This window comes from Trachurus trachurus (assembly GCF_905171665.1).
Source record: "Trachurus trachurus genome assembly, chromosome: 1".
NCBI classification, from domain to species: Eukaryota; Metazoa; Chordata; class Actinopteri; order Carangiformes; family Carangidae; genus Trachurus; species Trachurus trachurus.
Window position 1 is genome coordinate 6,731,745 of NC_139891.1, and position 113,100 is coordinate 6,844,844.

The following is a 113,100-nucleotide window of genomic DNA, read 5'->3' on the forward strand; positions in this document are numbered from 1 at the left end:
AAGGAGAACAGGTGTACAGATGTCTTTACTACATAATATCACTGCCCTGTATCACACAGATTTAAGTCAAACTGGGATGGTCGCAACATTTTTGTCGATTCTGTCTGAATCTTGGAGCTCTTTTAAGTGAATACAAACTAATCCAGACTCCTGTGCTGTGACCTTAAAAAATAAACAAATAAAAATAAAATAAAAATGGTTTTGAAGAAATAAGAAGTAGTAGTTTAGAAAGTGTGTGAGAGCAGTTGTAAAAGAATATTTACACATTCACACAATATACATATTTGCTGTAACTGAGACAATCAAAATGATAATCATGAATCCATGCATTGGAAAACAGACAACAAAATGAAAACATAACACCAATTATAATACAGAAAATTTCAACTGGCGGGCCTCTTGTATACCATCTGAATAAAGGGCTTTTTTATTAACACTAATGCAACACAGGAAAGTATTGAGGTGAATGAGGTCTGTAAGACTGATGAGAGACACGACAAAATATCTTTAGTAATAGCTGTTTGTGCTCACACAATGAGAAATGTTAATGTTGAACTGTTTTTAGACCTGAATTAGGAGTGGTGAGAATAACATTCCTGATGTGTGAATTGCATCAAAGTAATTGAGTAAAACATGTTTGTTGTGTTGTTTGCTCTCTCTTTCTCTCTCTCAGGACTGTGCACTACACTCCTCTCATTTTCTTTCACTTATTCAGACTGTTGCATGTTCTTGATGTCTGACAGAGGAAGAAGCGGCTGATCCCTGCATGCAAACATGTAATAGCATCACCTGCCTGTGCATAGTCACCATTTCAGTTAAGTGGTGGTTCGCTAATTATGCACTGAACACAATGGAGGATTATGAGATTATTATAATGTACATTTTCAGGCAGAATAAATCAAATTTCAGTGACGGCGTCAGATGAAAAGCTATAATTCATCTGACGGGGAACATGGATAAAAAACGTTTGCCTTGTGCTGTGTGTCTTTGCTCACATGTCCACAGTATGTTTATTGTGTTATGGGTGACCTGTGAGAGCGTGTGCGGTGCGCGCAAGTGTGTGTGCACCCACGTGCACTGGCACATGTCTGTGTGACTCAGACTAATCCTTTTAGATCTCTCTCTCCCCCCACCTCTATATTTACCTCACCCCTCCCGGAGATTAACCCAGGTATTTTCTGCAAGTGCCTCTGCAGATCGATAGCCACTTTCTCTACAGTAGGACCTGCTGGGGTTTACTAGAACCAGGCTCACCTCAAAGTATTGACTCTCTCAGTTCATTTTCTCGACGCTCCACATCCTGGCTGTCACATCAGCTTGATATCAGGATGCACAAGAATCATTATTATACTCTGAGGGGTAAAAGATTGACATCAGTAATTAGTAAGACTCCACTGGCAGCATGAGTGGAGGGAAGATCCAGGTCAGGAGGGCTGACTTGATGTTCCAATAAAACTCTTTCTTTCCTATTTTTTCCTTCTTTTTTTTTGCTGTTTCTTTGTCTTTCTTTCTGCCATTTAACCTACATGTCTGCCATCCGTTCTGATCCACAATCCAATTTGTCTTCTTTCTTCATCCTTCCTTTGCTCCCTCCTTTAAGTAATAAGATTGGTGCTGTTGAGCTGGACTTTTAAGGTCTACAGCGCGCACACACACAACACATGCACGCACAACACATGTGCACGCACGTACACACACACAGGGGCACTGTCAGCCTCTGAATTACAGTACTGCCACACCTCCAGCTACCTGTAATCTCACTTGGTAGACCACAGAGTGCAGAGTGAAGAAATTACAGAGAGAGGGTTGAAGAGGCAGTGAAGGGTGTCACTAAAATAACAAACTTTAAGAGGATTTAAAGGAAGACAGAAAACAAACCAAGCAGCATACAATGGCTTGAAAGGGAGAAGAGAAGTCTGGATATACTTCTTTTCTTGTGGAAGTTGAGGAGACTCAAGGTGAGGTAAATTGCTTGAGGTACATGCAGCTGCCACAGCACATACACTGATTGATGACCTTTTATATTAACTACTAACAAACCAGAACCATGTTGCTATATTGGTATATACCAGATATGATCGATCAGCTTCAAAAGGTAAACTGGATGATTGTGGAATAAGTTTTCCAGATGTAGGATTTAAACTCTGACCTTTTGGTGTCCAATAGCAAATCCTCTTTTTTTTCCCAGGTAATGTCCACTGCTACTCAATTTCAAACATATTTCTCCGGCATCAGTCTTGGAAGTTTCAGTCCAGAGCTGCAGTCTCAAATAGATCTGGCACAGCTCAGAGCCAGAGAGCCAAATCTAATTTGTGAGGTTATCGCTGTCAATTCTCAGCCTGCAGCAACTGCTGCGACAGTGAAATACAGGCTGGGCTCGGCAGATAAAGTACTTTTTTTTTTTAGCAGTTAGGCGTGAACTTTATTTCTACATCTGTGTTTTGTTCTGATCCACAAGTCAGCTCTTGGAAAGCACCGTCTCATAAAAGCCTTATTAATCCATCCTCAGCTGGTTCTGGCAGCGACTGCATTGTTGTATTTGGATTATCTATAGTTTTGTTTGCAAAAAATGTTGTATATTGTAGAGACTAGATGTCCTTTAGTAACATAAACATGAATATCACACACTGAGAGGCGTCACAACCACATCGACTGGAAATGTGATCCTGTCAAATAGAGATACGTTTACATTGGTGGACTTTTTAGTAGATTTGTACTGCTGAACATTAAAAAATTAAATCCCAAGCTACAGTTATTCTCCATTGCTCTGGTACATTTTAAAATTATCTTTAAAGGGGTAGTTCAACATTTTGGAAAAATTGCATATTAGGCTACCCATAACCTGAAAGTCCAAGGAACGACTATGCAGGTTTGTGCGGGTGCCTTCTTTGAGCAAATTCGCCTATTGCCATAATCCCTCTAGTTTTAGGGGTAGGTTCATTACCTTTAATTGTCGGTGCAAGCTGTTTTTAGAACGGCGGGGCAGAGAGGTGAGCTGCTCACGAAACGGTACTTTCGCCTTTCCCCAAAACTCATCAAATGCACAATCCAACAATGCCAAAATGTTCTTGTGAAGAAGTTATGACCTTCACATTTGCCACGCTATGAAATAATAACGTATGTACGAAGCAAATACTCAGAAGTACTTACAACTCTGTCTGGTAACGTTCTGTTATTATCTCATAGCATGGTGAATGTGCATGTCACAACTTCTCCACGAGAGCATTTTGGAGTTGTTGGATTGTGTTTTTGATGAGGGAAAATGGAAAGTACCACGCGCCTCTGTTGCATTAGCTGAGCAGCTAGCGTCTCTGCCCCACCGATTTCAAGACAACATGCACCGATAATTAAAGGTAATGAACCTACCCCTATAGGGATTATGGCAATAGGCGGATTTACCAAAATGTTGAACAATCGCTTTAACATTTGCCAAATGTAACTGCAACGAACATGTCAGTGCAATTAAAATGACCAATATTTTGCATTCAAGATTCAAGATGATGACTGATGATGCAAAAGGCTGCACTTTTCCCGCATGGCGTATATATATACAGGACAAAATTGCACACCTCTGAATGTGAGAGATGTATCATTCACAAGAGCCTGAAAGGGGTTCACATTTAAGCTTTGTGCTGTGAACAGACCATGCCAGGCCATGTCTGACTGATATAAACACATTCTTCTCCAAACCCCAGCCTCGGGTCATAATGGAGAACATGGTCATTATTTCATAGAGAACGTGCCTATGTGCTTGGCCTCTTATATACCTCTTCCTCAGTTTTACCTCTCTTTCGTTTCACCATGTAGCCTTTTTACTCTTATCCCTCCTGGCTATAGACCCTGCTCATTTACTCATTATTTTTCGACTGTCAGAAATGTTAACACTGTGTTGCTGTCTATTGCAAAGTGAGGGTTCATGAGATGCTGAAAAGAATTGTGGGCAAAAAGGGTAAATTGTTAAAATTCAACTCCCAAGATGTACTGAGAATATATTCAAGAGAGTCTGAGTGCTGAGTTTTCCTTCGGGTGTTGACAGAATGGATGCAGGCGATGACAGTTTTTTATCACCTCATCTCTCCGCAGAGGACTTTCATCGCTCCCTGTCTTTCATCATGGTGGACCTGTTCCTAAACCGAGTTCTGGTGGAGAACAACTGGGATCAGGATGAGCTCAACACAGAGCGTGAAATCACCGGGCTCCTTGAAAACCGCATCCTGATGCTGTTCTTTGCATCTGCCGAGTGTGAGAAGTGCCAGGAGTTTGTGCCTGTTGTGAACGACTTCTTCAAGAGACTGAAAGATCCAGCGTACATTGAATACCCCAAACTGCTTGCGCTCATCTTCATCAGGTCTCCTCATCATCATTATGTTCTCTTTATTTCTTTGATGCAGGCATGTAATTGCATAAACTCTCACTGTTCTATTACTCATTAGAATTCAATTTCCACCTCTTCTCTGCAGCTTGGACCAATCAGAGGAACAGCAGCAACGAGTTCTCAGTGAGATGAACAAAAGGGTTCTGTTTTTGGCTTTTGAGGACCCATACAGAAAGTAGGTGCATGTAAAGCAACACTGGGCTTTAGAACTAATTAAAGGGATAGTTCACCCAAAATTCAAATTGCACTCATTATCTACTCACCCTCATGTCGACTAAGAGCTGTGAGAATTTTCAGAGTCCTCCGTGCCTTCTCTGAGTTACGGGGGGGGGGGGGGTCCGTGCAGCAGTATTTGTCCATATAATGGTTGTCAATGGATACCAACTTTCTTCGTCCAAAAAGACACACTAAAAAACATCCAAATACCTCCATACTGCTCGTCTGTAATGTCCCTCTTGTATTGAAGCCCCAACATGAGAAATTGTTCCGCCGGTCAGTGCAAATCACGCGAGATTTGCACTGACACAGGAAGAGCAGTGATCCGAGACACTGGGAGCTTCCGCTACAAACAAGCTTAAAATATAGACTTATTTAATTTTTTTCGGAACAATTTCTCATGTCGGGGCTTCAATACAAGAGGGACATTACAGACGAGCTGTATGGAGGTATTTGGATGTTTTTTGGTGTGTCTTTTTGGACGAAGAAAGTTGGTATCCATTCACAACCATTATATGGACAAATACTGCTGCGCGGACCCCCCCGTAACTCAGAGAAGGCACGGAGGACTCTGAAAATTCTCACAGCTCTTAGTCGACATGAGGGTGAGTAGATAATGAGTGCAATTTGAATTTTGGGTGAACTATCCCTTTAATCCTGATTATGACAGTTTATAACTGTTTGCACATAAACTGTGTGTATTCTCTGTGTTTCAGGGAACTGCAGTCCATGTTTAAGGTGAAGGACATCCCAACAGTAGTGGTCCTCCGTCCTGATGGCTCCATCCTCTCTCCAAACGCTGTGCAGGACATCTGTCGCTTTGGTTCCAACTGTTTCCGCGACTGGCAGGAATCAGCAGAACTGATTGAGAGGAGCTTCATGCTCAACGAGGAGTTTGAAAACCTAAATATGTACAGTGCCACTGACCCTGTGAGGAGACTCAAGTACAAGAAAGAGGACGACAAGAGAAAAAGGAGGTGGTGGAAGTTATGGGGGAAGGGCAAGGATGAAGAGGAGGAAGAGAGAGACGGAGTGTGGGATACAAAGGGAAAGGAAGGAGATAAAGGAATATGGAGGAGAAGATGAAGTCCAACCTCTCAAATGCTTATTTCTTAAATCCTGATACTGCAGCTTTCTCACAGGCTCTTTAGGAAATATTTTCACTGCCTGCAAGGGCATGTACAACAGAACTAAACAAGAAGGAGAAGAAAAAAAAAGCAGACTGGCAAGAGCTCCCTTATCGGGTTGCTAGAGGTAAAGTGAAATGGCAGAAGAAGCGTAACATAACTCGGTCTCCCTGCACACATTATACAAAATCTTTAAAGAAATGAAATAAAGTTGAGTTGCTCTATGTTAAGAAATATGCTACCAATGTGGTTTGCACTTCTACATGCTTATTATTCCTATTCTGATTATTATTAATCTGTGTAAAATATGATTGAGTCTGTTTTATCATCTAATTACTAATGTTAACTGAGACTGAAAAGTTTTAGTTACTAAAGCAAATGTCAGAATGTCCTATAAATATGTATAAAACATGCATGTATATGATATACAATATAACATTTTGATTGATTATGCTATGTAAAAATAATTTTAAAAAAACAGATCCCCACAGTTGGACAAATAGATAATTATGTATTTAATGGGGATAAATACTTGCAGAGATTCATGGATCACATATACTGATAAACCCAATGGCCCAGCTTTACAGACTTCTTTTTTAGCTTCTTTTAGCTCATTGTTTTGGTCTTCTGGCCCAGTAATTCAAATCATCAATTCAACTCCATCTCTAGCAGCATCAGGCAGCTGTTCGAAAAATAAAACAATAAGTCCAAAATGAACGCTAGTGTAGCTTCATGTCTGCCAGATGTGTAAGCAGGGAACTGTTTGACAACACTTGTACTTGTCAGTGTTTTCTGTTTCAGCATTTTTGCACCCCCTAGTGGGAAAAAAAAGTTGTTACAGCTGTAAACTAATTTTAGGCGCTGGCGCCTGCTGGTGTTCAATATGTTGTCGAGCACTATGTATATTTATTTTTAGGATTATTTTTCTATTCTTGTAAAATATGTGCCCTGATATTTTTATGTAATTATTTAATAGCTATTTACATGCTGTACCAAACTCCCCCCCCCCCCCCCCCCCCCCCCAAAAAAAAAAAAAAAAAAAAAACTAATAAATTCTCTGTCCTGCTAACAAAAAAGTGTGTCTGTCACATTGTGCTGTTGCCTGCCAAGCGAACCGGACAGGGAGTATCTGGTTAATATCACTAACTAGATACTCTCTGTAGGTTTGCACCTCCATTAGTTACTGGATAATAAAGGTCTCAATGTGACTCGCCTCTTTTTATTAAGCATGTCTTTCATTCTGAAATTTCCATTCACGCATACATGCTCCCTCAGTCACTGTCTTCGTACACATGCACAATAACTGTGAGCACTTCATGTCCCGTGTCCCTCTGTCACCTTGTCTTTCAATCCCTCCCTCCCAGACAGAAGAGGGTAGGTGGAGCACAGAGACACAAAGGAAGAGGGAGCGAACCGCTACTGGCATCAAGGTGAAGGAGACACAGTCGATGAGTGAATGTGACACAAACTGACAGGCTGGGAACTGATTCAAGCACGACTCAGGAGGAGTTGAAAAGAACAACACAACTAGATTTTGAAGGCTGCTCTCTTTTTGGATCTGCCGTCTCAAGCAGAGCTAATGTTTGTTGGAGGTAAGCAACTGTGAGGATTATCTGACTGAACAGCAAGCAAGATTATATATGATTAATAGGTAAGTGTGTACTTACATGCAGTCTAATATACAGGGCACCGTTCAATCACACAATAGCAAGATCATTTTTGTTCATGTCAAGATCTTCTCAGCTCTCATTGTTAGTTATTCTCAACTGTGTTCATGTTTGGCAATGCTATGCACATGAAACTTTTGTATAACCTTGCTGTACATTTATTATGGTAAACCAATGAAAAGAAACAGCTTTTTGCCCCTCCTGGTAGACTCCTAAGTCTCAGCCCTTACCACTACAACCTTCATGATGGTGGACCTATTCATTGATCGGGTCCTGGTAAAGAACAACAAGGACCAGGATGAGCTGGACACAGAACGTGAAATCGTCAAGAGTCTGGAGAACCGCATCCTGATGCTCTTCTTTGCATCTGCTGCCTGTGAAAGCTGCCAGCAGTTTGCTCCCACACTCACTGACTTCTTCAAACGGTTGACAGATGAATTCTACGTCGATCGCTCTGCTCAGCTGGTTCTCCTCTACATTAGGTACAACACACACACATAAAGAAACACATTACACACACATTACCCCTACCTTAATCTTAAATGAAAACATTTGTGTGTGTATGTGTATGGTTTTGGTATGTACTGTATGCAATGTTATGTATTTATACTGTAGGTGTGTGTGTGTAATCTGAATGTTTAAATCTGTAGTACTCACATGATAAGGACTGGCAATGTATCCTCAGATGTGATGTCTTTTTAACATCTATCCTTTTCAGTCATGCTTTTTTATCTTAGTCAGAACCCCATGCCCCAATTGGCATTAGATGTTCTTGCAGTGTGAAATTGTAAAATGTACCAAATCAGTCCATCCATATCTCCAGGTAAAGTTATTTTTTCTTTCATCCATCAGTTTGGATGAATCAGAGGACCAGCAAGAAACCTTCCTCAAAGAGCTGCCCAAGAAGTGCCTGTTCCTGGCCTATGAGGACCCCTACAGGAGGTGTGTGAGACTGGCCAGTTGATTGAATGTGTGCAGAACCTGCTGGTGCATAATTGCATTGTAAATATATTACTGTAAGCTGTAAAAAAAAAAAAAAAAAAAAAAAAAAAAAATCTATTAACTCTATGCCAATATGTGTGTGTGTATGTGTGTGTATCCACAGGGAGCTGGAGGCTATGTTTAATGTGGAGGAGTTGCCCACAGTTGTGGTGCTGCGTCCTGACTGCTCCATCCTGAACCCTAACGCGGTGGAGGAGATACTCTGCATGGGCCCAGACTGCTACCGCAACTGGCAGGAGGCCTCGGAGCTCATTGACAGGAACTTCATGATCAGTGAGGAGTTTGAGCAGAAGTCCATGCGCAGCTTCAGTGACCCTGTGAGAAGACTCAAGTACAAGGTGGAAGACGAGAAGAAGAAGAAAAAGAAGAAGAAAAAGCGCAGAGGGTGGGGTGGAGGTGGGGATGCAGAGGAGGACGAAGAAACAGCAGATGGAAAAGAAGAAGGGGGAGGAGGTGCGTCGTGGTGATGGGGACTTATCAAGAGGACAAGACTGTGAATTCCCCCCAACATTGCCATTAGTGATCATTAAAGGACCTGTTTCTAAGTTTTGCTGTTGCTACAAAGCATTAGCAGCGTTTGCATCTCGACTGTTAAAGGGGAACTATGCAAGTCTGGTCGCTTTTCTACTGGTTTCCTAACCCTCCTCCAGGCCACGTGCATTTGTTTTCAATTAAGCCGGCAAGAAATCAATCTATAGAGCGGTGGATAACGTTATAGTATATCATACACGTGTCACAATGTATATTTGTGTAGTCTTATCTGTCTTATCTGTTTAAAGATTAGGGGTTATGGGCACGTTTGTATTGCGGTGCCACCGAGACGAGCTGGGACACCGGGTCGGAGGGACTGATCTTGCAGGCAGAGAGCCTCCATACTCCCTGTAACAAGTTACAAGTCAGTTATCTAACCATCACAATTACTCCAAAGCTGTTTTTAAAAGAATAGTTCACCCAAAATTCAAATTGCACTCATTATCTACTCACCCTCATGTCGACTAAGGGCTGGGAGGAGTTTCAGAGTCCTCCGTGGCTTCTCTGAGTTACAGGGGATCTCGCAGTGCATGTCCATATAACGGTTGCAAATGGATACCAACTGTCTTCGTAACAAAAAGACACATCAAAAAACATCCAAATACCTAAATAAAAATAAAAATAAAATAATCCTGCATAGTTCCTCTTCAACTTACCAGTAGGAAACTGGTTTTCCTCTACTAGCATGCTAACCAGCTAGCTTCAGCCTGATCAGACCGACTCATCACTCTCTTACGGCAAGAGACAGCTGCTCAGAGGACGCATTATTCTACTGTAAATCTATCAGTGGCTGAAGCTCTTGGCATGACTGGTATGACAAGACGTGTCGATGCTATGCTAACTATGCAGTAATGACAAAACCTACAAATATCTACTTTAAAACCTTTATCACAACCCCTGCTGCCCATGCTACACTGTATTGTTCAGCCAGACAAAACCCCAACTGAATATCAGTAAACACAGACATTTCTCATGCTGTCCATGGATTAGAAATGTCAAACTGATGTAATTGTGGTCGGCTTTGCTTTCTATATCAGTGCTATGCAGTGACTGTGGTCTTATTGCAAACACAGCCCCATAAGTGGGTGTGGTGGATATGCCAACAAACAATAAAAAGTAGTGTAAAACACTATCTAAAGAAACAATGAATGCTGCTAACCAGTGCTGACCTTATAGCGTAGAATTGGCTGTCTTTACAACTCTCAATGCTGCCAAGTGTACAGTCAAGCCAAGGTTAGGCCTGAGCCAAGCCTTACCATAATGGCTTGTTTTATTACACCCAGGAGAGATTATTCCAACCATCTCTCCATTTTCAACGACACAGTTCCGTAATACACAGTTTCTCTTTTTTCCTTCTTCCCTCACACATGATCATTTTGTACCACCCAATCAAAACATGCCATGCATAATCTGAAATCAATGAATTATTCAGCACCATTAAAATAATTTTGTTAGCGACTGTTGTGCTCCGAGTGTTTATGAAGTCTAGCTGTACTTTACAGACTACACAAGAAGCAATCAGAGCCATTCAAAGGGAATCAAGTGAAATGATGGAGAAACTGGCTTTTCTGCATAATCAGTGGTTTCCTTTGACTGTGACTCAGCCTGTTCATCCTGGAGATGGTGTTTAGCCTTTGCACACTTCCCTGCACATGTAAACTGTATAGATTATGCTTTTATTATGATAAGTCAGGATCTTTATCTGCAACAGTTCGCTTCTGCCACACTATAGTCGAAGATGGGAGGTTTTCGTCTCTCCTTTGGGTGACTTGGGCCTCATAAGGATGTGCTATTACATCTTAAATACTATAAACATGGTGCTTTCTTGCATTGTAGTAATGACAGGAGCAGATGTGGCAAAAAAAAACAAACAACATCTGCAGACAGATGATGAAATGAGTGTGTCATCACAGAGTGACTGCTTGATTGGTAGGTTTGGTGTGGGCTTTGTAAATGACAGTGACATGATGATGTATGTCAAAGCATCCAGTGTTATAGACAGACTGACAAATAGGCCACGTTTTCTGTCAGGGCTAATGGACATATTGCAAATGCCTGCTGGACGTGCACTGTGCTGCACGCAGGCCACGCAGCAAACACAACAACTCCTCTTTCTCATGCTCTTGTGGTACAAGTGTTCAACCTAAAGCCAAGCTGGTCAAAGGAGAGGCCTAAATAAACATGAACCTCTGTTTATTCCCTTCCCCGTCCCTTTTGCCTACACAGCACCTTATTGTTGCTCACTCAGACAAACCTTGATAATATAGTCGAAGCCCCACCACCACCACCACCTCCTCCACCTCCCCCTGCATACACCACCCTCTCGCTTTCTGTCTCTGCACGCGTACACACAAACACGCACACGTGCACACACACAGGCACACACGCGTTGCGCGCTCTCGAGTGCAGAACGCGCAACAAGCGAACCAGCGGATGGAGAGAGAGAGAGAGAGAGAGAGAGAGAGAGAGAGAGAGAGAGAGAGAGAGAGAGAGAGAGAGAGAGCCAGGAGAAGAGGAAGAAGAGAGAAGGACGGATGCAAGGCGAGGCTAGGAGCGGGAAACCTTATCTCTCCTGGCTGTCCAGCTGTTGTCTTTTTATTTTTTTTAATCTCGGCACCATTTCATAACACGATCCCTCCCCTTTTTATCTTTTTCTTTTTCTTTCTTTCTTTTTTTTCTTTTTTTAAATCCTGACATATCCCCCATATCCGTCCTGATGTGCTGCTGCGCCTCATCACGATTCTTCAAGGATATGCAAAGCGGCTGCTGTCACGTCGACGTTATTTTCCTTTAAATGCAAGGATGTAATTGAACGACATCGGAAGCGCACGATCAACAATGACAAGTGTGCTCGATGAGGTGTAGAAATCGACGAAGGGAAGAAGAGCGAGCGAGGGTCTGTGCGTCAGTTTGCGCCTAATTATTGTTTTCGTATGTGATCGCGTATTCTTCATCATCCATCGGAGCTATAAGGCCTATAGCCCGCATCTCTGGGCATGAAACCCGTGGGAATTATGATACCAACGTGACGCACAGTCACACAGCACAGCGGGGAAGACAACGCGCCTCGACAGGACGGAGGGAGGGTGTGAGGTCCAGCAGAGCAGAGCCCTACACAGTACACTGAACACAGGAGAGGAGAGGAGAGGAGAGGAGAGGACGCCCTGTTGTTGTTGGACATATCGCGCTAATGACTGCCGAGTAGCCCCGCAGGTAGCGCCCATCACCGTTACCCCGGCTCAAGATTTTTTATTTTTTTATTTATTTATTTATCCGTTATATATATTTTTTTTTCATGCATCGGGCAGAGCGGAGCGGGAGAAAAGGGGGAGAGTACAGTGGGTGAGGGCGCGGAGAGACGGAATGCGGGAGACGCAGTGAGCGAGGAGGAGGAGGAGGAGGAGGAGGAGGAGGAGGAGGGAAATCGGAGAATTGACGGTAAGATATGGATATAGGCTATAAGGATGCACCCCGCCCCTCCTCTCTCTCTCTCTCTCTCTCTCTCTCTCTCTCTCTCTCTCTCTCTCCCTCTCTACACGCACTAACTCATACATGATCAATGCATGGGAAGACAGCGGAGGTGCCCTGCTCCTCTGCTGCTGCTGCTGCTGCTGCTGCTGTCAGGGCCATGTGATGACTGAGGGACAGGGATCTGATGATGCTGCTGCTGCTGCTGCTGCTGCTGCTGCTGGGCCTCTGGCTGCTGGCTGCCCTGCTGAAGCTGGGTCAGTGGTGTAGGCTAGGAGTGTGAGGCACGGTGAGTGCTGTGAAATATTCATGGGCACGTGATTGGCCTCCTCTTGGGCGTCTGAGGAGTGCAGGGGGGAGAAAGTGGCACAAATGACTCAGGGTGTCCCACGCTGGCCCACCACTACCACCACCACCACCACCACCACAGAGGTCTGTCACTCACCAGTGGGGGCTGAATTATGTTGATTATCACACACCTTGCGTTGCCGTGTCCGTTGTGTGTGTGTGTGTGTGTGTGTGTGTGTGTGTGTGTGTGTGTGTGTGTGTGTGTGTGTGTGTGTGTGTGTGCTGCAGTGAAAAGCAGTCTAAGCACAGCACACTGAAGGGCTGTTTGGATGTTTGACCCCAGATAGGAGCATGAGGAGAGAAGAGATGGAGAGAAAGACAGCAGCAGACCGAGTGAGAGTCCATTATCAATATTTCAGAGAGGGGAAGAGAGGACTGGGTCAGTGGAGGAGGCCAGGGAGGGAGAGCAGCAGTGACCGTGAAGGGGAAAGATGCAGGGAGAGAGAGAGGGAGAGAGAGACGGAAAAGGGAAGAAGGAGGTGAAGAAAAGAGCAAATGAAGAAAAAGACTAATGGGAGTGGAGACAAATAGCTAGGTGCCTGACAGGACTCGTCTTTCACTGTCAGGCTGAATTTTCTTAGTGCAGAGATGTCGTTTATATTCGTTTTATTTAATTTGCGTAATAATAGTTGGTTTTGTGTATGAGAGATGAAAATTATGACTGATTTGAAATGATTTACACGCAAAAAAATATCTGAGTGCACATTCGGTGACTCACCTAGTGTGTGTGTGTGTGTGTGTGTGTGTGTGTGCGAGCGCGTGCGTGCGTGTGGCCACACTGTGCATGTTAGTTGGAAAGGAGAAAACAAACATAACAAGGTTTGCTTCCATGTAGGGATCATTTACATCAACTGAGGAGAAACTGATTTGTTTAAACCACTCAGGCACACACACAGGCATGAACACACGCACACACACACACACTTTTGGATGGATTTTCTATTATTTGACTTGTAAAATGCAACATATTTGTCCCTTTTTCTGTTTCACTTCAAGCAGGTTCCTATCATGTCTCCTTGCATCAGTCACACACACTGAGTCAGTCGGCAGCTGTGGGCGGATAGAACAGTGTAATATCAGCATCGTGATACGAGACGGCATTTTACATATTAATAAAGCTAATGATTACTTTCCTCATCGATCAACCAGCCAATTATTCTCATGATTAACAGATTACAGTTTAAAAAAAAAAAAGAAAGGCACAATGAATCACAGTTCCCTGAAGCCTAAGGGGTTGGTTGTTTTATTTGACCAACAATTAAAACCTTCATCACATCCTTGATCAAATCCTTGCCTCTGACCCACAGGACATTGAAAACATTTGGCTACAATCGGCACTCAGTTATCACAGTGGTTGTTCAATCAATTGTCAGACGAGTAATTACTGTGATATTGCTGTGTTTCCATGGGACTGATAGCAGCTTTACAGCTCGGTGATTATAGACAGTGACGGCCCGCTTGGTTGTCATATCTATATAAATGTCTCTAAATGCACAACTTATCAACCTTTTTTTTTTTTTTTAAATAATAAATACAGACAGGTATTTGTTAAAATACATTTGAGCAAGCAGTGTAATTAAAATTGAATTACTGTATGCTCACATTGTGGAGCTAGGTTGCATAAAATGATATATCATGAGTTTATTTACATTGTAGGGTAAACTGAGGAGTGAAACATTAAAAACCAATACAAGTGGTATAAAACTAACAGAAATCCTCAGCAGACCTTTCTGACAAAATCCCTGACAGGAGACAAATATTGCTCCAACCTGATGTCCAGCTCTCACCCGCTCTGCCTTCCTCTTCCAAACAAAAGCTACTGGATGCACACGGCTCTGCTCTGTCACACCTCAGCCAGCGATTGTAGAAGAAGCCGAAGCAGTTTGTGTAGCCATGACATTTTTGTCACGCATCAGGATCACAATCCTGTTCTTTGTCCAGGGGTTTTGTCTGGGTGACATGGTGAATAGTAACACAGGTTATGCTGACACACAAATCATATTCAGCACAAAAGGGGCAACAGACGGCACGTCACCTCAGTATTTGTTAACAGTATGTTTTGCTCATAACTGTCTTGCTCTTGGAAAAGTAGAAATTTTAACTGAAACCATGTTAGTGTGTGGTAAGTAAAAGCTCGAGATCATATTGCTCAAAGGTGCCACTTCTCTAAATCCATTTCTCTGTATTTTATCCTTAAGGAGCCTATCTATGGTTATAAACTCTTTGGTGCTGCAGGCATTTCAAATGTTGTAAGACTAAAAGCAACATGTGTTCAGTCAGCTTCATACATTACTGCACCTGTAGATGTGCATCCTGTGATTAACATTCGAAACACATTAGGAATAATTGGCGGCTTTGGTTCCAGCTCACTTCACATATTGGGATTTAGATTTTCCAGGATGTGGGATAGCAAATCTATTTTACATTTTTATTACGCTAACTGTATGTTATGAGATATTTCCATATCTGATTGCAGGCTGGTTGAGATGTTATACGCCTAAAACCTGACAATGGGTTGTACTGCAGCAGGCTGTTCACCATGCTTATTTTAGCAAAAAACAAACATCAGAACTGATCATTTTTTATCTGTTAATCTATTCATTTTTTGCCTATACACATCCATGTTGCATTAATTTCCATAGCCAACTTATATCATTAGGAATGACTTTTCATACATTGTTGCCCATAAAGTTGTAATTATTTTGTTTTCAGGCACATTCCTCTTTTTATTCTTATTAAAAAGTTAATTGTGGTTTAATTTTCACAGTGATATGTTTGGAAGACCAATAAGGATTTGAGAAGATTTACACTTTATCTATCAAGAATAAATCACATTTGTCACAATGATTTCATGAGAAGAGGTAAAAAAAAAATAATAATTTCAACTTCATGGGCAACATTAAGAAGAAGTACTGAAACAATTCTGCCCATTTCATCCTTCTTATCATGCTTTCATACTTTGGTTATACAGTATGTCCATGAAAAAGTCCATTACATAACATGGGGTGTGAAAAAGTCTTAGCTTTAACTTGCTGAACTCTTCAGAAACCCTGCGTAGCAGATCTGCAGCCTGCTCCGATAGACAAAGGGCTTCAGTCAGTGCCTCTTGTGTCATGTCGTGTTGTAGTGACAACAACTTTTTGACTCTTAAATGGGCATCACCAAACAAGTCAGTCATTCTCCTTTGTGTTCTTTGTCTTCTTGTCTTGTGTTCTGCTTGTTTGCTTTTCTGTTGGCCCACCCACAGTCTGTCGCCCCACAAGTGTTTTGTCACGCTTCCCAGGCTGTGGAATATGTTACCTGATAAAATAAAGTTATAATAATAATAATACAACAATTAAGTCAGATAAATCGGGCAATGAATATGTTGGTTGTACAAATGTAGTCTGCAACTACTGCTGCTGTTTTCTTTTTAAATTAAAATTAAAGCTACACTTGGTCCTACCCCACAGCCAGGCGAGGTAGCCGAAGCGCACGCACACAAGCTAGGGAGCAGGCGCACCGTATCCATAGCAACCACCAGAGACTCCATCTCGCATCTCCATCAGCACCGAACACACTCTTCTTCTTACTCGCTTTCGCTGTGCAGGCAGTCGTTGTCAGCGGTATAGCATTGGCAGTTTTATATTTTACGGCTGCTCCATATTATGTTTTAAAGGTGATAGCGATTCTCTGTAGCGGGGGTGGGGGGTGTGGTACCTGTCTGCTGTGATTGGCTGCTGCTCCTGCCCTCTCTACCTGACTGGTGGAACAACTCTGGGAGCGTTGGATTTTTGCAAATACAATTCCAGGCTGTAGGTGGAGCCAGAGGAGTTGGATTTTTTGCCCTAAATTTCATGTAGTACTTCTAGCAGAATAAAGTAACAGTCCCAGCAAACTGGACTAAATAACTGTTCCAACTGTAGCTTTAAGACTGTATTTGTTTTGTCAATGAAATGAGAGAAGGTACTAAAAAATGCCACAAGGCAAAGTATCATCTTCAGCGGTATTGTTTTGGCCGATTATCAGCATATTGCATATTCAACATGCTCATGTGAGCAGGGGTCAGGTGATTTGTTTGGTTGGGGGGCCCTGCAAGATCAGGTGCAGCGATGCAACTAAAGGGACTAAAGAGTCAGAAAAAGGAAGACAGGGCAGACTGGCTAAAAGGTGACAGTCCAGCCCTGTTATTTATGAAGCTGCCAATCAGATTTATATCCTTATCAATCAAAGGTACAGGATCATTCTGCATCACTTTGCACAAAAGCTTCAAATCCTTGAGCAGCTGAAACCAGCAAATGCCTTTTTTTGGGGGGATTTCAACAACTCTGCTTCACACTGGATGCTGATCAGGTGGAAAACAAAACAGTGATAAATGGGCAAACAGTCTCCTTAAATCCTGGAGAGTCTCAGACACAGAGAGAGTGCTTATAGGACACAGAGAAACAATATGCTTTTAACCCAGTGAGGCTGCATTCTGGGGTTATGGCCCATTGGCCATAGAGGATAAATAAAATAAAATAAAATAAAAATCTTTACCTATCTTAACCTTCTTTATCTCATTTTTGCATGTGTTAGTATTAAACATTTAGTTTTGTCTTTTATTTGAAGAATATATGAAAACGGATGGCCAGAGACACCAGATGACTTTGAAAATGACTTGGAAAAAAAAACATGCTCTGGATATATCTGCAAGCAATCTCCTCCTGCTGTTTGCTGCCTGCAACAAGCGAATGATTGACAGAGGGCGACACCTCCATTCCCCAGAGTCACGCATCGACCAGACAAACATACAGGCTCTAAAAAGCCCGTAAGTGGCTTTGACTGCAGCATGCAGGCCCCGGCCCTCTGGGAGCTGTAGAGGTCAATGGTCTGAAACAGGCTCAGAGTCACAGAGGGCACTGTAGTGTGTTTTAAAATCCTTCCTTAATCCTAATCGTCTGCAACGAGAAAATTCTTGCCATTGGTGTTATTAAGAAGTATTTCACACCTAATAAAGCTTTTGCTTTCATTGTGTTGTCAGAAGTCTAATCTCTGCCTCTGCTGTATTAAATGATCTCTCTCTCTCTCTCAATCACACACACACACACACACATTCATTCATCCATTAGGAGCATAACACTTTAAGGCTGTTTTGTCACGTTATGCTTCATAGTGATCCACCCTCAGGCTCTGATAGCTCTCTGACCAGAAGGGGGGAGGTTACTCTCCCTCTTTATCTTTATCTGTCTCTGTTGATTTCATGGCCTCCACCTCTAACTGTGTGATTCTTTTGTACCTGATATGATTTCATGTCAGTCTGAATGATTTCCAGCAGGCTGGCTCTAATGGCTTTCAGGTATCGTTTTCTTTCCACAGCAGTGAGTCAGTTAGATTTTCTTTTTTTATCTATTGTTCAAAATTTCGAGGAGCTAAACCACACAGGATTTATTTGGCTGACTCCTGATCGGCCTCTGTCATTAAGGTTTTCTTTTCATTCTTATTTCATCTCTCTGTTATTTTTTTTTTTATATTAATGGATTCTTTCTTTTTTTCTGTATTGAAAATAGTCAAATGACAATAACAAGCTCCCCAACTTAAAACTTTTTAAAGTGTATGCCTTAGCCAACAGTTTAATCTCTGAATAGTTCAATTCACATTGATATAGAACAGGAAAACATGACAAATCCTCATGTTTCAGAAGCTGGTGCCAACAGATATTTGCCAGTCTTCCTTCATAAATTAATTAACCCCCTAAAGCTCAATGGCATCTGTCATAACAAAACTCACGCTGTGACTCCAAACGCTGTTCAAAACCACAGATCATCATTTTAAAGAGGAGATTAAAACATTTTCCCAACGTACCAAATGTGTCAGGCTGAAATAAAATTATTCACAAACATCTAGACTATTTGATGGAACAGGCAGCGATCAAAACCATGAAATATTTCACTCATTCAGCTCGAATGGGGAGCTGGAGCTGAGGCAGTTTTGAATAAGAAGATACTTGGGGATAATTGAAAAGAGAAAACCACTGAATTAAAGGGATGAACCACAATTATTGTTGATTGATTTTCTCTTACTATTGCATCACTAAACAGTTATTTACAGTGTTTAACTTAAGTTAAAGGTACACGGTGTCTCTGTGTTGTGGTGTACATGTACATTAATGCTTGTGCGAGTGTAATTTATTTCACTCCAGGCTCACACTACTCACACACTCTCACTTAGAGACTGCTGCTGCTCCAAGTAGGCCGGCTGGTGGCCTGGGGCTGGAGTTTGGTTGCAAGCTGGGAGCATGGTGCTGCAAACAGGGGGGACTGGGTGTGTGGCTTTGTCAAGGCCCATCAGCATCCTTGCTCTACTTACTCTGCATCAACACTTAAGGGTTTGTGTGTGCGTGTGTGTGTGCACAAGAGAGAGAGAGAGAGAGAGAGAGCAATGGGGGTTGCAAGCAAAAGAACATGCTGCCACAAGGGTTTTGGATGAGATGAGACGTATTGTGTGTATATGTGTGTTAATGTGTGTGTGTATGAGAGGGATAAAAAAAAAAAAAACGGAAAGATTCCTCTTCTGCAGACCTTGTGTGTGCGTTCATATCACAGTGGTCCTGGGGCCTTTATTACTACAGTCTTGTTGGTTCAGTGGACTTAAAGAAGGCAGAGGTCTCTTTCTTCTTTCTCTCTCTCTCTCTCTGTGTGTGTGTGTGTGTGTGTGTGTGTGCTGGACGCATAAGCACGAGTCTTTGAATGCATGTTGGACATTTGTTGAGGAGTGACCTAAATCTGTCTGCCATCATTACCTAACAAGAAGACGGAGAGAAAAGCAAGTCAAAAAAGAACACACGCAAGCACACACACACTTGCATTTTGACGAGTACCACACATACACGGGACATTCATTATTTGAGGAAGTGTGTAACTACTGCTAGAAAGACAATTGATGGCAATTTTTTATAGAAATGAGAGATGATGAAGATTCCTGGAACGGTCTCAAGCACATCAGGGAAAAAACCTGGCTAATTGGCCGGCCAGAGGATTTAGGGCATTTCTACATTCATGTCAGGAAGCCATGTCTCATGTTCAAGGTCTTGATATTCTGAATGACTGCAAAAAAGAAGAAGAAAGAAACTCAAGTTTGTTCAGAACGTACCTGACGGGGCAGCATCACGGTGGAAGCGCCATCTTACTCAAGCAGGAATTTCCAAACTTCAGGGACTTTGTCACCTTCACGCTAAGGGAAGCAGAGATTCTCTGTAAACAAAATCTTAAAAAAGAGGAGTTGCCCATACACAGAAAGTTGAAAAGACACAATAAGTTCAAAGTCACTGGAGTTGTTTTGTCAAGACGGTGAACATCACACACACAGCTGTTCTGAGTTCACAGGAAAACCTCTGGATGAAAGACTGAATGTATGACGTGCAGCAGCAACATCCGGGCTGTAGTGTGAAAGATCAGCATCACAGAAACTCACGTGAAACCTGAAAATGAAAACCTGCATCCTGGCTCCATGACACGACACGATCACCGTCGCTAAAGTCAAACCACTGTCAGCCTCCGATCCAAGCACCAGAGGAAGCAGCTACCATGTTGTCTCTCAGTGTGGAGACTGAGGACCATCCATCTCCATGATCCTTTCAGTGTGGCTCACTTCCTTCAGCAATCCAAATTTGCAATGTCTCATTTGTGCACTGCTGGACACTCACACTAATGTTCTTAAAGGGATAGTTCACCCAAAATTCAAATTTCACTCATTATCTACTCACCCTCATGTCGACTAAGGGCTGGGAGAAGTTTCAGAGTCCTCCGTTCCTTCTCTGAGTTACGGGGGGGTCCACGCAGCAGTATTTGTCCATATAATGGTTGTCAATGGATACCAACTTTCTTCGTCCAAAAAGACACACCAAAAAACATCCAAATACCTCCATACTGCTCGTCTGTAATGTCCCTCTTGTATTGAAGCCCCGACATGAGAAATTGTTCCGCCGGTCAGTGCAAATCACGCGAGATTTGCACTGACACAGGCAGAGCAGTGAACTGAGACACTGGGAGCTTCCACTACAAACAAGCTTAAAATATAGACTTATTTAATCTTTTTCAGAACAATTTCTCATGTTGGGGCTTCAATACAAGAGGGACATTACAGACGAGCAGTATGGAGGTATTTGGATGTTTTTGGTGTGTCTTTTTGGACGAAGAAAGTTGGTATCCATTCACAACCATTATATGGACAAATACTGCTGCGCGGACCCCCCCGTAACTCAGAGAAGGAACGGAGGACTCTGAAAATTCTCACAGCTCTTAGTTGACATTAGGGTGAGTAGATAATGAGTGAAATTTGAATTTTGGGTGAACTTTAATTAACCAAGATGTTAGCAGTGGCCTGCAAACCAAAACATAACTAACTTTTACAGACAAAAAGGATGCATTACAGAAACAGTAATGCAGGATGGAAGGGCTCAGAGTGTGAGGTTACAACTCCACAATCCTCATTGATTTCCGCCCTGCTCACACCAAAGATTGCATACCAGTAAATCAAACACACATTCCTACCTCTGAATTGCAGAAAAATTGGTCTTTTAACAGGACACTGACATCATTGCAAGTAATCCTGGGAGCACACAGTTCACACAGATCTAGGGTGGAGCATTATAGACTGCTCATTGCCTCACCATTGACTCACTCTGTATCACCAACATGTGTGGAGTTGCTATTGAAGAACTTCCTCCTCAGGCTCCATCTGATGCTATCAGGGTTCCCTCAGAGAAGCTGTGAAGGCTAGACTCTTACTCAGTGTGACGTCACAGTGATGTGTTTTACCTCTTTTAAAAGATATTAAGAAACTAGTCAACAAGTGACTGTTTGGGGAAGTATGGGTTATACGACGTTTGGTTATGTGAGGTATATAAAGATTGCATGTTTTGCACCAGTGAACACACAATTTAGAGAAGTGGAAGGAGCAACAGAACAGAAGCTGAGAGATGAGCTGCTGTGGACAAGAGTCTGCAACTTCAACTCAACTTCAACTTTATTCATTACAGTATTTCCCCCAGGGGGGCAATTAGTTTTGCAGTAGACAAGGACATAAAAATGACGCAAATCCTGTAACAGACACATAAAATAACAACATTATCATCAGCACAGCAAGGGTGATCCACTATGCACAACCACAAATCAACAACAGAAAGATGAATGACAGTAGTACAGTAAAATCAATACCTATATAAATAAATATAAAGTGCAAAAACACTGCAAATAAAAATGTAAGGTGCAAGAACACTGAATGCTTATTGCAAACGAAGCCCTGCACCTCTGCTTTAGGTGATCTGACACTGCACAAGTACAGGAGGACAAACAGAAAGTGTACCCTGAGGAGATTACTACTTACCTGGGGAGGGAACTCAAACTGCAATCTGTATCCATGATGCTACTCTTGTCCTTCTCTTGTAGGAATTCCCCCCATCTAGCGGTGCGGTTGCATATCTGAACGTATTCTTGATGTTGCGTTCAGGTGAAATCGGGCAGACGTCAGACAGACAACAGACGCTGCATGTAACAGGATAAACAAGCGTCTATGTAAACAAGTGGTCCGCCAGCACGAGGCAAAACAATACAGGTGTGACAATATGTTGTCATGGTGATATGGTATTGTTTTTACCGTCTTTCTCTCGTGGAGTAAAATGACATCCGGTTGGTTTGCCGACGGCCGTCTGCCTGACTGCACCTGAATGCAACATCAGTGCCTCCGTCCTTCCTCACACTACACAGTGGTGACAGTTTTAACAGGCGCTACCTGGGAAACTTTCTCCCCGCCCCGACAGCTCCGCTGAGTTTCCGTGGTTACCTACGGTCACGCTGCCACTCAACATGGCCGCCTCGGTTCGGTGCGTCGCCCACTTATGTATTTGTAACGACTTGTAACAACTCATTTAAGGTACGAGAAAGCTTTCATTTGTATGCGGGTGTGATTCCACTTAAGTGAAATACGTATTTATGAAAGACATATTTGATTTTTGCTAATAAAAAGCCAAATAAGTTACATACTGGAGCTTTAAGGTGGGAGGAAAACTGAAAAAAAGCATCTCTCCTTAGGCTACCTCACAGAAACATTACCCGAATGATTATAGCTTATTACTATCATCAGGCCCAACATGAAGTGAAGTGTCTAACCATCAATGAGATGTGATCAAACTGATACGCAGCTCAGTAACACTGTCATGAACATTTAAATACATGAGATTATTTTGAGCAGAGATTGTCACTGAGTTGAAAACATGGACTGTAGATAAATGGACACAGCCTCTGTGATGTCACCCAGTTTGGAAGTACAGCCCATCGGTGCCGTCTTGTCTGTACCTGTCTGTACCAATGGAGGTGAGGCAAAGTCCCAACTGGGCTTTTTTGATGTGCGTGTTTTTCTCACAGTTTGTGAGTCTGTGTATCCCAGACTTTGGTGCAAGCTCACTTGTGGTAAGCACACACTCATCCAACTGTTAGTCACAGCGACACACCCTCACTCATGCAGAAATGCAAGCCTCAATAAAATCAAAATAAGTGAGTTATATAGAAATTCACCCCCGTATGAGATAGGAAGATAATAATTTTTTCTTTTATGCTTTCTCTTTCTGTTACCGTTTACGGTTTGTTCGTGGTGTACTGAGTGAATGTTGAATTAAAGGGACTATGCATCATCGGATGGAGAGTGAGACCATTATTCAGCTACAGCTCGTCCATATGTCCCCTTATAAAAGTCCACAGCCCTGCATCGCCCTCTGATCACCTGTGCCTCCAGTCAGCTCTTCACCTCGTTACCCTGCCCTGCTGTGGAAAAGCTCATCTCCACAACATCATTTATTTAGGATTACTGAAAAGTGGCCCAAGCTGAGCTATGCCCTCTGCCTGTGTGTGGATAGAAAGATTAAGACTCTTTTATGGGTCAGTGGCCACTGTTGCTCCTGGCTAATTACAGATTTAAAACACGTAGTCAAATGCATGTGCTTTCCCTCCCAAACACACACCCAGCATCTCTCACCTCTCTCTCTCTCTCTTTCTCTTGCTTTCTTTCGGACTGCACTGTGCTATCACCATGGTAACAACAGATTGAGAGACTTTTCACTGCACCGGTTGCTCAATTGTTATCTATTTCTCTCTATCTCTTATTCCTCTCTGTCTACATCCTGATTATTCTGTACCTCCGCCATGCTGTGTTTTCTGACATGCACTGTTTTATTGACCTTCCAATACACACACACACACACACACATCCTTGTAAATATATCTTTGTGAGGACATGTCATTGACATAATGTATTCCCTAGCCCCTTACGCTAACCTTAACCATCTAAAACAAATGCCTAAACTTAACCATTACTCTTGACCTAATTTAAACCTAATTATAACCTAACGTCTTAACCCAAGTCTTAACCCTCAAACAGCCCTTTGAAAAAGTGAGGACCGGCCAAAATGTCCTCACTTCCCAAAAATGTCCCCAGTCTGTTGGTTAAAAACTTGTTCCGGTCCTCACAATGTAGCATGTACAAGAACACACACACACACACACAGAAGACAGTGCATCTCTTCACTCCCAATCTCACACTTCTTCTGCTTTCTCTCCAGGCTCTCCTAACACGGCTGGTGGTGTGACGTGCTAACTCTTCCCGCCCAGCATGGCTGTGTCACTGTGGTTCCTGGGGGTGTGTGTGCTCAGTCTGGCTCACGTCGCCCCTTCCGGCCAAGGTAAGCGCTAAGCGTGACGCCTCTGAAGTGTTGATCCAGACACAGCAATCAGCAGGATGAATCATAAACACTGTAAAGCAGCGGAGCGATAGATTATGCTGATCTATGACTCAGATATAACAAGTCATTGTTTTGCGAGACATGAAGTAGGCTATAACTCAGCCCTCTGACTCCAAAGAACCACAAAGTCATCTTGGCAAAGTTCTGAAAATGCTCTGACCCAAATAACCAAAAGATTAGCAGAACATTTTAAGTATGCAGTTTGCCGAAGGGACTGTTTCAGAAGCAATCGACTCATTCAGCACCACAGACAGTGAGAGCGCACTGGCAGCATACTGATCTCACCAATGTGTTTGGCTGGGGTTAATCCCGATACAGCAAAAACCTTTTCATGTGTACATGATACTCCAGATGATGTGAACATCGTCTTAACCGGATTAAAGTAATGTTAATGTGCTTTTCTCTAATAACCCAGGTTTACGCAGCTTAATATAGCAGTCAGGTGCCTTTGCACACAGAGGTGTGGATGAGTGACAGCCAGCCTTCAAATGAAAGAAAATAAAAGTATTGTACTTGTCAAATTACATTTTCCGATCACCTGACAGCCAGTAGACTAAGCCTCATGCTCCCCAGTGACTGAAAACACAAGATGTTGTGATGTACCTACAAATCACATGGCATGAAGGTGTCACAGTGGAGGTGCAGTGTGAGTGATGCCATTAATCACACTCTCTGGGCATCGAGGGATCTTTCCAGTGTATGCTTTCACACATGAGCATTTTAAAGATTAAATTAAGTCAGCCAGCAGGTGTTTACAGTGCAAGAACATTCTGCGTGTGTTAGAGCTATTGGCTTACATCAAATACAGGCATGGGCATGATTTGATAAAAGGATTCAGTGTCAGGTGTTTACATATATAATATAACTGGGGAATTATTAGTGTAGCGTGTGTGTGTGTGTGTGTGTGTGTGTGTGTGTGTGTGTGTGTGTGTGTGTGTGTGTGTGTGTGTGTGTGTGTGTGTGTGTGTGTGTGTGTGTGTGCAGGGGTGCAGATCCGATGTCAGGATTGGGGGGGACACAAAAGTGATTTTTATTTTTTTTTGCCTGTATGCAGCTCCATATTTAGAACAGGCACATACAAGTTGTGATTTATGGTAGCATGTTATATGCGACCATAAATCACAACTTGGTAGAGGCTCACCATATCATTCAAAAAGTACTGCACAGGGAATCATTTATTGTGCTTGTTTATTTGTCCTAAACAGCCAACAGCACGTATCACTAGTAAATTATAATTTTAAGGGTCTTGGACATATAATATCTGCTCACGTTCTTATCTTTCGCCTCCCTCCAACCTTCCCAGATCCCTGATTCTTCCCACCATCTTCCTTTTCTCCCAGTGTATGGGACTACTTTATGCATGATTAATTGATATGGATGAATATCAAAATATGAAGCCCTAAGATTAAGGGGGTTGTTTTTTTAGGCCTGCTGATGTCATCAGCGTCTGAGTAAGAAACTACCCATTCATTTACATTGTAGTGGAGGAGACCAGAGATGGGATGTTGAGTCAGAAATACAGTATATTTGTCAAACATTATGCTATTTTACACCATTTCAATCATTTCTTTTTAGATGTGAATCAAAAATGTGAAGAATGTGAAGTCTGAAAATAAATTTGTTCAATTTTGAATAATTTGGGGTATTTTCCCGGGATCTGCACCCATGTGTGTGTGTGTGTGTGTGTGTGTGTGTTTGTGTGTGTGTGTGTGTGTGTGTCAAGATAGCTCATGCTCAATTTCATCTGCAAAGCGGACATTTAAAGGGAAACAACTTTGCTACTCCTCAGTCTGGGGAAAAATGATGTTTTTACCACATATTTAGAACAGGCACATACAAGGGGAGTCAGGATGGCTCAGCCTCTGCTGCAATATGGCCAGATGGTTATCCACCACTGAGCCCTGCCTGAAATACCTCAACAACTGTTACATGGATTATCATGATATTCTGCACAGACATTTATGGTGCCAAAACAATAAATCCTAATCACTTTGCGGATGCACTGACACCATAAGGTTCACATTTGTGTTTTTCAGTTAAATGTCTGAACAACTACAGGGCGAGTTGCAAACATTTGATAATGTAGAGATTAGAGATTATAAGCATGTTACCATAGTCATTCGGAGCATAACGACCCTAAACGCAACAAGGAGGACTCAAACGCACAGTTTAGAGGTGGGCTTACAGGAAAGGAATTTATTCAAAAAAACAAAATGCACTCAAGGAGGATGATAAAAGTAGAAGAAAAAACGCCCACGTGGAGGATCAACAAGACAGACAAAACTAACTGGCAACGAGACAAGTGAGACAAGGATTCTTTATACATGAGGTAGAGGAACACAGGTGAAACCAATCAGGGTGACAATCTCAATGCAGCGAAAAACCACACAAAGGGAGGAAGTCAGCATAGGGAAGTTCATGACAAGACTGGATATGATAGTGACTTTAACTAAACATAAAAAGACACAGACCACACATGAACACTTTACATAAACATGATTTAAATGAACACTAGCATGCTTAGCATTAGCATTCAGCCAGAAGCGCCACTCATGCCAAAGTAAAACCTGGCAGTGAAACTAATTTAGCTAACGTTAGCCCATAGCTGCATTTGCCAGCATTCAATTAACCTGGAGCATGCTTAGTAAAAATGTGCTTTTGTAAACATGTGTCTGGTTTCCTGCTCTTCTGCGCAATGCTTTTTGTAAAACATAATTTAACATAATTTGAATAACATTATTCAAGCAGGTCAGATTAGAATTTTCCCCACCTTGAAACCCAACCAAATTCTATTAAAGCAGAAGTAAGCGATCCGGTGGTTTTGGCCAACTTCCTGTCAGCTGATGGAGTTAGCAGTCCCCGCCCTCGTCCCTACGTCACCACATTCACGCGCATCCCTTGGCTGCACACACAGAGAGGACCGCCCCTTTATGCCGTTCTCTCTCCTCATTGGATAAAGGTTGTAGGATACAAGGAAAGTTTTCTCCTCGGCTTACAGCAGAGCAGAGTGACTGACAGACCCGTGTTTCAGACCAAACACTTATAAGTGATTGCTGTTGGAAGATATAACTATTTAAGACTTATATTAAAGCAGAAGTGAGTGGTCCGGTCGTTTTCGCTAATGCTGCGTTCCAGGCAGGCTTTTGAAATCGTAAATTACAGCTTCAAGTCACAACTTACGACTTTGTAGCGTTCCAGGCAACCCACTCGTGTTTTTCCGACCTGTTTTACCGGTGAAAGTCACTATAACGGCCACCCGTAACTTCCGACCGGTGAACTCGTACCAGATTGAACTGGTACGACTTCACGGTCGGAAAAATACGAGTTTCCTTGAACGCACCATAACAGTCACTCGTCCCTACGTTGCCACATTCACGGCGTTCCTTGGCTGCACACACAGCCCTGCATGCCGTTCTCTCTCCTCATTGGATAAAAACTGTAGGATACGATAAATGTTTTCTCCTCGGCTCAGAGCAGAGCAGAGGGACTGAGAGACCCGTGTTTCAGTCCAAACACTCTATGTAAGTGATTGCTGTCGGAAGATCTAAGACTTATATTAACACAAATATATCACTCACTTCTGCTTTAACACAAATATTCCGCTTACTTCTGCTTTAATAGTGGATAGACGTATACTATTTTTTTTTTTTTTTTTTATTTTGTTAATAGGCTACATGCAGTTTTGGAGGGTGTCAATTTGCTACACCTCAATTCTGTAAGTGTGATGGCTCCTAGACTGCCACTATGTCTTTGTGTGGTGAACCTACAGTTTTGTTTGACATCACACTATAACCCAGCTGTACTACTGTATGGGAGGGGTCAGGTTATGTTTCCAGAACATTTCGATGAATTCTGCTCAGTTCAGTCGAAAGAATATAAATGTGCACTTTCTAAAAAAAAAATCTCCCTGTGTTTGTCCTATCCCTCTCCCATCTCACCCCCCGCTGTCCCTCCTGAGCAGCCATGTCTCGGGCTGCCATGCCGTTTGGTCTGCTGCGCAGGGAACTGGCGTGTGAGGGTTACCCCATCGAGCTACGCTGCCCAGGAAGTGATGTGGTGATGGTGGAAACTGCCAACTATGGACGCACCGACGACAAGATCTGTGATGCAGACCCCTTCCAGATGGAGAACACTCAGTGTTACCTCCCTGACGCGCTCAAGATTATGGCCCAGAGGTGTGTATGTGCTCAGTTACACATGTACTGTTTACAGTGTTTATGTAGTGGCTTAAATGATGCAGCAAAGATGCTTATTGTCAAGCAATTCTTGTGCTATTTTGAGAACTAATCAATGAGACCAGCGAAGGTTTCCTACACAGGCCTGCAGTATGTGTACACTGCTGCACAACATACATGAGTTCATGTCAGAGGAAACATTAGACAAGGACAGTGCTTGTGTTGTAAGGCATGTGTACGTGCAAGTGCAGTAATCTCTCCATCTTAGTCTGAGTGCATGGCTGCACCATTAGCTGTGTACTCAGCAGTGTTTTCCTAGAAGAACTGATCAATTTTCTCTGCGAGGGAGAGTAGACAAATGGATTGTCCTTTGCTTCCCCCTTCCTGTCTGTTAATTACTCTCCCTCTCTTATTTGTTCTCTCACTCCATCATCCCTCCATCCATCCATCCATCCATCCGTCCGTCCGTCCGTCCGTCTGCTCGTCTTCAGGTGTAACAACAGGACTCAGTGTGTGGTGGTTGCAGGAGTCGATGTGTTTCCAGATCCCTGTCCTGGAACATACAAGTACCTGGAGATCCAGTATGAGTGTGTCCCTTACAGTGAGTATGCACATATATAAATATATATATACATATATACACATGTATATATATGAACACACACATACAAACACAAAAAGGATCACACACAAATGTGTGTACAGTATGTGCATGCAAAACTCTTTTAACCAACTTTTGCCTAGCTACATTTTAGGTGTGTTTTTCTTTATCTCATAACCTGTGATGTCAGCTGTTTCCCTGAGAGATTTATTGTAGAAAAGATTTTTTTTTCTCAGGGAGTTTTTGTGTATGGGTGTGTGTGCGTGTGTGTGTGCATGCTTATGTGTGTGTGTGCGTGTGTGAAAAATACAGAAAGAAAGTTGGATGGAGAAAGTACAAAGAGAGAAGCAGTAGGACTTTTGCATACTGTATGTCCTGTGTGTGAGTGTGTATCTGAGAATGTGCGTATGCACTTGTGTGTGCATGCGTGTGTGTTTTCTTTTGCAGATTCACGCCACAGGAGTTGCTCTCTTTTCTCCACAGGAGCCTGATTGAGGGAAGGAGAGATGAGGGGAGGTGGAGGGAGGGAGAGGGGGAGGATGGGGCAGGAGGGGAGGAGAGGAGAGAAGAGGAGTGAGCTGCGTCGCTTTGTGCTTCTTTCTTTCTTTTTATGTAAACTATAATGTTTGTGGTGAGAATGAGTTCCGAAGTCTTTATCTGTGCAATTCTTTCTTTCTTTCTTTCTTTCTTTCTTTCTTTCTTTCTTTCTTTCTTTCTTTCTTTCTTTCTTTCTTCGCTTGCTTGCTTTCTCTCTTTCTTTTCTCTCTTGCTTGCTTTCTTGCTTTTCTTTACTTCCCTTCTTTCACCCTCTGACTTCTCTTTCTTTCTCTCCCTCTTTTTTCCTATGCTTGAGTAGAAGTGGACCAAAAAGGTAAAGACAATATATTGTAGCATCTTGATCTCTCCTTACCCCCGACCCCTCTCTTTCCTCTTCTTCTCTTCCTCTCTTCTTTCTACCATTTCTCTCTTCCTCTTACCCTAGGACGTTGTTTCGTAGTCATGCTGGATGTTGCCCCCCTTTTTTCATTTCCTACTTGGTTCTTTTTTTTCCCCATTTTATCCATCTCTTGTTGTATGGAAACCCGTCCTTTTATCCAGTTTTATCCAGGTTCTGCACCTCGTCTCTCTTATTCTTGTCTCTCTTTCTATTTCTCTCCAGTTTCTTACTCTCTTGCTCCTGGTCGGTCTCTCTGTCTCTTGTTTCTCTCCCTCGGTCTCTCTGTGCACACAAACATGAACATGATCTTCTTTTTACCCTCTCTCTACTCTATTTCCTGTTCACACATTCACACACAAGCACTCTTTCTTTCTTTCTTTCTTTCTTTCTTTCTTTCTTTCTTTCTTTCTTTCTTTCTTTCTTTCTTTCTTTCTTTCTTTCTTTCTTTCTTTCTTTCTTTCTTTCTTTCTTTCTTTCTTTCTTCCTTCCTTCCTTCCTTCCTTCCTTCCTTCCTTCCTTCCTTCCTTCCTTCCACTCATCCTCCTCATGCTTATTTTCCCTTTTCTTCCCTTATAGGAAGAGCCCCTTATTTATCTTCATAGGAAAAATAAGACCAAATGTGTGTGATTGTGTATCCGTCTGGATGTGTGCTTACCAAGCACCGCTTACTCTATGTGTGTGAGTGTGTGTGCATGCCTATTTGCATGCCGGTGTGAGACTGTACAGTAAACATACTGTGTCCATACAGTTATTGACATGGTGGTGGACCAATTGTTGTGCTCAGTGTAACTAACTTGCCCTCTCATTCACTTCAAGGCAAAATTTAGCCCCGCCTTCTGCGTCCCTGATTCTACCTCACACTCTTCACTCTTTTTGCACTAACCCCCCTATACACACACACACACACACACACACACACACACACACATGCAGTCACACACAAAGCACATAAATACACTCACACACCTTTCATTGCAGTGTCCCTGTTGTATTACTCACCACACACACACTAACAGTGTGTGATTACACTTTTACGTCTCTTCTGTTGCTTGCCTCTCGAGATCAGCACAGGTGTTTTAAATCCCTCTCTCTCTTTCTCTTCATTCTTTTTTCTTAATCTCGCCGCACCAACTGCATCTAACTCAATCCATTTTTCATGCATCAATCAATTTTCCTCCCGCACCTGCCTCCACTATCGTTCCACTCTTTTCTCACTTCCTTCCCTGCTCTTCTTCTCCCGTCCTCTCTCTCTCTTCCTTCTTACATTCTGTTACCCTTCCTAACTCCCGTCTTCCAGTTTTCGTGTGTCCTGGCTCACTGCTCAGCATCCAGCCGGCCTCCTCGCTCCTGGAGGCGGAGCATCAGTCAGGTGCGTGGTGCAAGGACCCGCTGCAGGCCGGGGACAGGCTGTACGTCATGCCGTGGACACCGTACAGGACAGAGGTTCTGTATGAATACGCCTCCTGGGAGGACTACCGCCAGAACAGAATCACCACCACCTATAAGTGAGTCTTGTGTATTATTATGCATAAATTACATCTTCATTTAACCCTCCTGTTCTCCTTCTGGGTCAAATTGACCCAATCTGTTCCCTTCTTCCACCCTTCCTTCTTTCCTTCCTTTCTCCCTTCGTCCTTACTTCTCCCTTGCTCTTTTCCTTTCTTTTCCCCTTCTTCCTTCCTTGAACGAATCTGTTCCCCCCCTTCATCTTTCTTTCCTTCCTTTTTCCCTTCCTTCTTTCCACAATCCGTTTCCCTTCCTTCCTTCCTTCCTTTGTTCCCTTCTTCCTTCCTTCTTCTTCTTTCCTTGAACAAATCTGTTCCCTCCCTCCATCTGTCTTTCCTTCCCTTTTCCCTTACTTCTTTCCACAATCCCTTTTCCCTCCCTTCCTCCTTTCCCTTCATCCTTACTTCTTCCTTCCTTTTTGACCCAATCTGTTCCCTCCCTCCATCTATCTTTCTTTCCTTGTTCCCTTCCTTCTTTCCTCCCATCTTTCCCTTTGTCCTTCCTTCCTTCCTTCTTTCCTTTCATCCTTCCTGCCTTCCTTCCTTCCTTGACCCACAAGGACAACAGGAGGGTTTTAAAAAGTATAGCTGCACATGGTGACTACATATTTTCCATCATGTCCTAGGTTGCCTAGCCGCGTGGACGGTACAGGCTTTGTGGTGTATGACGGCGCCGTGTTTTACAACAAGGAGCGGACACGCAACCTGGTCAAGTATGACCTGAGGACTCGCATAAAGAGCGGCGAGGCAGTGGTGGTCAATGCCAACTACCATGACACCTCGCCTTACCGCTGGGGAGGGAAGTCAGACATCGATTTGGCAGTGGATGAGAACGGCCTTTGGGTGATCTACTCTACTGAAGCCAATAATGGACGCATTGTGGTCAGCCAGGTGGGTTCAGTGATAGCAGATCAATAATTAGAGAGGGTTTCAGTTCTCTAATCCCCGATGTGGTCCCTCCTCCCTTGTTGCAGGTGAACCCGTACACCCTTCGCTTTGAGGGCACGTGGGCCACAGGATTTGACAAACGTGGGGCGAGCAACGCCTTCATGGCCTGTGGCGTGCTCTACGCCGTTCGCTCCGTGTTCCAAGACGACGAGGGGCAAGCAGACGGTCGGGCCGGCAGCGACATGGTGGTTTACGCCTACGACACCAGCCGTGGACAGGAGCTGCCCGTTCAAATCCCATTCCCCAACCCTTACCAGTACATCTCCTCCATAGACTACAACCCCAGAGACAACCAGCTGTACGTGTGGAATAACTATTATGTGCTGAGATACCCGCTACAGTTCACCCCGCCGCCGCCCACCAAAGGTTTGCAGTTTTTTTTTTTTAACACTTTATTTATAAAGTTTTTAAGTTTAAACCACATATAGAACAACAGAGACAATATACAATGGAACAAAAAGAGAGCAGGACAAAACACAACAAAACAAACTGCCAGCCCACAGAGATATAAAGATGTAAAAGTTACAGTTATGCATGTCAGCTCACACACTGACCAGGACAGAGTCCAGAGAGTCCAAAGAGCCAGGTCCAAATGAAGACAAGGAGACTGGAAGCTTGGCTGCGCAAAGCACAATGTAGACAGTACAAAACAGAATGAGACAGAATAATAGTGTCCAGTGTAACTAGTCCGGAGGACGATGTCTGTCACTTTGAATATACTCAATAAAGAGTCCTCAGACATCAAGGAACTTGTGATGAGTGTCTGACAGAGTGTATCAAATTTCTTCCAGGTAGATACAAGAAACCATGTCGTTCAACCATTTCTTAAAACAGGGAGGAGAAACTGATTTCCGATCTCTAAGAATAACTGGTTTTGCTACGACCAAACCAAACGTAATAATCGTACCAAGAAAATTTATAATTGTGACATCCCTATTAACAAACTGAGAGATCAAGTGTTTGGAGGTGGGAGGTTTAGTCATAAGCTCATAGAAGCTGTGTTGCTCAGGCAAAGTTTCAAAGTGAGGGATCGATTGTCTAACACAATTTCTGACTTGCAAATATCGGAAAAGGTGTCTGGAAGGGAGACCAAAGGTTTGCAGTTTTACAAGTGCGGATGTGTCATTCATTGCACGTCATGTGATGAGTCCATTCAGTTACCCGTGCTTTTGTTGCCCCCAGGTCCCCTCTCCTCTCTCATGACGACCGTCCGCTCCTACACAGCCACCGTGGCGTTAACCCCGGTGCGGCCCTCAGCCTCTCACCCGATCGGTGTCATCAATCGAGGGCCTTTTGACCAGCGGCCAATCACAGCCATGGTCCCGCTGACTCCCCGTCCTCCTCTGCGTGTCCCCTTGGCTCCTGGGGGTCCCGGTCAGGTAGGCGGATGTGAAGGTCGGGTAGCACGAGGTGTGCAGTGGCCCCCCACCCTGAAGGGAGAGACGGTGGAACGGCCCTGCCCTAAAGGCTCACTAGGTAGGTGCAGCGCTCAGGAGTGTGTGCAGATGGAAGCTAGAGATGCACCCATCCAGTTTTTTTCCGATCCAATCCAATAATGATACCTGGGCTGAGCGTATCAGCCGATACCTGATACCGATCCCATACTACTGTTAAATGAATGAAGCGTATACCTTGCCATGTGAGTGAAGGCATCAGGCTTGGCATAAACATTTAGCCTTGTTAAAAAAAAAGGTAACAAATTAACCCAGATATAAATTAATATTATTTATTAACACATAAAAAAGTGTACATTAGCAGCGAAAAGAAATAAATAACACTAGATCGCTGTAACTGTATTGCTGTGTATGATATTAATAAAAAAGAAATGACTGGATCGGAATGCTGGATCGGCCTCATTCATCCAATATCCGATCCAGCTAATTAGTCAATATCGAAGCCGATATCCAATATCAGATCGGTGCATCTCTAATGTAAGCACGCCAGTTACGTTATGTAATTGTGTGTGCGCGCGTGCATGTGTGTCATTTTGTGTGTTTCTGTATCTCGTTTCCCTTTGAAATGTAGTCGGTTGTCCTTTCTTTGAACTTACCTTCACATGAGACACAAAAAGAAATAGAGAGGTTATTGTGTTCAGAGGAGGTGAGTTCATCAACTCTTCCTCTCGCTGTGCAGCTGTCTTCCTCAGCCCAGTGCCGCCTCTGAAGAGAAGCTGTTATGCAGATTATGTAGATAAGCCTGTGGTGCATTTTGCCTCTTCCTAATTATGCTGGACTTGGGTTTAATACAGAGGTGATAATTACACCAGGGCATTATGTAATCCTAAAAACCATGTTTCAAACTGAAAACAAGTGTAGCTGTTCACTGATTCTTGTACACAAATTACAGAATTAATCTGTGCTAGAGGGTCTACTTCTGTGTTTCACTTAATATGACAACATTTCATTTTCAACATACACTGTGAATTTTTTCAGCCTCTTTTAGTCCATAGTTTTGTTTTGACGGTACATTCAGTGTGATATGTTCACTATTTGATCATAGAGCTCATTACTAGCAGCGACAAGTTTAAAACCTCCCACTGTGTATCACCAGGTTATACACCAGCCAGTTGACAATGTTTATGAAGAAAATGAAACAAGCTAAATGAGCCAAAGTTAACAGTTTTTATCCAAAGCGAAAACAAAGCTAAAATCAGAGTGAATGCGAAGTATTTATTAAATACTTGGATTCATCTAGTTGCCACTAGCAAGACTCCAAATGAATATTGACGTAGCTGCATGTCTCTTGAATCTGTAAAGCTTTGCTAACACCGTAACATTATGAAATGCTAATATGTTCAGGGTGTGTTTTTTAATCCTTAGTTATTCTATACACCTAATGGCAAGAAACATTATCATTAAGAAACATCACATATTTTTTAAGCTAAAGCAAAACTCAGACACAACTGTTTATATCCATTACGCCAGGGAAATCAGAAGTCAAAAACCATCTCAGTAGACTTCTTCACCGTCTGCAGATCACTCCACAGTTTAGACACAAACTGGATAACAGTAAATCAGAACTGTGCACTAAATGTAATGTCGAGGTGGGGAGTTTTATTCATTGTGTTTGGACTTGTAGATATATTCATAAATACTGGCAAGATGTAGAAAATCGTTTACTTTTAATTTTTGACATCAAACCTAAACCATTGTGTCTACTGTTTGGCCTGGTGGACACACAACTCCAGAGTGCACTGCACACTCCAAAAGACTCTTCTCTATTCTCACTTTTTGTGCAAGGAAGAGCATATTGTTGAAGTGGATTGACTGTAAATCCTCTACATGGCTGGATGGCATAAGGTTATTTTAGACATGTTACCTATGGAATACTTAACATACAGGTCCAGATGTATGACTGAAGTTTTCTATAACATCTGGTCCCCATTCCTGACTTATATTGGTACAAGACTAGCAGCCATTGTGCTGAAGGGCCTGGTGGACCATAAACACACAGGGGTTACGAGTTTGGATGCACTTGATGTTAATGATGCTGCGTTGGTGGATTGTAAGAACTGACACCCCCCACTCTTACTTTTATGTATCACATATGTCTCTTTTGTTTATGTACGATATGGCCCATCCCCTCTTGTTCTTGTTGTTTTGGTTGTTTTTGTCTATAAAACAGCCCTGTTTGTTTGTTTTGTGGCTGTCTATGCTGACTTGTGTCTGTGTTCATGTATAGCAGGCTACTCCATGTTAGTAGGGCTGGGACAATATGCTTTTCTCCCGATTCGATTCTTCTACGATTTTTTGGATGGCTATTCGATTTAAATTGCGATTCTACGATATTGCTGATTCTCTCGATTTTTAGTCTGCATTTTTAATATTTATCTGCACAAAAATAATGTAGGAGCCTATAAATTAACATACTCCATTATAAAGTGAACTTAAACCCTTTTCAAAACCTGTACTCTCTGTATGTAAAAAAAAAAGGCAAACAAATTCACATTGCACAATATTTAAAAAAAATAAAAAAATATTTTTGACAGAAAAAATTGATTTAAAAATCGTCAAAAAAGGTATCGCGATATTTATGTGAATCGATTTTTTCTCCCACCACATGTTAGATATGTGAAGGAATAGAAACTTTTTTAAATTTTTCTTTATTTTTTTCTTTATATACATAGCCTTCCATTCATGTCTCTCCAGCCTCTTGCTCTATATTTGTATGTTCTCTTTTTCTAAATTTGTTTTTGTTACATGAAAACTCAATAAAGATATTGAAAAAAAAAAAAAAAAAAACATCTCAGGTTATAAAATCCCCCTCTGTCTGTCTGTGCAGGTATAGCCTCCTATCAGTGTATGTTGTCTCCAGTGGGTTGGAGCTCCAGAGGGCCTGACCTTTCTAACTGCACCTCTCCCTGGGTCAGCCAAATAGCACAGAAGGTTAGTCTCTCTCTCTCACACACACACACACACACGCTGTGCAAATGCCCTAAAACCAGTCAGCAAGCAGTTCCCTCTTAAATGTTAAACTATTTGACATTATGTGCCTCCCCCTCCCACACTCCCCCCACTCCAGATTAAAAGCGGGGAGAATGCAGCCAACATCGCTGGGGAGTTGGTCAACCTGACGCGGGGGCGGATCTACGCCGGTGATGTCAGCATGTCCGTCAAGCTGATAGAACAGCTGCTGGACATCCTGGACTCCCAGCTCCAGGCCCTCAGACCAGCCAATAAAGAATCCGCCACACGCAATTACAACAAGGTAAATTGTTCCCGTCGTCAGTGTGGATGTGTACTTGACCTTTCCCGCAAATGAAAGCGGAAATGTCATTGATGATCACTGGAACAATAAACGTCTGCTTCATTTCTGCTTTTCAGCTGCAGAAGAGGGAACGCACATGCAGAGCTTATGTTCAGGTAAACTATGACAGACAGTCTGACTTTCTGGCTGACAGGCTGATTGATTGACTGATTGATTGATTGATTGATTGATTGATTGATTTGAGTGATTCATTGTCTGGCATTCTCATTGTCAGGCCGTGGTTCAGACAGTTGACAATCTGTTGGGTCCTGAGGCTCTGGTGTCCTGGGCTGATATGAGCGGTGCCGACCAATCCCGCTCTGCATCGCTGCTGTTGGACGCAGTAGAGAAAGGAGCGTTTCTATTGGCCAACAACCTCTATGATGTCCGTTTCAGTGACAGGGCACCAAACGTTGGTACGTTGGTGGTCTTTCTGTTTCTTTTGCCATTTCTTCTTCATTCTTCTTCTTCATTCAGCAGCTCATCCAGCCCGTCGTGCTGCTCTCTTCCTGTATGTCACAGATCTGGAGGTGTATGTGCTGAATACAGAGGCCGACATAAAGGACCTGACGTTCCCTCACTCCTACGACAGTGACAGCATCTTGCAGATATCAGCGCTGGCCCTGCAACAGTACAGTAACAATGGTCCGTGGCATGATATGAAATTGATCAAATTGATTTATTGTATTTTTATTTCTATCATCATTGTTATTATTCTTTATTTATTTTTTGTCATTTATCCATTTATCTTATTCTTTTATCTTTTTTCTCACAGTATAATTATACGTTAAAGTTACCTTATTATTTATTCTTATTATCATCCTTGCTTATTGTGTCATTCATCCATCTATTTTATTCTTTTTTTTTCTTTCATAATATAATTGTACGTTAAAGTTATCTTATTTTCTGTGTGCATCTGCTCTGGTGCTGTTCCTTTTTTTTCTTTTTTGTGAGTATTGTCTATTGTCTATCTATTACACTCCCTTGGGTAATGAAATAAAATCGTGATCAAAAACAAAAAAATGTGCAGAGCTAGTAGACCATGGATAGGGTTGATAATGGTGATGATCAGAACAGGATTGTGGATAGCTTATAGTACTATTCTACTAATATTACTAACTATGACATAGATATCTATACATTGACTCTTGTTATGTGTTATTCCTGTCCTCACTGTGTTGTGTTGTCTCCTGTTTTCCCCTGCAGGCCAGGTGAAGCTGGTTCTCTCTCTCTATAAGAACTTGGGCTCCTTCCTGACCACACAGAACTCCACTCTGCGGCTGGGGCTGGGTCTGGGCCAGGGGTCGGACGTCAGGCGGAAGAGTCTGGTGGTCAACTCCCATGTGATCTCTGCGTCTGTGCACAGAGGATCCAACAGGGTGTACCTCTCTGAGCCCGTCATCTTCACTCTCAGGCACCTGCAGGTGCGTTTGGAAGTGGGTTTACCTGAAAATAACAACCAGGAATTAACAAATTCCTAACATTGTGCAGAATATGGTCACTGAGCATTAGTGTGTTTGTTTCCCCAGCTGGAGAACCACTTTGGCCCCAACTGCTCGTTCTGGAACGCATCAGGGCTTTCTGGGAGTGGCAGGTGGTCTACGCAGGGCTGCCGCCTGTTACACACCAACAACACACACACAACCTGCGCATGCAACCACCTGTCCAGCTACGCTGTGCTCATGACGTACCAGCAACCTCCAGTAAGTGACACACACACACACACACACACACACACACACACACACACACACACACACACACACACACACACGCCACAAAACAAAACAGAACACTGTTTTGTTTTGTTTTGTTTTGTGTGATATGTGTACCTTCTCTCAACACCAACAACAAAAGGGTATTTTGCTTTTGCCCCGAGGTGATAATTGGATCAACAGTTTGTCGTGCAATTTGTCTGCTATTCTACTTTTCTAATGGTTTCTTTTAAACATGGCCTGGTGCCAAACTTCAACTTTGTAAATCTACCTCCATCTTTTGACTCCAAATTCCTCCGCCCTTATGCGCTCGCTCATTTGCTGTAGCACAGCTGGACCTCACCCCCACTGTGCTCTTCACAAGAGACAGAGGGAGTGAGAAATGCTGCAGGGTAGTTTGTCCTGACAGGAAACGGATTTAAGTCTTTCTCTGTCAGATGCTCTTTTTGTTGAGTGTGATTTTATTCATTTGGTGCAAAGAAACACGAGCACTCCTCAATGAAAACACAAGATACATGATCCACATTGTCATAGAGCTGCATCAATGCACACGCTCCTACATACAGACGTATACGGAAGTATATTGCATTCACTTCCTAATTAATTTTTTGGTTTGTTTTTCGGGGTAATTATTTCTGACCTAACAAGATTTCAAAATCCCGCAAGAAGCTCCCACACGGATCTATTACATCTTAGATCCATGAGATACATTGTTAAGGATTTGTATTCAAACTCCACTTTGGTTCAGGTTCCACCATTGCTTTATTTTCCAGACTGACGGCTCCAACACAAGCATCAACAAACTTTTCCCGGGGCAAGTTACACACGTCACATCAGGGAGCGTATAACAAACATCCTTCAAAATAAAAGAACTACTCATAACACAATGAGTAAAGGCACTTTCTTTTATTGCTTAACATACATCCACGGATATGCTCCACAAAAAATACAGTCTTATTTTCACTGTGTTCCAAGTAAATTCAGATTTATATTGAAAGGAAACTACTGTTATTACAGAACACCACCTCAGAGAGTGTCACTCAAAACAGTCTCATTTAGCACCTTTATTTTGAAATCAGTCCTTGTGTTACTTGCAGGTGGGAGCTTCTCACAGGATTTTGAAATCTCAAAGCTAAGTCAGAAATATATTACCACGAAAAACAGAAAAAAAAATTAGTCAGAAAAACTGAAAACGTTATTCAAAAAAAGCAAACAAAAAAATAAATTACTCAGAAAAACTGGATTTTTATTTTATTTTATTCACGATAATGTCTTATTGTTGATGATCTAAACAAACCCCTTTTAAATTGTTTCTTCTCCATCAGTTTGGGGCCGGGGTAGAGGAGCTCCTGGTCTATGTGGTGTCATGGGTGGGCATCTCTGTAGCGCTGGTGTGTCTGGCCACCTGCCTGACCACCCTGTGCTGCCAGGGTTCACCGTGGCACACTGACCACAGCACCATCCACTGCAACCTGTGGGCCAACCTGCTGCTCACCGAACTACTGTTCCTCGTTGGCGCTAACAAGACACAATATACCGTGAGTCACAGTGAGAACCTGGATTCATAAAAAAAAAAAAAAATGGAAATGTTATCTGACTTTGTGATACAACAAAGTAGTTTATCACTTTACAAAGTTGTGCTGTGTTGCCTAAATTGTTTGCATAAATTATTATAATTCAGAATGACAGATTTTTGTCATTATTTCTCTCTTTCTTTTTTCACATTTCCAGGTTGTGTGCTCCATCGTTGCTGGTTTGCTGCACTTCTCGCTGCTCTCTGTGTTTTGCTGGTTGTGTCTGGAAGGAGTGGAGCTCTACCTGCTGCAGCGCGAGGTGTTTGAAGGACGTAACTCCAGGAGGAAGTATTTCTACCTGTGCGGCTACTCTATTCCCGGACTGGTGGTGGCCGTGTCGGCAGCCATAGACTTCCGAGGCTACGGTTCAAAGACTGCGTAAGTTGACTAATGTGTCCGTGTTCACATTTTGTATGCAGACAGTTGCTCCATCTGTGTACTGTTTTCCTTTGTCGGCTCCCAAGCTGGCTTTGTTGTTTTGGAGGTTCTTATTTTCCTGTGATTTGTTTGTGTGTGTGTGTGTGTGTGTGTGTGGTTGTGTAGATGTTGGCTGCGAACAGACAATTACTTCATCTGGAGCTTCCTTGGACCTGTTGCTGTCGTCATAACGGTGAAAGTTCTTGCTCACACAGAGATTTCCAATATTTCCTACTGAATCATCAGCATGTAATGACATCATGATGAGTCAGTGTTATTGAAGGAATATTAAACTGGGATTGGTATTTGTCCTTTTTGCCCTCAGTTGAACCTCGTTGTCTTGGTGATGACCTTGCATAAGATGCACAGCACCGCTGCTTTGAAGCCAGACTCCAGTCGCCATGACAACCTGAGGTAAGTATAGCATCTCATGCTGATCTTTTGTTAGTCATTATGTGGAGAGCTCTTTGTGTCCCAGTAGCTTTGGCTCAAGTCATTAGCAAAACATAGTTAAGTTACATTTAAAACCGTAACAGACCCTGGACTGATAAGAATTTACATGTTTTCTCTACTTCCCTGTCTGTTGCAAGACATTTTTCATTTCAATATTTTATTTCATATCTTCGTAGTTTCATAGCTTTCAAACAGAAGCAGAAAAGAAAAGAAAAGAAAAGAAAAGAAAAGAAAAGAAAAGAAAAGAAAAGAAAAGAAAAGTATAAAGATTTGTTTGAAATTAATGTTTCTTGGACTTAAGTCTGTTGTATGTGAGGAAGCTTGTACACTTAGAGGTGAATATTTAATCAAAATATTTAACCCTGACTCAAGCTGAGGCAGTGAATCAATGCAAATGTAAAAACATATAAAGGATGTGACACAGCCTTTCTTTTGTCTCATTGAGTTTTACCCAGCTTGGTAAACAGCATTTCAAATAGTTTGAAGTCAAGTGCAGCTTTTGAAAAGCCAGAGTCAAATGCACTGCAGGGATCTCGGCAACACCATGAACTATTTAGTCTCTGCATCCTTTTCAGGAAGAAAAGGTTAAACCTGAGCAAGGTAAAGCAAACATTTTTTTTTACAGCAAAGCCGTCTAAACGGTAAAATGGAGGAAAGAGCTTGCATTCAAGAAAGGATAAAAGGGAAGCTAGGGTGGGTGTTAGCAATGTCACTTAATCTGTCTGAATCCTCTTTTATTCAGTTTTTCTTTTCAACACAAGAGAGTCTGAGTGATGGTGACGTTCAGGAGGTTCAAATTTGAGTGTGTAAACTTTGACATCAATTACAGGCATCTAGCTCTTCAGATGCCTTGTGAAATAGTTTAACAGTTGAATCTTCTGTACTTTAGTATCGCAGAGCGGAAGAAAATAATTCTCTGACAGAGCCAGTGAAGTGAACTCTTGTTTAACTAGTTTGTCTTAATGATACAGAAATGTCACTCTCTTGTCTCCAGGGCTTGGGCAGTTGGTTCCTTGACGCTGCTCTTCCTGCAGAGCGTCACATGGTCGTCAGGCCTGATGTTCCTGTCTGCTCCGTCTCTCCTCCTGGCTTATCTCTTCTCCTCCCTCAACACGGCCCAGGGCCTCCTCATCACCATCCTGCACTGCAGCCTCGCCAGGAAGGTCAGCCTCTGTCTGTGTTATGATGTAGCTGCACGTGTCTCCTCCGTCCGTCAACATGCACCGTTTAACCAATACGTTTCATCATCCATAGGGCCAGAAGGACTACGGCCGCTGCCTGCGTCTCTCCCAGTGCTGCGCAACTTCCTCTTCCAGCTCTCCAGACTCGGTAAAGGGCTCTGCCCTACGCTCCAACAGCCGCTACACCAGCAGCCAGAGTCGGAGAGCCACCGCCAACAGACAGGTGCAATGTGATTCTCAGTAACGCTCTGTGGGCCAGATCTACTAAAGGTTTGCGTGTATTAAAACGTGTGCAAACGTGATTGCACGCGCAAACACATGTGGAACCTGATCTACTAACTGTTCGCACCGAGGATTCCGTCTCTCAAACGGGCAAAATAGCACGTGCGATCCATTTAGCGTGTTGCCTTGATGAATATGTAAATATGGGCGTTTCTGCCAGAACGCGCAAAATACTGGGAAGTGCGCTCCTCTCCTCTCCTCTCCTCTCCTCTCCTCTCCTCTCCTCTCCTCTCCTCTCCTCTCCTCTCCTCTCCTCTCCAGTACCTGCTGCTCAGCTCCGTCTCTCAGTCCCGGTCCCTTCACCCGTCTTTGATCCCTCTGGTCAGTGGTCAGAGCGTTTAGATCCATGTGTCCCACTCTACTAATCCACTGGATCATGGGCGGCACACACACACACACACACATATTATAGGTGCGTGATTGTCGCTGCAGCTGCTGCCTGTTCGTCACTATATGACGAGTTGGGCCCTGTAGCAATTTGTGTTTATTAATCTAAACAGAGCGCGAGAGAGATGAACACACATGCTGTCATTGTATGCATCGGATCAAATGTCATTCTGTCCCTTCGTCCGTCCAGCTCTCTGTCCACTTACCACCACTTACCACTTACCTACTCCACGAGTCGATTACCACGCCCAAAACCCTCATTTGAATACTGCGGTTTGCACGTGTTTTCATTTAGCTCTTAGTAGATCACCTGTTTTGCGTGCACTATCCAAACACGCAATAAACAATTTAGCGCCCGCTATCTGGGATCTTAGTAGATCCGGCCCTGTGTCTTTGTCTCTCTGTCTGAGTCAGATTTGACCTCGTGTGAAACATTTGTGTTCCAGAGTCGCATCAGGAGAATGTGGAACGACACTGTTCGCAGACAGACTGAATCGTCTTTCATCGCCGCAGATGTGAACAATACTCCTACTCTTAACCGAGGTGGGGGTCATTTTTTATTTGTCTTTCAATGTCAGCTTTGTCCCCTCTGTGTTGGTTGTTTATTCCCTCTCTTCCTTTCTCCATTCTCAGCTCCTCTGGGAAACCATTTCCTTACTAATCCAGTACTGCAGACTCATCCTGGAGCCTCTCCGTACGACACCATGCTGGCTCAGGGCTACAACCAACCCTTCACCTCCACCGGTACCTTTCATTACTCTGCTACTGTGCTGCCTCTGCTTCTTTATGTTGCTATCTTTGACTGTCTTTCTACCTGTGTACACAGTACCTTGCAAAACTCATAGGCCACACTGGAAAATGTTACTATATAGAAAAAATATATATTTGATAAACCATGGTAATAATATCATATTTGCTATTATAATTTTTCCTAAGTGGTCCAAGTCTTTTGCAGAGTAAGGTTTGTCGCTTTTCTGTTTTTGTACAGTATGAATGTTTGGAATTTAAATGCTTTTGTTGTCATGTTGATTTCAGTTCTTGAGTTTGAATTGTTTGTCTTTTAAATGTTTTTCTTTTTTCATTTGTTTTGACTATTTCCCTTTCTGTCTCTCTGTCGTAACGTGGAGCAGTAGGAACCTTCAGAAACAAACAGAGTACGAGCTCCTTTATTGTGCTCACTTGAATCATTGAGCGCCACTCTCCTTGTGCACTGTGGTTCAATTCATAGTCTCTCTGTAATATTTGCAGACAGTAACTATTCATAGACCATGAATACATAATTTGCATCTCCTCCATGTGGCTATACACTGAACATTTCATCAAATAATGCTGCTAATAATGAAATCTTCTTGGTGAGACTGCACCGTCAGCAGGCACACGAAAACTAAACTCTGCTCATTCATTTGTACATTCATTCATGTCCATCTTAATGTAAGTTCTTAGTAGTCCCACACGGAAAGAACCTATAGGTTTGAATATATGTGACATACATAAAATTGGCAGTTTTCATATATAGCATATGCTATATAGGTTTCATGTATGCGCATATATCCTATGAGGATATATGCATATATATGAAACCTATATGCAGTTTGTCATCACATTGCAAAAACTCAAAATCTTACCAATAATATTTGTCTTATTTCCAGTCAAGACAAATCTCATTATACTTAAAATAAGACTAATCACATAAAAAGTAGCTTGTTTTTAGACACTTTTTTACTTCTTTCAAGCATATTTTCACTTGAAATAATCTGATAGTGGAGCAAGTTTTTATTTCTTATTACAAGCACAAGAAAAACTTCACTGGCAGATTATTCTACTTATTTCAAGTGAAAATTTGTTTGAAACAAGTGAAAATGATCTAAAAACAAGTTAATTTTTTGTGATGAGTCTTATTTTAAGTGGAAAGAGATTAGTTTTGACTATAAATTAGACATTTTGACAAGAAATAAGACAAATATTCTTGGAAAGATTTTGAGTTTTTGCAGTGCATATACTGTATATGTGCATATATGAAACCTATATGCAGTTTGTCATCATAGCATATATGCGTATATATGAAAACGGACAATTTTATGTATGTCACATATATTCAAACCGATATTAAAAGCTATAGGTTCTTTCCGTGTGGGGTGTCCATGTCCTTTTGTAATGGGCGTCCTCCTGTCTCTCCTTGCAGAGGGTGTTGTGTCCCAGAGCCAGGAGTCCTGTGGGCTGGACAGTGTGTGTCTCAACGGAGGCTACACCCCCAACACCTTCACTCTGCACGGTCTGGGGACCACCCCCGGGTCCCGGGCCGGGGTGGTGGGCAGCAGTGACCTTCTGAGGGAGGGAGGCGTGGGGTTGGGAGGGGACGACATCTCTCCGGCCCTCCTCACCCCTCACGGTACCGCCGATCTGGGCGGCGGTTCCGGAATGCGCCGTAACCTGTCGGACGCGGCGGCGCTGGAGAAGATGATCATCTCGGAGCTGGTGCAGAGCAACCTGAGGCCCTCGGCCCCCATGCCCGTCCCCCCCGAGCGCTACGGGAGCCTGGCGAGGCCCCACCACCACGACAGGGCGGCGGCGCTCGCTCACACCGCCACGTTGACTCGACACGCGCAGCCGCCTCAGGACGGCTGGGCCGCCACCATGCAGCCCAACACGCGCCACAACGCACCAGAGGGCTGGGCGCACACACAGAGGCACCACGCACAAGACACCGAGACACATCCCGCCGCACGCGTCCAAGATCACGCCACCACCACGTCGCGGCTACCGGACGGCTGGTCGCACGCGCGAGTCGCCGGCGATTCCGAGTCCCGCGAGCTGCTTAAAGACGGGGACCGGTCGCAGCTCCAAGGCACTCTGGGTCGCCGCGGGCTACAGGACAGACAACAAGCGCGTCCTCCTGATGTCCAAGCTCGGCCCTACTCCACCCTCAGCCGCACCCCCGGCACTCTGTCACGCCACCGCAGCACCGCCGAGCCGAGTGGAGGCACGGACAGAGACAGAGAGAGAGAGAGAGAGCGGGAGAGGGACCGGGACCGTTACCGGGACAGACCCCTCCCTCCTCCTCCTCCCCCTCCCCCACAGGAGTCTGAGCCGCTGTACAAGGCTCTGGAAGAGCCACTGCTGATGAAACAGAGGGAGGCGGGCGTCGAGACGTGGAGAGGCGGCCCGGACAGAGAGAAGGACGAGACCTTCCTCTTAAAAAGGGACGGAATGATGGACGAATGGAGAGCAGCAGCCGAGAGAGGGAGGGACGAGTCCTTTACCTCTCAGAAGAGAGATGGAGAGATGGAGGAGTGGCGAGGTGGCATCGAAAGAGGAAGGGAGGAACCTCATCTGCTGGAGAAGAGAGACGGACGGATGGAGGTGTGGCGAGGAGGAGCGGAGGCGGAGCAGGAAGAGACGTTCATAACCCAGAAGAAAGATTTTGGGGTCGATGGATGGAGAGGTGGCGTGGAGAGAGAGAAGGAAGAAACCTTGTTTTTAAAAGACAGAGATGGATGGAGGGCAGGGGTGGAAAGAGAGAATGAGAAACAGAAGGATAGAGTGCTGGACGTGTGGAGAGGAGGGATAGATATAGACAGGGACGAATCCTTTCTGTTTGAGAGCAAAGACGGAGGTCTGGATGGGAGGAAGCGAGGGAAAGAGAGGGGGTCTCTTCGTTACCACGGTGAACGAGAGGATTCAGACAGCTTCGCTCTGCCTTTGACGCCCGATCTCGACCTCGATCCCGACACCTCACCGATCTACGCCAGAGATTCCAACCCCTCCCCGCTCTACCCGGGGGAGCGAGGCTCGCCGCCGCTCAGCATCTTCCCCAGAAGCTCTCCGCCGACAAACATCTTCGCTCCGAGAGACACCAACTCGCCTCCCAACAACCTCTACTCCCGACACTCCCCCCAGGTGTACAGCCGCAGCAGCTCGCCTCCTCGCTTCTACACCCGCACATCCCCCCCCACCCTCTCCTACCCCGACAGCAGCCCCGAAGGTCCAGAAGAGGTCAGCCCCACCAGCCCGCCCCAGCGCCCCGCCCTGGAACTCCCCTACAGCCTGGGGCGACCCCCGCTCGGCCCGCGGCCCAATCACCTGCAGACCTTCTACCAGCCGCCGCCGCTGGCGTCCAACGGAGAAGCAGCGTACACAGCAGAGCCCGGCTCGGACGGAGACGACGGACAGATGCAGCGGGTGACCAGCCTGTGACTAGGGCGGTGGTGATCGGGGAATAGAAACCAAGGAGGAGAAGGAAGATGGTGATAATAACAACAAATTACGACGACCAAACTGATTGAAATGATAGTGCATATGATGACAAAGAGGATAATGATGATGAGGCATGAAGAAGGTAACGACGACGATAGCGACGGCGATGGCTCCTCCCTGCTTCTATCTCCCGATCACCACGAGACTTCCCCCCTTTCCATGTTTTGTTACTTTTCTATGACTGTGATCCATTTCTAACTCTTCCTCCTCCTCTTCCTCGTCCTCTCCCCTCTCTCCTGAAAACCCTGCTGTGTCTTCCCGACTCATCAGTGCTTAATCCTTATTGGAACATCATCTAAGTTTCTATTGGTTCATCAGCTGGGTGTTGCCCCTCCCTGTAGCAAGCAAACAGTGTGTCAAAGAAGCACTTGTGTGTTGCCAAAAAATCCTTTCAAAGAACATGTGCATGACTTTATAGTGGCTTTACAAGGCTACATACTGTAGGAGGAAAGTGCTCAAGTGTGTGTGAGTGTACATGCGAGTGTGTGTCTAGCTTGATGAGCATGCGTGTGCGAAAGGGCGTGTGTGTGCGTGCGTGTGTGCGTGCGTGTGCGTGCGTGCGTGTGTATATACATCATTCTTGTATAATTAATGTATCACAGTGAAGCATTTTATCAATATCAATTGGGGGGCTTCTTACACACATCCCCTCCTTCTGATTTTGAACTCTCGACCAATCCCATCTCACATCAATACCAAAAGCTCCGCCCCCTCCTCCCACTTCCACCTGACACTGAAACTGTTGGTGATGGGACTCGTTGCCATGGAGTTTGTCACAGCCAACAGGACTCTTGACTCCAGAGCCAGAGATCATATAAAACCTCAGAACTTTTCTGCAACCCCCTGAGATCCTTGTACATATCGACCTCAAGTGTTCTGATTGTCTTGTATTGCTATTGAAGTTCAAGTAAACATGTGAAATAAATGTTTTTGTCTTTCTGTTTGTGTGGCTGTATAGAGCGGTGGAGGCTCTTAGAGGAAGCAGAAAGAAATCATCAGTAGAAAAGGAGGAGAAGAGATGAGGTGTATAATAGGGAGAAGAACTCCAAAAAGAGCAGTCTGAATTATAAGAAACGGTGCTGGAATATAACAGACTAACTACATTCATTAACTGAGACAATTCAATACTATACCACATACAAAATATATGAGGCACTCACTTGAATGAGGAAGAAGGGAAAGGAAGAAAATGTGTTCAAACAAAGTAAAAGGGCAGAGGAGTGAATGAAGGACGATTAAAGGCAGAGTAAGGAAAACACTATACACTGAATTATTAAACCTGTGATTAATAAATAATTAAGTTGAACAGCAGTTGTGTGAAAAATGATACCAAGAGGAATTCAAATTTCTGGTAATAAATGCAGTATAACTGCAACTGTATAACTGTGTCAAAGTATTTAAACAATATATGAAAAATACGGTAACACTTTACTTGAAGCATCGTCATAAGAGTGTCATGACACTGTCATAAATACTATGTCAATGTCATAAGCGTTTATGACTGCTGTCATTAAGTGTCATTCAGTTTTGTAATGACAACTTGACATGATTATTAATTAGATGTGCAAGGTTACAGAACAAATCTAATTTATAATCATTATGTCAACTAAACAGAAAATATTTCATTAATGTCAAGTTGTCATGACAAGCCCTTTTCTGGTAATGTCACTTTGATTAATGTCAAGTTGTCATAATCAAGACATCCCAAACAATGTCAAGTTGTCATTACGAAACCGAATGACACTTAAAGCAGAAGTGAGTGATATATTTGTGTTAATATAAGTCTTAAATAGTTATATCTTCCGACAGCAATCACTTACATAGAGTGTTTGGACTGAAACACGGGTCTGTCAGTCACTCTGCTCTGCTCTGAGCCGAAGAGAAAACATTTATCGTATCCTACAGTTTTTATCCAATGAGGAGAGAGAACGGCATGCAGGGCTGTGTGTGCAGCCAAGGAACGCCGTGAATGTGGTGACGTAGCGACGAGGACTGTTATGGTGCGTTCAAGGAAACTCGTATTTTTCCGACCGTGAAGTGGTACCAGTTCGATCTGGTACGAGTTCACCGGTCGGAAGTTACGAGTGGCCGTTATAGTGACTTTCACCGGTAAAACAGGTCGGAAAAACACGAGTGGGTTGCCTGGAACGCTACAAAGTCGTAAGTTGTGACTTGAAGCTGTAATTTACGATTTCAAAAGCCTGCCTGGAACGCAGCATTAGCGAAAACGACCGGATCGCTTACTTCTGCTTTAATGACAGCAGTCATAAACGCTTATGACATTGACATAATATTTATGACATGTCATGACAGTGTTATGACATGTCATGACACTCTTATGATGATGTAAAGTGTTACCAAAAATATAGTAGGTCAATAATAACATGTAATCTGTCACTTTTAGTGACAAATACACACACATGGTTGTCACCAGACTGCAGTTCTGATTCTTTCAGCTCATTGTATTGGGTTTACTGCCTACAGCTTGGATATTTGATATGGGATTTTGTCCCATCACTCTATCTATGTGCAGCGGTGGTCTTTTAAAAGATTGTGCAATAACATTTTAAATGTTTATTGTCAAACTTGACCGATATTTAGATTGTTTTGATTTTTTTAAATCATAAACTGAACTCGAGGAGACAAGGATTTAAAAAAAAGAATCACCTTCTTTAATGATGTGTGTGCTCTTGGACTGTTAAGTAGCCTAGCAACAAACATTAACATACATTATGTATACATTATTACAACTAGTAGCAAAAAAGGAGTCTATTCCTCCAATATTAGAAATTCTACAGACATTCTCATAGTCAACATCTCATCAGCAAACTACATGAAACATTCTGCATGGACGGACACATCCTACCACATCTACATGGTAAAACACATTAGGAGAATGAGTTGCTCGCTTTCTTCAACATCGATACATTCACTGGGTTTATGTAATAAACAAACAAAAAAACAACTACAAGATATGTTACATGTCCAAAATATATCACATTCTACATCAGTCGTTACAGAGTGGTAATTAATAATACTAGGATGGAAATCAAAAAGTGCTTTTACAGTATTGTTTGAGTTGTACAAAAGCTGTATATATTTACAGGTGGTAGTGGTTGCTGTGTGTTCAGTCTCAGCTCACAGGTAAGTATCACAATGTGAAGTTAAGGTCAGTCACAAGGACAAAAAGGTCACGTTCTCAGGCAGCTGACAACACACCACGGTGTGGCGTTCAGCAGCCTCCCTCTGTCTCACTCACAGTTCATATGTCCACATACAAGAACTCTACTCTCCCTCTCCCTGTCCTACTCTCCGTCTAAATACTGAGGTATGTGGTTTGACTTCACAGGAAATGGTCTCACATTCTTCAAGATCTCTTGTCTATTCAAGCCAGACTACAGGCAGCAGGTGGATGTTTGTAGCGGAGGTGAGCTTCAGCAGACAGTATGGTGCGGAGACAAGGGCGTGTCCAGAGTCTCAGTGGGAGACAGATCTGAGCTGGAGCTTTTAAACATGGATGAGATATGAAAGGCCTGCAAACAGAGAAAACAAAAACATGTGTATTAGGCTTTAACAGATATCGACTATATCTACTATATACTGATGGAAAAAAAGGAAACAACAAGCAAACAATTTCATTATCAATAGATGGAGTAGAGATTGAAAATGTTTCAGAATTTTGTTTCTTAGGTGTGACTATAGATGAAAGATTGCCATGGAAAGCTCATATAGCTCATATAAAAAATAAAGTTTCGAAGAATATTTTTGTTTTGAACAAGGTAAAACTTGTATTGAATTGAATGTAATGAAACTACTGTATTGTTCTCTTATTTTTGCTACGTAGTTTGGGGCCATACATACTTCACAAGCATAAGACCACTGATTATGTTACAAAAAAAGGCAGTAAGAATTATTCATAATGCAGGATACAGAGAACATACTAACAGATTTATTAAAGCAGAAGTAAGCGATCCGGTGGTTTTGGGTAACTTCCTGTCAGCCGATGGAGTTAGCAGTCCCCGCCCTCGTCCCTACGTCACCACATTCACGCGCATCCCTTGGCTGCACAGTGCACACACAGAGAGGACCGCCCCTTTATGCCATTCTCTCTCCTCATTGGATAAAGGTTACAGGATACAAAGAAAGTTTTCTCCTCGGCTTACAGCAGAGCAGAGTGACTGACAGACCCGTGTTTCAGACCAAACACTCTATATAAGTGATTGCTGTCGGAAGATATAACTATTTAAGACTTATATTAACACAAACATTCCGCTTACTTCTGCTTTAAATCAGGATTACTGAAATTCAAAGACTTAGTAGAAACACAAACACTGGCTGTAATGTATGAAGCAAAAAATAGAATATTGCCAGAAAGTATACAACAATTGTTTGTTATCAGATCAGAGGATGATGAACAAAGGAGGATTTTAAACACCCGTTTGCATGGACAACTTTGAAGCAGATGTGTATCTCTGTAGTCAAACTATGGAACTCTCAAAGTAATGAATTGAAGAACTAATGTTTTCCAAGCCAAGGAAATGTTAAAGGAAATAGCAATCAGAAATTATGACAAAAGCAGCCAATGATTCTTATAGAAAAGTCAGCTTGAAATGCTGTTTTTTATTTTTGGGTTTTTATTATGCTTGTTTTGTTTACATTATGGTAAGACTACAGTATCACTCAGTGACTGACAGATAAGTCAACTTGAAGCTGTTTCTGTTTGATTGGTTGTTGTTATTTTTGTTTTATGGCAAGAATGTTGCTCAGTGACAGATTACTAGAATAATTAGATATAGAGTGAGGGGCAGGCAATATAAGATGTATCTTCTCCCTGCTCCCTTCCAACCAATGAAAGAAATGTTGTGATCATGATGTGCCATGATATTGTCAAATTGTGTAATTGCCTTGGTTGGAATAAATAAAAAGAAAGAAAGATGAGGAATACTGACCACCCAGTAAGCGGTGAGCGCTCCCTGTATGTAGCCTGTCAGCACGTCAGACGGGTGGTGCCTGTAGTCTGAGATGCGGGTCAGACCTGTGTAGACCGCCAGCAGAACCAGGAAGAACTGTAGCGCCGGCCTCAGTAGCCGAGCCCCACGCCACGTCAGCCGAGCCTGCAGGTAAAACTGCATCGCAAAAAAAAATGTTATTCAGTGCATGAAACGATGCTCTTTACAAGTATATTTCACCATTTATTAGCCGAGTCTCCTTTTTATTCCTGATCCCCCGCTGTTTTAATTCATTTACCTGTAGTTCCATCATTTTAGAGTTATTTCATGCCTGTGTTCTGCTGCTGTGAGTCAGACTTTACTGTCCTCACTCGCTGCTTAATTCGACGAGCAAGTATTTAAATAATGGCTTTTATTTCACATACAGTATGCCATTGGGGCAGTATTTAAATATGAATTGTAAGAAGTAAAAGGAAAATGGTTCAGGTTTGATGAGCAAAGAAGTAATGAACGTCATGCAGTATAGCTACAGTAGAATCACAGCTCACTACACATCATGACTCATCATCATCATCATCAAAGCACCAAATGAGGGAACATGTTTTCTTCATCTTGCAGCAACGTCCAGAGACTTTAAGAATCTGGGGGCTTGTGCCGGAACAATACTTTATTACATTGGTTTAAATTAGATTTTTATCTCCATCTTTGTCTCCTCTTTTCTGCTCTAGATCAGTGAGAGCCACCCTGTCGCACATACACTGATCAGTGCACTGATGCAGCTGCTAATGTCTCCAGTTGTAATGAAAATGAAGATGAACAATCGTGTCGTTGCTAATTGGCAAATCGATGAGTCTTTTTTCCCCTCACTAGATTTGGCAGAGCACCATAGTAACATGAAGAAGTTGGATGTTAGAAACAGTTGGAGAGAGTAATCAGAGACGGGCGAGCCAAGATCCCACACACACATACTGTACACACAAATATGTACTACTATACACACTCTCAAATATGCATGCACTTGCATCCACACACTCACACATATAGATGCAGGAGCTCACATACACACACATTCACACAATGGAGTAGAGCAGTGAGGCGGTGAGGCGAGGTCACACTCCTCCCACAGCAGAACAAAGCTGTCTCTGTTCGTCCCATTTCTCCATTCAGTCCTCCTCTTTCTCCCTCTCCTCTTTCATTCTCTCTCTTTTTGCTGCTAACTGGACTGATGATGGCTCCCTGTTTCATTGATTCTGTCTTTGCATTTTATAGAGGGATGGTAATTGGAAATTGGAGAGACATTAAATTGGGTTTGCCAGTGCAGATAGAGATACTCACTGCTAAATAGAGCATTGTGTACATGGCGAAGGAGGCATGGCCAGAGAAGAAGGACTTCCTACAAAAAAGGAGAAGTGTTCAGAATCACACAGAACAAAAGTACAACTTGTAGCCATAAAACTGCACAAAACTACACACACGCACGCACACACACACCTGGCCTCCTCCTCTAACCGGTGATCAGGTTGGCGGCAGCTCACTGTTGCGACGTAGCTTCCCGGCGTGCAGTTGAGTGAGGCGTAGGTGACCCCGCACACGGACAGGAAGTGCGGCCGAAGCCTGCCCACGCTCAGCTTGGCCATGTTGGTCAGTGATTGGCCGACGCAGCAGCCGAACATGAAGCAGCCCAGCTCTTTGTACAGACAGGACACATACAGGTTCCTGACGAAGGCCTTGGAGCTGACGCCTCGGAAACGCACCCGGTAACATTCCCCGAGGGCGATCTGGAGGTGGGAAAACATAAAAACAGCCCTATTAGCCTACATTTATAGTCTCATCCTGTTAATCATGAGCCGGGACACGGTGTACAGTGAATAATAGACTGACAGCTCTCACAAGGATGATGCGTACTCACTGTGAGGCCGGTGATGACGATACCACCAGCGATGAGTAATTCATCTGGTATGGCCTCTGTGTGCAGATATGGATAGGTGATGCTGGGGTCTCCGCACATAAAGCCCCTTCTGTAAGGACTCACCGCCTTCAGCTCACATGCGAAGAAAGGGATGGAGGCTGCAGGGAGGAGGAGGAGGAGTAAGATGTCAATGGCAAGAATTAGATGAAGAAAGATATGATGTGATATTATACAACAATCCCCAGTGGGAATACAGAAGTTCCTTTCAGTGATGAGATACTGGAGAGGAGGTGTGGGAGGGGACAAGCAAAACTAGAGGTTTGAGATGCTGTGATGGAGAAAAACTGCAAAGTTCTTGCCCTGAGCAGTGGCCTCTTAGCCTGCCCTTGAGCTAAAGAAGACAAACTTCTCAAAAGCGTGCAAAGCAGGAAATCCAAGATAGATTTAAATATGATCACAGAGGTAGAGGAGAGAAATAGACAATCAGTGCTGTGGACACATTTCAGTTGGTACCAAAAGGAATAACCAGCATCAGTGCAGATCCATGTCTCACCACAAGAATGTCACTAATATCAAATCAAATAATCAAATCAAAATAAACTTTATTGTCCCCGGAGGAAAATTTGTCTTGGACAATCAGTGCTGTGCATCCTGCAAAACAATTTAAATACCATACACACACACACAAACACAACCAACAGACCACACTTACAGACAGTACGACTAAGTTCACAATTCATTCCGAGTAAAGAAATAACTATTGCACTTCTCGTATATTGCATCTTGCCTCAGTATTGCCACAGTCTCTAGGTCTTAATTGCACCATGTTCGTATGTGTGGACTCCACCCACCATCAAAATCAATTGAAAGGTGCCAAAGGAATAACATATTAAATAAATAAATAAAAACCTCAATTGGCAAATAATAACAAGACCCTTAATCATAATTTTACAATGATGATACACAGATAAGAACCAAATACCTATACATAAAACCAATATGATCCAGGAACTGGATAAGCAAGTAAAATAAGATGAAAAACAGTGGGAAAGAGGACATGGACCTCAGGTGACTGCTAGTGTTTAGCAGGTTAGTTAAGCAGAGCAATGGATGAAGGCAGGAATGAGAGCTTATAGCGATTAGAATATCTCCTGGATCCCAAATAAAAAGTACTTAGGTCTAACACAAAAATAAGAACCATATTATTCTAACCCTAACCCTATAATAAAGCTGGCAGGAAAGATGACATTGGGGGGATTGAGGCAAGGTTAAACGAGGAGCAGTTTTACAACAAAATAAGGCTGGGAACCCAGAATTTTCTCTTGAGAACCTAACTAGTCAGACAACTATTAGGAATGTGAGGGTCACAACACTGCTCCACCGGGACCAAAAAAAGCCCAGGCAAAGGCAGAAAGCTCCCATTTCCTGACTGAATACAGACTGGATTCATTGAGGCTGGAAACAGAGGAGGCAGAGCTCAACACAGACCCAGCTCCAACTGCGCATGTGTGTGTGTGTGTGTGTGTGTGTGTGTGTGTGTGTGTGTGTGTGTGTGTGTGTGTGTGTGTGTGTGTGTGTGTGTGTGTGTGTGTGTGTGTGTGTGTGTGTGTGCGTGTGTGTGTGCATTTCTGTTGATGAGGAGAGAAAGGAGAGTTGTTTGTGACTCCAGTTCAACTCTTTCCGACAAAACAAAGAGCAAATGCTGCGGCGGTCCAGAGCCAGAACCAGCCTCTCACTGTCTCTGTTTGTCTCTGAGTGTCCTTCTCTAGTGTCTCTATATCTCTGCCCTGCACACACACACACACACACACACACACACACACACACACACACACACACACAGTGTAAAGAGAGGAGTGAGAGAAAGGCAGAGATAGAGACTTCTGCATATGTCCAATCTGTTGTTAATACGCACTACCTCTCTGCTCCAGCTTTTTCCAATTAGCAGTGTTACATAACCATCCTCCTGTCACATATAGGGAACATGGGAGGGAGGGTCAACCACACACACACATGCACGCACACATGCATGCACACACACACACACACACACACACACACACACACACACACACACACACACACACACACACACACACACACACACACACACACACACATACACACACACAGGGATCACGCATTTATTTATTTATACTAAATACGATTCCCCCTGGCCTGACTCTACCCTGAGAACTGGAGGTTGTCATGGAAACTGTAGAATTCCCTGGGCAATGCACAAGCCAGCTGGCACGGGAGCTCGAGAGCGCGCATGAGTGGGAAAAAAACATGGCCAGTGAAACATGTTGATGAAGAGAGTGAGGACTTGAAAAAAAGAAACTTTTCCTTTCTTTCCCGTGTCCTTTTCCTTTCATTATTTCTCCCTGTCTCTACACATAATGTTGCACAATATTCTGCAGGCCCACATGTCTGATTTCCATGTCTGAAAGTAGCCACTGGCTGTCTTTGGTAACTAAGTTTTTTTTTTAAAAAGAAAAAGAAGAAGGTGATGAAAACAAAGCGGAACAGGACTCAACATGGTTGAAGTTAACCCTCACCACAGTATCTCTGAATAGGAAGGAATAACAATATGTAGCTGAACCCCCTGTAGTGGAGCTCAGAATCAATGACAACCCTACTATATAAAATAATGTTCATTTCAGCTTGCTGGTTCTTTAGGATTTTTAGACTTTAGACTTAGGCTACTCACTAATACAATAGTTTTTCAGCATCAGCATGAATAGCCACTCAGCAAATCAGTGCAAGTATTTGCATTGTCATAAAAAGACAGGCCCACTCACATGGCTATCTTATGCATGAATGGACAAAATAACTGAAAAACCTCACATTAAAATGCATCCAAGCGCAAACAATAACCCAATAACCTTCACACTGCATATGGAGTAATTATAAACTTAAGATATTCCTCTTGACATGTCGGGCTATGATATCCTATAGGCCTACAGGTGTTTCCATTAGGTATAGCCCAGGGACTGTATATGATAAATCAACACAGCACAGTAGTAGTGATGGATTCAGCAATAAAATCTACATAAAAACACACATGCTAAGTGTTTTGTTTATAGGCAGTACAGCGAGGATATTTACCCAGGAAGAGGCACAGCAGGTCTAAGCCGACCAGAAGTTTTCTTTTGGATAAAGCCGGTCCAGTGATCTCTATGAGTTTCTTCCCAGCGCCGTTCTCCATCCCCATCCCGGCTGCCGCTGCGGCCAGGCTGCTCTTGTTGTCCGTCAGTTTGAGCTGGAGCTCCGCGCTGGAGACCACCACGCCGGTGCTCTGCGACCCAAATGTATCCAACATGACTAGTACTGGCTCGGAGTTTCAAAAAAAACAAAACACAAAACTTATTGGCATCAGAAACTTGGGAGCGCCCTTGGTTTAACTACTCATGTGCAGAGCTGCGGGTAGACTGAGGGCAAATCCGCAAGTTGCCACAGTATTTAATGTGCTCCCAGCACTTGTTGCTCAGCTGTCAGAGTAATGTGTCCTTTTTACGCATCTTTAATGTCATCACTGAGTCTGCAGGGCTCGTCAAGACTCGTTGCAGGGTGCCCGTCACCTTGGAGCTATGCAGCACGGCGGAGCGGAAAAACTCCAGACTGGTTGCGAAACAGACACTCGGGGGATAAGATCTCTCTCTCTCTCTCTCTCTCTCTCTCTCTCTCTCTCTCTCTCTCTCTCTCTCTCTCTCTCTCTCTCTCTCTCTCTCTCCCCCTTTGCCAGTCAACCAGGCCTATTGGGTAAATGTGACCAAGGTGTGAACTATTTCCCCTAAATTTTATGGAGCATCAAATGCATCATCATCCGTGTCACAGGTGACGGTGGTTGACTGGCTGGGTTTGTGGGATTTCTCCATCATTATTTCACATTTTCACTTACTGTAACTTGAACTAGAAGTCCCTTCAGGGACCACTGAAATAAGCATGGGACACGCATTTTGAGAATGAGACACTTACAGTGGAAAAAATAACAAGTTCCTAATTATCTACTTTGAACCATGTTAAGTTGTTCTAAATTGATGAAAGGGGGAAAAAGTTTGTAAAATGTGAACTGCAAAGGACAAGCCCACTTTTAATCAGCCTGATTGAGCTACCATTTTTAAGGATTTACATTGTAAAATATAAGCAAAACATTTTGATTTATAGATGATTTACTGATGACATCAATGTGTCTGTCAGGGTTACAGTAAATGGTTTAACCCAGACAGACACATACGAGAGGTTTAACTTGGTAAGGGTGTCACATTGGCCTATTTGTTCTCCACACAGTAAGAAGGTCCAATAAGGTCCAATTACTTTTTCACAACTTCCAACTAGTTCTAATCGGTGGCATAAAGCTTCATTTCAGGAACAGCTTGCCTGGCTCCTTGTGACCATATTAAAATAAATCTGTCTGTGCTAGATATCCTGCGTGTAGCCACAGCAGCTACCATTTATATTCAGAGGTGGACAAAGTACACAGCTCAAATGTTTTATATTATATAACAGTTTTCCAGTCAAATTTTGACTTGAGGCGAAGTTCTTACTTTTAAAAACACTGAAGTAATAGACTACTGTATTTTCTGATGTCACATTGTTGTACACAGAAACTACCCAGCCCGTTCAAGTGGTTACCCGACGCTCCATGTTCCCCCTGTTTGGTAAAACTGCTTTTAGTTTCTTCGCTGCATATACCTGGAACAATTTACAACATACACTTAAACTCAATAGGCCCTGGCCTACATGGTACTGTAGCCTACTTTGGACCAGTTTAAAACTGTGATCACCACTGTCTCGATATGCTTTTAATGATGTTTGGTCAAATGTTTCGTGTTGCATGATGAAACTGAATTCACAGTTTCATCTCAGTGAAACTAGTGATTAAGCAGTAGTTTTAGTTTAGTTCTTATTTTGAGGAATTGACTAGTTTTAGTTTAGTTTTTATTTGGTTTTAGTGTTAGTTTTAGTTTTTCAGGTATTAGGAGAAACACCTTGATTTGTAGAAGAGAAGTCCCATACTGGGCTGTGGTGTTTTCTTCCTGCAACTATTGCCAGTTCAAATCCTTAAATGCACGCTAAGCATCTTCTTGCAATATGCGTCAGCCACTATACTGCCACCCTCTGGAAGCAGCCTGTTATCTCAACAAGTCAAACTGAACATGACAGTAATCGAGGGAGAAAAAGACAACGAAAACAAAGCTGATTCCATCTGCAATTCAGGTTAGCTTTAGTGAGTTTTGCATTGTTCATTGTAGTTTTTATGTAATTTTCGTTGTTGTTTTTTTAAACTGTAATTTTCATTTCAGTTAACTTAACTGTCCCCAATGGCTCCTCAAGATTTAAATAAAGGACTTCATGGCTCTGAAACAACTCATTGAATGACTTTCCTAATCTGAATAAAAAGTTTGCAGTATGCACTACAAAGCAAAAAGCCATACAACAAATTGAATCAACAAAATGACAACTTAGTACTACAAGCTGTCTGTGTGAAGTTCATCCAGAATCTTTTTCTAACACAGCCATGTGTTTGCCATTGTCAGGCCACTGCTGTGTTAAAACTAAGCTGTTCAGCATGTCCTTGCACAAGGTTCCCTGACTGCACATTCTGGTGAGTAGTTGGTTACTTCACTGACAGCACACTCTGAATTGAAAAGTAAGTTAAGACAAAAAAACAGAAGTAGTAGTGTTTTAATGTTTTTTTTTTTTAAATGTATAATGTTTACGTGACATTTCAAGTAGCATTTACATTCAAATATCAGTGTCACCACTTCACTTGAGGAAAGTAAGATAACATGCACAAAAGGAAGTGGTAAGTGGCTGTTCGCGTGACAAAAAAGGTGTCATCGCAATATTTAACACGCAAGAACAGGAAGAAAACAAAGCAGTGAACACGAAACATTTCACACGCTTCTGTTCTTTCATCACCTGCTACCACTCGCCTATTCACCAAACTATAGATTAATGTGACATGGGCTGAGGAGGATCAATGTGGTGACAAGGACATAGAGTGATGGATGGCAGTGGTGGGGGTGTGGTGACCCTGTATCCTGCAGGAGACAGAGAGAATTAAGAGCCACCACCTTATTTTGGTGGCTTTATTATTATATAACAATTAATTACAATAATAATATAATAATAATCCCACCATCTTCCTCTATTTACTCTTTTTCCTTTCTTTTCTTTGAATGCAAGATATGAGGATGGGTAATTTCACTGCCTGTTCATCATTAATTGTGACTTTTGAGGTCAAAAACATTGAATGAAAGTGTGCTCAAGACAGGTCCATCCCTTTTTCCCTTTTAAGTTATTATTATATTATTATTATTATTTTCCTTAATTCTGATAGCAAGAGAGGAAAGTCACCCACACCACACAGTTTGTTGTACATTTGTTAATTTTCATGCGTTGAATTCTCAGAGTTACCATAGCAATTGAATGTAATGGACGAAGAGATAACGTTGCTTATGCGCTTTCATCAACTACGTGTTTCCTAGTGCATTAGTGTGGTGAAAAAATGAGCATATGGAAAGGTATTGTAACTTGGTTTGGTTTGACTGACACAGCAGTTGCATTTGAGGTTTTAGCATAAATGAGCATTCTGCTGCAGGGGGCAGTAAAGGGAGGTTTACTGGTGCGTCCTCTACTGGTGGGAGATGACTCACCTCTGTTTTTGAGAGAGAGAGAGAGAGAGAGAGAGAGAGAGAGAGAGAGAGAGAGAGAGAGAGAGAGAGAGAGAGACTTAAAGTGAAAATAGATTCAGTGACTTCCCTGTCAGAAAACCCAGGGCATTACGATACTTCTGTTTTGTTTTGTGTGTTTGTCAGTATGTAATCCAAACCACAGAAAATCCAGCCATGGGTGTGTGTGTGTGTGTGTGTGTGTGTGTGTGTGTGTGTGTGTGTGTGTGTGTGTGTGTGTGCGTGCGCGCGCGCGTGCATGTGTGTGTTTGTTTGTGTGTGTGTGTGTGTGTGTGTGTGTGCACTTACCACAAAGAGTATTTTCCTAATGTTGACATTTTAGCCGGTCCTCATATTGACTGTTTGAGGATTAAGTCTTGGTTTTAGTGTTATTATTATGGTTCAACTTTAGGTTGATGTGAGGCTGAGGAATGGAAGACATTAGCTCAGTGAGTGTGCTGACAGAGATAGCAGTAGATGGGTTTAGCAGTTAAATATTGTTTCATACATTTTCTGGTATTTCATCATTTTCGATAAGGGAGACGTTCCTTCATTATGACACATGTCAGCACTTTGCTTAGTAATGCTGTATGTCACTTCCTATGATGAAAGTTGGAAAAACAACGGCCTGGGAAAACTCTTGTTTTCTTTTATTAATGAGAATGATTACCTTGTGTGAACTAATAACATAACTAGACACAGGGAGACAGAAATAGAGAGAGACAGAGAGTGAGAGGTGAAAGCATGAATGTCCACACAGTCGTTTCTTGGCAAAATAAGGCTTTATTTAACTAATATGGAATCTTTTGAGGAATTTATCTGTGTGTGTTTGTGTCTGATAGAGTGTGTACACTCTGAGTGTGTGTGGTCAGTTTCATTAGGGAACAGAGCACATGGGTTTTTCTTGCACTGCAGCATATGACCTTCCACAAACTGTTATTCATGATGATAAATTTCTCTTTTTTCTGTCCCATGCTGGCTTCCCCTTCTCTGTCAATCACTCCCACACAGAAACAGTCCCTGCCTTTTTTTTCCGAATCGTACCCTTTTCTCAGTTGTCATTCCACATGATATTTCACTTACTGACGCTGACACACACGGCATAAGGTTAGATTATGTCACACCCAGGATGGTAAATGTGGTGGGAGAGGACAAACCTTTTACCTGACATTGTGCCTGAGGGACTGTTTTTCTCTGTGGTCTTTCCTGACATGCAACAGCAAAGGTTTGTGAACCACACATGCTCTCTAAGAAGATGAAAAACACCCTCCAGAATATTAGCTCATGAGCAGTGATGGGAATAAGAGCCTAACAGCATTACTATCAGTTACAGACAATAAAATGTGCCGTTATTGACTCAAGACGTCCAGTGTATGTCATTTACACATTTTTTTTCAGTCCATCAACTAGTCACAAAAACGCCTTTCTTCTGGAAGTTCCAGATCAACAGGAGGTTAGGGTTATGGTTAGGGGGTTGGGGGTAAGGGTCCAAGTAATTTGACATATTTGAGCATTTCATTAAAACGTAACACAATAGTTACTTTTATAATGTAGTAATTCAGTTACTAAACTATAATTAATTACTTACTATTACTATTACTATCATGCCCATACTGGGGGAAATGGTTCAAAACCACAGGAGAAGAAATAAAATAAAAAGACAGTTCATTCCTCCAAACTGAAGTTGTAGGCTACAATAGATGGAAAGATGGAAATTAGCAAAACATAATATGTGATGAAATAGGCTACATAATGTGTAGTTAGATGGACAGTGTCAGGGCAGAAGATATGGTGCTGATGGAGAATCTGAGTAACCTGTTGTAAAATTGCTAAAAACAAATGTACAGTTGGAATGAAGAGTGAGTTATTTGATCAAAAACATAAAAAAAAAAGTATTCTGATATATGAAGCAAAGGTTCACCATAACCTTTGCAATATAAATACCATACTGTTTCATTTTATGCTTTCAGGGTTTGTTCCATGATGTCCTGTTTTATTTTGTCTTTGATCTGATGGCCTCATGTGTCTGTGTTGTTTGTTTCCTGCTGTTCATTTGTGCTCATGAGTTCCTGAGAGTTAATGAATCAGGTCATAGGACGACCGCAGCATGTAAGTGTCTGCGTTTAGATCCTATTGAAAACCTTCATTGTGACACGTGCCAGTAGCTCCATCTATCACTTTCCATCTCTGCTTGACAAAATGAATATGTTATATTACATCAATCACTTTCCAATGAATCAGAAAAAATGCAACAACAATTATAGCTGCTGCGCAGCGAAGGGTCGGGTCCGGGCTATTTTTTGGCAAATTTAGGCAAATTCTGAGCAACAAGCAGGAGAATAGGAAGACAGGACAGCTGACCTTGTAATGTTCATTTTGCACCAGTTGTGAATTGAACCCACAACCTCTGGAACCAAGGACCATTGTCAATGTCTGGGCAGCTGTTGTCAAGGCAGATTTCAAAAATGGTCAAAATGTCACAACTTCTGTTATCTAAACAAAAATCTGATAATACATAAATTGCATCTTGACAGCATGGAAATGTTAGTGATTTGTTTTTAATGATAAGTGTTGTGCTTCTCAAGAGAAAATCTGATGTTTAAAAATGTCGCTCTTACATTGACTGCAGTTGTTCCCATGAGAGCAGAATTCAAAATGTTCTAGAAAATTCAGTTTTTGAGATAAAATTCTGATATTTGCCAAACTTCATCAACCACGACTCCATAATATTCTCATTTTTTTCAGGAAGATTGAAAATGTGTTTAGCAGGAATTGGATGGTATATGTTTACAGTACTGTTTACAGTCAAACGAAACCTAGGAGGGGGGGGGGGGGGGGGGGGGGGGCACATTTCCTTGGAGTTGAGTAAATCTGGCATGGGGTCGGACATTTCTGTTAAGTTTAGTGAGTTTTCGCCCATGGGAAGTATGATTTCCTAGGAAGAAGAACCCGGACCCTAATGACATTTTGTCTGGGACTCTTTAGTGTGGGAGTGAATGTCAATAAATGATCCAATAATACATATTTTTGCAGTGACTAACAGATGTTTTTCAATGCCCTTAGAGCACAATATAAATCTACCATGCAGAGGAAGGAAATTATTTGAATTCCACATTCATCATCGTGGTCTCAATGATCTGCGACGTTACAATCAACTGCAGCTGTAATTTTCCATTTTGTACAGATGGAGCTAAAATGTACAGAATTCAGTGTTGGAAGTTTCTCAGGTACAAAAATGAATGCAGTCTAATGCAACTTAAAGCAGTACTAAAGAACTTTCAGTTTTGGTTGAGTTTGGCGGCGCCTGTGGACCAAAGCGGTAGTGTTTTGCCTGAAGGAAGACTCCATTTCCCATGAACACTAGCATGAAGCCCTGTAAATATCCTGCATTAAAATTAACAGAAGACATCAAAACTAAGTTTCTGTTTCCAGTGGATCATTTCAAAGTGAAAACACAAACATAATCCATTGCTAAAGTGCCGTTTTGCCTGTTCCCTCCTTGTTGTGACTCGCAAAAGTGAAAGTGAAGGAAGACTCCATTTCCCATGAACACTAGCGTGAGAGCAGGGTTCCTACGATGCTCCTCAAAGATGCTTAGTGCCAGAGAAAGAGATACAGACACCCTCAGGCCATGACAGAGGTGTCATTCAACTTGTTGTAAGTCGATGTATCATCACAAAAGTTATGAAAATATTTTATGAAGGTTGAAAAGTTCCTTAGTGCTGCTTTAAAGGGATAGTTCACTCAAAATTGAAATTTCTTCTTCTCATTATCTACTCGAACCTGATGTGGACTAAGGGCTGGGAGAAGTTTCAGAGTCCTCCCTGGCTTCTCTGAGTTACAGGGGGTCTCGGCGTAGCAGTGCATGTCCATATAACGGTTGCAAATGGATACCAACTGTCTTCGTAACAAAAAGACACACCAAAAAACATCCAAATACCTCCATGCTGCTCGTATGTAATGTCCGTCTTGTATCGAAGCCCTGAAATGCGAAACTGTTCTGAGAAAAATTAAATAAGTCTATATTTCAAGCTTGTTTGTAGCGGAAGCTTCTCGAAGCTCCTCTTCCTGGTCCGTCCAGATCTCGCGAGATGTGCGCCATTACATACGAGCACTATGGAGGTATTTGGATGTTTTTTGGTGTGTCTTTTTGTTACTGTACAAAGACAGTTGGTATCTGTAGATGTGCATGAATGAAGAAGACTGAGGACCGTCACGGTGTAACACCCGTTAACTTTATTAGCCCAGAAATTAGCAACTGTCAACACAGTCTACAGTATCCATTTGCAACCGTTATATTGACATGCACTGCTACGTCGAGACCCCCTGTAACTCAGAGAAGCCACGGATAACTCTGAAACTTCTCCCAGCCCTTAGTCCACATGAGGATGAAATTTCAATTTTGGGTGAACTATTCTTTTAATGCAGTTTGCTAAGGTTTAGCTGGCCTGTTGGATTAGATGGCATCAGGGGTTCCTAATAAACTGCTAACTCAGTGCAGTCCAAACGGTTTTTTTTTATCAAGAAATGTATAATTGTAACGCAGTATTTTGATGACGTTTGCGTCATCCGTAACAAGTTAGCTGCCTCAGCAGAGCAAATAACCAGTAATCCAAATATGTCTTTGACCATCATGATCATCACTTCTTGTTTCGTGTTAGACTGTGTATAACCGTTTACTTCCCTTTCAGGAACAGCCACAAAGATTCCCTTAACATTTCTCCCTTTATCAAACTGAGCAGCTCTGACCAGCTGATCGTGTTTTGATCACACAGAGCTTTTTTTGGGCATGATTACCACACATCACAGCGTAAACTTTGACAGCTTTTTATGGATCAGGAGGGAAGGCCCAAGACAATAATTACACCAGGTGAACTTTTACTACTGGTGATCAATTTCCAACTCATTGTATCATGTAAAAAAGGAAAAGCAGAGTGCCTTGGATTTTCCTTTTTTGATAATTGTATCATGTGTTAAAAAATATCTCAAACCCAAAAGTACATTTGCTTCATCAGCTCAATTTCGGTACTGAATTTCATCCCTGAAACATTTCATTAAAAAGACACAAATATTTCAGTGTGTACCAAAGTGGAGATTTTACCAAACATTTTTATTTTTTATAATGAATGGAATTTCATGTCAACAAACAGTTGACAGCACCTCAGTGTGTCTGTGGTGAAGTGTGTGTGCATATCATGTTGATGATGAAAGCAGTGTGTGTTGGTGCCTAAAAAGTTCCCAGAGAGTTTATTAAGCTGATTCATTTAATTTTGCCCATAAGATAAGACATACGTATGTCCAAATATTACAATTCCCATTTCATTTGCCTCATACTGCTGGATTCACACAAGACTGACACATTTTCGTTTCTTGAGCAACTTAACTACAGGTTGTGAATTTTTAAAGCTTGATGCCAAATGGAAGATTTGTTTTTATCTTTGTCAGTAGGCTATAATGTCATAGATGTGAGATGTGTGAACATTTAACTGCACCCCTCACTCTTCCTCAGGGATTGTCCCCAATCAGCCACAAAACAGTGTGAGAGTAATCATGCACTATAATAAGGAGACTAATTCGCAGTTAATCTAAAGGGTGATGAATGGGGTTGAAGCCAGGGCCTCTAAACAGAATGGATATAGCACCTGTGACGTTGCACATCTCACTACTGCTGCTCTAAGGTTTGTAACATTGGAAACACAATTATTTCAGCTCAGACATAACAAATAAAAAGAAAAGCACAAAAAGAGTGTTGAAATGATAGCAGCATACAGTATGTTGAGCATAACTTCATGCAGCTCCACAGTGCTTTCCTTCATATGTGGTGACGTAGGCTATTTGAACATAGAAAGAAAGAAAAAACGTCGATCTTTCTGCTGTGCTAAAAATGTACAGCGTATCACTCTTCCTTCTCCTTTCCCTCTCTCTCTTGAGAGCTTTCATCTCTCTCTCTCTCTAGCCCTCATGATGTAGGGAATTTCCCGGCACCTTCTCCAGTCCTTTGGCTGGCATGGCTCTGGGCAATGGAAAAATATAAGTTAGCTTCCTTGAGATCCCTATCACGCTCATCCAGTCTACAGAAACCAACTTATCTCTCTCACTCTCACTGTCTCTCTTTCTCACACATACACACACACACACACACACACACACACAATGGGGGATCCCCATACACAACACATACAGTATGATTCCCATTTATTTTTGGCACCTGGCTTTGCCATGATTGCGCCAGGTATCACCTGGATGTGTCAACCCCTGAGCTTTATTTGGACTGATGATGAAATACACTCTTGTTACCTCACCCTGTGTTTCACTCTCACGCCCTCATCCCTGCGCGCAGCAGTTTAATGGTGTCAAAAAAATACTTTGCAATGAGGACACAATAGGCCTGATTGGTAATGTGTGGCCAGCCTACTACTGTCTCCTTAATGCCACCTTTTCCAGCCCTGAGGGGCTCAACGTGGAGAAGGAAATGTGAGCATTTGTTTGACTGTGTCGGAATGTTGCGAGATTGGAGATTTCTCTCCCTTTCGTTTTCCACCGACGGCGCTGCCTTCAGGGCGCACTTGCGCAATAGTAGAGAGAGCTGCGGAAAGTCTGCGCGTCGAGTTTTCTCACCTTCTAAACCCTGAAGTAGGGGGGCGTGTGTGAGGAGGCGACAGGGAAACCCATGACTTCCGCATTTTCCTCTGTGTCTGAAACTGAGATCAGCGCGTCTACTAAAAGGATATAAAAGCCATCATGGTGCTGACAGTCGCGACATTCACTCCAAGACCCCGACCGGCCTGCATTATACCAACAAGACCCGTGGAGCTAAAGCACCCACCAACTGGAGCTGTGCAACGTCCAGAGCTTGAAGGCCTGTCTGAGCTTTGCGCTTCTTTCTTACGCTGAACTTTTAAAGTGGACTGTATGGACCGTCTCCCCGAAGCCCAGGGACCGTCTCCCTGCTCACTGGACACCAGAGGACAGACCATGGACCCGGAGTCTCTTCAGAAGGTCGGCCGCCGGCGCGGAAGCTGCCTGGACGCTTTTCTCGTCATATCCATCATTTTTCTGTTCTTGTCGGTGGCAGCGATAGTCGCCGGAGGAGTAATGGTGATGAAGAACCTGCAGGATAGTAACGCGCCAAAGGCAGCATTTAGTATAGGAGCTACACCTGACGCAGTTTACAAGGTAAATATATTGTTTTTGTTATCTGCATGAACTGAATTTGACTTCTCTTTGAAATGTTCTACTCTTACCCATGTCCTCTGCACATTTTAATCTTATTTATGTTGTGGTCTTATCAACAGATGGAGAACTTTGCCTACCTGAGAGCCAAGACAAGTAAGTCAAATTTACATTTTCAAGATACAGACATTCAACTTAAGATATCCTCATGTTTAAGGACAGAATATTAAGATTATTTAAAAACAAACAAAAAATAAACAGAGTTGATCTTTCTGTAGGACCATAAAGTTTCTTCTCTGAACCTTCATCTATGACTATAATAGACATGAAAATAAAAAAAGTTTTCGGTTCTTAACGGTGCCAAATCATGTCAACACCAGAATAGAATGATGATACTGTAAGCATGTTGTTGCACTGTGTAAACATGATGTTAACGGATGTGTTTGTCTCCTCCTGCAGGTGACTTGAGCAACAACGTGACCATGCAGTGGGATAAAGTCCACCACGGTACTAGTGACTCTGTAGGAAACAACTTCAAGTTTGACTCAGCGAGGCACATGCTGGAGCCACAGCAAGATGGGATGTACTTCATGTATGTCGAGCTCAATTTCACCTGCACCTTCACCTGCAGTGCAAGCCTCATTAGAGTGAACGTGGCTGATAAACTCAGCTGTGAGGTGGATCTCCCAGCTGTGGCAGACTCAACACTTGTGACCAAGAAGTGCTGGACAGTGAGCAGGATTAACAAGCAGAAACTAGTCTCTGAGTTGATAGTACCTGCAGTACAACTGCAAGACTGGAAACTGGACCTGACTGGCTCAGGATTCGGGATGTTTCTTGTGGGCTAATGTGGACAATGTAGTGTTCCTATTGTCACCGAGATGCAGAAGTGCCCGTGACCTGTAGGTCGTACCTAAGAAACGACACCAGTTTGTGTGAAAACGGGTCGGAGCTGATGCCATTCTTCAGACTAAAGGTGTACCATGACGAAGCTCAGCAGGATTTTAAGATGGACACTCAGGAATTGCAGTGCAAACAGGAAAAAAAGAAAAGACTTGATACTCATCTCAACCTCTGTAAATATGAATATATGGTACTCTGTGTGATATATTTATTTTGTTATATTGAAATATTTATGTACTTATATTTATGATAGTGTTGATATTTTTTTAATATATATATATATATACATATTATATATATGTATTTTCATGTAGATACCACTACATTAGTGTTGATGTGCAATACACTGCGTTTTAAAGCGGTCTACATTGGGTTGTATCAGACTTTATAGCCCTGTTTTTATTTTATAAAAGCCTGGGAGCATACGGTTGGCGCTTACAAAAATGTGTGATTGTCATTATGTTTTTTAAAAAATTCAACAAGAGCCTCACATTTATACCTAGTGTAGGTAAGTGGAGACATTTAATCTCCTCTGGCAAAGGGAGAGTAACAGTACTGAGTAAGACTATGCATTTGAAATAATAAGGGTCCATAAAAATGATCAAGAGTTACTAGAATTTTTTTTTTTTTTTATATGTGCACTGAATTGAGAAAATGTTCTGTAAGTCCTATGGATGAACTCTCTTGAATGTATTTTATAGTAATCCATAGTAAACATGGACATAAATGGGAATATGGTGATTGCTGAGTTGGTGCGAAAAGTAGAAAATAACTAATACAAAAGTGGTTGTGAGAAAGTTTCAGGTGGAATACATGAAATGTTTATGTAAGGGAAAGTTCCTTGCTCTTACACAGTCTATACCAGGAACTGTTATAGACTTCCTGTTTATTTACCATTAAGTGTGGTTTCGAAAAAAAAGGGGGGGGGCTGCAAACAAACTCACAATAATTGTACCTCCTGTATTACATGAACCTAAGATGTCAAGTGATAATAAATATTGTCTATGACTGTTATTTGTGAATGATTGTTTTTCACTTTGTCAGAGCACATGGAGCAGACATCAAACTCAAACACTGGACGGAATTTGAAACATTCTAGACGTAGTTTGACTTGATCATCAGGAGAGGAGGCACAAACTGGATCTCACTCTTGCTCGCTCTCTCTCTCTGGAGCATCTTCATCTTGCATTTTTTGTGCGTGTTCATCTAGCAAATAGATGTATGTACTGTATTCATTTTGTGTCGACTCTGTTGACACCTCTCATGGTGGTTTGTGGCTATTTTCAGCCATGTTCTAAAAACACCATCTGCTCTGTATTTAACAGTGATGTTCCACTTCTGCATAGTGGAACATTTAGCAACTGGACTAAAACTGTGAAAACTGGACTTGCCTTGAGCAGTGCTAAAACCTATATATTATATAATGTGCCGTAAAGTAAAGCATAGTATAGTGTGTATAATATATATAAGAAACTTTCTTTCTTTCTTTCTTTCCTGCCAAATCAGAAATGTTTTTTTTTTTTTTTTTTTTTTTCATGAATTTTATATACTGTATATATATATATATATATATATATATATTTAAATAGACCAATCAAATAGACCACATGATTCATTTTTTGTACTGGTTTATAATCAGCTATAAAACATTATTACTTTTTTTTTGTCTCAAAATAATGATCAATGGATTTGAGGAAAACCAAAACTATACTATTTTATTTTGTTTTCCTGATTCTGACACCAAAAACATCTCTTTATGTTTGCTTTTGGAAACAAATAACTGATGTATGTATGTTTTTGTGTTTTACAAATGAATGACAGATTATCCAGTGATAACCAGACTCCTCGGGAATGCTTCCATGCTATTCAACGTTTCACACTCACTATCTACAAATGGTGGTAATGTGCCAAGAGGACACACAACACTACAACAATAGTGAAGAATGAAACCGCAAGATAGTATGCATACATGTAAACAGTCTTGGCCCATTTCAAAAGAGCTAAAAATTGTCCTTGAAAATGCTTTATAAAGAATGGATACACACAATGTGTAACACTGAATGCACAAAAAAGCGCCACAGTGCATTTCAAATTGGTGTTCTTCTCCATAGTCCTTCTCTTCTTCCCTGTTTTCTATGGTGCATTGCTGCTTATCTTGGCTTGTTATCTTGTTATCTATGCGTGTGTGTGTCCTTGTGTGTGTGCCTGAAATCAGAAGAGGGACCCAACACCTCCATTCTCCTTCTAGATGTCAAAAAATTCACAGGGAGCGTGTAAATGTTGCAAGTAGAATAGGTCACAATGTTGTTGTTACAAACTGTTGTTGTTACATTGTCACTGATGAATGTATAAATAGCATGATGAAGATATGCATATCATATTGTGATGCATAGTTAAACTATATATGGACAATAAATATCTCAGTTTAAATGATTTGACATTATATATCATGGTGCAGTTTATCACAGTACAATATGCATATCTTCTAAGATGGAAATAATTAAAATTGCACACACTGCAGGAGGGAACCACAACATGAGGTGTGAATTTGCAAAACCCTCATGCTCTTGCTGCAAAGCTGTTATCTTGTTTGTGTGTTTGTTTCACCAAGGTGCACAGATGTTTATCTGCCTCTCAGAGCAGGAAATGACCCAAATATCTTTGCGACAACTGAGGTCAGTCTTTCCACTTAGTTAAAACTGTGTGGTGGTGAGAGCTAGTTACCTGTCTGGCTACCTGTCTACACTGCTTCCTGTGGGTCCTCGTTTCTGTCAGTTTATTCCATTCAGCTTTTTGTTTCTTTTTCCACCTTATTTCCTTGGCAGGATCCCTTTCTGTCCGCTAAAGCCTCCTATACTTAACAGCTCTTTGCCTCTTCTCTTTTTTTTTCCATTTGACACTACTGCAGTGTGTGTGAAACTTTCCCCTGTACACTGTGAGAAGAGCTGAGTCAGCGACACCAGCATCAGTAGCTACCTCAGTAACCTTACCCCCTTCATTCTCTCCTCAGTGCATCCTTAGTCGACTCAACCACATCCTGCTCCCCACATGCACAATTTTGTATATGTTGCATATCTCCAATCTCTAACTGCATGGCTGTGGGTTGTGTCAGTGAGTTTAAGTATCCTCCAAGCTCTTCTGCTGCACGTTTGCACAGTTTGGTTTGCGAGCGGAGAAAAATCTGTGAGATGACTCTGCCACTGTAGTTTTTACATTGATCTTGCCATCAAAGACATGATCTAATCAGGAACTGATGCCACTTCATATTTGTGATTGATAAGAAAGTCATTTATTTACACATTACACACAGCAAAAACTTATAGGCAGTATATGTTCTGAATATCAGATACTTTGTACGATTTTACAACGGTTTGTTGCTTCTTCATAAATTATTTCATCAAGTATTATACTTGATGAAATAATTTATGAAGAAGCTATATATATATGGCATAAATTCACATGGACACAGAGTGGGGCATTTCTATCCCTGCTTTCATGATATTAGCATGAAGGCTCCCATGAAGTTGTCCGTAAGTCCAGTGCGCATCTTCTGTATATTCTCAAGCGTGACGAAAATTTGATCTCCCTCCTGCAGGTGGAAAATCCCAGCCAGGAAACTGTTCCACAGATCTTCTGCTTCTGTCTTTGTATTTGAGGTTTTCTGGGACCGGCAGCGTAAGCTATAGAGGAAACACATCATAGATATCACAAAAAAAAGAAGAAACTTATCACCGTAATGAAGACAGCACTGATGTGAAGCTACAAACAGCTTACACCCATTTAAGCACATGCTGTGCAACAACAGCGGAAGGAAGTGAGGAGTGGTACACTGACGAACCTTTTTGATTTCATAAGTTCGATAGATTCTCCATAGGCTTTGGTGTCTTTCATGACCTTGTGCTGGATAAGCAAACACTCCTCTGCGGTATTTAATTGCACTTTGGAGTAGAGGTAGTAGTAACCCTCCCTCTCAACCACCAATCGGCCTTTGTTGTAGCTCATGTTGCGGATGATGGCTTCACCACCTTCATGTATCCATTGCACCACATTTTTGTCACCGGAAGGATGATCAGAGCCTGAGATAAAGAAGAGATGAATTGTTTGAGTTGCTTGACGAAAAGAAAACGATGAAGATGAGATAAATGTTTAGGTCAGATACTATATTACAGCTTGAATATTGAGAGAGTTCTGACCCATCAGGTGAGCAAAAGGCCTCTGTTGGATCTGATCTGGGTGTGGTTGCTCTATAGGGAAATATTGTGGGAAACAGAGTCAGATGAATCACCCATGCATGTGATAGCTATGAGGGTTGTTGTTTTTTTTACTCTGTGGCCCTAGTTACAATATTCAATATTTGGTTTTGACAGTTGAAAAACATGAAAAATCGATTCATCTATCACACATTTTTCCTCAAGAGCCATCAATACACAATATAAAAATGATACATTATGATATTTCATATTGACTCAATACCTTTAGATCCTATCCGAGACGAGATGACTCCATCCTGAAGCAGAAAAAAGAGAGATAAAACTAAAAAAAATCCAGCACACATCGGGCAGTGTGACAGTGATTCAGTGGCCAAACATGCACAGACTGTAACTGTCACTTACCTGCTGGTCGGATGCTCCGGAACTGGACTGGGTCTTGTTGACTGCAAAGGACTGCAGCGAGAGGAAGAAAAAAATGAGAGCTTGGACAACAAAATCTGTGCATGTTTGCAAACAAGGTGTCAAAAGTTCAAGAGTGTTTAAGAACAGGAAGTGTCCTGCCCCATAGAGACAGTATCTACACGAAGACATTTATCATCAATAACACATTCATAGATAGATGCAAGCTCATTTTTCTTACTGAGAAATACAGTAGCTGATAAAGGCTCTAGAGTAATTTTATCTGTTATTCTTTTTCAAATTATTTTCAAGATGACCTTGATTTAATTCTTGACAGTAGTGCATATGAAGACTATATTATGACTTACAATTTCACGGAGGTGTGAATACAGAGCACAATGAGACCGTCTTTAGAAAAATGAAGTTGTGTTTGCACTGGAGAGAAAGGAAAGGAAAGGGAAGCAGAAGTAGAGAGAGAGAGAGAGTCCATCTGACAAACTTGTCACTATCAACCTGTAACTTAAGAGCGAGTGATGACACGTCCGCTTGTCTGATTATGACGTAGAGTGAAATAGGGAAATTCTAGAGAAGGAATTTCCAAATGGCCCCGATCACCAATGCGGCTCATTTACACCGACACAGACAGACGGACGGACAGACAGACAGACAGACAGATAGACATCAGCTTCACCTCAGTTTTTTTGTATAGCTTGTAGATGAACACCCCCTGCACGACAAGTCCCAACATGGTCAGCCCCACCAGCAGAAGAAGAGGCTTTTGGCCAACTCTGGCCCACCTCTGTCCCTTCTTGCTGGGAATGGAGGCATAGTTCAGGTGGGTGTCCACCACAAACACCTGTGGTAAGGTTCCCACGCCACCCTCTGCCATCACACTCCACCTGGGACGCTGGAGCTAAAGGTCAAAGAGTGCGATGTGACAAGGATTCTGAAAGAGACAGGGTCTGGGTTAAGAAGAGCAAAGACACAGGGAACAGAAAGGCAGAGAGTTAAAAAAAAAAAAAAATAGGTAAGTGACGGGGAGAAAGAGAAACAGAGAAATAACTGACAGAAACAGAGAAAAAGACATGAGACATGGCCACAGTGGTTTTGCCTACTCTGTTTACAAAAGGCACATGCGATGCAACCTGCTTCTGGGAAACAAAGTGATTACTACATACTCCAGCTACTGAAAGCACATACGAGAAGACAGCTGTGGCATGTCCAATGAATCAAACCGAAAGGAAAGAAAAAACTTGTTACAACAATTGTCATTAGTTGCTTAACGTGATTACCTTGGATTTATACTTGCAACAGATGTCACACAGCTGGGTCAAAGCATCCAGCAGAAGAGCAGTTTCCACACACTTCTTGGAAGCTCCAACAGCAAATTATGTTCTGAAACACTGTCAAAAAACAACAACAAAAAAGAAATAAAAAACAGAAGTATGACTACAGGTTTTGACATCTATGGTTGCCTCACCTTCATGGAAACATAAAATAAAATCCACAACGTGCACCATATACAGATATCGGTCCTCCCTCACCTCACTTGTGTTCGCTCGCCTGCTGTCAGCTATCACTAATATTGCTTTGAAAGCAAGCTCATAAGGAGGAAATGAAGATGACATGGGGAAGAGGCAGAGACACACACACAGAGAGAGAGAGAGAGAGAGAGAGAGAGAGAGAGTGAGTAGTGTGCATGTGAGTGTGTGTGGGACACTCCCTACGACTACTGAATATAGTTATCATCCCTCAGCTGACACTTCCTTTTCTCTCTTCCATTTCTCAGCCCTTGTGTCTCATGTTCTGATTAACACTTTTTTGTTGAGTAGCTACTTTTTCTTTGTCTGATTCTGAGAAACTTGTGCAATCGCTTTGTCTGACTGAGCTTTCAAGCGCTGCCGATCCATGCGGGGTGACGTTGTTTCTTACGGTGGAGAAGCTCACTCGGGGGGTCAAAGTATCAAATTCACACTCGTAACATCTTGGCTGACACCACAGCCTCACATCATCACCCACAGTGGATTTTCTCTGCACTTCAATACAGGACAGTGAGCATTAGTATCACACTTACAAAACCTCGTCACAGACTGTTACGCCACTGCTTTCTCAAATGCTTCAGGTGTTGCATGTACAGTAACATGCATCTTGTGCTTCTATTTTGAGGCACCGCTGCAGTGATTAAAGATGATTACTGTGTTGCAGAAGTCATGATAAAGCAAAGCGGACGGTAATGTGTATCATGGCCTAATGAGGAAACTTTTTTTCTTAGAATTAAGTGTTTTAGTGCCACTGCTGACGCTTGCTGCGGTCAGTTGCTACACTTTGAGTTATCTAGTCCTCTTCCTTTTTTATTATGAGCAATTTATCAATACATGGTTTATGATTTAAGGAACATGTTTTGGCTTGCTTTGTAATACTTGCCACATCGCAGCAAAGAGATTCCTCTTTATGCATGTACAGGCAGCAGAAGTACAGAAATGTAGGCAACTTTCTTTCTTTCTCTTATTGTTCCTTTCATTTTCCTCTATCAACTTGCTCCATGTGCATATAAATATTGCCATTTTCACTTCTTGCCTCTGATGATGAAACGCTGTGTCAAATATAATGAAGATCAAATAATATTTCAACATTTGGACAAGGACAAAAGACAAGGCTCATCCTTTGTTCTGCATCTAAACTCACAGTAAATTGAAACTACTGGGAGTTTTTTCTTCTCTGTCGTAGGAGGGGGCAGTTTGACTTGAGACGCTCCGTATGCTGAAACTGCACCACATGCGCCATTTGTTACCCACTCACACACACACACACACACACACACACACACACACACACACACACACACACACACACACATGCACATTGTGTTCAATGGAGATAAAGAAGAGGGAGGACAGACGGAAGTCCACAGTCAGGGGCCTGCACGTGGTTGCTTCTTGTTGAATACAAATCAACTGATGAATAGATGAAGACAGCTGTGGAGCCCAGAGGTGACTGTTATGAATGTTTGTTTAAGCCATAATGTTAATAAATGGTATGTTAAATTACTTTTCAAGAATTGCAAGAGTTTAAAAAAAAAAGGTGTATTTCTGTACTTTCCTTTTTTTCTTTCTTTTTTTTTTTTTTTTTAAAGAAAAAACATTTGGATTCCCCCTTACACTGGCTGTTTCACTGATTTTCTATTTTAGGCATGTGACATTCCCCATGCTGCTCTCAATTCCCAATTTTTACATTAGTACCATGTTTTTTTCCTGTTGACTTTTTTTTGCTTATTCATATGATAGTGACAATGCTGTGTTAATGGAATTCATTTGCTTTAGTCTGTGGGTGTCTATTATAAAAGTAACACTGAGTATAGCAAGAAAAAGAAGAGGGTCCATGGATAAAATTGCTGTGTCACAAACAGTGTTATGTTTAGGTGAACCAATCAATTCAATCTTTATTTCTAATGCACTTTCATACAAATGCTTTACATGGTTAAAAATCAGTACCCCCACCCTACCATCACACACATGCACACCCACAGTATGACAAACCTATGGCTAATATGTCTCCTACACTTGCTGACTTAGTCTGGACTCACACTCCAGGAACAACTGCATAATGTGCATTTTTCCTTGTTAAAACATGTATACTGGTGTTGGACCTCAGTGGAAACTTGCCTGAAAATCTGGAGTTTGAAAGTGGCTGAGTTTTTTCGTTTGGGCTCTTTGTTGTAAGCCAGAGTAGCTCATGAGGCTGCACACCACAAAATTACCAGATTTTGACTCTTTGACACCTCTTCCACCACCCCGACTTCCGCGCCGCCATTACAGTACAGTTGTACTTAATGTTTTATTTCCCACTGTAGCGCTGTTATTTCGTCACTTTATTAAGTTTTATAATTTTTCATGTGAGAAAGTAAGGGTTTAGATCCCAAATGTGCGGTTAGTTTATCCAAATGACGGCTGTTTAGAAGTTTGCTCCGCATTGGGAGAAGTGAAGCTCCACCAGAGGAGCGGCTCCTCAGCAACCCGCCTGCAGAGCTCCTTAGCCGGCCAAACTACGTCATCATGCCGGGGGAGGAAACAACCGTTAATTAACTTACCCACAGGTTTGTAGAGGTTTACCGCCGGCTGGTTAAATTCTTTTTAGGAGATAAATGTTGGTCTCATTGATTAAATCTAACAATTGTGGCAGTCGTATTAGTTTGTTTGAATGAAAAGTGAAGCTTCACACAGAGCAGCAGCAGCTCTGCCCCGGGGCTCTGTAGCCTACGTACAGAAATCACCACATTTGCATCAATAAATACATGTTTTACAATGAACCGATTAAGTTTTATTTTATGAAGTTATATAACATGGTTATGGTACACAACAGAGAGCAGCATAGTATGCGGTTTCCAATACAGCCTAGCCTGCATGTAGCCCACTGGGCCAGCCACCATTCCGGCTCTGTCCTTCCTGCGTCCAATCAATGCGCGCCTCATTACATATTAATACAATGAACAGCTGGACCAGTCAAAACCTCGCGCTTACTCTCATGAGAGAAAGTTGCCGTATGAAAAAGTGTCAGAACAAGCTCTGTTTGAATTTTTTTTTTTTATGTTTCCAATACATTAAGTTTTAAGAATTGATTCAAAGCAATTTAAGGGGGATTGGATACGTAAAAAACCAGGTGATGACTCCTTTAACATCTCTTAGCAAGAGAAAAGGGAGCAGTAGTTTACGTAGTGACATCAGTGACAGTGATGGATGAATTTCATGTAGCTGCTTGTGTTTCAGGGTCATAGCATTGTTCATGCTGGTTCCCTGTCACACTGCAGTGGTTTACTGGGACACTTGAACGCATCCATTGTTACTCATAATAGTAGTAATATCTGTGCTGTTCGAACTATGACAAGTCAAAACATCTACAGTGTGAAAGGTCTGTTGAACACATATTACATGTAGGGAAAAGTGAATGAATGAAAAAGGGAGATGTGCTGCTTGGAAAAACATTAAGACTTGGGAAACACCTGACAGTGTCAGGTGATATTGTGATGGGGGCGCTGCTCGTGTAGCGACCGGCAGGAGGGTGAAAGTGAGCGTGCTTACTGCTGTGAGTTTAAAATAGACTGAAAAACTCATTCATAACACAAGCCATTATCCAACTTAATTCAAATACTCAACAGTTATGATACACTCTTTTTTTTTTCCTCGATTGTATGGAACAGCTCCCAGTTTGCCCTTTGGGGTACTGCCAAAAAAAAAAAAGCAGGTTACAGTAACAACACAAGGTCCTCAGATACTCTTTTTTTTTTCTTAGGTCCTCAGATACATAGCAGCAGTGTGTGTGTGTGTTGTTCCCATACAGTATCAATGTTACTGTATATTGCTAAGCAACTGTGCTCAGTAAAGGCATACTATGTTGTAGAGTCATAGCAGCAATTTGCATTTTATATTAGTACATATTTGCCTTTGACTAAAAAAAAAAAAAAAAAAAACACCCTCCAGACTCTGGGCTTGACAAGTTCTTCCTGTAACTGTAGGTGTAAGGTGCACCGTAGGTCCCCAAGTTGATGTATTCAGAGCTACAAAATATGGCGAATCACACATTTGACTACTACAGTATCAACCATGACATGTTATTTATCTCAATTGCGTGGTGTGTTGCACAACGGGAAACATGTAAGGCTGCCAACAGGGAATTTTCATTATCACTATTATTTCCTAATACACTGTAAAATTCATAAGTCTGCTCTCATCGCAACCAAGGAAACTATATCAGATCAGCAGTGGAAAGGCAATGAATAAGATTAGATCCATAGTAATAAAATCACAGCAGCTTAAATTGCGTTGGTAAAAAAAATAAACAAATATAATATATGCTAATGTTCCCTGGACCTATAGCCTATGTGATCCAGTGTATGACTGCAAATAGGTTTGCAAGTCAGAATAATATAAAAATAATAAATAATTGTTTTCCCAGGTGGCTCAGCTAATGTGTTAACTGCGGCTAGTTCTATAGTAGCCTATTTGCTTTGGTTTCATCAATGAAGGCATCAGTGTCACAAAATTAGGGGAGACAGGGGATGGTTGCAACAGCATCATTTTCACCAAAAGGAGATAACATTAGAGTTACGTGATCAATATCATGTGTAGCCACTACCTCCCTGACATTTTGTCTGAATTTGCATGGCTGTATGAAGTGTCAAGTGTGTAGGTTTTACAACCAAAACACATTTTTTAGGTATGAAACTACTGTAATCTTTTAGACCAAGTTTACATTTTGATTAGTACTGAAACCGAAATTTGAATGAGGTAACTTGTATAAGATGAAAGAGCAGGTTCTTAGGTAAAATGTAAATCTAAAATGTAAATGTTCATTTCAAACCACCATGCTGGGTACAGTGAGTCACACAATCTTTCATGGAATTATATAAATGATGAGCGGCTTCTGACCTGCAGCTGAGGGTTTCCATTCATGCATGGAGTAGATCATTCATTGGTATTATCAGAATATGTAGAAAGCTCTTTAGGATACACACCACTGTCATTGTTCTTCATTTAGCCATCAGTGATGAGTTCTTTTTGTGGATCATAGGAAGATGCTTTAGTGTTGGAACATGCACAGTAAACTGACATAAAGTAGATGTATCTTTTGTGGTGTGGTCTCAGTTTTTAGTTTTTAGTTTTTAATCCCACTTACAATTTACCCCAGGTTGTGTTACTATCTACCCTGGTAGTGGGGTAAGTTAACTTGTAACAGTGGCACTCCATGCATTTGACATCAAATAAATTCTGTGATATATTTTGAGAAGTTTAAGGCATTGCTATTTATATCGGTCAAATGAGGGCATGTTGTGTCATAACTTGGGAGCCCTACTGTTAGTTAAGTTATAGGAGCTGAGACCAAATGTGTTAGAATTATCCCTGGTCTCCCCCATCACAAATTGTGTAATACAGCAAAGCAGAATTACAACTTCACATTCATTGTCAGTAAAGAATGATAGGCCTATAAAGTTTAGGGTTTGGCAGTAGTCAGAACCATAGTGGTGTGGTACAGTAGCCTACATGTGACAGCCTGTGTCTGATACTACTGTGAAACCACATTCACGCAGAATCCACATTATCAAACTGCAAATATCAGTTGAAACCTAATGAAGCAATAGCATGCCTCTAAAAACATAGCGGTGAGCCATCAGCCACATCCTGATCTCTGTGAGACATACTGCAAGAGGCAGGAGTCGCTGGATTTAAAGGTAGGCTACATTGTGTAGGAATTACTCCCATCTAGCATTGCGGTTGTTGCATTCACGTTAAATTGGGCAGACGGCAGACGGACGACAGCCGCTGCACGTAACGGCATAAACAAGCCTCTATGTAAACTAGTGGTCCGTCAGCACGAGGCAAAACAATACACGTGACAATATGTTTGTCATGGCGATGTGGTATTGTTTACCTGACCCACGTTTTACCGGCTTTCTCTGGACTTCTGTGACTAAAATGACATCTGGTTTGTTACCGACGGCCGTCTGCCCGACTGCAGGTGAATGCAGCATCAGTGTAACGCTCCATTCCTCCTCACTGCGTTACCGCGGTGACTTTTCACAGACGCCACCTCGACCTGAGCCGACAGCTCCAGTGTCTAGTGGTGGTGAAACCGAAGCTTTCTGAAGCACTGAACCACTTTGACATAGTTGCCCCGAAAGTGATGCACTGCTTCGAAGCATTCGATACAGTCAAAATAGTGACATCTGCTGGCTGTTGAGGGAAGAATTGACAATACGTCATGACGTCATGACTGTCACAAGTCTCATTGTTTCATTCAGTTTTTAATAAAATATATGTTCTCTCACCAAACTTGTGTCATAATGTTACTGTAGTCAATCTAAACATTAAAAAGAGAATGTTGGAATAGAAAGTCTGATTGTAGGCTACCTGTTTTGTTGGAGTCTAACTCTACGAATTATCATCTGAAGTGTGAGACAAGGCTTCGTGTAACATTTAAAGATTTTTATTTATGAAATGTATCATTTACTGGTCTGGGGGGGATACAACCCCTTTTCAAAGCATTGAGATATTGACAAGCCCAGCCCACTCGAAATCACAGCGAAGCCGCTTGACACGGTCTGGCAGAACGAGGCCTCGTTTGGAGCGGTCAGGTGATTTTTGGCGTGCTGAAGCAGCGATCGAAACACCACCCGCTGACATTCCACTTCATTTTGTCGGTGTTGAGCAGGCGGTGTCGAGCGTAACATCTCTGAGTTTCTGTGGTTTCCTACCGTCACGCTGCCACTGAACGTAAAAACATGGCGACACAACATGGCAGCCAGCACCGAGCTTACCCGCTCCATGTAGATATGAATGATATGAACTAGTGATGCGCGGGCTGACCCGTAGCCCGTGGGTCCCGCGGGTCAACCCGCGGGGCGGGGCGGTGCGGGTCAAGAAATCTTTACTTTATTTGCGGTGCGGGTCGGGGCGGGTCATTAAAAAAACTGACGATGAAGTCCAGAGTGTGTTATCAGGGCCGCGCTGATGTTGACGGGAAAGCCGGCGGAGGTGTGAGGGAACCGGATGAGACGGCGGCTGGGAGCATCAGCAGAGCGGGGTTGGTTTCACAGAGAGCAGGGACTGGGGAGGACGAGAGGCAGCGGCCGCCGCGGCTGCTGCACGCTGCATTGTGACTCTCTCACTCCTCATGAGCTCCACAGTCCACACTGACAAGCTACCGGCAACACAGCACCTCTGTCTGCCCTTTCAAAGTAAAAAAGCCAGCTGTCTGACGTTTAATAGCGGCGGGGCGGGTCGGGGCGGGTTGTGAAAATAGATGCGGTGGTGCGGGGCGGGCTGGGGCGGGTCAAAATACTTCATAGATGCGGGACCCGCGGGTTGGAAAAAAAACCCGGCCCGCGCATCACTAATATGAACGGCAAATTCAGAGCTTACCGGAACACTTCAGTTTGTTGATGGGGGTGATTACTGATTAATGAAAAACAGACTTTTGAACCAAATAATCGATTTTCGTGAATAGATAACAGGAGAAGTTACACAATGTCCCTTTAAGGCTAAAACTACAGTATAGCCTACTTTCAATTGATTATTCTCATTCTCCACCCAGCTTCAGAACATGGGTTCATTGTTATATTCATGCCCCATGATAGTGAATGTGTTATTAACACTGTAATGTCCTCTACTCTGGTACAACAGCCGCTGCTTTGTCTGCTAGGTGTGCTACCAAAGGGAAGTGGTCTAACTGTCCACCAGACGATATGGTGTAGAACAGCACTTATTACTGGATGCAGGATAGTAGTACTGCGACACTGGAAAACAAAAGAAGTTTTACAGGTGAAGGAATGGTTCGATGAGATGGCCAAGATTGCTTCCTACGAACGTCTTAGTTATAGGTTGCAAGACAAAGAAGACTTATACATGAAAATATGGGGCCCTTATACCGCAGCATCTTCATACAATTGTGGGTTGCACCCTTAGGCTAACTTCTGTCACCATTCACCATTTGTATGCATATATTCATATTGGTGTAGGTTTATCGTCTCTGTTGGACTCCCTCTGTGTGTTTGTTTGTCTTTGTTTTTTAGAGGCTCTGTTTGAGCTTTGTTCGACCTGTGGTATGGTTGGTATGTATTTTCTTGCTGAAAATTAATAGAAAGTGAATTACAAAAAAAAGAAGAAAAAAAAAGAACATGGGTTCATGGGAAATTACAAACCTGCCGTATGAGTGGCTCTCATTTACATGCTCACTTTTACTTTATTTATTTATTTATTTATTTATTTATTTATTTATTTATTTATTTATTTATCTATCTATCATTTACAGTTTTGGCTACTGCACATTCCTCACCGTACACATTCTGTCGTGCACAGGCCGTAGCTCTGCGGTGATTGGAGGAAGATGGCTACTCTTCCTCCTCTGATTGGCCCGCAGCTCTGCCCTCGTTCACGCGCCTCCGTCCAATCACAGCGTCGCAAAAGTTGTGCTGCGGAAGAGAGGGGATGCGAAGCAGGAGATGGCTGAACTTAGATAGCGTCGTGTTTTGGGGGAAATAAAAACCTTGGAGCAGCATGGAGCTTCTCCGGGGCAGCGGGGCCAGCGGGGGCCGGCTGGCCGTCCTGGCCGTCGTGCTGCTCTGCTGTCTGGGCTCCGTGCGCAGTTTCGGGCTGAGCCAGGACAGCGAGTTCACGTTTCTGGTGCCAGCCGGAAGATCCGAGTGTTTCTTTCAAACAGCAGCAAAGAATGGCACCATGGAGGTGGAGTATCAGGTAACTGTGTGTGTGTGTCTGTGTGTCTATATATGTGTGTGTTTGTGGTCAGCAGACACGGCCAGTCTGCTGAATCACGATGCTGCTGGTGGCCGACCGTCAGTAGCTGTGGTTCCCTTAGCTAGCCCTCAGGCTGCTGGAGCTGGAGCTGGAGCTGTGTATGTGCATACGCCTGCACTGTGACTGCAGCTGCTAACGATGTGACACCTCATACCGTCACGTTGTGGGAGTTGAGACAAGTTAAAAGTCCATATCTAACACCATCTGCACAAGATTGCGAAAACGGTAAGCCACAGGTACAGCAGTGGTTCCCGAAAAAAACGAGCTTCAATAAGATCAGCGATTGTAAAGTATTAGTACAGGAAATGAAACACACACACACAGTAACACACACAGAGTAAGAGTGAGTCAGTATGTAAATGTTGTAGGCTATATCTGAAAGTTTCACATCCTGGTTATAAAACAGTTCAAAGGTCCTGGAGTGAGATCCTGATGCTGGTCCTGGTCCTGGTCCTGGTCCTGGTCCTGGTCAGGAACAGGAGGGAAAATATCTGCTTGTTTAGGATTGTCCAAACATTAGCTGAAATAGATTAGGAGAGTAGGATGTTAAAGTCAGAAACTAATGTTGACACACAGGAATCCACTTCTAGCTGTGACAGGAGCTCTGTCTACATGAAGTCTCTGTAACTCTACTGATCTCAACCAGCCCGTCTTTAAAACTATTATGTGAAAAATGAGATGTCAGTCATTATTTTCCAGACATGGCCGAGTTAATTGGTTGTTAATTGTTTCTGCTCTTCAACTGTCAAAACTGTGCAACAGCAGCTTCACAAAGTATTCACTCTAAAGTCAGGTCAAAGCATTTATTGTCACGTGCACGGTTAAAACCTCATCGGCAAATTCTTCATTTGCCCTATATCCTGGAGGCAGACTTCTAAAATAGTTACGAAAAAAAATTAAATGTCAGGAGATTAAAAAAAAAAACACATAAAATTACCCAAATAACTCATTAACCTCATGACAAAATGATTTGACTGAAAAAGAAAAAGCAGAAATCTCTGACAGATCCTCTCAAGCTCCTCTTGTGTGATCTCCCATCACAGATGTTCACAGATGTTCAGGCTCGGACACTTTAAAGGAATAGTTCAACATTTTGGCAAATTGGCCCATTGCCATAATCGCTATAGTCATAGCAGTAGGTTCGTTACCTTTAATTGTCAGTACAAGCTGTTTTTAGAACGGCGGAGCAGAGCAGCCAGCTGCTCAGAGCTACGCTATGGAGGCTAAGGGAATTTCTTGGTTTCCCTCATCAAACTCATCAAATACACAATCCAACAACTCCAAAACGCTGTCGTGGACAAGTTGTGACCTGCACATTCACCACGCTATGAGATAATAACGGAACGTTACGAGACGGAGCTGTTTTAGAGGTAAATTCATGCAAAACCACTGATGCGCGTTGCGTTCAGGGACAGTTTTTCAGCAAGCAGACTCTGTATTTACCCTGTATTTACCTCGAAAACGGCTCTGTTTCATAACGTTCCATCATTATCTCATAGCGTGGTGAATGTTCAGGTCACAACTTGTCCACAAAAGCGTTTTGGAGTTTTGGGATTTTGTATTTGATGAGTTTGATGAGGGAAACCAAGATATTCCTTTAGCCTCCGTAGCGTAGCTCTGAGCAGCTCACGGCTCTGCTCCGCCGTTCTAAAAATAGCTTGCACCGACAATTAAAGGTAACGAACCTACTGCTATGACTATAGGGATTATGGCAATGGGCCAATTTGCCAAAATGTTGAACTATCCCTTTAAGGCGATCATGGACTGTAGCTTGGTGCTGACCGTGGTCCTCAGAGTTCAGAGCTGATCTCTCACCCTGGGCCTCAGCTTGTTGCCGTCTGGGGCAGGTGTCCTCTCTTTATTTGACTGTACTCAATCCTATATCGCCTCCGTAACAGGATGCTGTCCCAAGATCAGCCGGTTATGAGTCCTTTAAATTCTGTTTAATAATCGCCATCTGTCAGGTTGACATGAGCAGGTAACCCTGGTTTAATCTGCTTGTCCTGATCTCTGCCTAGCCACAGTTTTTATCACAGAGCGTTTGTTAGACTTTATTCCTGGACTTTGTTCTCCCAACATACTGTTTGAATTGTATATATTATACAGGTATTTGCCTCTGTCCAATAAGCTCAGTTAACCATACCTGTGAACCTTCCACAGCAGCACCACAGATTACTAAATACCTCTTAATGACATATTTTAGTTTCTGCTTTTTTAATAATTGTAGAAGTTTCTGAAAACATGTCACTGAGTGTAGACAGATGGGGAAAAAATGCATTTTTATCTGTTTTACATTTGAATCCATAACCTGGTAAAGTGGAAGTGGTTTGAACAAACTCTGAAGAAAGTGTGAATGTAGCTCAAGTCATGTAATTACGCAGGGACACGTCTCTCACTGTGAGTGGAGTGTTTGTTTAGTGGGAGAGTCTATAAGACAACAACATTATGTACTCGTGGCTTCAAGCTGTTTGGCTTGGGGCGACGTGGCGGCCTACCGGTTTAGACACATACCATAAGCTGCATTGAGTCGTACTTGTTTTGTCCTTTTGTCTTTGTGCTTCTGTCTCTCAAAACAAAAACAAAAAAAGTCGATTGTGCTTTGGAGCCTGCTGCTCAGTGAGTGTATGTGTTTGCGTGTCTGTTTCCAGGTGATAGCAGGTGCTGGGATGGATGTCGACTTCACCATCCTCTCTCCAGAAGGCATCCGGCTCATCATCGAGTCTCGACGCTCCGACGGAGTCCATGTGTTAGTGCTGCCTCGCTTCAAACCACCATCATGTTTCACACTTGAGCCACATGACTGTCTGTCTGACTGCATGTCTCCTGTTGTTCCAGGGTGGAGCCCACTGAGGAGGGGGACTACCAAATCTGCTTTGACAACAGCTTCAGCCGCTTCTCGGAGAAGATGGTGTTCTTTGAGATTATCATTGAGGGTCAGGGAGGGGATGTGGGTGGAGACGAGGAGTGGGTGGGTTTAGAGGAGCCCGATGGAAGCCTGCTGGAGTACAAGCTGGAAGACATCCGGGTAAGACACACGTCTGTGGTTTAGAAATGAATTAGGGGAAAAAAAAGGAATCTAGGATCTAGTCACTTGTGTCAGCTGACCTTTTAACAAACCCCTGCTGCTGGGAATGATGACAGCTTCAAACAACATGTAAACAACATCCAGACAAGGCAAGGAGAGATAATTGTATCAGGGTTGTTGTTGTTGTTGTGTAGGTACAAATCAGGACACATTTGTCATGGTTTAATTAATTAGCTCAGCCCTTGCTCTTGTCACATGAATCATTAATTATCATTTGAAAACAATCAGCCAGATGATTATTTTCCGCGTATGTTCATTAACTATTTAGCTTCCTCTGTAATTTGGCAGCTCGCAGGATAACATAGATGTTTCTCAAAACCAGCAATTTACTGATCCTACTAACATGTATTTTGCGTGTTTCGCCTCGCCTCTTGTCCAAAATGTATTAATTACACTACATTACATCAGTGAGCGACACTGTTTCACCCGCCGACATGATCCTTCCATTACAGTGGAGTCAGATGGTTCTGCTGCTGTACTGTAAATACTCACACTAGATCACAAAACATGTATTAATCCATGGAGGAAAAAAGTCCTCAGCAAATGTACTTCTCTAATAAATACAGTGACCAGCAACTTACTACTTTAACAAAAAAAAAAAAAAAAATCAACCTTTTACCCAATTTTCTGTTGTCTGCAGTAGAAGGAAACTGACAGAGGAAGTGGGAAAGTATTGACAGACCCAACTCACGCAGTGTTGGTTTTGGTCTTCTCATGGGATTTCCTCTCAATATCGAAAATATACAGTAACATCAGCCGACGTCAGCTATTCCAAACTGCGGCGGTATTAAGCTTTTACCATCGGAAATAATGACAAAATCACAACCTGTCGTAACGGTCAAATTGTAGCGGTCAGACTTTGACGGCCTCTGTCCTCAGCAGAGGATCTAAAAACTCTTTTGACGCCGTCTTGTCCATCAAGTCATTGTGTTTTCTCAGCCTCTCAATGCCCCCCTTGTCCTCATCGCAGCCATCCTTTTCTTCAATTTTCCTCAGGAATCCATGGACTCGCTACACAGACGCTTGGAGCGCAGCCGGCAGATGCAGACGGTGCTGCGAGCGTTTGAGGCGCGGGACCGAAACCTTCTGGAAGATAACCTTTGGAGGGTGTCGTTCTGGTCCTGTGCCAGTGTGCTGGTGATGCTGTGCGTGGCCCTCACTCAGGTAAAGAGAGGAGAGCTTTGGTTTGGGGCTAATCACCTTTCTTACAAGCAGTGGTGGACAGTAACGGAGTAAATTTACTTGAGTACTGTACTTAAGTACATATCTAGAGGATTTGTACATTACTTGAGTATTAGATTTCTTTGGTACTTATTACTCTTACTTTACTCTGACAAATACTTTTACTTGAGTTCATTTCTAGGAAGGCTGAAAAGTAAGAGTAAGAGTTGGTTGGACGGTGCAGTTTCATTTGGTTACAGTTTTCACGCAAGAGTTAAATGATTGTTAATAAACATCTGCATTACTTAATTAAAGAATTGTTATTTTTATCAACGTTTGCCTGTAATCTCCTATGGCACCACATAAATACAGCATTGAATTGTAGTAAACCTTTATTTTACCAGGCAAGAACTGCTAAGAATACATTCTTATTAAGGCAATGGCCTGGCCTGGAATTGTGGACAAAGTCATGTCCCCTTAGTTAGGGGGAGATAGAAAATGCCTTGCCTGATGTGTGTGGGGGGGCTGTTGGGTGTAAAACGTGAAAATGACAATTGCTGTCCTGTTAGGATCCCATTCATTTTATTTGTTTTTCTAGGTGTTTCTGCAGCTTTATATAACATTGTGGTTCTAAAAGCAAGCACATCAGTGCAGGTGGTTTCAAAGAGTTAATTCTCAGAAACAAGAGTTAAAAGGTAATTCATTGATGTGAAAAATAAGAAATTTACTCTTACTCTTACTTAAAGCAGAAGTAAGCGATCCGGTCGTTTTGGCTAATGCTGCGTTCCAGGCAGGCTTTTGAAACCGTAAATTACAGCTTCAAGTCACAACTTACGACTTTGTAGCGTTCCAGGCAACCCACTCGTGTTTCTCCGACCTGTTTTACCTGTGAAAGTCACTATAACGGCCACTCGTAACTTCCGACCGGTGAACTCGTACCAGATTGAACTGGTACGACTTCACAGGTCACGAGTTACGAGTTTCCTTGAACACACCATAACAGTCCTCGTCCCTACGTCGCCACATTCACGGCGTTCCTTGGCTGCACACACAGCCCTGCATGCCGTTCTCTCTCCTCATTGGATAAAAACTGTAGGATACGATAAATGTTTTCTCCTCGGCTCAGAGCAGAGCAGAGTGACTGACAGACCCGTGTTTCAGTCCAAACACTCTATGTAAGTGATTGCTGTCGGAAGATATAACTATTTAAGACTTATATTAACACAAATATATCACTTACTTCTGCTTTAAAGTACATTTAAAAGCATGTACTTTTGGATACTTAAGTACCTTTAAAAGCAAGTACTTTTTTACTCTTACTCGAGTAACATGTCGACTGAGCTACTTTTACTTGTAACAGAGTAAATTTTGACCAGTAGTATTTGTACTCTTACTCAAGTACTGGGGTCGAGTACTCTCTGCTTACAAGGCACTTTGAATCACAACGTCCAACATGGTGCTTCTCCACTGCCAGGTCTACACGGTCCGGAAGCTGTTTGAAGATAAGCGGAGGGTCTGCACATAAAGACGAGGCGGTGCTGCATCACAGGCCAGGCTGGGAAGAAAACCGACCGACTGCTTATCTGCTCCACTTCTCATTCTGTCTACATGAACACCAGCATTCAACATCAACTCTACTGGACCCTTCTCTCTCTCTCTTTTATTTCACCTTCCAAAACCTTGTTTTCAGTTTAGGAGCAATAACTGAATAATATAGCTGTCGATCATGAAGCGTAACCAGACAAGGAAGAGACAGAGGAAGTTGAAGTCGGTCGTTTCTTTGAAGGTCTTTAATATCAAATCTTACCACAAACCAAAACCAAAAAGTACATTTTGAAAACACAACCTATATAGGAGGAACAACAGATATAATGCAGGTGCTGTGCTCTGTTTATTTGGGGGTTTTTGTGTGGGGGGAGGGAGAGGGGATTTTTTTTCTTCCACAAAAGATGAAATGATCCTCCATGAAGGTTAAATCCCTGTTATACGACGTCACTCCAAAACAAGTCCACAGAAGGTTTGTCGGTTTACAAGTGATAACAATGTGCAATAGTTTTGTTGGTGTATTAGTTCTTCCTGCCATGATATCGGCCCCCGATTGGCCCAAACGGGTCCCTGGTCACAGCCTCATTGATAGTTAGGTTATTTTTGTTTGAAACGTTACTGATTTGTTTTCGTGTGCCAGTACAAGTCCATGTTGACGAATAAGAATGTAGAGTAAGAACACAGGGGTGATTTCCAATGTGATTGCCAATAACACATGTGTCTGACACATGTAATATGTGTGTATATGGTGGTTCAGATATACATCAAGATAATTCAGCCTGAACAGTTTGTTAGATGTGTGTTTGTGTTTGTGTTTTCTCAATGATCAAACTTTCTTTTATTCTGACGTGTGTTTACTGTGTCGACACAATGTGACATTTCTGTTTGTACTCGGCAGCCATGCAGTCATTTTTTTTTAAAACCATGACAAGACTTTTCATTATGTGTTGAAACAATCAGGTTTTCATGAATGTCTTTCACATTAATAAAAAGCATTTTTTTTACACCCTGAAAACTTTTGAAGGTTTTTTTTTTATGTGAGTTGCCTTTTTTAGTGTAAGAAAGGAATAATCTTTCAAAGTGTGTTCTGTATAACTTGTCACAGTCAATCCAAACAGTACATTAACCAGAAACAGGTTTGTCTTAAAAGCAGTTTTCTGCTTTTCTTTTCTTCATGTACTGGAGAACAAAAGGTAGCTTCATGTGCATGTAAATCAGGAGACACATTAGCGCTGGAAGTGACAGCTCATCATGTCCGCCCACAGCACGGTTTCATACCAAAGACATTTGGTCATTTTTGTATCTAAGACTTCTTAAATGACACGACGCAGGTTATCAGCTTCTGTATTTTCCCCAGAGCCATGTGGAGGGAAGCAATCAGGAGTGTGACCAACATGTGTCGGTGCACTTCATTCTTGTAGATACTGTTCCCCCAAATGTCTGACCTTATCAAACTCCTAATCCAGAACATTTACAAAAACAACTCTGATATTAAGTGACATTCAGTTGAAGATGGTTTAAAGGTTAAATAGTAAGGAATATTTAATCAGATGCTCAAATAATCACCATGAAGTAACTGCACTTGTTGCCATTTGGATTATTTGGATTTATTTAAAAAAAATAACACTTATTACCTTTGCAGAGTGAAGTGACTGTCTGGGTGTCAGAGAGGTGCTCATGGCTTCAGGCCAGCAGGTGGTGTGTAAATGAGTTTATTTCTTTAGTCAAGAAGGAGATCATAACAACATACTGTGTAATATTTAAAAGTTAACAGCGCTTTTTGTCAAGGTTGTGTCAAGATGCAGTTGTTTAATCTTGACTTTTCTTCCATTTACCTTTAGTTCCTCAAGTGACAAAATATCTCTGGATTATTTATATGCAAAGAGAAAAACAATGACTGATACACAGCATATATTAAATATAAAGAATTCCCTGCAAGCAATGTAACATACCTGTATGTACATAGACGACTGTTATTTTGTCTTACTTCATTTTGGGGCAGTTGAGATCATTTTTTTACATTGTGGGCAATGCTTTCCAGACACAACCACTGTCCTAAAATAAAGCCAGTACATCTGCATCTTCCTCTTTCTAAAACTACAACAACTTCTAATGGCACGTGCATCAGCTGGAGTGGACTCCTCCAGCTCTCTGAGCCAACGTCTGTCTCCTTCACCACTGGTTGGGACGAGAGGGGACTTGCGGAGGACGCCTGTGTGAAAAAGCATCATGAGAATATTTGTAGGCAGTTTCTCATACATCTGCATCAGCAATCAAACAGTAACCACAACACAATGCAGGAGGGGAAACCGGCGAGCGGGGTTGCATACCTTCATTCATTCCGTTGCAGCTCTACGAACAGCCCCAAAAAGCAAATGTGTTACACTATCTTTACTGCGAGGTTGCTACTGGCAACCGTGGTTACCATGGTGACGCACAGCTCCATCATACAGTAAATACAGCAGGTCATGCCAGGCTGCACAGAGGAAAGTGAAACGTTCTTGTTCTGCACGGATCTCTCCGTTTGACTGTCATGCAAATCAGGCGGTCTTGACCTCAGCTATGCATCGAGCGTCTTAACAGAAAGCGTAGGAAGCATCTGCTGCAGATTCAACATCCCTACATGGCACGAGAAAAGAAATGAGGAAAAATAAGAGCGAGACGAAGCACCAGCCACCACACCTTTTTCTAGTCTTTTATTCATTCCATCACTTTATACATCTTCTTATTGAGAGGCCCCTTTTTCTCTTATATGAACATTGTTTTTTCACTATGACTTTTTTTATATTTGATTTTTCTTTTTATGATGATGCTTGCTGAAATGATTACAAAACAATTCGTGCACCAGGCAGTTTTTTTTTTTTTCACCAAGCTGTGGGAGGTAACTGTCAGAGGACGTTTGGCTGGGCAATGTGTCATTCTTACCTCGACAAGTGTATAATTATTAGTGATACAACACATGACAACTCCACTGCTGCAGAGACGTCCTCTTTTCTTATGTTTAATTCTTCTACAAAGGAGGAATACTACAGCCTAAGTTTACTTGTAAAAAAAGACTTGAAGTAAAGTAATTAGATAAAATGTTGAAGCATACAAAATTCATTGGCCAGTCCAATTTTAATAGGCTCATTTTAAGGCTGACTTTGAAAATCTAACAACAACAAGGAGGAAAAGGACTTTGTAAAAAAGTGCTGCTTACTTAATGAGGTGCTTAGTGTGTGAGATTACTGAAAAAACATTAGCAAGTATCCAACTCACAAAATTTACCTCTGAAGGCTTTTTCCTTACCATTATGTAAAAAGTTATGAATCATAGATATTTCATTTCAAATGACACACAAAAAAGAACATGACTCTTGGTTCATAACCTTTAAGTCGATAAAATAATCTAATTTATCCCTTTTCATGATACTGGAAGCAAAACATTTCCTCATGTTAAAAAAGCTACCTGCAGGACAAGTCAAAATCACAGACATAACGTTTCTGAAATGCACAGACTGAAACAGCATGTGATTACCAGTTACAGTAGGACAAAGGGTTGTGGTTATAGGAATACACATGAAAAAAAATGTTTAATGACTATCTCTGCTCAAGAGAAATATAAAAAGTGAAGTGTGTTTGCGTGTATGTGTGTCTTGTGTTTCTAGTCAAGCAGGGAGGGCTCTGAAGGACGTATGACAGTGGGTCTGTTGGGGGCAGCCGGGGGTCTTCTGCTACAGGAAGAGAGGGGAGAGAGAGGAGGGGGGGTATAGGGGGGGGGAGGGGTGGGAAAGGGAGGGAGGGAGTAAACATGCAAGGCAAAATATCATGAGATAGTCATGCACTAATCAATCCCAAACCACCAAAAGCCACAACCTTTCACCAGCAACACCACAGCCACACATAGCATTTAGTGTGTGTGTGTGTGTGTGTGTGTGTGTGTGTGTGTACATGACGGGTTTTACCTGGGAATTCCCGGCGGCAGCGCTGGAGGCACGCGGGCCGGTCTGGATGGGACCAGAGGCACGGCACCAGAGTTGGGATCAGCAGCGTGACCCCCCGGTCGCGAAGGCACAGGCGGAACTCCGAAGGCCGGGGAGGGGTTGAGTGGGGGTGGAGGACCCGGGGTGGGGCCCCTCACTCCTGGGGGGCGGCTGGGAGGGGCGGCTGTCGCTGAGGCGGGGCGGGAGGCTGGCGGAGGGCTGACAGACAAGGACAGGGTGCTTCAGGGGAAGAGCTATATTTCGGAAATTACATTTCCATCGAAAACCCATTTTTATTTAAAGCTGAGTTTGGATTAAACTTTTATTAAAGGAGCCGTATTAAGATGCTCTCTCTGTGAATCTGCTCAACTCCTGATAAATATCCTGAAAAGTTTCCCTGCCTTGTGGACTTGTTCAAGGTTGAGTCAAAAGAGTCACTTGTATATGAGTCAGATCTGAGAGCGAAGCAGCAGACACGGTATAGTCTGATCTGAGGGCTTGGAAAATAATAAGACAGTCACTAGAGGACCCCTGCTGGATATATTGAATAATAAAGTCAATTCTGTGTGATAGCAGAGTGTGCAGGCTTTACTGTGGGTTTCTTCCAGAATAAACTCATTTTATAATGACATGCACATTTTTGAAGAAGCTTCTTAGAAAGAATAGTTCTGCAACTGGAAGAAGTAGAAGTACAGAAAGGCTGCAGGAGGAAATCTACTGTAGTTTGGCTTGGTCAATTGAAGCTGCTTAAAGATAGTCCAAACTAACTGTGTAAATCTAAAATGTACATGATGCAACACACACACTCATACACACACACACCAAGTTCATAACGATGGCTGAAATGCAAAACCTCTTATCTGCAAAAATTACTTTTTTGAGAAAACTAAAAAAAACATACTATTTTCTTGCAGAATGCTATTTGTCAATGGTATCCAATGCATGATACACTGTTTTTGGACTATATTACTATTATTACATGTTAACAATACCGACCAGTACAGACAGCGGTCCAGAGAGAGGGACAGAGTCCTCAAAACTATGTTCTAAAATAGCTCATTTTCATAAATTAATATCCTAGATTGTGGGAAATGCTTTAGAAAATTCTGAGGAAGGGATCTCAGTATTTTCCATAAATTAACTCGTTTGGGTCTGCCACAGGTTCTCAGGAAAAAAAAAAATTAGGCTAGGTATTATTGTTGCGTTTCACCATCTCTCATCTCTGTCAGTGACTTGTTGCGCTGGTCTGCCAATAAACGCAACAGCCCCCCCCCCACACACAGTCTCATAAAATCCTGTGTGAAACTCTGGATCTTACTCGTCTTTTGGACCCCCCCAATGTCTATACAGTGATTACGCCCTTGGATAAACTCATCCTTTTGATGTGCTAAAAGTTTCACCACTGGGTGCTAATATGCTATCCTGCATGATTCAGACTATTCTTATCATTAACGTGACAAAGATATTATCAAATACTTCACTAGTACGGTTGGAAGACACGTCTTATTTAGAAAACAATGGATTATTACAATCTGACAGAAATTTAGACAGGTCTACACAACACATACACACAACACACACGACATCCCAAATTCCAGCTAGGGCTGCTGCTGTGGCAGATAGGAGATTTTGCGCTTCAAAATTGTCCCAGCAAACCTGATAGGAGGTTTTGGTTAGGTGACTTTTCTGTCACAATTAAGGGCAGGGTCTTGCAAACAGACTAAATAGGAGGATCCTTCCCTGTTCTCATCATTTTAAGTGAAATCCACAATTCGGACATTTTGCAGATACTGTAGGAGGTTTTGCATTTCGGCCATCGATAAGATAAATACTCCACTATTCATTGGAAAGTGCTGGAGTGTCTGCTTTGGTTTTGTAAACAAGAGTTGCTTAAGTTTGGCCATGTTGATTTTCCCTCTGACTGAGATTTGGGAGATGCATCCATGATGACATGGAGCAATACCTGCCCTTGGCTCCTCCACATACACCATACAAAGGTCAAGTATGCGGTGCAGACAGCCTGGCAAATGCATTCTGAGCATGTGGTAAGTAATCATACAATAATTTTAAAAAGATGATAAAAATATATTATAATAGAAACAATAGTGATATAATGGATAGCTAAACTGAACCACCAGGAAACTTCTCCAAAATGTAATTAAACTACAAGCTCATGACCCCCCAATGCTAAATGACAGAAAAAAGGGAATAATGCGGGCACATGATATCTGGATTAAGAACCTTTCTTTTTGTCTGCCTGTTTAAAGGGATAGTTCACCCAAAATTCAAATTTCACTCATTATCTACTCACCCTCATGTCAACTAAGAGCTGTGAGAATTTTCAGAGTCCTCCATCCCTTCTCTGAGTTACGGGGGGGGGGTCCGTGCAGCAGTATTTGTCCATATAATGGATTTATAATGTCAATGGATACCAACTTTCTTCGTCCAAATAAACACACCAAAAAACATCCAAATACCTCCATACTGCTCGTCTGTAATGTCCCTCTTGTATTGAAGCCCCAACATGAGAAATCGTTCCGCCGGTCAGTGCAAATCACGCGAGATTTGCACTGACACAGGAAGAGCAGTGAACTGAGACACTGGGAGCTTCCACTACAAACAAGCTTAAAATATAGACTTTTTAAATTTTTTTCCGAACAATTTCTCATGTCGGGGCTTCAATACAAGAGGGACATTACAGATGAGCTGTGTGGAGGTATTTGGAGGTATTTGGATGTTTTTTGGTGTGTCTTTTTGGACGAAGAAAGTTGGTATCCATTGACAACCATTATATGGACAAATACTGCTGCGCGGACCCCCCCGTAACTCAGAGAAGGACTCTGAAAATTCTCACAGCTCTTAGTTGACATGAGGGTGAGTACAGTAGTAGTATAATGAGTGAAATTTGAATTTTGGGTGAACTATCCCTTTAAGCTTTTGTTACTTTTTTATGTTTGTTACCTTGGCTCCTTGGCCATCCAGGTGTCGTCCACTGGTGGAGGCACCGGGGTAGAAATAGTGGTGGTGCTGATGTCTCCGATGATGACCAGAGCCTCCTTCAAAGCGTGGTACATCCTCAGCATCTCGTCTCTCCTCTGAGCCTGCTCTGCCGACTCCTCCATCAAACTGCCCTGATCTCCTGCCGAGTACAGGTAGGCCAGCAGCTCAGAGTGGATGAAGTCCTTTGCCTGGAGATGGGAGAGGAAACAGGACTTTAGTTCGGATGAAACACCGACCTATGTGACTCGGTATGCAACTATGTACCATCTGAGAGTCCTTCAAATTGAGTATTAAAAAAGAGACAGAGGTGACAGAACATACACTGTTGATCATCAGGTGCATGATGGTCTTGGGCATGAGGTCTCTGATGGACTTGTTGACGATGCCGATGTAGGAGTCCACCAGGTTGCGGATGGTTTCCACTTGTCGTTCTAGCTGCGGGTCCATGGACACGGTGTCACTAGGATTCAATGCGTCAGCGTTCTCAGGCTGGAGGAGGAGGAGACATGGGGAGACGGACACGACGATGAGAGGGAGGCAGAAGCAGAGATGTAGAGATTTATACTCTGTACATCGGTTTCACAGAGCTGTTAAAGGATAGTAGCAGGTCCAAATAAAAACTGCGTTTTTCCTGCACTTTGAAGGGCTGGAAAAAATTATATTATAGCGAACAATGGAACTGTAAGTAAGTAAGTACTTTATTTGTATAGCACCCTTCTCAGTACGAATACACAGAGTGCTTCACATCGTAGATAACTGTGTATTTTTTTTCACGTAAAACCTCTTTTAGGCCACTAAAATAGGCCGTTTCTTTGGGTCCATTCACAACACTGTATGTTGTAAATCTCTGGGCAGGGCTATGGGCTGGCGTTGCTAACGGGAGGAGTGCAGAGAGTCTTCTACTGCAATTAAAGTACTTAGGGGCTATTTGTAGATCATACAACCCCACTTTAAAAAAAAATCCTACCATCCCTTTAATGACTACAGTATATCCTTGAATGTTAGGGAATGTTAAGAAAAAATGTCAGTTTAAAACTTGGGAACCAATGACATTCTTTACAATGTCAATTCATGAATGACCTGCAGTATTAAAATGTCAGTATACTCCTGCATACCTGGTCTTTCTCTGGGTAAACACCAGCCCTGAGGAACGAGGCCTTCCAGCTGTCCACGTCCTCCTGAGTGTCACATGCCAGCTCAATCTGACGCAGGTCTTTATACACGTTCCTGCAAGACAACACATGCACAACCATGAACCAGAGAAAAAAAAACACATGCATGCCCATACACATTATTGTTTTAAGAGACAGTAGAATCTACACCTCTGTTCAGTGTTGAAGATGGCAAAGACATGTTTGCTGGACATGAAACCTTTCTCCACATCCCTCAGCTTCAGGTTGTCCAAAGGCAGCATGTACTTCTTCTCTTTCTCCTGACAAACGGCACAGTGATGGAGTTATAAGTAGGCTACACAGGGAGGTAAACCAATGCAAATAAAACACCAACTGACTTCATAAACTCCACCCTAACAGTACAAAGTGAAGAGATCTCATCTTACAACACGTAAGACTGTAAAATCCTGTGGTACTAAGTAGGGGTGGGAGAAAAAATCAATAAAATAAATATCGCAATATCCTTTTTGACGATTTTTAAATAGTTTTTTTTTTTCAAAAATCGTTTTTTTTTTTTTTTTTTTTAGAATTTTTTTGAAATATTGTGCAATGTGCATTTGTTAGCCTTTTTTACATACAGCGAGTACAAGTTTTGAAAAGGGTTTAAGTTCACTTTATAATGGAGTATGTTAATTTATAGGCTTCTACAGTATTTGTGTGCAGATAAATGTTAAAAGTGCAGACTAAAAATCGAGAGAATTGGCAATATCGTAGAATCGCAATTTGAATCGAATTGCCATCCAAAAAATCGTAGAAGAATCGAATCGGGAGAAAAGCATATCGTCCCAGCCCTAGTACTAAGTATTCCACGGTAAATTCTATATATTTTTTGTCTGTCCTGTACTGTACGAGCCTTACCTCCTCATCTTTATACCAGGACAGAGACTCAGCAGTCAGGACAAACCAGTAGTCCTTGGATCCTCCCTTCATGATACTGATGTTGATGGTGAGCCACCCTCTGCGGATCACCTGCACACGAGAGTCCAAGAGTTGACTGAACTACACACCCCACAAGGGGTTCTCCAAGCAACACAACAATTGAAACTCGGAAAAATGTACTTTGCATGTGCAAAGAAAGAAATATCACTGCAACAGTATGAACAGCACATCAGCCATGCAAGAGCAACGGTATGTTTCATACAGATAACAAAAAGGTTCACACTACAGTCAGATCAACTCCTTCAGCATTAAAAAAAAGTAGAGACATAGGGAGAGAGTAAAAACAAATGATGGCAGTTCCCAAGGAAAAGTCACCTTCTCTGCATCCCTCTCTTTGCCAGACTGACAGATGAGAAGAGGGAAGAAAGGAGACACAGGGATAATGAGCAGACAAATACAACAATCTAGTCTGGGTGGTAGAACCATGAATGTATTATGCAGAGCAGTTCACTGAATTTCTCCCAATGACAAACTAAAGAGCTGCAACAAAAAACTCCTGCTTCCTTAAAACCATTTTCTCCACAGATCACACATCACTGTAATCAGTGGGGGGATATTGTGTTAAGCAGTTACACTTCTAGCATACAGTAATTTAAATGAATCCTGGCATTTTGAATCAATATGGTATCTTAAAGATTTAGGCGGTTTAGCAGGTTGTAGCTGCGTTCATCTACTTGATTCTGTTTGCTTGAGATGCAAAGACTATTGTTTATTCTCACTGTCTCCTGGTAAAAGCCATGTGTCAGGTGGATCTGAGCAAGAGGATTATTTCTATTGAAGTCCTCCAGCCTCCCTTCATCACACAGAGCCCCCCCCCCCCCCCCCCCCCACAAATCTCCACAGTTGGAGGGGCCCAGTGGCAGCCGGGCCCCGGCTGACTTCAAAGGCACTGAGACTGTGACCGAGGCTGATGGCAGGGACAGTAGCTACTGATTCATCCTCCCTTTTTTCTGGCGACTGCTGGAAATTTGTCACTTCTATTCACACGGATGTTATACTAAAGTACAACTTTCTAGAACTGATACTTTTGTCCCAGTGCAAAGTCAGTGAGGCAGGGAACGAGGCACTAACGTGCATGTGCAGAAAGCAGAATCAAAACAGGGTGAAAAAAAAAATCTTTTTTGTGTGTTTTTGCTGGGAAAGAATGACCACCATGTGGAAAAGGACATCTGGCTCACGTAATAAGCCGATGAGTGCAGCTGTTTCACTTCCCTGTATTTTCATCACGGAGCACAAATCTTATTTCTCGACATGGTCTGAATGACCGTTGACTCCCCCTCCCACCCGAAGAGGAAGTGTCAACTGGAGGTGCATGGGGTACAGTACTTACAAGAATTTCTCCCTGGGCATAAAAAAAAGGAGGAACAGAAGAGGAGAAAGAGGAAAGGGAAATATAGAGAAGAGACAAGAGGGGCACAGACAAGAGGATGTAAATGCGTAAATGTGAAGCAACAAAGGGCAACAATGACATGCGTTGTCAGACGGGCTGAGACAACGACAGAGAGAACAAGAAATAGAGAAGAAGAAAAACAAACGGCAGGAGCAGCAGTTTCTGTGATACTACGGTGGTGTGAAGGGTTTCTATGGTTTCTATGGGCTGTGTAGAGTGTCAATGTGTTCAATTACCTGATTGGGCATGACTCGCTTCTTGGTGGCGTTAGCAGCAGTCCTTTGCTGGGCACTGCAGGAGAGAGATTCAATGACATGAACTCAACTCTTGTATAAATAAAACAGAACAGTCAAAGCAGCGCCTGACTAAACAACATGTTTTTATAGGCATTTTAGTCATTATTTGTTATCAACATTACTTTCTTAACTGTTAACTTTCTTAATTGTTTGGTCTAATATTTCAATAATGAAAATAATGAAAAGTGCCCATCAGTATAAAACAATTTAAGGAAAAGCTGGAAAACTCAGAAAGATTAGATAAGAAAGATTGTAACTAATTACCAATATTTTCATCTATAGCCTACTAAACAAGTGTCCATCAGTGACTAACAAGTTTTGGCAGTACCAAAATCCTAAAAGGTACTGTATTTTTGAGATAATTTAAAAAAAACAGTGGTGTGTTACATAGTTTGGCCACCAGAGAGCACTGACATGTGTATTTCCCCATCAATAATTTTAATGTTATGAAATATCAGTCCAGCACTGCAAAACCCTTTAACAATTCCTGATATAAACCATAACTGTCCCCACATTTGGTTTTTCTTTAGATTTCCTTTGCATTAACTGACTTCAGTCAAAAAGCAGGAGCACAGTTTGCAGATAAACCTCTGTCCTAGTGAAACTCAATGAGCAGCATCTGCAGCTATGTCATACTTGGCGAATCCAATGAAGTCCTCATGGTTAGTGTTGATGTAGGAGAGCTCAATGTCAATCAACAGCAGCACCTGACAGGCAAAACATGACACGTATTGTGTACACAACAAAGTGAAGCTGTACAAATGTGCAGGTAGAGTGCATCTTGCTCTGTCACTCTCTCTCTCTCACACACACACACACACACACCTGGTCTTTGGTCCTGCTGTCTCGCTCTCTTACGTAGGTGGTGACGATTTTCTCCGTCTCTTCTCTCAGTCGAGGGTACGAGCCCAGCTATAGACACGCGCACACAGAAAACAGACAAATACACTGCTGCAGGCTTGACGCACAACTAATGTATGCAGGCTTACACACTTAAACATACTGTGTATCCAGATAAGCAGTTACACCCAACTGTCAGTAAATATACAGCACTGTATAAACAATAGGTAAGACGTTTGACACATAAAAGACTCGGGAGGCATGCACATGCACTAATGAGATCCCTATCAGCTTGAGATTCCTCGTCAGTTGCAGATGTTGTCATAAGAAAGTGTAAAGAAACACTGAATAAAAAACAGCGTTAGCATTTTATGATCTCAAGCTGTTAGTGAGTCTCAGCGAATCAGGGAGGCATTAGGAGAAAACTAAGGTTTAAGTGCAGAAACAGGTGAAGATTAGGGGATGGTGCCGTTTTGTTGGGGATTTTTTTTTTTTTACTGTCAGTGGTGAATAAAAGGGTGTGTCACAAAATACATAAAAACCTCCTTTGACAAGACAGGGTGAAAACAGCCACATCAGTGCCATTTCTGATCAGGGGATCTGATTTAATGCGTGAGGTGGGGTGAGCTGTAGTTAAATCACAGATCTCAGTGCTGATGGGTTAAGTAGGGGTCCACGGTCCAGGATCGGAATAGGGAAGGTCTCCAGGATTTGTCATTTAGGAGGGGGCCGAGGGGTGAGGTGGGTGCTGGGTGAAGCCTTAAAGCAGCACAGAGGGGTAACAATCAACACCGGACAAAGACAAGTTAGTTCATCTAATCTTTGACTGCTCTCTTTCACTCTTGCTTGTCATAGTTTTGTCCTTGGCTTTCTTCTCTCTGTCTGTCTGTCTGTCTGTCTGTCTCTGTGCTTATTCATCATTTATTTTTCTAAAATTGTCTTTACTCTTCCCCTTTACCTTTTCAGTGCACTTCCTGATCAGGGCGACAAGCTCGGTGACGACGAGGTCAACGCATTTCAGACAGGGGTCTTTCAGCTTAATGACCTGCTTTTTCACTATAGCCTCAAACGCCAAGTCAGGGGTGAACAGGCCTGTCCTGTGGTGAGGCATCATGGGAGTTGGATGTTTAATGTCAAGGTGAAGGAGGAGGTGGTGTAGCAGGGGCCATGGTGAGGAAATAGGGTGCGGTGATAGAAAGAAAAAAAAAAGAAAAAAGGAAGCCCAAGTTGGATGGGATAGTTTGGGGACAGAACAGAAAAGGTTTCAAGAGGGGAAAAAGATGAAGATGAGGAATATGAAAAGAAAAAAAAAAACAGGCATTTGGTTAGTTTCTACTTCATGTTCAGAACAGAAACAAGCTGCAGGTTCTCAAACATTTTCAATGCAGTTTCTAATTCCTACACAGTGCGTGACTATGTTCAGAGTCAGCCTACAGCTTTTTAGCCACGCTAGTAGAGTGAATGGTCAGTCCACCGTTATGGTCCAGAATGAAACAGCTCAACAACAACAGCTGGATTAATTGTCCTGAAATGTGTCTGTAACATTCTTAGTTCCCATAAGACGAATGCTAATGACTTAACGTTTCTTTTATTGCCTCCATCTGGTCAGACTTGCACTTTGCCTTATTGAATAGATTTACCATTCAATATTTACACCAAGGATTCCTACTGCACTGAAGCTTTGGTGCTGTTTCTCAGTAATGATGAGCATCTGCCAGATGTGTAAATGTAATTATTAGCATTTAGCTCAAAACAACATAATGCCTGAGCATGGCTCATAGCCCCCCTAGCATGGCTATAGACTCTTGATTAAGCTATGACTGAAAAACCCAAGTCTGCAGCTTGTTTTGCCATGAACCTTAACAGGAATGTGCAATAGCCTGTCTGCTTCTGACCACACAGCCTCTCAGAGACGCCATCCCAGCACAGCCAGGACCCTTTACCTGTATCCACCCCCCTACCCCCCCCCCCCCCCCCCCCCCCCCCCCCCCCCCGATTAATCTACCTTATTTTTCAATGGCAAACAAAAAACCGTGAGGCACCAAATGGCCCCTGGCAGCACTGAGGACGGCCGGTCTCTGTGGTGTGTGATGCGGGGTGAGACCATGCAGTGATACCTTATTGGTGCACTGTCTGACTGTGTTGATGAGCTCCTGGATGACCAGGTCGATGCATTTCAGACACGGTTCTTTCAGCTTTATGATCTGCTTTTTCACTATGGCCTCAAACGCCAGGTCTGGGGTGAACAGGCCTGTCCTGAAGGACATACACACAAGACAGACATGGAGACATGGAGCAGGAGAGGGGGGACAGAATGACAGACAGGAAGAGCAGGAGACGGACAGGAAAGACACGAGGAAGACCGGATGAGGAGAAGTGGAGGTTAAAGTGGAGGAGGGTGAGTGGAGGACCAACAGTAGGCAGGAGGGATGAATGAAAACTGGACAGACAGACTGACCAGCACACTTAATATATGACATGAAAAACAGGACGGACACTGAGACTTGAGGACAGACTGAAACACAAAGGCTGGGGGACAGACAGGTCAGCAGAGAAATGTTAAGTTTTGTTTGTTTGTCTCAACTTGCCTGACTCCGTGGATGTTCTTGATGGCATAACTGATCTCTTTCCTCAGCTCCTTCTCATCAAACTCCATCTAAGACACAGTGAAAAAGATTACTTGCTGTATAAAATTAATGTGACTTTTAAAGGGATAGTTCAACATTTTGGCAAATTGACCCATTGCCACAATCCCTATAGTCATAGCAGTAGGTTTGTTACCTTTAATTGTGGTGCAAGCTGTTTTTAGAACGGCGGAGCAGAGCCGCGAGCTGCTCAGAGCTACGCTACGGAGGCTCATGGGATTTCTTGGTTTCCCTCATCAAACTCATCAAATACACAATCCAACAACTCCGAAACACTCTCATGGTTGTCATCGTATTATCTCATAGCGTGGTGAATGTGCAGGTCACAACTTGTCCACGACAGCGTTTTGGAGTTTTTGGATTGTGTAGCTATTTGATGAATTTGATGAGGAAAATCCCATGAGCCTCTGTAGCGTAGCTCTGAGCAGCTCGCGGCTCGGTTCGGCCGTTCTAAAAAATAGTTTGCACCGCTAATTAAAGGTAACAAACCTACTGCTATGACTATAGGGATTATGGCAATGGGCCAATTTTCCAAAATGTTGAACTATCCCTTTAAGTGCCAAGTATTAAATACAAAACCAGACGAGAGGAACTATCTGTGGATGTGTGTGTGTGCTCTTTATAACTACTGGATTTATGAGAGCTTAGGCAACATAGTAACTAAATGATATCAATATTACACAAAGAGCCGATTGTTGACACCTAGAGCAACAACCCTTTCACATATCTGCCAAATTAAATCCAAACTAAGCTAAAGCTATTTGACTTGATTAATGAAACTTATAAGTCATAATAATAAAATCATAGCAACAGTCACCTTCACCAGCTCGAAGGGGAAACGCTCGTGAAAGATGCGATTGATCTTGGCTCCACCTGAAAGGTTGGAGGTGTCCACCTGATCTCCAGAGCCCTCGATGCACTTCTCAAAGTCAACACCGAACTGCTGCACCATCCTGCAAATGTTAAAACAGTACAACGGAAATGTCTTAACTTCTTCAATTCATGTTATTGTGTGCCTGAATCTGTGTGTGTACGGTACTGACTGAAGTAAGGCTTTGGTCTTGCGTGCGGGGTCGTCAGCGCGGAAGTTCTTGTACTCATCCACCTCTTTCTCCAGCGACAGCATCTGGCTTTGCAGTTTGCTGCGCAGCCCTGGCAACGTGTCGCGGATGTGGTTGGTAAGTTGCTGGAGGAAAAAGAAAAAAGTAAAAATTAATTGAAGTCCCATTCTAATGAAAATCGTGTTTTTAAACATTAACATCTGAGATTTATCCAACTTTTTTCTTGTTAAAAGGGTTCAGTCCATAAAGGGTCTAAGGACAGAGGATGTTGTTATGATGCTGTGTAAAGCACTTTGAGACAAACTGTTTGTAAAAATGGGCTATACAAATAAAATTGCCTTGCCTTGCATTGCCATATGGTGTTTTTGATATGATACAGGATGCACAGGAAAAACAAGCAGTCGAAGCTATGACAGTGTGAATCTACCTTAAACTGCTGTGAACCTCTGACAAAAGTGACTACAGACAGTTAAAACACTGCCAGTGCACAACACACAGTCTGAGTCTGACTGAGCCTCAAACATGTGGCTGAGTCCCTCTGGTTTTTCTGCTCTTTCACCTGTCAACTCATCACATGCAGTGGTGGTGGGGGAGCATGAGGCTTGATCTCAAATGTCTCTATAAGAAAGTTAATAAGTGTGCCCCCAGGTCCCTTTTTTATGTAGAGAAAGTATGTTGAACAAAACATTAGTCACAGCAGAGTTAAACTTGTCTGAGGGGGAAACTTAAAGAAAACTCACTTCTCATATTAAACAAAAGCATACTCATTTGCATTTAATTAACTAATGCCCTCAATTGTTAAATTAACAAATGCAATTAAGTTCAGAGCAGGAAATAAAACACAAATTAAAACACAAAAGGGAAGTGATCACAAAAAGCTTAAACTTTAGTTTTAGACACATTTACCAACCCTATATGAACTTTTCCACATACATTAAAGTGCATCTAAATGACACACACTGTGGCCCGGTTCAGTTATCGTACATTTTCAGTGATCAGATCACAAGTGATGAGTTCTCAGTAGCTTCGTCGGTTCACGTCTGCTTTAAAATGTGTCTCCACATGCGTCTCGATTGACCGGTTGTGATCTGATCTCGCCTGCTCGCTTCATATGAAAATCAGCAGGCGGCTGTTTTTAGCCAAAAGTCGGACGGGTCTGTTGTTAATGTGCTTGTGTGTGTGAGTGAGCGAGAGCCAGAGGGGCTGAGTGAATTAATGCGCTGCGCACAGCTCTTTTAATGGGATTAAGTATTTATAACATTGGTTCATCATGTAACTGTGGTGGAAATAATTGAATTGTGGTGGTGGACTTGAGTAGAGTAGGTGGTCCTTCAATGTGGAGGCATTTGTGTTCACTCTGCGAAAGGGATGTGGCCACATGTGGCCCAGACCACCTCCTGATGCGGTCTGAGTGATGATCGGATCTCAAATGTTGTCCTGTATGCATCTTTGGGAACGTTCATATCTGCCCTCAGAGCCGATCACCCCAGACAGACGTTAATGCCAGGTCTGAAGTGTGAGCAGTTGTGTGTCTCACCTGATTGAGAGTCTTCTGCAGGTGTGATGTGCCCATGCGTTCTGCTATGTGCCTGTAAGCAGGGTGGGACAGGAAGAACTTCCTCTCAGCGGCCAAAGCAGCACTGATGTCTTTCTTCCCATCAATATCCTTTTGACTACGATTCACCACCCCGATGTAACCTTAAGAAGAATGGAGACAAATAGTTTAATAAGAAGACCTGAAGACCAGACTGAAGGCAAAACACCCACAGTTCAGGCCTAGAAATGTATCAATTTGAAAAAGATAAATATCAAATTTGGATTGTGTAAAGAATGATATATTGATTGTTTCTTTCGTCCTAAAACTGGAGATCTGCGTATAACGAGGGCTGTTCATGCAATGTGGATTTTAACACTGTTGCTGTTGCTCCATCGCAACAGAAACAGGTGGCAGAAACAGTTCTAATAACAGTTTTCTTTAAAGGTACATTGTGTAGGAATTACTCCCATCTACTGTAGCGTTGCGGTTGTATATCACAAGCAACTCAGTCGTATTTTTCATGCTGCATTCACATGAAATTGGGCAGACGGCAGACGGACGACAGCCACTGCACGTAACGGCATAAATAAGCCTCTATGTAAACAAGTGGTCCATCAGCACGAGGCAAAACAATACACGTGACAATATGTTGTCATGGCGATGTGGTTTTTGTTTACCTGACCCACGTTTTACCGGCTTTCTCTGGACTTCTGTGACTAAACTGACATCTGGTTTGTTACCGACGGCCGTCTGCCCGACTGCAGGTGAATGCAGCATCAGTGTAACGCTCCGTTCCTCCTCACTGCGTTACCGCGGTGACTTTTCACAGACGCCACCTCGACCTGAGCCGACAGCTCCGGTGTCTCCGCTGAGTTTCCGTGGCGACACGACGTGGCAGCCAGCACCGAGCTTACCCGCTCCATGTAGATATGAACGATATGAACGGCAAATTCAGAGCTGAAAGGGACACTTCAGTTTGTTGATGGGGGGGATTACTAATTAATGAAAAACAGACTTTTGAACCAAATAATCGATTTTCGTGAATAGATAACAGGAGAAGTTACACAATGTCCCTTTAAAAATGTACTGGCTGTAATTGTTTCACCATTTTGTACATTTCCTGGATTAAAGCTTTTACAGTGACTGCGTGTGTGGTCTCACCTCTGCGCAGTGGCAGTAGTTTGTTTTCCAGGATGTCTCGTGCATCCGTGCCCTCGTCCATCAGGTCCAGCTTGGTGATCACACCAATTGTCCGCAAACCTGAAGAACGCGATGTCGCTGTTAATACTGATGGTCTAACATTCATACATGGAAGCAAGATCATAGGGTTTACATGGATCATTTCATAACATTATTTAATCAGATTAATTTAATTGTACTTCTTCTCAAAATCTTGTACCACCTGATAGAAACTTATAGCACACAATGTAAAATCAAGATCCAGACACAATGTTTTGAGCTTAATGCTAACATCAGTAGCCACAACAAGCTCAAGTTATGTATATAATGTTTTTCACCATATTGTTCACCATTTTATTTCCGTGTGTTAGCATGATGCTAATGTTTGATAAATGGTATTCGACACAAACTACAGTCAGCACTGAACACCAATTACAATTCATCCTAGAGGTACCGACCTTCACCAGCATCACTAACTGAATGCTCACATAGCAGCAATAAGTAATTTATATAAACTTTATGAAGAATATAAGGTTAAAGTTGACATAGTCACTTTCTGTTTACAATGTAACAACATCACTATTTAATACAACTGTTGAACAGTTGATCAGCAGCAGATGTAGCTACATTATATTATCAGTCAGGATAATGTTACAAACTTCACTTGTACCTTGAAACTTTTAATAAGACCCTCTGGATTGAATGAAAGAGGGCAAAAGGCAGCAATAATTCAATTTAATTATATCTCTGCTAATCTTATTCAATACATCTATGCTGCCAGGAAGTCTTTTAATAATGTAACTGTTAATTATTCTGATGAGCCGGCGCCTGCACTGAGGCAAAGATTAATTGAAAGAAGAATAGAGCTAATGGGTGCAAGATACAGGAAATGGTAATAAGCTTTGTGCCAAATTAGAGCAAAAAAAGATGGTTTCACTAAGGAGCAATACTAAGATAATGTAATAAAAAAGCTACAGAGAGTATTTTTCAGCTCTTACCCTGAGGGTCCACCTCCTTGGCTATTTTGAGGGCGTCAGAGTTGGCCAGGTCAGTGTTGGCTGGGGTGACGGCGAGGATCAGACAGCTCTCCTTGGTGATGAACTGAAGCAGCATATCTCTGATCTGGTGCTCGATGTCATGAGGCTGGTCTCCCACGGCAACTTTGGTCATCCCCGGCAGGTCGATCAGGGTCAGATTCAGCACTGAGAGATTTAGTAAGTAAGTTAGATAGTTAATTAATTTACACAAACATGCAAAAAAAAACACACAATAATAATAAGTACAAGGGAACATACAAACTCCTGTAGAGAGGTAATAAAAAAAACAGTGCAAAAACAGTTTCATCATTCAAATAATTAATGCAAGTGCACAGAACATCATAATTGCATAGTCTTTTAATGAGATGAAGTTGAATACAAACTGTAAAAGTAAGACGTTGATGGGTAGTTTGTGTGTGTGTGTCTGTTACCATTAGGAGAATAGACTCGGAGGTTGATGGGGATGGGTGAGATGCCCTTGTTGGATCCAGTGAGACGTTCGGTCTCTGCTTCAATCTCCAGACGGACTTCATCAAAGTCCACAAACTTGCGACCCTTACAGTGCAGAAACTCTGCATACTCTGCAGGGCAGGATGAGACATGTAGATGGGACACGAGGTAAACAAGTCAACAACACTGTACAATGACTGGCAAGCTTTTTGTTCAGATTTATCAGTTCTCTTCCGCTACACATGCGTGACTCTATTTCTTGAAAAGCATGGTGTGCAAACTCTTTCCAAAGAGCATAGCACTGAGTCATACTTGCCTGCTTTACTGTTAACCAGCTGGAGGATGAGAGGACGACGGGTGACAATACCAGACCCTCTGGGCAGAAAATCCCTGAGGAGGACACAGAGACAATGTTTAGCACATAATCCATACACAACTTTGTCATGTCAGACAGATTTTTGCGTGACTGACATGTGTTACAATTACAATATCACTTTACATGTGTTAAATAAATACACAATAAACTGGAACCACCACAAAACGAACAAACAAAACAAAAGGCATTTCACCTCCAATTACATCACAACTGCTTCGTACAAAATAAGAGTTTAAGCTCTCTACCACTAACTATATGCAGGCCTCAGTCTCAGAGTGCATGCATTATTGATACAAGGCCAAGATTGACTTACAACCCTATTCATTATAAATAGTGCAGAGAGAAACGTCTCCCTCTGTTTCCTCTTCTCATTACACACACGTTCATGTGAATGGAAACTCATGTTCGATAGAATGGTGATCGTTTCCAGGTCAGTGACTACACATCTCTCCAAGCAATGAGAATATGTCCCTGTCTGTCCGTCTGTCTGTGTGTTTGCCAGGTCAGAGGAAAAGACAGGGTTTGGTTTTAGCATATGGTAAGGTAACCAGGCCACACACAGACACACACACACACACAAACACACACACACAAAACCCCCACACATTTATTTGAACATATATGAAGAGCCAGTGCCTGCTGTCCACTGCTGACAGAGCAGTCAGGATGTTACACAACTGTGGTTCCCATCCTCTTTCCTCATCTCTTCCTGTCACTTATGAAACCACATCACAAATACTATGATTACCAACTAGACAGTTAATCAATTCAATCACAGTCGTTCAGTGGCCATCTCTGCCAAACATTTGTAAAACTATTCAAATGTGGGGGTTGTTCTTTAAAAAATAAAAATCATAGAATTGATACTTAAATTCTGTTGGTCTGACATTCATTTGGTCGATGTGTGATGGATGTTTTCTTACCTTGACCTGTGATCAGTGAGTCTTATATGTGATTTGGTTTCAGCTTCTTAAATGTAACTGACTTTGGTTGTTTTGAATGACAAAACATCAAGAAGCCATTACCTTAAGGCCTGCTTCTTTTTTTCTTTTTTTACTTTTCATAAGCTAAACAACACTAAAACAATAAAGCCTTGTCAGCATGTGACTCCTGTGACTCACAGCTGTCCACCAAAGTCTGACTTTTAGTTTTTCATTTGAGTCATTCTTCAAGGCCTACAGAGGTAACACTATACAATCTAAATGTTTCCCCAATCATTTCTGTCTAACAAGCTCCTCTCAGACCTCACAAAATCAGCTTGGGAAAAAATAAATACACTAGTAATAATAATTTTAATAATAATGAAAAGAATTTTTGGGGCAAACTTGACTAAAATGTCACAGGCAGTGTTTGACTTCTGTGTGTCAGCGGGCTAATTAACAAACATGAAAACCCCTCTGTGTGTATCTGGTACCCAGTGTGTCATATACACATGACAGTGCAGCTGGTGACATCACTGATGACCCCAGCACAAACACATCAATGCCCCTACTGTCTCCCCCAGCCACTGCTTGGGACTTGGAGACAAAAGGCAACAGGAAAAAGGGGAGACGTGGTCGCCTAATCAACGTTCTCTATCTTTAGGACAACAAGTGAAATCATTCTGACATGTAGACAAGTAAAGTGCTCTCATCTCTGGTGGGTCCCCTCACTTAGAGAGAGATAAAATCACAAAAGCTGTTGAAGCTGTCTTCAGTAGATTAGGCCTGTACTGCAGCGACACAGCCATGTCTTCTTCCCTTTCCCTTTCCCTTTCCTCGTGGCCTGATGTTAACCTGAGCTTTGTGTGATACGTTTTCATTTTAAAACTGCCAAAGGGGTTCAGATCTGGTCAAGCAGAGCCAAGCATATGGCATTAATGTTGGTTTGCATCATCAAGAAGGAGCCACAACAACTGCTCATTGAAATTCCTTCGAACTCATTCATCAACCTCACACAGACATTCAGCAGTATTTGCATGCGGGGAGCGTAGTCTCCTGCCTTTTTCAATTTATTTTCTGTTGCCGTCCAGTAATTCCTTTATCTGACAGTGACCTCATCAAACCTGCCAACCACATCCTTGAAAAGTAAAACATTGACCTGACCTATGTAATGTGAGGCCCATAAAGACGTATTTACAACACCGGGAGAGCAATCTGAAGAAACAACAGCCTTTGTGAATGTTTGACAGAATGGGCCTTATGTGGAGCACTCAGTGCATATAGACTAATGTTAATATATCATCTGAGGAGATTGCATTTGATCCTGGATATGGATTGCCAGGCTCTTATGCGCCTTAAAACCAGTCACTCCACAGTTTTTGTTTGTCAATGAACAGCTGTTTTCTGCGTAAAATACGTATTTATCAATCGTGAATAGCTCAGCTCCAAAATGGAAAGAATCCGTTGGAAAAAAGAAAAAAAAAGAAAAGAAACATTAGGAACTGGGAGGCTCCAGCACACGCAGCGCGTAACCAAGTGCTTAGTTGGCGACTTTGACGCAAAAGCTTTGTAAAGTTTGTATTAGAAGAGCAACCTCATTCGCAAACTATGAAATATTCACATTCAGTGTATCAGATGAATCCAAGGCAACATATGAACGGTACAACCTCCCGACGAAATTCTCCAGCACGGAGCTCTTCCCTGCGCTCTGGCCGCCAACCACCGCTATCTGCGGCAGGTCCAAGTTGCAGCTCTGGCCGATAGAGCTGAAGGCGTCCTGGAGCTTGTTGATCAGGGGAATGAGGTCTTCCATCCCCCGGTTTCCCATCGCGGCACTTCGCTCAGCCCAGTGGGCTCTGTCGTGCCCCTCTCCCCGGTCAAATAAGAGCCAAAGGGTCGCTCCGACAGCAGATCAAAAAGTTCCCAGATAGCACTGCACACTGTCCCGGTGCCTGCGACTTTATTTCAAGTAGGTTAAGAGTCAAGAGTCCCGACAGCCGTCAGAGCCTCGGGGAGGTTATACACGGGATGATTGCATGATAAAAAGTGGCCACATTAGACTAAAAAACTTCTGTCATCATCCGGTCAGGCGACACCCAGCCTCCGCCGGAGATTATAGCTCCTCCTCCAGCGGCTTTGTGGAAGTTCATTGGTCAGCTGGGCCGTCCGTCACAGCATGTGTACATGTCATCGGTTTGTCTGTTACAGGACAGTCGTTTATGGACTTCGGCAAGGGAAAAAAAATAGGATTCGCACCACTCAGGCATACTTGGTTTTATCCCAAAATAATAATAATAATAATAATAATAATAATAATAAT

General features: G+C 42.4%; 7 protein-coding genes across 8 annotated transcripts; 4 read left to right on the forward strand and 3 right to left on the reverse strand.

Annotated features, from left to right (window-relative positions):
- Nucleotides 1-4,106: 4,106 nt before the first annotated feature.
- On the forward strand, nucleotides 4,107-5,677 carry LOC311003965 (nucleoredoxin-like protein 1; the record flags this gene model as incomplete). Its single annotated transcript, XM_083995887.1, has 3 exons — nucleotides 4,107-4,348; nucleotides 4,461-4,550; nucleotides 5,308-5,677. Exons 1-3 carry the CDS (start codon nucleotides 4,113-4,115, stop codon nucleotides 5,675-5,677), a joined length of 696 nt encoding a protein of 231 aa, XP_083852013.1. The 5' UTR covers nucleotides 4,107-4,112.
- Nucleotides 5,678-7,631: 1,954 nt separating this feature from the next.
- Nucleotides 7,632-8,854, forward strand: LOC310993088 (nucleoredoxin-like protein 1; the record flags this gene model as incomplete). Its single annotated transcript, XM_083981351.1, has 3 exons — nucleotides 7,632-7,867; nucleotides 8,238-8,327; nucleotides 8,491-8,854. The coding sequence occupies 3 exons, from the start codon at nucleotides 7,632-7,634 to the stop codon at nucleotides 8,852-8,854; spliced, it is 690 nt and encodes a 229-aa protein (XP_083837477.1).
- Nucleotides 8,855-11,759: 2,905 nt separating this feature from the next.
- Nucleotides 11,760-48,119, forward strand: LOC311001986 (adhesion G protein-coupled receptor L1-like). Its single transcript, XM_083993165.1, has 26 exons — nucleotides 11,760-12,356; nucleotides 24,307-24,426; nucleotides 28,448-28,661; nucleotides 29,153-29,262; nucleotides 30,119-30,133; nucleotides 31,497-31,704; nucleotides 32,331-32,595; nucleotides 32,679-33,018; nucleotides 33,835-34,128; nucleotides 36,934-37,037; nucleotides 37,174-37,359; nucleotides 37,476-37,514; nucleotides 37,634-37,814; nucleotides 37,921-38,043; nucleotides 38,605-38,822; nucleotides 38,928-39,101; nucleotides 40,439-40,651; nucleotides 40,845-41,065; nucleotides 41,231-41,297; nucleotides 41,430-41,518; nucleotides 42,552-42,720; nucleotides 42,812-42,961; nucleotides 43,854-43,950; nucleotides 44,041-44,151; nucleotides 44,538-44,561; nucleotides 45,590-48,119. Exons 2-26 carry the CDS (start codon nucleotides 24,357-24,359, stop codon nucleotides 47,599-47,601), a joined length of 5,694 nt encoding a protein of 1,897 aa, XP_083849291.1. The 5' UTR covers nucleotides 11,760-12,356; nucleotides 24,307-24,356; the 3' UTR covers nucleotides 47,602-48,119.
- LOC311002376 (dynamin-2-like) lies at nucleotides 25,517-112,851 on the reverse strand. Of its 2 annotated transcripts, none has more exons than XM_083993728.1 (21): nucleotides 112,448-112,851; nucleotides 109,801-109,874; nucleotides 109,466-109,615; nucleotides 108,996-109,199; nucleotides 107,980-108,078; nucleotides 106,819-106,979; nucleotides 105,264-105,406; nucleotides 105,038-105,173; nucleotides 104,164-104,231; nucleotides 103,693-103,831; nucleotides 101,561-101,647; nucleotides 101,372-101,442; nucleotides 100,676-100,730; nucleotides 98,969-99,079; nucleotides 98,261-98,370; nucleotides 98,054-98,165; nucleotides 97,260-97,427; nucleotides 96,900-97,126; nucleotides 93,921-94,157; nucleotides 92,660-93,686; nucleotides 25,517-25,530 (listed from the first exon to the last, which is right to left on the reverse strand). In XM_083993728.1, exons 1-20 carry the CDS (start codon nucleotides 112,606-112,608, stop codon nucleotides 93,620-93,622), a joined length of 2,580 nt encoding a protein of 859 aa, XP_083849854.1. In that variant the 5' UTR covers nucleotides 112,609-112,851; the 3' UTR covers nucleotides 25,517-25,530; nucleotides 92,660-93,619. The 2 variants fall into 2 exon arrangements, with proteins under 2 accessions (XP_083849854.1, XP_083849853.1); XM_083993727.1 differs by having other exon boundaries at nucleotides 92,660-93,689.
- Nucleotides 50,371-58,122, reverse strand: LOC311008181 (phospholipid phosphatase 3-like). The gene is made up of 6 exons (XM_084001624.1): nucleotides 57,628-58,122; nucleotides 54,520-54,677; nucleotides 54,102-54,388; nucleotides 53,946-54,003; nucleotides 52,611-52,787; nucleotides 50,371-51,194 (listed from the first exon to the last, which is right to left on the reverse strand). The coding sequence occupies exons 1-6, from the start codon at nucleotides 57,839-57,841 to the stop codon at nucleotides 51,096-51,098; spliced, it is 993 nt and encodes a 330-aa protein (XP_083857750.1). The 5' UTR covers nucleotides 57,842-58,122; the 3' UTR covers nucleotides 50,371-51,095.
- LOC310986808 (tumor necrosis factor ligand superfamily member 14-like) lies at nucleotides 72,632-75,422 on the reverse strand. The gene is made up of 8 exons (XM_083972895.1): nucleotides 75,363-75,422; nucleotides 75,175-75,285; nucleotides 74,574-74,828; nucleotides 73,886-73,936; nucleotides 73,746-73,779; nucleotides 73,466-73,516; nucleotides 73,111-73,348; nucleotides 72,632-72,952 (listed from the first exon to the last, which is right to left on the reverse strand). The coding sequence occupies exons 3-8, from the start codon at nucleotides 74,769-74,771 to the stop codon at nucleotides 72,766-72,768; spliced, it is 759 nt and encodes a 252-aa protein (XP_083829021.1). The 5' UTR covers nucleotides 74,772-74,828; nucleotides 75,175-75,285; nucleotides 75,363-75,422; the 3' UTR covers nucleotides 72,632-72,765.
- Nucleotides 83,842-90,972, forward strand: LOC310984332 (transmembrane emp24 domain-containing protein 1-like). Its single transcript, XM_083969517.1, has 5 exons — nucleotides 83,842-84,126; nucleotides 86,835-86,932; nucleotides 87,022-87,211; nucleotides 88,268-88,435; nucleotides 89,907-90,972. The coding sequence occupies exons 1-5, from the start codon at nucleotides 83,929-83,931 to the stop codon at nucleotides 89,955-89,957; spliced, it is 705 nt and encodes a 234-aa protein (XP_083825643.1). The 5' UTR covers nucleotides 83,842-83,928; the 3' UTR covers nucleotides 89,958-90,972.
- Nucleotides 112,852-113,100: the final 249 nt, after the last annotated feature.

Excerpts from the sequence above, each read along its gene's own strand:
- LOC311001986 (XM_083993165.1), top strand. The coding sequence starts at position 24,357 with ATGGCTGTGTCACTGTGGTTCCTGGGGGTGTGTGTGCTCAGTCTGGCT. Across the intron at positions 24,427-28,447 it reads CGTCGCCCCTTCCGGCCAAG|CCATGTCTCGGGCTGCCATG; the intron begins GTAAGCGCTAAG and ends CCTCCTGAGCAG. Across the intron at positions 32,596-32,678 it reads GACGCATTGTGGTCAGCCAG|GTGAACCCGTACACCCTTCG; the intron begins GTGGGTTCAGTG and ends CCCTTGTTGCAG.
- LOC311008181 (XM_084001624.1), bottom strand. The coding sequence starts at position 57,841 with ATGTTGGATACATTTGGGTCGCAGAGCACCGGCGTGGTGGTCTCCAGC. Across the intron at positions 54,389-54,519 it reads TCGTCATCACCGGCCTCACA|ATCGCCCTCGGGGAATGTTA; the intron begins GTGAGTACGCAT and ends TCCCACCTCCAG. Across the intron at positions 54,004-54,101 it reads CGGTTAGAGGAGGAGGCCAG|GAAGTCCTTCTTCTCTGGCC; the intron begins GTGTGTGTGTGC and ends CCTTTTTTGTAG.
- LOC310986808 (XM_083972895.1), bottom strand. The coding sequence starts at position 74,771 with ATGGCAGAGGGTGGCGTGGGAACCTTACCACAGGTGTTTGTGGTGGAC. Across the intron at positions 73,937-74,573 it reads AGCTATACAAAAAAACTGAG|TCCTTTGCAGTCAACAAGAC; the intron begins GTGAAGCTGATG and ends CTCTCGCTGCAG. Across the intron at positions 73,517-73,745 it reads GTCTCGGATAGGATCTAAAG|AGCAACCACACCCAGATCAG; the intron begins GTATTGAGTCAA and ends ATTTCCCTATAG.
- LOC310984332 (XM_083969517.1), top strand. The coding sequence starts at position 83,929 with ATGGAGCTTCTCCGGGGCAGCGGGGCCAGCGGGGGCCGGCTGGCCGTC. Across the intron at positions 87,212-88,267 it reads ACAAGCTGGAAGACATCCGG|GAATCCATGGACTCGCTACA; the intron begins GTAAGACACACG and ends AATTTTCCTCAG. Across the intron at positions 88,436-89,906 it reads TGTGCGTGGCCCTCACTCAG|GTCTACACGGTCCGGAAGCT; the intron begins GTAAAGAGAGGA and ends CTCCACTGCCAG.
- LOC311002376 (XM_083993727.1), bottom strand. The coding sequence starts at position 112,608 with ATGGGAAACCGGGGGATGGAAGACCTCATTCCCCTGATCAACAAGCTC. Across the intron at positions 109,200-109,465 it reads CCGAGTCTATTCTCCTAATG|TGCTGAATCTGACCCTGATC; the intron begins GTAACAGACACA and ends TAAATCTCTCAG. Across the intron at positions 105,174-105,263 it reads AAGACCAAAGCCTTACTTCA|GATGGTGCAGCAGTTCGGTG; the intron begins GTCAGTACCGTA and ends TAACATTTGCAG.